The sequence below is a fragment of the Lygodium microphyllum genome, chromosome 7 (genome assembly GCF_053477565.2).
Source record: "Lygodium microphyllum isolate KBCC chromosome 7, Lygodium_microphyllum_v1.1.10, whole genome shotgun sequence".
NCBI lineage: Eukaryota > Viridiplantae > Streptophyta > Polypodiopsida > Schizaeales > Lygodiaceae > Lygodium > Lygodium microphyllum.
This window is the reverse complement of record NC_141141.1, coordinates 11,734,741-11,878,919: the sequence shown is the minus strand read 5'-3', so window position 1 is coordinate 11,878,919 and position 144,179 is coordinate 11,734,741. Positions and strand designations below refer to the sequence as shown.

Here is a 144,179-nt window from a genome sequence, read left to right as displayed (position 1 = left end):
TCTTCGCGCACACCAAATCTCACTGCAATCTGAGATTTTTGCTCTGCCCTGCTTCCGGTGCCTCCACAGGCACTATCCAAGAGAAAGAGTTGAAGGATGGGAGAGCTTCTTACCCGTGGCTTGCTTGCCCGAACCTTGCTTCTTCTCCTTTGCTTCAACCTTCGAAATCAGCCTCTCTCAATGGCGCGGCTCTAATACCATGTCAAGAATCGCGTGATGGAGGGGGTTGCTCAAGATGTTGCGCCGAACACACACAGAATGCACAAGGAGAAGCTCACTCAAGAGACAAGAAGAGAGATGGAGGCCAAAACGTTTTCTTGCTAATTTCTTCTTCTTCTTCCACACACTTTACAATGTACACAAAGTATAGATAAGATACAACATAAAAGGAAAGTGGCCTACTAAGTCAAACAATACATAACCGACTACACTAGTCGACTGGCGCTATAACTATGCCAGCTGTAAATAGGTGTAACGACCTGAATATAATAAGTAATGAGTCAGTGGCCATGTGAGATTCATAATGACCACCGACGTGCTAAGTGTAGACGTGTGGACCTATCTAACCAGGCGACCGGTCCATCATCAATGTCCGCATGTGTTGAGCTTGTCATCTCAACAATCCCAGCCTCCAAATCCCTTTTCCCAAAAACCCCCCCCCCCCTTTCCCACCCCCTACTAGCCCCACTTTCCCCCACCCTTTCCCACCCCCCCTTAGCCCTCCCCTTTTGGCCCTCGTTCCCCCGCCGAACCCCCCAATTCCCCACTATCCCCCCCTTGGCCCCTGTTCTTGTGGGCCCTCCATTCCCATCAACACTCGGCCACCGACAATTTGTACATTTCCACGCAACCACACGTCAATCACCACTACCAAATACCACGCCGATTGCGGGTGTTCCTTGTGGGTGTTATTGCTCGTGTCTGTGACTTGCTCGTGAGTTGTTTAGCAGAGCTCTTCACGTGCACGGACGCGCATGTCCCCTTGTTCGTGCGATGGTGCAGATGTTAGCAGCAGTTCACGTACCGTAGCCATTCCTATGCAATTCTACGCAGTTCATATGTGCTAGTAGCTGTTCACATGTCATTTTCAAACGTGAATCCATTAAAAAATCCACGAAAAATACCAAAAATGATAAAATAATAAAACAAAGTAAACATAAAAAATCTATAAATTTTTTATAAAAATCACAAAAAAATAACTCAAAAAGTATTCATAAATTACTTATTTTTAAAATCTTTTTTTCTTACTGAATACACATGAATAAATGATAATAAATATTATAAAAATTTCAAAATCCTTTCACAATTCATAAAAATTAAAAAACCATTAAAATTTAAAAAATCTAAAAAAAATAAAAAAATTCCCAAAAAAATCCACACACTCTTTCACACGTTTTTCAATATTTCATGAGCTTACATTGTCTATATAAATGTCGAACTCATATAATTGTATAATTGTAAAACATCATATAATTGTAAAAATGAATTGTATTTTTAGAGACCCCTAGTCCAATCCGTTTGTTATTTTGTTAGAGTGGGGTTGGGTTACAAAATCGATCCACAATACATTAAGGGTTTAATTAAAAATGAACTGCAAACTAATTTTTCATTGATTAAAATGAATGCGATAGTGATCATCTACTCACTTCACTGCACTTTAGGTGTACACTCAACGATTACACGAATTGGGATTCCTTAGTCTAGAGGTCGGTCGTATTTGTCCGTGATGATTTGAGTCGGTCATTCTGTTTTCGGTCGAGTCAGTGTCTGGGCTACAATATGTTGGAACTTATATATTTCTTTTTATGTGCTTGATTACAGGGATCAGGATGCTTGATTTTCATGCATATCACGAAGCTTTCCATTACACGTGTGCGCACGTCATGTCGAATTTTTTATGTACGTTGTGGTTTGTTTGGGAAAATCTAGTCATGTCCTGTTTTTTCTTCTGTTGTGACTTTTTTGTGATATCCTTCTTAGCTGTGGTTTTGTTTGGGTTTTGTAGGAATTTTTTCTATTTTTACGTAGTGTAATGTCCCCGTTACTTATTTTATTTTAAGGTGTCTATATGTGGTGTTGCATGTCCACACATAGAAAAAAACTACAGAATCTCTACAGGATTTACAAGAAGCAGGACTAGTTTACTAGAATAGTTTGAAATCTCTAGTATCATGTTTAGATGACTTAATTCCCACTTTAGATGGATCCCAATATACACTATGACTTACTTTGAAGGGAATAAATCGTCCAAGACAAAAAATGGATAAAAATAAAGCGATTTACGAAAATCATCATTTTTGCCTATTTTTTATGGATTTTCGCAATTATGCCCGCATTGGCTTGTCGACCAAATGCATTCCTAGCTTGTCACGGCCAGATGCATTCCAATTTTTTTGAGTACCCAAATGACAATTTGGAGTTCATATGACGAAATTATAATCCAAACAAGTTGCAGGGCAAAAAAAATTGAAAATAGTGAAAATAAAGCATAAACTTTAAAGCTAAGCACTAAAAGAAAGCATCTCAAAGCTCTTCTTGAGCTGATTTTTCAAGGCATCCAACTCATCATGAGCACTCCCAACAATCAACATAGAGTACCCAAATGATAAGGTAGGTGAGATTTAATAGAGATGGATGCTTTGTTGAAGAATATGGTAATGGCTGCAAATTGATTGCTAGAGGCCAAAGAGATGGCTGAATGTTTACTCTTGATGCATCAATCCCAGAATTGAAAGTAGTCATGTTTGCACATGATGATGGTGCTATATGGGATGTTGAGATATGGCATAAGCTGATTGGCCATGTGAATGTACTAAAGTTGAAATCTATTGAGCACAAGGAGATTGTGCTTGGACTACCTAAGTTCAAGTATCATGACTTTGGACATGCATGTAATGCATGTCAGTTTTGCAAAGCAAGCACAATTTCCATTTATGAGACATGTATGGAATAGCTCACGACCCTTGCAATTGGTACATTCAGATGTATGGGGTCTGTCTCATAATGCTTTGTTTGGTGGTGCTCATAACTATGTATCCTTCATGATGATTTCAATAGGTATACTTGGCTTTACATACTAAAGCATAAGGATGATGTGTTTGATGCATTGAAGGACTTCAAGAAGCATGCCGAAAATGAGTTGAGCTGTAAAATTTCATGTCTTAGATCAAATGGAGGTGGAGAATATGTCTCTAATTGCTTTGACAGGTACCTTGCTAAACATGGGATCAGAAGACATTTAACTTGCAACTATACACCGCAGCAAAATGGTGTAGCAAAAAGAAAAATGGGGTACTAATGGAATTGGCAAGCGCTATGCTGAATGAGAAGAGTTTTCCAAATGGTTATTGGGTTGAAGCAATAGTGACTGCTGTCTATGTGTTGAATAGAACCCATACAGCAAGGATTCATGATGTAACTCCATATGAGAAGTTGTATGGTCATAAACCTGACATTTCACACTTGAAGGTATTTGGCAACATTGCATATGCGCATGTTCCTGATGAAAAGAGGAAGAAATTGGATCCTAAAGCTGTCAAGAGTGTGTTCCTTGGTTATGCACAAGATCGGAAATCTTACAACTATTATGTACCATCTACACATGAGACATTAATTAGCAGAGATGTTGTTTTTGATGAGCTGGCATCGTGGTATGGTACTCCTATTGCAGTGGCTACGAATGGATCAATTAGCACTAGCAATGCTAAAAATACACCTACAGTGAGTACATCTATGAGTGGTCCTACAGGTGATGGATCACCTACACTAAGTCCTTGGTCAGGACACTTGAGGAGTCGTACTCCAATGTCCATTAACACGGATATGTCAGTGAGGGGGAGATTGGATAAGGGAAAAGAAAATATGCTTGAGGATGTAATAGGTCCACTTACAACAGGTTATGAGTCATCTAACAGTGACGGTTTGGATAGTGAGTTGGGCATACCGTCTATTATGACAACTAGAGCAAGGCAAAGTTGTTATGAGCTTGCCTCATGAGAGGCAAGCTCAGAGTGAGCCATAGCTACGAAGATCTGAGAGAGTCAAAAAACCAGTTGGCAGGTTTACATACACTGGTTATTCAACCTTCCATTATGCATATATGCCTAGTGTGATAGGTTACAAAGAACCTACAAATTTTGATGATGCAGTTACAGATGATAACTAGTGTGCTGGTGCCATGGATGAGGAGTATGCACCCCTGGCTGAAAATGAGACATGAGAATTGGTTAAGTTGCATGAAGGCAAAGTCCGCATTGGCTGCAAATGGGTGTACAAGGTTAAGTGCAAGTCAAATGGTTTGTTAGAACACTATAAGGCCAGGCTAGTTGCAAAAGGGTATGCACAGCAATATGGCCTTGACTATGAGGAGACTTTTAGTTCGGTGGCTAAAATGGCAACAATCAGAATTGTCATTGCTTTGGCAACATGCAAAGGCTGGAAATTATGGCAAATGGATGTCAAGAATGCTTTCTTGAACAATGATTTGGTTGAGGAAGTATATATGGAGCATCTTGAAGTCTATCTTCACTCGGACTTTCCTACACATGTATGTAAGCTGATAAAGGCTTTATATGGACTGAAACAGGCACCTAGAGCATGGAATGCTCGGATTAGCAATTATTTATAGCAACATGGATTTAGATTGGGTGATGTAGATCACAGTCTATTCACGAAGAAGACAGATCATGGATATGTGTTTCTAGTGGTTTATGTAGATGATCTTATCATCACTGGAGATGATGAAGAGGGCATTGCTGAAATTAAATCATGTTTCTAGGCTGAATTAAGAGTCAAAGACCTTGGTGAACTAAAGTATTTTCTTGGGATTGAGGTAGTCTCTACGCCTCAAGGTATATGGCTGCTACAGAAGCAGTATGCTCATGACATGTTACAGAAGTATAGTGTGGCTAAATGCAAACCTATGGAGACACCTTTTGATCAGAATGTCAAGCTGCAGATTAATGTTGGGAATGACATAGAGAATGTGACCATGTATCGACAAATAGTTGGCAGCTTGATATACTTGACTATTACCCGTCCTGACTTATGTTATGCAGTGGGGCCGATTAGTTAGTTCATGCAAAAGCCTCGCAAACCACATTTAGATGTAGTCAGGAGGATCATGAGATATATAAAGGGTACTACAAATTATGGGTTGTTTTATGCATATGGAAAATCTCTTTACTTGACAAGGTTTACTGATGCTGATTAGGCTAGTTGTGCTTATGACAGGAGGTCAACCAATGGTTATGCATTTGGATTGGGCAGTAGTATGATCAATTGGTAGAGTAAGAAATAGCCTAGTGTTGCATTGTCTAGTACAAAAGCTAAGTACATAGGAGCCACCTTAGCGGCTTGTGAAGCAGTTTGGTTAATGAAACTACTAAAAGACTTGGGAATACAGCTGGAAAGCAGAGTGAGATTGCATTGTGATAACCTCAGTAGTGTTATGTTGGCTAGCAATCCTAACTACCATGCTAGGTCCAAACATATTGACGTTAACTACCATTTCATCAGAGAAATGGTTCTTACAAGGCAGATTGACTTTATTCATGTGAAGATTGAAGACCAGGTAGCAGATATATTTACCAAATCTCTTGGTAAAGAAAATTTCATATATTTCAGACAGCTACTTGGAGTTTATCAGATGGTTTGAGCTTGAGGGAAAGTGTTAGGATATCAAGCTCTCGTTACTCTTTAGTCAGCCTACCTTTATTTGTGTGATCGACATTAGCTGGATACAGTTGTACACATGTGTGGCATTCAATAAGTCATTATAGTCAGTGACTTAACCACAGTTAGTCTTGGTTAGTCATACCTATGTGTGTAACTCTCTTTCAGTTAGTATGAAGGATGATGGAAGAATAATGGAAGAAGAACAACAATGAGCTGAGGCTCATCTTTTGCTCCACTCTGTCTCTCTCCCTCTCTTCCAACATGAGTTTCATAGAGAACTGGACACCTGCAATCTTCACTGGTCAATTCTTCAAGACTCCAAATAGCCTTACTTTCATTCCATTAGCCAGAGTGACATTAAACCTAGTTTTTTTTATAGGAGGACTTCCCCAAGCCTAGAGCATAGCATGGCTCAACACACTCACTCCTATCCCAGTATCTACAATTCCCTTCCATGTTACGTCTCCTAGGGCTAAGATAGGCAAGATTGCGTGTCTAAGTGCCTTCCCAAAAGGCATTGACTTGTAGTGACTTTGGCACTGAGTGCAGCATCAAGTTGCTTGATCCTGCAAGTCAGTTGTAGCATGCTCCATCGATTCTTCCACCCAATGTTTCAACTCCTGCCATAGTGTGGGGTGTTACCTGAGTAGGTCTCCTACACTCAGAGTCACTGAGGTGGTTACCAACATCATGAGGAGGTTGCTGGTTGCTTGTCTCTCTCTTAGGGTTGTGCCTCTTTCCCATTGGTCTTGACTGACTGGTGTCAAGAAACACCGATCTAGAGCATGGCAAATAGCTATGGCAGATGGAAGATGAAGACCAAACTCATGATAACATAGACAAGTAGAGACAAACTATTACACAAGTGAATTAGGTTCCAGGATGGTAGCTTGGACTCATAAACACAATCTTGTGTAGGACAACTAACAAGGACAAGACACTTAACTGAAAGTACAAAGCATCATGACATTGTATTCATTCCATATGAAAAGTGGTAGTCAAGTACAATGCTTTATAGTTGTTGGATGGTAGTAGTTTTCCCTTTCTGTGCATATGGGATTCAATATGCCTGCATGTCCTAAGCCCAGAATTGCCTCATACAAAGAGGCTACAATAGGTATGATTGCAAATATTTCAACAACTGACTGGCCCATAGCATCTAAACTTGGCCTTAGAGGGGCCGCATGTGGTGTGGGTGTGTTTCTCCACCTTGATCGTGCTAGAGAGATCCTTGATCTCGTCCTCTAGGATATGATCAGCGTCCTTGAGATGATCCTAAGCTTCCTTTAACCACTCTTTTACTTTGGCCATTGCTTCTAGTTAGCACCTAGGATGAGGACACTCCCCTACCTTGGCACTTCCTTTCTTTGTCATCTTTGGAGCGGTAGTCTCTACTTCTACATCCATGACCTTCTTGCTGATCACTAGTGTTGTCACACCCTCAGCCTTAAGTGTGACCTTTGTGTCAGTCTTTTTCTTCCTTCTCCTTTGGCTCTTCTTTCCTATTGAGGCTGCATCTAAATTGTTGGGACCTAGCAGTGATTTGCCTGCCTGGTTCACTCTAGTCATGAGATTCAAAGGGATTGATCCCTCACTCGAGATTGTGGCCCTCTCTGAGGTCTTCTGACTAAGGTTGTCATCACAATTCAAACTTTGAGAGCTTCTCTCTCTCTGCTGGTCATCCACCCTATTGCTTTGTCAAAGACCCTAGCTAATACGTCTTGTTGCAAGCTAGAGTTACTTGCCAAAGCCTTGTACAACTCCTCACTACAGATTCTGTTCATGAACACGATGGAGACAACTCTTTCATTGGGTCGCTCATTCATGGGGATTCTTATCCTTGTCCTTTTGACTAACGTTCATCAGTCGAGACTATGAGGTTATCAAAGTATCCTGCTTCTGAAAATCTCTTAATGAATAGATCTTTTAGTCAGGCAAAGTTTTCCCGCTCCACCACATCTAACCTAGTGTCCCATGTCCTACCTTTATTGCCTAAGCAGAGCCCAAACATCTGCGAGCATTGTACAAGGTCCGTGAGACCATTGGCCTTGCAAACTTGCTCAAACTGCTCTACAAAACTATACGGGTCGCTACTAGACTAGTACTTGTCCAAGTGCTTAGCTATTGCAAGGATTTTTTATTGGCTCTTTTCCCCCTAAGTAATTCCTAGGCCTGAGAGTAAAGAGGTCACTAGTGCTGTTGCACTCTATTCAACAGCCGTGTTGTCCATGAGCCGCTTGGTCACAAGCTTGCTCAGTGTTAGGTCTGCTACCTCTAGTGTGCTCTCTCTCTCTATGTTTGATCATGCCTTTCTTTTGTCAGCTAAGGCTAGCATGTGCAGTGCTTCGTGCACATCAATGTCCCGCTATAGCTTCCTAGCTCTCTGCTCGCGGTTGTAGATTGCTATGGCATGTAGTGCAGCTTCCTACCTCTACCCTAGGGTGATCTCCCCCTACCTCTAAAGCCGCTAGATCCACGCTGGCTCTGTGTATTTGTGCCATGCTAGGCATTTTGCTGATGATATCGATAAGAATTTTGAGTATCTCCTCGACCTCGAAAAGAGCCATGACCTCTGCCACCTCTACCACGCTGGCTAGAGTAAAGAATAGTATCTCTGCTTTGAGACATACTAGAACCTATATTCAGCCCAAGCTTAACTTTCTCATGCAGCAGCGAAGCAATCAGCTCATCCTAATTAGGGGATTCAGCTCTCACAAAAATAGATGTATCAAATGCTTTATACTCTTTGCCAAGTCCATTCAATATCACGGCAATCATATCATCCTCAGACACTAAAGATCCAATGGTGGCAAGGTGATCTACTATGTTCTTGATCTCTATAGTTTAGGCTTAAATGCTTCTGCCATTCTTAGACATGTTATTGAACTCTTGTTTCAGCTAAATCTTTATTTCATGTGTTACATTTTCATAATTCTTCATGAGTATGTCCCATGCATCCTTTGGAGAATTGCATCTAGTAATCTGTATAACCATAGCATCTTATATACATAAGGAAAACCAATGTAACACCTTGCATGCTCTCTTAGTCCATAGGTTATGAGCCCTTTTCTGATCATTTGTTGGATTCCTTTCATGCATTTCACGTTCAGCCTCATCACCTGTACATAAGTCCCAATAATCTCTGCCAACCAAAAAATTCTTCATACAGATTTTTCATAAAGAAAAATTTTTGTTGTCTAGCTTTTCTCCCACAATTTGAGTGATATTGTCAATGCCTTGAGCATTTTCCATAGTTGCAGCTTAGGTATTCAGTGATGTATACAACCTATAAGTATTTGACTCCTTGTTCTATAGTTCAAGACTATTTTCTTGCTATCCATGATAGTTTTCTGCAATTTAGGACAATTTTCATGATAACCTGCTTGTTGTAAACTATATTCCAACAATGAAAAAACACAATCAACTAAGCATAAACCAAGCTCAAATCAGTTTAAAACATTCTATGGTAGTGGTAAAACATCCCAGCAACAAACTATATCCCTACAAGTATCAATGTTTGTATTGTATGCAAGTAGCAGTACCAAATATAGACAGCCCGCCGCTATAACTAGCAGTATTTTCTCTATTAAAACAAGAGTATTCAGACCTCAAAACATCCCCAAAACATCTGATTCAGTTGCCACTCTATGCAAGAGTTGATACATGTCCAACCGGTCAGAATATATTGCATGTATGTCAAGTGAAGATGATAGGTATCCTTCCTGTAGACAATAACCAGTCAATACCTTGGTATAACCAGCAACAAATTAGTCCAAAATTTTGACTTTCAACACTCACAATATCCCAAAAAGCATCTACCACTCAAGTGGTATGATCCAAGCATTTGTTAGTAGCAAATAAGCATCACAGATGCTTCCACCCTGTAGTTATATTGTTTCCAAATTCAAGACAACAACCAGTTCATTGTTTCTAGCTTGCAAATAAGCTCCAAAACTGAGCATTTAACACTCCAATATCATGCTCAAATGCATGATAATAAGGGCATATACATTGTTAGGATGAAAGCCACAAGTGCCATGAAATCACCTGTTGTTTACTGCAATAAACAGCCAGTCAGCACAGGTCTGTGCTGAATATCTCAGAATCTGTGAGGAATTTGAAAAAACTTTCTTATGCAAAGTTGTAGACCACGTTGAAACAGTTACGAATAGCGGGCTGGAACACTTGAAACAATAAGCGGTCCATGGGACTTGGCAGTTGAGCAAAAGCTCTCACATTTTGGTTCCGTTGCCGGGACCAACAGATTCAAGCCGTGAGCGCTTGCACGCTTCGAATCGAGCATCGAAGTAAGGGTTTTCCCTGAACCAGTGCTTCAGGTAGATAGGTAGGATGCCAGGGAGTTTGAAGAGGTATTTGATCTCCTTAGCAAGTAGGTTTTTGGTTTTTTGGATTGGGAAAAGCATGTTGGAGTAGTGTAGTTATTTGCTTTGTGATTTGGATGCATTAGGGTAGGAAAAAACAAAGAAAGAGAAGAAAAACAAGCATCAGGGTTTTTGATGTCCTAACAGGGCATGAGGGTTTGATTCAGCTGCCGATTTGTATTTTGGAGTTTATTGGTTGTTCCAGGTGTATACTGTCAAGATTGTGGGAGAGAAGGAAGGAGTCTCACTTGTAGCTTTCTTGCTTGCACAATGGGGGAATACACACAGAGGTGGAGGCTGAAAACAGTTTTCCTCTTCTTAGTTGTATAAGCCAAAAGAACTCTCATACAAAGAAATAGAAGAACCCTATATATGGGTCTCAAACCAAACTCAACTAACTACGGTGGCATACTAACTGAGCCACGAACTAGAGTAGGTAAGGATAGCTGTCATGTAGCTATTATTCATGGGCGGTGTACCAACCGCGTCTGCAACTGACAAGTCGATGACATAAATACACAACGGTTACCCTGGCATATCACGAGTGGAGCTCGATATCTCAACACTCCCCCTCAAGCTCAATCCCAATTCCTGCACACCAAGCAGGTCTCTGAACTTGCGCAGCTTCTCTGCGCCCAATGCCTTCGTAAATATATCAGCTACCTGATCCTCTGTGCTGACATAAACTAGATCAATAAGACCTAGTAAAACCCTCTCCCGCACATAGTGATAATGCACCTCAATGTGCTTTGTTCTAGCATGATAGACTGGGTTATTTGCCAAGTGTATACTACTCATGTTGTCACAATAAATGACAACTGGCCCATCTGTAGACTGATGCATATCATAAAGTAGCTTATGCAACCAAGCTACCTCACATGCCGCCATTGTTGCACCCCTGTACTCAGCCTCTGTGCTCGACAAGGCAACTGTAGGCTGTTTCTTGCTGCTCCAAGTGACTGCAGCACTCCCAAAAGAGAACACATATCCACTGGTAGATCGTCTATCAGAAATACTACCAGCCCAATCAGCATCAGTGTATCCGTGCAGCTGTATCTGAACCCCAGTCTCATAAAATAGTCCATACTGCAATGTGGACTTCACATACCTGAGTATGCGTCTAGCCGCATCCAAATGCGATTTCCTTGGAGCCTACATAAACTGACTTACCAATCCAACAGCATAGCTCAAATCTGGCCTAGTAATAGTCATATCAATCAAGCTTCCTACTATGCGTCTGTACATAGTAGGGTCTTCCAGAAGCTCACCTGCATCTACGCTCAGCTTCACATTCTGCTCCAAAGGAACTGAAATAGGCTTACAGCCTGTCATCCCATATTTGGACAGCATGTCCAATCCATACTGCCTCTGCAAGAGCTGTATCCCACTTGGTGATCTAATCACCTCAATGCCCAAGAAATAACACAGCTCTCCCAAATCCTTCATCTCAAACTTCTGCTTCAATAGCATTTTCACATGAAGGATATCTTCATCACTGTCACCTGTCATAATCAAATCATCAACATAAATGACAAGTAGCATAATACCTTTCTCTGTTTTTCTCACATAAAGTGAGAAATCTGCCTTGGAAATCTGAAAGCCAATAGTGACAAGATACTGTCCTATCTTGTCAGACCATGCTCTAGGTGCTTGCTTCAAGCCATACAAGGCTTTCTTCAACCTGCACACAAACTCAGGATGAACATCATGCACATAACCTGGTGGCTGCTCCATATAGACCTCTTCTTGCAAGTCACCATGCAAGAAGGCATTCTTTACATCCATTTGATGTAAAGACCATTCCTTTGATGCAGCCATAGCAATGACTGCTCTTACGGTTGCCATCCTTGCAACCGGACTGAATGTTTCTTCATAGTCAATGCCATATGTTTGTGCATACCCCTTGACTACTAATCTTGCCTTGTATCTGTTCACAGAACCATCTGCATTGTGCTTCACCTTATAAACCTACTTACAGCCAATCGCATTTTTACCTTTAGGCAAAGGTACCAATTCCCATGTAGCATTTGCTTCCAAGGCATCCATTTCTTCATCCATGGCTTTCTCCCATTTTTCTTTTCCCATGGCTTGCTCAAAAGAAGTGGATTCTGGTTCCTGTATCACTTTGACCATATATGCATAGTGAATGGCTATAAATCCATCATATTTCAGCCTATCCACAGGATACCTAGCTCTCGTAGACCTGCGCAAAGTAGGTTCACTCCCAGGTGCTCTCAAAACATCCCTGGTCTTCCTTACTCCAAGTGTAACAATAGAAGGAATACCCAACTCATCATCAATGCTCTGTTCTGAGCCACTGGATTCACCATCCACATAAGAGTGACCTGCATTCACATCAAACATGGGGTTATCAACCTTCTCTTTTCCTTTTCGTGATACCTACATACCACTATCTGCATTACTTCGAGAAGATTCTCCTGATCTCAATCTGCCTGTCCATGGCGAAGAATGTGAACCACTGCTAGAGGACGCTCCAGGTCCACTAATATTTTGTGACTGCTGCTGTGAATTCTGTGCAGCATTACCATTTTGTGCATCTACATCATCAATCACATTTACTGGTTTATACCAGCTACTCATCTCATCAAAAACAACATCTCTGCTCACTGTAAACTTACGAGTAGAAGGGTTATAGCATCTATACCCTTTTTGCTGCAGAGAGTAACCAATAAAGATGCACTTCTCAGCTTTTGGATCCAACTTGGATCTCAACTCATCTAGCACATGTACATAGGCAATGCAACCAAAAATTTTCAAATGAGAAATATCTGGTTTCCTACCAGTATACCTCTCCTCTGGAGTCATTCCATGTATTGCTGCAGTGGGAGTCCTGTTCATTATGTAGACTGCTGTAGCAACTGCTTTAGCCCAATAAAAATCTGGCAGGTCTTTTTCATTGAGCATGGCACGAGACACCTCTCCAATATATCTGTTTTTTCTTTCTGCAATTCCATTTTGCTATGGGGTATGACTGCATGAATATTGCTGCTTTATGCCATGCTCCTGCAAGAACCTTGCAAACTCATTTAAGAGGTACTCTCCCCCTCCATCTGACCTTAGGCATTTTATTTGCAGACCTATTTCTTTTTCAACCATAGCTTTAAGAGTTTTGAAATGCCCAAACACTTAACTTTTCTTCTTCATAAAATACACCCAAACTTTTCTGCTATAGTCATCAATAAAAGTGACAAAATAATGACAGCCTCCAAGAGATGCAGCTTTAGTAGTCCACACATCAGAGTGGATTAATTCCAATGGCTTTTTACTTTCTTGAACATGTCTAGGAAATGGTTTCCTTGCCTGTTTTCCAAATTGACAGGCTTCACATACCTTATGCATTTCTGCAACCTTGAATTTTGGCAATCCTGCAACAATATTTTGGGCCTGCATTGATTTAAGTCGTTGTACATTAACATGACCAATGCGTTTATGCCAGATATCAATATCTGCAACTACACCGGTCCCATGTGCAAACATTGCCGCACTCAATTCAGACATGTCTGCATCCAACGTAAACATTCTGCCCTTCTTCTTTCCTTTTGCTATCAAGCGACCTTTATTTTTCATATCCTCAACAAAGCATCCATGAGGATTAAATCTGACCTGCAATTCTTGGTGATATTCGGGACATGAAATACATCGGACAGGTATTTCTTTTTCCCATCCTGCATAGACAAGGGAATTTTTCCAATCTGCACAATAGGATGTGCAGTATCATCACCAGTCTCCACAAATCCTGGTTTTTCCATTTTCCTTGCATCCTCCATCCATTCTGCATGACCTGTCATGTGGTTTGATGCACCTGAGTCAACATACCATACATCATTGCTTTCTTCTGCACTTGTCACTGAATTGTTCATGTGCTGCACCATGAACAAATGCTCATTTCTGTCATCACCCTGTCTACTAGAAGATGCATAATTCCCTTGTTGCAGTTTTTCATTCATGATGTCATTCTGCTTTTTATAGCAGTCTTTAGCCATATGATCCATTTTACCACAGTAGTAGCATTCAACATTACTGTTTGCATTTTGACCTCTTTGCCATCCACCACGACCTCTTTGGCTCCCCCTGCCTCTAGAGTTACCACGTCCTCCTCCATAGGACTGGTTTTCTTGAGTTTGCTGCATATTCTGATTTCTACCACGGCCTCCAAAGCGGCCTCCTCTACCTCTGCCTCTACCTCTTCCAGCATTTGAGTAGAAGACAGCTTCTTTTGAAGTTCCTCCTGAAGAGGATGCACCACCATTTCTCTGCTCCTCAGAAATTAGAAGAGCAATCAAGTCCTCAAAATCAGGAAATCTTTCACGAACTGAAATGGATGTCCGAAACTGTGCATAATCCTTTTCTAGACCATTCAAGGTCACAGAAACTAAATCATCATCTTCCACTGGCGACCCAATGGAAGCAAGTGCATCTGCAATCTTCTTCACCTTCATGTGGTAGTCATTGATGCTCATATTTTCTCTTTGCACATTATGCAACTCTTGCTTGAGCTGCATTTTCCTGGCTTGAGTATTTGTGTTATACATTTTTGACAAAGTATCCCATGCCTCCTTTGGCGTACTTGCATCCTGAATATGCACAATCATAGAGTCTGAAATACTGATAGACAGCCAGTACATAACTTTCCTGGCTCTCTCATGCCATGCTTTAAATGCCTGCATTTGCTGTTGATTGGGAACATCAGGAAGAACTGGTTCTTCTTCATTTCCTGCAACAAATTCCCAATATCCTTTTCCCATAAGGAAATTCGTCATTCTAAACTTCCATGCTTGGAAGTTGTTCTTGTCAAGCTTTTCAGTGACAATCTGTGAGAGAGAATCAGATGCCATTACAGAATACTGCAAAAAATTCTGTCACTGCAAAAAACACAGCTTCACCCTCACAAGGGCAAATCTGCAAAACTGGCGAAAGTGGTATTTGACCACACAGTCACTTCCTAGTGACGATTTTGCATCAACAGGCAACAAGGATGAATCTGTAACTCCCAATGTCTCTGCGCAGAAGCATACGATGCAATTTCTACAGAAACTTTTCACCGACCTGTAGAACAGTGGCTGCACAGCATAAAACTGGGCCTTTTCCTGAGTGCGTGCAGAAAACTTCCGCCTCACACAAGGATTCATCTCCAAGGTTTATTCAATCAATGTATAGCTGCTTCACCAGAAACCAGTTGTAATTTGCAACTTGTTATACGGTCAGTTTGGCTTGATCATCTCACCCACAAAGGGCCGCAGCCTCACAGAAGAGTCCCATCGTTGTAATCCGCCAATGCACTCTGACACTCAGAGGAATACACAACACGATGGAACGTTCAAGACGGGTCAACAGTGATTGAATACGAAGTTGCAGAGAAAGAGATGTTTGTATTATTTTTGCTCACATGATCCTCTCATTCCATATCTCTTTCTTGTCATAGATACCCCTTATTCTCTCAATTGCAGCAGCATACGAAGGAATCCAAAAAAAAGGCAGGCGTTTAGTTTCATACACACACAGGGCCAAAACAGGCCCCGAAATGGCCTCAAATCAAAAAAACAGGGTCGCCTCTTGCTTCACCGCGAAGCATATACTGCCCTCTTGCTTCACCGCGAAGGGCGTCTCAACCTGAGACAATGCACTCCTGCAATTTTCGGCTGTGCTACCTGTAGAGATCTGCTCCCAAAACAAAAAATGAAAACAACACTGCTCCTCTTACCAGACCACCATGATCTTGGCTTGCTTTCTTGAGCTCCTTACCATGAACAAGGCTCTGATACCATGTCAAGATTGTGGGAGAGAAGGAAGGAGTCTCACTTGTAGCTTTCTTGCTTGCACAATGGGGGAATACACACAGAGGTGGAGGCTGAAAACAGTTTTCCTCTTCTTAGTTGTGTAAGCCAAAAGAACTCTCATACAAAGAAATAGAAGAACCCTATATATGGGTCTCAAACCAAACTCAACTAACTACGGTGGCATACTAACTGAGCCACGAACTAGAGTAGATAAGGATAACTGTCATGTAGCTATTATTCATGGGCGGTGTACCAACCGCGTCTGCAAACAACTGACAAGTCGGTGACATAAATACACAATGGTCACCCTGGCGTATCACGAGTGGAGCTCGATATCTCAACATATACAACTCTTCCCCTCTATCCATAGCTTTGATCTGGAGGTGTGTGTGATAGGCCATGACCTGAATCGTGTGATTCTAGCGATTTATCATTGCATTGGCCAAAGTCGCACCGCGTTCAGGTAGTCCGAGTGACAATGATTCTAGGTCGAGTCCCAAAATCGACCCTCGGCCCACTACCACTTGGACACCCTGACTCGGCCCACTTGACTCGAACACCCACCGCTCGGCCCGTCCAAATCGACCATTCGGACCAACTTTGAAATTCGGCCCTCAGCCTTGCCGACTCGGCCCAACCCCACTTGGACAAGTTGACATTCGCCCTCGGCCCATCTGACTCGGCCCTATGCCCACTCGGCCACTCGGCCCACTCGGACAACCAGACTCGAACTGGCCGAATTTGACATTCAAACTAGTTACATTTGGCCCTTTCTACTCGGCCCTCGGATGGGCCGAATCGGGCATTCAGCCCCTGCAATTCCAACCTCTTGGGCTGAATTTAGATTTTTTCAAATTTTAACTTGTAGACAGTGAAACTAACCGAGAGACCATATAGAGCCGAAACCATATCATAGATCGATCACTGGGCTGAAACTTAGAGTAAGTAGTTCAAAATTTGGCTATAAACGGTCCTTCAAATCACGTATGGCATTTACAATAATGGCCCTGCGGACCGGGGGGGACTACCCCCCCCCCCCATGACCCCACAAAAGGGGCTCTACCCCCTCCGCACCTCACCCAAGTAGGTTGGAGAGAAAACGCACACCGTGACAGGTCCTCCAAATTGGACCCTAGTGTAGTAATGGCTCTACACAAGCATGGATTCTCACTTGCAAAAGAGCAACCATAAGTTCATACCCGAACAGAAACAAACAATGACCCTAGAACCTCAATGGGCCAATCTAGTCAACAAGGAAAAAAAGGCCACACTACAAAAACACGTACGTATTGCATTCGGACTGCATCTGGTCAAAGCGGAAAGCAACAGCATCAAGCTACAACAGCGAGAATGACTAGATATGATAGTCCTGACGATAGATGCTCCTTGAATAGCACTGCACTAATGATCCAAGAAATAGTTAGAGAATCCACATCTAGTCGTGCAGTTGGGGACTCAAGGGCATTTGTCAGAAGGCTTAAATTTACAAGGCAAGACCCGGAAGATGAAGACATAGTACCGCCTGCTTATCTTATGGTCAAACTCACCACGAAAAGAGAGCACACTATTGATGCCCTAATTGATGAAGGAGAAGATTTTAATATCTTGACCTATGAAGCATGGACCCTTCTAGGCCAACCAAAGCTCACACCGACTAATGCAACTCTTAGCCCTTACGGGGGACACCCACAAGCACTCATAGGGAAGTGAAAAATCCTTGCGACAATTGAAACTGAAAGCTTGCCTATCCTATTTCATGTTCCTCCAAATAGTGCTAATTACGAGAAGGAAACTCTCCTAGGAAGACCCTTCAAAAGGGCGACCAAGTATGAGGCCGACTATGTAGCACAGAGGATACACTTGACACTACTGGGTGTGAGGATAGTCACAACCTTTAGCAAGGGTGACCTCATCGAACCTCAAGGGAAAGGCGAGGAAGGTGCTAACATAACAGTCAAGCCTATTAACGAGAGCAAGGACTTGTTGGAAGAGTTGATACAAGCAAAGGTCGAACAACAAGAACCAGTGAGTGAGGCCATGCCATGCTTGAAACAAGAAGGTCAAGAGACAATGCCAAGGATGGGCTTAGGACTTATAAATACCGTAGAAGACCCCAAAAGGAGCCCAAGCCTTATAGATGAAGGCATCAATGGAGAGCCAATACAACGCCGAGATGGATATCCAAAGTGTTGCTACGTGCTCAAGGGTATTATGCAGGTAACCGAAGGATTTGGGTACCAAAACCCCTTGCTAAACCACCTCTATCAACTGAAGGCCAGATTGCATCAAAAGCAACGAAGCATAGGAGGAAATCTAAGAGAAGATCTAGGTCTCGAGGCAAGAAACCAAACATGAGTGTTCGAAAGAAAGAGCCTCAGCCTAGCATGCTTAATAAGCAGATATCATATGTAACCATTGAGCATGCACAAAGACTACTAGTGCTCAAGGAGCTTTTGACTTCCCAAGAGGATAATGAGCACCAAAGGCACAACATTGCTCATGGCAAGGTTAAATGCTCAACAAAGCAAATAGTAAAATCGCCTGATAGCCACGAGCAAATATTCCAACCAATGTTGGAGCCACTTAGGAGTCCCAAGTCTCCTACACCCTCTTTCCCTAAATGGACACAGGAAGCACAACAACAGTCATCAAGTGTAGTTGCTCAATCCCAATCTCTATCTCCATCTAAGCTTCAAAATGTCCAAGAGGTGGGACATAACACCATCCATAGCTCTCGGCCCAAGGATATGCCTGTGCAACCTAATGTGACTAGATCAACTCATGCTCGATCTACACAAGTGAATGCTCAAAGGGCAAAAAAAGACACAACCACTTCCGATTTCCCTAGGGACTTGACATTGCAATCTATTAACAGTAGCCAGTCCACTGAAATAGCTGCTACTACTTCCAATCAGGGATCACAGCACTCACAACCCCTGTCCATGACAACGCCCCTTGCAAAACGTGTCCTTAGCAATTCACCTGTGGAGGAGGTGCCGCAACCAGCAAGCTAGACTCTCCAAAAAGAGAGATAGTTGTACCCTCACAACCTAGCGATGCTATTTAGCAGGCCATAGCTATGCTCCATGAGGACACACTAGAGAAAGAGAATGTTGAGGCCCAGCCAAGCACATCAATGACTAACCTAGTTCAAGGTTCCGAGTCTTCAAGGGATACACCTGGATTTCCTTAGAAAAAGAAGAGAAAAAAAAGAAGACAACAATGGCAGTTGCAAGTGGCTGTAGACCCAAATACCTCCCATGCGTAGGGTTGATTGGGTACTAGGATAAAGGGGCCAATAGAGTCATCTAGCTTTGTCCCATTGACTTTTTTCAAGTCACATAAATATTTTTTTTTAATAGTCCCAGTACATACATCATAGGGCACTCAAATATTTTAGCATGGTTTATCAAGTAAACTCAATAATAATTAAAGGGTTCATAAAAGAGTGATAATGAGAGGCAAATAGAGTGACAAATTCCAAAATATTTATGTAAAAATTACACGCTCAATTGTTTGACTCAAATTAAGCTTACAGCGGGGTTTTTCGAGGTGGGGTGGGGGGGGGGAGGGGGGGCGTCGTGGGGGGGTGCAGTGGGGTGGGGGGTGCGTCGTGTCGTGGGGGGTGACGCGGGGTGGGGGGTGCGCCGTGTCGTGGGGGGTGACGCGGGGTGGGGTGGGTCGAGTGGGGTTTTCCGAGGCGTGGTGGGGTGGCGTGGAGGGAGCGGGGTTTTTCGAGGTGGGGTGCGAGGGGGCGTCGTGGGGGGGTGCGGGGGGTGTGCCGTGTCGTGGGGGGGTGGATACAATGCTGTCACAACAAGGTGACAAATTTATACTAGTCACATCCAAGGAGAACCATGATGCAATAACAAAGCCTCAAGAGAAACATGGAAACCCCGAGAGCATAAGCAATCCTAGCATTGACCAATCTTGCTCATCTAGGCCTGAGCCCCCAACTATGCTAAAGCTAGGCAAACTCCTAGAACCTTGCATGAGATAGCAACTGAGCAAGCCCTCGTTGAACATAGAAGTGTCGTAGAATGCTTAATTGAGTTGGATGCTAAGCTCAAGGTGTTTGCATGTGTCTACATCCTTGCGGACATGGGCGCATTCCCTAAGGAGCAGTTTAGAGAATACTTGCAATTTTCCCTATCCTGGGAAGAGCAAGAACATCTTGACGAGCACTATGACAGGCTCCTGCATGAACGCATGCGACTCACCTCTGACGAGGAAGCCGATGAACTACATTTAACTGTAATATTCAATTATGTGCTCTGCCAGCCAAATCTCTTAGAGATAGAACAACTAAAGCGATAATCAGAGGGTCGAAGTCAATTTAAAAAACGTTGGTTTGAAAACCGTGTTGTAATGGCTGAACTAGGAGCCCAAATTATGATAGTCTCAGAGGAGCGATTGGCCAAATGGCGGTCTCAAAGAGACCCAACCTATGTGGCACCAACTTCCTTTTGAGTGCTAACTACCATTCGGGGTACGGACTTAGCTGGAACTAGCCAAGAGAACTCTTTAGCTGATAAGGTTCTCACTGAGAAGGAGCTACATATTGCAAGTAGACTCGGACAAGGTACCATGATACTTGACATTGCAAAATACCTGATGTTATTAAGAAGGCTGCCACGAGTACTGGATGCATGTGCCACACTCCAGTACAATCCTGAGTTCTACAATTGGTTTTTATCCTCATGAAGTGACATGGATTTGTAAATATGTATATAAACAAACAATGAATTTTGTGACCTTGTATAGACAATATCAACACACACAAGCAATGATAGTCAAGCGCAGGGAGAAGAGTTGGGTTTGACAAGCTAAGCTCCTCAGGTCCTCCTCTCACCACACATTTAGAAGTCGTGTGACCATTCCCACCTCCAAGGGGAGGGCATGCAACCCTCATTACTGCCATAGGAGGCCCTGACCAACATCTCTCTCATGGTGTAGACAGGGTACCGTCCCTTTCTATACACCTTTCTCCCTTTTCGGTCTATCCTTCCGAGGATGAGCCCTGCCCCACTCCATGACAACTAGTCCATGCAACTTAGCATGAGTCAAGATCTGCTAATGGTTGGCGGCAAAACGAAAATCATCATGGGGGCCATCCCTCTACAACAAACACTGCATGCCTCACCTCTCCCCTCCTCGTCATATGCGCTTGATAACCCACTGTATAATCCCTTCCATGCGAATAGTTTTATCCTGCCTCAAGGCCTAATCCGTGGTTTGCATTTTGTAGGTCCCCCTACGGTAGCAGCCATGGACAACATAGTGCAGTTAGCATGCAAGGAAGCTCTCCACCGTCAGAAAGAGCATAAGGCACTAGTGCCCCCACCAGAACGCTATGTGCCTACTCTAAAGAGGTACATGCTGAAAAGAGGCCCTAAACGACACCACTTAGGACGCAGGCCGAAAGCCCCCCAAGCCAAGAGGACGAGGGCTCAAGGGAGCACACAGGGTGTGGCAACACCAACCATGCAGGCTCCCACCAGACGCTCAGACACCAGGTGCTCGAAAGAGGAGAGGGCATCTCGAGACAAGCAAGAATTTGACGCATTGTTTAAAAGCATTCTGGAAACAGTTGCGGCCAGGGACTACACCATCTAGGTCCCAACCGACATCTTCCCTGCCCAGCCTCACAGGAGCCCCTCATCGGCATAGCCTTAATTGCCCGACCACCCGGACTCGCCCCGCCTCGTGCAAATAGAGTAGCCTCTATGATATATAAGTAGCTTAACAAAGGCCATCCTACCATAACTTTTTGTCTTTAAATGGTTAAAGGGGCAAGCTCCCCACCTGTATACGCTCTCCTTACCTATTGCTGATATATGTCACGTCTTTAACAAGCATCAGAATATGCATCCCAATCAGCATCATAAGATTTCAATAAAGTAATATCTTGACATGATTGCATCTGTTCGTTGTAGTTGATACATGCGACTTGCATATACTTTCATGAAGTGACAAGTGGATGCAGGACGATGCAACTCTTCATGCGAATGTGTTCAATGCCCAAGTCACCACAAGACCACCAACCTCACAAAGAGCCGCGATAAAGCCACGCTGTCGAAAGCAAAAATTACCCTTGCAAGTGCCCATGTCACATGGCCCAAAGCATGATCTTAACCACTTCCTCTTTCTGGGTTACACTCTATGCCGGGCAATCACGGCAGCTGTTACCCCAATTGTACCAACATCGCACGTTCCAAAGAGGGTTGCAATATCTCAAGTGTATCTCCCCATCTCAACGACTGCTTCTCTAACAACGAGGCTAGGGCACAATCATCACTGTAATATCCATTTCCTGAGCCTTCGAAGCTTGACATTTTCCAACCCATTGAAAGGCTGATAGCCTCAACATATTACACTGGTTGTATTCAGGCAAGTCCCAAAAGAAAAAAAAAGAATAAGAAAAAGAAACAAAAAAGAAAACGGACAAGGAAAAAAGAAAAGAAAAGAACGAAAAGATACGAAGCACCCACGATCACAACACAGCACCTAGGGGTCCTCAAATTAGGTATGTCCAGTGACCTTGGTCGGCTGCTCCGTCCCTAGTCCCCTAGCCCTTTAGCATCACCCACAATTGTTCAGGGCACATCAAGGGCAGGACATACCTAGGGAGCTTGTCTCGCCTATGGTTAGACCTGTCACCCTGACCCATTTGCACGATTCCCTCTTGCGCTCTATCTTAATAACATTGCAATCAATTGTGGTAAGCACCGCATGAATGGCCATGAAAAGTACACCATCCTCATCAAGCAATTCCAATAGCTCCCAACTACCAAAAGTGCGGTGTCCCTGTGTTCAATTATGCTACGTTGTGCAGTCACAATTTAAAGGATGTCTCATACACCTTCACGTGTACTTCTTCTCAACATGGACAACTTTGCTTCATCCACACATTGTTACGAGAAACCAACCCGCAGTCTTCTAACTACATAATATCTAAGTATGCATGCAGGTGAAACCATTCGGGGTACTTAAAATCTGGCTAGTGAAAATCGCAGGTGTCCAGTTCTCTGTCGACTTTATAGTCATGAAGGGGGTGGACTACGATGTCCTGTTAGGGCGACCCTGGATACGCAATGCCAGAGTTATTGAAGATTGGGATAACGGCGTGATATTCTTAGGCAATAGGATGGAAGCTATGAGGGTAGAGATGGACACTTGGAAGACCTCACCAGTCAACTTGGATGCCATCTCTGCAATGCTCAAGGGTGACGATCAAGTCAAGAAGTCTTATGGGTCCTTGACCAAGTATATCCCATGCCCAGAGGATGAGCGGGATTGGATGCATGTCCTTGCTATAGTCGACCTGCCGTTCTTGGATCAAGAGGCATATGAGCAAGCCATCAAGATGATGGGCATGACCGACGGTGCGCCCTCTATACCAGTTTGCATGATGGAAGGAACCCTTCTTGGCAGACCTAAGCCCGTCACCTTCCAAGTGCCAGGCAACAAGAGAGAACTCCAGGAGGCCCTGGAATACTTAACAGACAAGCTGGCTGACAATTCAGCAGCAAACTTCAAACCATTCCAGGATCTCTTAAGCGAATCCAAGTGGCAATGGACCAGAGCACATGACTTGAACCTTATGTACAACTGGGCCTTAGTCCTGGATCAATGACAAGAGATATACCAAGCCCTACGAGATGATGAGTAGTCTGGCATAGAGGACTCTGACGACGAGTACGAAGACTGCCAACCCTTCAGTGATGGAAGTGAGGGTGAGATGGACTCGATAGAATATGACACTGAGGGACATGAAATAGAACAAATACGGGCAGACTCCAATCCTCAAAAAAGAAGTGCCTACAGGACAGAGCGAGGACTCATGCACATAAATTGTGATCGCTCCTGGTTAGAACACGTAGGAGCCATAGACCTTGAGCAAGTAGGCCTTGCTTAACCAGGAGCGACACCAATGCTTAGGTCAGAATCACCATCTGAACTATGACCACCAGGGGAGACCCCCTCTTCTAGCGAAGATGGCGAGTTTGACTCTGAGTCGATGGTAACCTCGGATAGTGACCCAGAAATACCTAGGCCACCCAAGACCTAACGCATAATCGGGGACCTACCTGTCCACCTAAGGTGCAGACGATTGAAGTAGGGAAGGGCAAACCAACCCAGGGACACACAAATAGACGAACAACGGAAACCACGGGACCTCCCTAAACGATTTACAAAATTCAGGAAAGGAGATAGGGTAGTCATCTTGTTAGGTGCCAAATGGCAGGGGCAAACGAGCAAACCAATCGAGGGACCAACCATGGTCAAAGAGGTGAACTTAGCCCGGGAAGGGGAGACACCCCAACCAATCTTCATTGCCGATGACTTGACTGAGGAAGAAGAAACGAGTCTTGTCGCTCTCTTGCGAGAGTATGTAGATGTATTCGCATGGTTCTTGGAAGAGCTTAAAGGGGTAGACCCGAGTGTAGTGACTCATAACATACCCATGACACCAAACGCAACGCTGGTGAAGCAGCGACCGTACCCAATGAATCCGAAGCACGCTCATGTTGTCAAGGAAGAGATTAATAAGCTGATGAGAGTAGGATTCATTTACGAAATTGAGCACACAGACTGGGTATCACCCATAGTCATCATGATGAAGAAAAACCGAAAAATTAGAGTGTGCGTCAATTACAAGAAGGTGAATGCTGCTACTAAAAGGGATAATTATCCATTGCCATACACCGAGTGCATGCTTGAAAGAGTGGCAAGCAAGGAGGCCTACAGTTTTCTGGATGGCTTCTCAGGATACAATCAAGTGCAAGTGCATCCTGCCCCGACAGGCATAAGACTGCCTTCGCTACCGAGTGGGGCGTCTTTGCTTACATAGTCATGCCTTTCGGGTTGACTAATGCCCCTGCCACCTTCCAACGTCTCATGTGCACCATATTTAAAGACATTCTTTGCAAGGAGTTGGAAGTCTTTGTCGATGACCTCTACGTTCACTCGATCTGGATGGAACACTTGAACAAACTCCAAGCAGTCTTTGACCGGTGTCGCCTATATCGTCCCTCCTTAAATCCCTTGAAATGCCAGTTTTGGGTGAAGCATGGATACATCCTTGGCCGTGTGGTGTTAAAGAACGGCATTACCACTGACTTCTCGAAAGTCAGGGTTATTGTCGACCTTCCACCCCCAACCAATTACAAGGGAATTCAATGCTTCTTAGGCCATACAGGATACTATCGACGATTTGTGTTGAATTACGCATTGATAGTTAGACCTTTATATAAGCTATTGATTGTCTTTGAATGGACTGAGGCATGCCAACAAGCATATGAAGAGTTGAAGAAGGCTCTAACCACAGCACCAATTCTACGAGCCGTGGATTGGACCATAACCTTCCACGTGCATATCGATGCTTCCAAATTTGCTGTGGGGGCAGTGTTGTGCCAACCTGGCGAGCACAACCTAGATTATCCAGTGAGCTTTACTAGCAGACAACTCACAGAGACAGAAATGATGCTTCCAAATTTGCTGTGGGGACAGTGTTGTGCCAACCTTGTGAGCACAACCTAGATTATCCAGTGAGCTTTACTAGTAGACAACTCACAGAGACAAAAATGAATTACTCGATGATAGAAAGAGAGGGCTTGGCCATGGTGTTTGCTGTAAAGAAGTCTGGCATTCACTATTGGCTACACCCTTTACCTTCTTTGTAGACCATCAAGCCTTGCTATACCTAGTGAACAAACCTTGCGGTACGGGACGCATAGCTCGGTAGCTTCTTCTGCTTTTGGATTTTGACTTCTCTGTGGTTGTACGGAAGGGAAAATAGCACTACATGGTTGATCATATGTGTCCCCACAGGAGAACCCGCTGGAGAAGGCATTACCGATGAATTGCCAGACGCCCACCTCTTTAACCTCTCCAGCGGGAAAGATTTATTCAAGGCCGATCTAACACCATATTGGGCAGACGACATAGTCCAAGTGCTCGAGCACGGACTACCTGAACGACCAATAGAGAAGGCAAGGCTGAGGCGACTTATGCTCAAAATCTAACCCTACCAATTGATAGCAGGCCAGCTGTATCACTTAGGGCAAGATGGACTACTGCGCAGATGCGTGTGTGAACATGAGATGCACGACGTGCTCTCAGAGGCACACAGTGGATTGCTGGTGGACACTTTAGCGGAGACACAACGGCCAGCAAGGTGTTGCAGTCTCAACTATGGTGGCCAACGCTGTTCCGTGATGCCGCGCGACTTGTTAAGCATTGTGACGAATGTTAGCGGACAAAGGTCCCGATGCGCTTACCGTAGGTCACAATGCGCTTACCGAACAGCTTACAAACCCCCTTTAGGTTGACCTACGGAACCAAAGCAATTCTCCCCGTAGAATTCTTCGTGCCTAGCCTATGAATTGCACTTCAGGAGCGATGGGAAGGAAAGGAGGCATGGATGAAATGCCTAGTAGAGCTCGAACGCCTCTCGAAGACTCACCTTCTAGCCACTCATGCACTCATATGTGAGAAGGCACGACTCAAGAGCTGGTTTGACAAGCATGTCAAGCAACACGACTTCAAACAAGGCGACCTAGTGCTCCTATACTCAATTAAGAGGCACAAGAAAAAAATGAAGTTTCGGGGACTTGGACCTTTCAGAGTCCATGCGATTAGCAGAACGGGCAACGTCAAGCTCGAGACTCTAGTCGGCGAAGGAATAGGCTTCTTCAATGGCAGATATGTCAAGAAATACTATCCCCCCACGCATCCTTTGCATGAATCACTGATTTTGGAACCACCTGTCAAGGTCCGAGTAGCCACCATCATCAAAATCGATGATGAGGATGAGGAAATCATGGAGCCTGCATACCTGTACATCACGGTCATTGCCAAGTGAATGTGCGTCTTCAATGTCTTAATTGATGAGGGAGCGGACTTTAATGTCTTGACTCACGATCATTGGACCCAACTTGGCAAACCACCATTACAACCCACTAACGCCAAATTAAGCCCATATGGGGGCCGCTCCTATGCACTTCTCGGTAAGTGCAGGGCTGTCATTTCTATCAAGTCTGAAACTGTACCAATGATCTTCTACGTGCTGCCAAGCACCAAGGACATAGGCACGGAGACGTTGCTAGCGTGAACCTTCAAGAAGCAAACTCGTTGCCACGTCGATTATGAGTTGCAGGGTATTCACCTCGCCATAGGCAACATCCGCATTGATACACCTTTCAGCAAGGGTTGCGTGATGGAACAATCCGCACGGCCACCACCGATAGAACTATTAGTAGCCAAATCTAAGGAGAAGGGTAGTGCTCGGCCACCACCCACCACCTCTCAAAAACCACTGCTTGTGGTAACAAAAGCTAAGGCTCAATAGCCTAGTTTCCAATGGAGACCTAAACAGCCACAACCGCTGCCTAGGAGTCGTCGCACACGACCTCATAAGACCCAAAGCTCTAAACCTAGGACACCAAGGCGCAGTTACAAAAATCGGTGCATGATCAGGCGAAGGTGGGTCCCTAAAGCCCTCCTGCACACGCAAGGCTACTATGAGGGGAATACCTGGTTATGAATCCCTAAATCCCACACAGCCAAGAACACCACCCGTACGCTACCCCCAAGCCTGATCACCCCCAGCCCCATAAAACCTCAAAACCATAAACCGTAGTGATCCCCAGGCCCACATCCATCAAGCTTATCCACACATATGCCCGAGAGAGTCGAACAAGCCTATCGGCCCAAACGACAGACATCGTCACATGACCCATCACCCGCCAAATCCCATCCGACTACAATGACCCACTCTAAAGGCAGCAGTCCATCAGAAGTCACTGCTGCTCCCCCAGCCCTAAGCCAGGAAGTCCAACCGCAACCTAAGGCACACCCGCAACCACAACTATCCAGTGTCACAAGCTCTAGTGCTATCAAACCCCAACCACTAGCACATCTTAAACCCTTCTACAAGCAGAAATCATTTTTGACACTGGCTTCAGATCTAGCAGAAAATACAGGGGATGACGTGGTTGATTGCATTAGACGGCTCGATGGCACCTTCAGAGAGCTAGCTCTAAGCTATGACCGCTTGGACTTAGGCTTGTTTCCGAGCCTTTTGCAACCGAAGTTCGTATGATGCCTTGTTCTTGGGAGACGATTGAACTTGCCTTCGCAAAGGCAGGAAAATCTGCTGCTGTATTGCCCAACAGTGAGGTCTCTAAAGAGAAAGCCCTCAAATAGCGCCTCATCACGTCATACGATCAGCGAACCACTTCTACCATCACCGACCAAGAAATTGCAGAATTATCCAAACTTGCTGAGACTGAATCCCCATTCTTGCAGCACTGGTACACTCTTAGGTTGCAATGGGAAGTAGAGGGATGCCGAGCCATGACCAACGTTGAACACCACTGCGCAATCAAAACAGCGGAGTACAATCCCACTTATATCGTGCCAACCTTGTATAGAGTGTTAACCACTCTTTGCGACTGCCCCCTGGAAGAGCACATCAAGGGACACCCTTACCTTGATCACCTACTAATTGAGGAGGAGCTACATATTGCTAGCCGCGGTGCCTCCGGTGACTTCCTAACAGATGTTCTCACTTACATTACACATGTTGGCACTCGTCCTTTTGATCTGGCTCACGCAGCTTAGCTAGAGTACAACCCCAATTTCTACACTTGGTTCCTACGGCGGTAACTCCTAAGACCCATTGCGGAAGGTCCTCAACCTCCAAAACCCTCAATCCTAGGAAGGATTCTTCTCAAGCTGGGAAGGGAAGGGGAGTGAGGTGAATCAAGAGAGGTGAATCAATTAAAACCAATGAAAATCAAGCAAAACACATAAGCACGTAGACGACAAGTGAGGTAGGAAAATGTTAAGCGAACTTTGAAATAAAGGACAAAAAGTTAAAGCTGAAAGGGAAGACTACACATTGTATAGGATTTTAATGCTTTCATTCAATATTCACATTAAAATAATAGAAAATTTTGTTATTTAGACTCTCTCAAGTCCACTTTGTGACAAAAGGTTTTGACCATTCTCACAAGGATCAACCTAAATTCTAGGTTCCTAAAGTAAGCTAAGGTCGTATATCAGTTTAACTAGTGTGACTATCATCAGTCTTTGAGCATCTGCTTGTGCTAGATTGTTGAAGCCAAGTCATGTTGCACTTGGTTCAAGGATAGTGAGAAACAAGGGGGAGTATAGGCACACCAAGCCCTCTACTTGTAGGCCAAAGTCTAACTCTGGTCCTCTAAAACAACAAAGAGCCATGGTTCTAACTAACTTCTACATGGTCAATGTTTTGCCTCAACATAACGTATTGAATTGTTGAATTGTAAAGAAGCTCTCGGCTAACTAAGACCGGACTTAGGACTGATTTGTTAGGAATCTCGCTCTCTCGCTTTCCTTGATTGATCAACTTTAGTTAACTAATTACCTAAAACATTTATATTTGAATATATAAAATAAACTTCTTTAATTAGCCTTTTAGATCATAGTGTTCATTAACATAACTTGGATCGCAATACACAAACAAAGAAAATACTCTTAAAAAATAGCTTTTATTTATTATAAAGACTCTTAGACAAATATGCACCTTTCTCCCAAACAAAAAAACAACCCAAAGGCCTTATTTCCACCAAGATTTTGCCCTTAACTAGTAAGAAGACTCTCAAGAAGTCCATTCTGAGTCACGCAAGGGTTGGTCGTATGCACATAAGAGGTTTACTAGACAAAGTGCCCCTAGCACCCTCACCTCCTCTTATCCAAGGGTTCCCTACATAGCAACCTATTGCGATCAAGGCAAATCTAACCTCTCTAAGATAGTAAAAATCAACCCCCTTCAAGTAAAGGGTTTCACAACTAGCATTAAGGGAGGCCTAGTGCCACTCTTTTATCCTGTTGTAAATAAGGTTCACTTAGGATCCTAAACGTATACAATCATATCTTTTTAAGTGTGTCAAGCAATCTTTTGCGAGCACCATTGCAATCACAAGCAATCCTTTGTGAACATTATTACAATCACAAACAAGATGACAATCAAAAGTAGGATTTAACCTAGTAGCAACTTTCCAACTTGGTTTGTCTTCTCCTTGGACTTTCCCAGGGTTTTCGAAACCCCAAGCTAAACAGTTTTTTCAATCTCTCCTTGTTTATCGTCAATTTATGTAGTTTGTTAGGTCTTGCATACAATCTCTTAAGCTCTAAACCCTTTGTTGAAGGTTGGATGATCAATCTTATTGCAAGCCTTGGTTGAATGGCTAAGTTTCTATGTGTCAAGGCACGGGTAAATCTTGTCTTAGCTTCTAAAAGCTAAGTCAAAAACCTTGGTGTCTTTCTTGTGCAAGCTTTTTTTAAGGTAGACACCTTGTGTCACCTCTTGGAATAAGGGTCATATTTTGTTTTCTATGTGGGTCATGTGAGTCTATTCTAATTATCTTAGGGTTCTTTAATGGAATAAGTATGCGTATTAAGAATATTATATCAATTAATACTTTTGAATTAACATGCAAACAATTCTATCAAAGAAAAGACTTTTATATTCAATTAACTTAATTTAATAAAAATAAAACCATTCACTTCTAACTAAATTAATCACTCTTTCCCTATCTCCACATGACTTAGGATGCCTAAATATTTTTTATACATTTATTATTATATTATTCATTACTCGAACAGACTTTTATGTAGATCTCCTAAACTGATTTTTCTTAAATTTAGTGGTGGACTATTTGATACACTTTAATTAAATGCAAGTACCTTGAAGTTTTTCTAAATTTTGTATCATTTTCTATCCCAACTTATTTGTCTGGGAAAAAAAACCTAGTGTTAAACTCTCCTTTGCTTCCTTCTTTCTAAAACTAATAACTTAAAAGAATTATTCTTATCTCATCTCTACATTCTTTTATGTTAAAATTTATTCGCTAACTTTTTTTTTGTATAATATGAAGAAACTTTGTTCATTTTCCATCCTTTATATATTGAAACAAACTTAAATTATATATAGAACATGGGATTGGATTGCAAGTGATGGCATGTTGTCCATATTTGCGCATTCATTCATGGCTCCCATGCTTCCCACACCGAAGTTTCATTTCTTTGGAGCCATCAAGGATACAGAATTCTTACACACTAGTCTCCAAACTTCATGAGACTTGAAGGATACAAGTGAGAGCCTCAAATGGCTAGGTAGATCCTTTGCAAGACTAGGATGAAGTTGTCCACGAATGCTAGAGACTAGAGGGGTGGTGTGTGGACAATGTTTCCATCATATGGAAAAGGAACTCCTTATGCAATAGTGTTGATTGCCGCTGATGACTCTCTTTTTCTTTTCTCCCCTCTTCTTGACTTTTTTGTCATTATCTCCTTCTCCTACAACTTCTCTTTCCTTCTTCTATTCCCCCTCTCTCTTCTTCTTTTCATTACTTATCCTACTCCTCTCTCCTCTTCCCTCCTTCTACTCCTCTTATTCCTTCTCCTGTTTTCCACTACTACAACTCTTTTTTTCCACTCTTCCTATCTCCTCCTCATTCTACTTTTATTTTCCTTCTTCTTCTTCTTCTTCTCTCTCTCTCTCTCTCTCTCTCTCTCTCTCTCTCTCTCTCTCTCTCTCTCTCTCTCTCTCTCTCTCTCTCTCTCTCTCTCTCTCTCTCTCTCTCTCTCTCTCTCTCTCTCTCTCTCTCTCTCTCTCTCTCTCTCTCTCTCTCTCTCTCTCTCTCTCTCTCTCTCTCTCTCTCTCTCTCTCTCTCTCTCTCTCATATATTGGTAGCAATTGTCATGCAATTAAAAGTTTCTAGTTAAGTGTTAGCTAAGGCTTTTTTATGGCCTTAGCTTTAAGGCTATCTCTCTTTCCCTCTACACAATAGAAGGGACTATAAATTCGAGGTAGGTTAGATTGCTATAGTGGTCCTTTGATGAGATCAAGAGTGTGAGACAGATGACAAAGTTTCATTGATGATCAATGAGGATTGATGTCAAGCACGCAATTCGAGAGCTTGAGATGTGATGAAATTGAGGAAAATGGTGATGATGCATTACTAGTTGACGACTAGTTTGTCATGCATTTCTTTCAAAAAAAGAAAATTACTAAGGTTTTAAATGTTTAAATTATTGAGATGGCAAGCTCAACATGTGTGGACATTGATGATGGACCCCGCCTAGCTAGATGGGTCTATATGTCTACACTTAACATGTTAGTGGTCATTATAATCCTCATATGGCCACTGACTTATCAAGGGTGAGGTTACACCTCCACTCCCCTAGTGATGGATATCTCAGTTATGTAGTGGATCTTGGAATGTACTTGGTTTGCATCCAGGGTACTATATGCTAGCAGTATTTCTATAATTGGGTTCACCATTTAGTGTATTAGTCGCTATGAGTTGGTAGGCAAAAGTGGACGGTTTACACCCAGGCTCTAGGAAAATCAAGCAAGGTGGAAGATTTTTTTACCCATTGCTTGCTTGCTTAGTTTGGTACTCTGCCTTCACCTTAGTCTTCAATCGAGCTCCATGTAGCCAGGGACCTGTCTACAGCTGGCATAGTTATAGTGCCAGTTGATTAGTATAGTCCATTATACATTGTTTGACTTAGTATGCCAATTTCCTTTATATTGTATCTTACCTATACTTTGTATACATTGTATTGTTGTATTTTGAGTGGGAGAAGAAGAAGAAACAAACAACAAAAAGTTTTGGTCTCCATCTCTCTTCTTATATTCTTGAGTGAGCTTTCTCTTGTGTGTATGGTGTGTGTTTGGCATAGTAACTCAAGCAAGTCTCCCCAGCACACGATTCTTGACATGGTATCAGAGTGCTACCCACTGAGAGAGGCTGCTTTTAAAGGCTGAAGTGAAGGAAAAGAAGCAAGGATTTGAGCAAGCAAGCAATGTGTAAGAAGTGCTTACTCCCATTCTTTTACTCTTTCTCTTGGATAGTACCTATGGAGGCACCGAAAGTAGGGCATAGTGAAAATCTCATATTGGTGTGAGATTTGGTGTGTGATCAGAGCATTGTATATTCTACATATTAGCCCTTAAAGATTGAGAATAATTTTTTTGGCCATTTGAGGCCATTTCAAACCCTATATTAGAGCACCAAGGTTGCAGACAACAGCTTCAAGGGTATACTGCAATTTCAATTGTGTTGACCAAAAGTGGATGCACATGTTACAGATTTCAAATTTGTAAGTTCTAAGGTATTTTTAAAAAATAAACATAAGTTTTATCTACAAACAGGTTGCAAATTATTTATACTATTGAGCAATCTATGAAAAAGGTTACTTGGTGTATTGCTATGTACTTACTATGAAAGATTATAGAAGACTTGCTTATTGTTTAATATCATTTTTGTGATAATGGCATAGAACAATGGAAACCATAACATTAAGAAGCTAGACAAGAATAACTACCCATCATGAAAGTTTCATGTAACAAACTTCCTTACTCAAAAATGCCTTTATGAGTTTGTTTCAGTTAAGGAAACAAAACCAGAGTAACCCTACAACTACAAATGAATTAAAGGCATGGAAAGAATGGAATACAAAGAACAAATGAGTATTAGATTAAAGGTGAGGAGCATTATAGATGCTTTAGCAGTGATTAATGCAATGCCTAATGATGATTATTTGGTTTCATCTACTTGGAGCGTCCTTAATAGTGAGAAGGCTTGAAAATCATGTCACTTTTGTATATGTATGAAAGCCATTTCTAAATTTTGATGAGTTGGTCTCTCTCATAATCACCGAAGAGATCAATATATAGGGTGAATCATCTGAAAAAAGTGGTGAACATGTCCAAGCATTTTACTCAAGTTTAGGAAGAGGATGTGCCAAATCCTCTTGGAGAGGCCATGGTATAGGACATACTAGTGAAAACCAACAAAACAAATTATATTAGTAATTCGGTAAAATGTAGTTTTCAAGGGGCCATGGAAACTTTAGAGGTAGGGGGAGCTTTAAAGGAAGAGGTGGATAGCATAACAAAGGTTCTGGCAATTCTTGTATTGTTTGTCACTATTGCGGCAAAATGGATCATATTATAGCCCATCGCTATGCTAAGAAGGATGATATCTATAGTGGTAAATTATAACAAGGAAACTATGCATCGTCTTCATGACAAATGAAGACAAAAATGAGCATCTATTTGTTACGCAGCATATGATGAATATTGTTATGGGAAAAGGGACACATGATGATGTATGGTATGTTGATTCAGATACATCTAATCATATGACCAATCATGTTGAATGGTTTGGAGAGATGTAAGATTTACAAAATCCACGTTATTTGCAGATGGGAGATTATTCATGCCACCCAATTTCACACATTGGAAAGGTTCCCTTGTCCTTGCATGATGGCCAAACAAAGAGTCTATCAGATATATTACATCTGCCACCATCATCACAAAGAATTTAGTATCTACTATCCAAATGGTAGAGCAAGGGTTGCAACTTCGATTATTTAATTAAAAGATTTTTTTTTAGAAGAATTTAATGATAAGTATAGGTTAGTCACAAAAGGAAGTAGAGTTGATCGCATGTTCACATAAGATGTTGAAATTCTTGCTATGAATACTATTATGTATGCTAAAGAAAAAAGAGTAGTTACAAACATTGAAATATAGCATAAATGTATTGGATATGTACAAAGACTAAAATTAATATAGTCCAAATGATTCCTTACAAGGTTGCCTGCTTTTAGAGTTGTAGAATTTTATAAAGTGTATGACGCATATCAATTTGGTAAGCAGCCAAGACAACCTTTTTTGCATGATAGAGATGTCAACAAAAACATACTTGATGTTGTACATATAGATGTTTGGGAGTCTACACAAAACATATATCTTAGTGGTGGCAAATATTTTGTTACATTTATTTTTTATGATTATTCAAGGAAGCTATGGGTATATTTCATGAGGGAAAAAAGTGATGTATTTGAGCACTTCAAAACTTTCAAGGCTATTGTTGAAATAGAAAAAAGTTGAAAGTTAAGTGCTTGAGATCAGATGAAGGGAAAGAGTACCTCTCTAATGAGTTTAGTGACTTCTTGAGGTCTCATGGGATAAAGAGACACTCTACTTTGCAACTATATCCCACAACAAAATGGCGTTGCAAAAAGAGAAAATGGGTATATTGCAGAAGTTGCACAAGCATTGATGGCTAAAAAAGAATCTACCAAAATATTTTTTGTCTAAAGTTTTTCATATTATCATCTATATTATGGACAGAACTCCCATAGCTGCAATTCATAGGATGAACCCCAAATAATGTCTTATAGGCAATAAGCCCGATGTATTACACTTGAAAGTGTTTGGATCTATTGCATATGTTCATGTGCTAGATGAGCTGCAAAAGAAACTTGATCCAAAGGATGAAAAATGTATTTTTATTGGATACTCTTTGGAACAAAAAAATTATCATTGTTATAACCCTATCATATGTGAGTTCAAAGTGAGCATGTATGTATCTAGTGGTGATGCATTAGAAAGATGATAGTCATGATTATGATAGTTATGTACAAAAAGAAAAGTAAGAATCACAGGAGCCTTAGTGGACCAAAAACACCATTCATCTGTACATATCTACAATAAGCCCTCTAAATGAATTCTTTAATTTGAAGTAGTTTGGACTACGCTTAGAAATCCACTTTTCTAAATTTTTATCCCTTTTAAAGTATGCCCCACCCATGGATACCTCCCAACAAGTATCAAAGTTTTGCCATGGACTAAACCCTCCACTGGATACCTGCCTTGAAGTAATGCACCCATGTGATTTGCAAGACACACTAATTTGAGCAAGGCCAGTCATCCAAAAGCTTCAAACAACACCCAAGAGTGGAAAATTCTAGATATAGAGTTCTCCATACAAAGGATCATGTGTTTATTTCAAAAGGATCCAAGGACAATACCAAACTACTCATCATAGAAAGAAGGCTAAGACAAATGCAATTGGAAACTTTGTATCTACATTTGGAAAAAATGAATCTCCAAGGTGATTCCATTACAATGAATCTATCCACTTCAAAGACAACGCCCAAAGCTAGGCCAGAATATTTGCCAAGGGTAGTTTCATTGCGAGAATTGAGTAGCGTATGGCCAAAGAAAAAGTTGTAGGAGTAATCTTCGATGGGATAGAGGAGGGTGAAAATCCTATCTTTGAGGTGAATGTAGAGCTCTAGAGCAATAGTACATATGTCCCTTAATAAGAAGAGTCCAAATTGTGAGCTCTTGGTGATCCAGACCTTGGTAGCCTACCAAGGTAAAGCCTTCAAGATTTTGATTAATCGTGGAAGCATACACTCATTTATCTCACCGAAATATGCAAAAAGTGAAATGTGCAAAAAGATTACGGATAGACACTCTACATGCATCAAAGTTGTTAGTAGAATTAGAAAATGGGAAAGATGTAATTTGTGCTCAACAAATTAGAAAAGTGGAATTTAACTTAGAGGCAATCTTTCCAACAGGGGGTTCAAAGTTATAAGCCTAGGAGGTTATGAGTGTTTGCTAGGGATGGACAAGTTGATTATAATGACAATCACGTTCTTGATTATCAATAAGCTATAATTCCAAGGCAAGGAGTCCTTGAGCTTGAACAAGAATGCACCCTCAGAAGAAAAACCCTTATGGAATATCTTATCCAGTGAAAGGATTACCTTGAAGAGGATGCCACTTGGATTGACAAGGATACCCTATGTAAGCAACATTCCTAATTTCTTTTGAGATGAGGATATCTCAATTCCTCTAATGGGAAGAGGATGTGATGATCCATTTTTTCCCTCCACATGAATGGGAAGTTAGGACGTGATGTGATATTTATGTCAAGGATCGCATGGTGGGAGGACTTGCTTGAGCTACTACGCCAAACACACACCATACACACAAGAGGAAGCTCACTCAAGAACACAAGAAGAGAGATGGAGGCCAAAACATTTTCTTGTTGGTTTCTTCTTCTTCTTCCACTCACAATACAATGTACACAAAGTATATATAACATACAATAAATGAAAGTGACCTGTTAAGTCAAACAATGCATAATTGACTATAGTAACCAACTCGCACTATAACTATGTCAGTTGTAGGTAGGTGCAACAAACTAACTATCATAAGTGATAAGTGAGTGGTCGTGTGAGGATCATAATGACTATCGGCATGCTAAGTGTAGATGTGCAAACCCATCTAGCCCGACAGTTCATCATCAATGTCCGCACATATTGAGCTTGCCATCTCAACACTCCCCCTCAAGCTCAACTATATCTTTGCAACTCCAAGTAAGCTTTGAAATATTCAGAGCTTCTCTACACCCAATTCCTTTTTAAAAATATCAACTATTTGATCCTTTGTGTTGATATATACCAAGTCAATCTCTCCTAAAGTACCTTCTCTCTCACAAAGTGGTAATGCACCTCAATGTGTTTTGTCCTAGCATGGAACACTAGGTTCCTAGCTAGCTCTATGCTACTAATATTGTCACAGTGAATGACAACTGGACCATCTCCCTTCACATCCAAATCACCCAATAACTTTTGCAACCATACCACCTCACATTCTACCATAGCAATACCTCAATAATCATTCTTTGTACTCAATAAAGAAACTCCATATTGCTTTTTGTTGCTCCATGTAACTACTGCCCTACTAAGAGAAAACATGAATCCGCTGGTAGATCTTCTATCAGTAATGCTACTAGCCCAATCTACGTATGTGTATCCAAACACTCGTATTTCCTTAGTTGCCTCAGAAAAAATTCCATAATGCAAGGTGGACTTCGCATATCTCAATATACGTTTAATTGCATCCAAGTGAGACTCTTTAGGTATCTCCATAAATTACTGACAAGGCCTACAACATAGCTCAAGTATGGCCTTGTGATAGTCATATAAATTAGACTCTCTACTATCCTCCTGAACATAGTAGGGTCTTCTATCTCATCCCCAACATTAGCACTCAACTTTACACTTTGCTCCAATGGCACTAAAAGAGGCTTACATGTTGTCATACCATACTTGGACAACCTATCCAAGCCATATTGCCTTTGTGAGTACCATATACCATCGTCATATCTAATCACCTCAATACCAAGAAAGTACCTTAGCACACCCAAATCCTTCATCTCAAACTTCTTTTTCAAAAAGTTCTTAACTTTACCAATCCCAATGTCACTATCACCTATAATAATCAAGTTATCCACATAGGTTATCCACATAGATGACTATGATGACCAAGCCTGCATCTCCCTTTCTCATATAAAGTGAGTAGTCAGCATCAAAAATATAAAATTCAATGTTGACAATATACTCTCCAATCTTATCAAACCATGCTCTAGGTGCTTGCTTCAATCCATAGAGTGCTTTCTTTAACCTACACACATATGTGGGATGCTCTAAATGCTCATAACTTATTGGTTGCTCCATATACATCTCTTCTTACAATTCACCATGCAAGAAGGCATTCTCTTGATATTCATTTACTACAAACTCCAATCTTTGGCTTCTTGCAAAGTAATCACACACCTAACAGTTGCCATTCTAGTAACTGGACTAAATGTCTCTTCATAATCGATACCATATGTTTAAGCATAGGCTTTTGCAACCATCCTAGCCTTATACCTACTAAAAGAACTATTTACATTATGCTTGATTTTGTAAACCCGCTTACAATCAATAGCTTTCTTGTTCTTAGGAAATGGTACTAGATCCCAAGTCTTCTTGGATTCTAATGCATCCATCTCCTCATCCATTGTTGTGTCCTAATGAGCATGACCAACAGTATGCTCAAAGCAAGTGGACTCAACATCCTCAACCACCTTTACTATATAAGCATATTGGTGAGCTGCATAACCTTCAAAACCAAATCTTTTAACTGGGTATCTGACCTTGTGTTTTACGGTTTTCACCCCTTTTACATTTTAGGGTTTGTGCCCCTTTTGTACTTTAAGGTTTTCACAATAGTGAATTGGAGTTTACTCTCTTTTGGGTGTTCTATCCACTTCGTGGGGTCTAGGCTTATCATTCCTTGAAGCATGTTTTATCCTTAACCTAAATAAACCTAGCCTATGCTATCATAGTCACAAATCCATATTGTAACCCATGCAATAGTTGCAACTGTGACAATACAACTATGGATGATGATTCAATTGTTAGAAATGCGGGATCTAGAGCATGGCAAAACACGGAAGCTATGGAGGATGAAATGAGAAGTGTGGACTCATGATGGAGAAGACAAGGACACTGTTTGTTACACAAGTGAATTAGGTTCCAAGATTGAGACTTGGACTCATAAACACAATCTTGTGTATGTGGACAATGACATTGACACTTCACTGAAAAGAAAAGAGTACCATCATTGCATTAAGAAAGGAAGCAAGTACAATGCTTTATAGGAAAGTAGGAAACTGCAGTAGGCACCATTGTGCATATGGGATAAGTTAGCCTGCATATCCTTGACCCTGAGACTCCATACAAAGAGGCTGTTTTGAGTGTGATTGCTGATTCTCAACACCCCTCCTCAATCACAACTGGAAAAGGCACAAAGTGTGTAGAGGCTGTAATGAGAACCACCTGCAAAGTGTGGGCATACCACAGACATGGCAAAACACCAGAGGCTGTTGCAGAAAAAGCTAAGTGTGGGTACCATAAACATGGTGGACATCCAGAGGCTGTAACAGGGGCCTCACAAAGTGTACAGGGACTGTAATGCCAAGTTACATAAGGAGTTTACAAAGCTTATGGCAGGAACCATTAGGGAAAGGAAATACAAGGCTTTTTAAAACAGTCTATCAGAATTACGAGAGTACAAGGACTGATGAGTCTTGTCCTTCCGATCCTGGTGGTCTTCATCTTCTTCTTCCTTTGCTTCATTTTCTTCTTCTTCTTTGACAGCGACTAGATAGGCCTTTTGGGATCTCTTTCTTGCGTGGCAGAACTTCTCGGTGTGTCCGGTCCTTTTGCAGAAGTCACAAAAGAGCTGATCTTTCTTGCCTTTGTACTTTGATGATTTAGATTGTGCACCGAACAGGGTGTCAAGTCTTTTCCATGTATCCTGTGAGGTCTCACAATTATCCACATGGTGGATATAACTGTCGTCTAGCTCCAATTTGATAATGGCCTGGGCTCTATCATCATTCTTTTGCCAAGTAGTTGCAAGGTCCGCGTCCCGAGGTTTCTTCTCTTTGCCATTTGTGATGGCCCAGAGACCCTTCTTCATCAGGATGAGCTTGATGCGGGTTTGCCAAGTGTGGAACCCGACTCCTTTGAATCGAGCATTTGGAGAGTCTTTGCCCATGTTAGATTTACGAGAACAGTAGCAAATCAACTTCAGACTTTATTAGATTTGAGCAACAGAAGAATTGATTGAGAGACACAAGTGCTAAAAAGCACTAACTGAGTGTCAATGAATACCAAATCTGCAAAAGTCTTTTACTCCAAGTGATCTTCCCCTTCTTGATTTGATGCTAATGCCTTCAGATCTGAGTGACAGTACTTTAATGAACTTCAGAGAGTATTGCTCAGTGATTAAAATCATTGTTGATAACTTCAGTGAGAGAAACAGTGAAAAAATGTCAAGATTTTGAAGCTTTGGCTATGGTGGAATTAGGGTTTCTGAGACAGGGGCCTGGTTTTTTGCTGATTGCAGGAGCTACAGTGGATCATTTTCAAAAATTTTTATATGCCTAGGAAGCTGATTTCATGGGCTACAAAAGCCCTATCATGATCATCAACATCGTGGTCAGTATGCAGCACGCAGGCACGTCGAACAGCAGTAGGCGCATTTCTGACAGGATTTCGCGATTTGCGCAATGTTGACGCCAGGGAGCAGTAATGTCATCGATTATTGTGCCAGGATGAAGCGCCTTGAGCAGAGGAACAACTCTCCAGAAGAAATCGTGGGCTGAAATGGCCTAGTTGAAGAGTTATGGAAGCTCCAAGCAAGGTAGGTCCTGTCTGGCTATGGCAGACACAGAGCAGAGATTGGGGATTTTCACAATGCTGAGCTCCAGATGGTCCAATGTCCTGGATTGATGTGATACAGGGAAGCTTTGTGAGTTGGGGAATACTTTTCCAGAAGGAAGCTCCAAGAGATTTGACCTGTGGAGTGAGATATAAGCAGTTCAATCTGACAGGGTGCTGCTGGCTATGGCTGCCATGGAAGCTTCAGTGAGAGTAGAGTTGGGAGATGAGGTCATGAGCTGACATTGAGCTAGACTGAGGTTGAAAGGACTCAAGAGAGGCTAGACAAGCAATGCCATGCCCAACTGGGCTCTGATACCATGTTAGAAATGCGGGATCTAGAGCATGGCAAAACACGGAAGCTATGGAGGATGAAATGAGAAGTGTGGACTCATGATGGAGAAGACAAGGACACTGTTTGTTACACAAGTGAATTAGGTTCCAAGATTGAGACTTGGACTCATAAACACAATCTTGTGTATGTGGACAATGACATTGACACTTCACTGAAAAGAAAAGAGTACCATCATTGCATTAAGAAAGGAAGCAAGTACAATGCTTTATAGGAAAGTAGGAAACTGCAGTAGGCACCATTGTGCATATGGGATAAGTTAGCCTGCATATCCTTGACCCTGAGACTCCATACAAAGAGGCTGTTTTGAGTGTGATTGCTGATTCTCAACATCAATATGCATGGGGGTAATGATCCCAACTGTCACAAAATAATACAATCATAATAATGTACCCATGAAGTACAAAAAATAATACAAATGTCTAAAAATAATGCACTGAAGTGCTCCAAAATATAATCCACTATCTTAAAGGCTCGAAGATGGTCCCACAACCTAAGCAAGGATCCCGACTATCACAAAATAATACAATTATAATAATATATTCATGAAGTACAAAAAAAATACAAATGTCCAAAAATATTGCACTAAAGTGCTCCAAAATATAATCCACCGTGTTAAAGGCAGGCTCGAAGATGGTTCCACGATCCAATGCCAATGGCCATTCAATCCATGACCAAGCATACCAACAAGTTGAGAAGCTAATAGAGAAGAAGAATTAAAGTAAGAATATGACGAAGAGCTTCACCTTTCCTAAGTCCCTCACTCAATACACATCTCATTCTCACTCTCTTATTCACTCTCTCAACAATGAAAGCAAGATGATACAATAGAAGAAGAGGATAGAAAGCTTGAATAGTCAGATTAATAGTGCTTCCGTAGCATGGATGCACCAAAATAGCTAAATACAATTGAGATCTCCCATCCTTATGTATACTAAGATTAGGGTTAGTGTTAGGTTGCTTCTTTAGGTTGGTACCCCATTTGCGTTTTAGGGTTTGTGCCCCTTTTTTTATTTAGGATTTGTGTCCCTTTTGCATTTTAGGGTTCCCACAAATCTAAATTAGGTTTTGCACTCTTTTTTGGATGTCCTACCCACTTTGTGGGATCTAGGCTAGTCATTCCCTAAAGGATGCTTTGTCCTTAACCTAAATAGGCCTAGCCTATGCTATTGTAGTCACAAATCCATGTGTGCAATCCATGCAATAATGGCATATGCAACAAATACAATGTGGGTGATGATTGAATATGCGAGGGGTTGATGAGCCAAACTCTCACAAAATAATACAACCATAATAATAATCTATCCATAAATTACAACAAACAACACAAGTGTCCAAAAATAATATAGTAAAGCACTCTAAAATACAATCCCCTGTAAAATAAATTCGGCACTTGTGCTTTGACTTTTCTTCAACCTTCCTTGGCTTTAGCCTTCATAAAATACTCTTAACATTGTCTCCCTCCAAGGCAAGTGCAAATCCCATGGCACTCACGTTATAGATAGACATGGAAGGTTGGAAATATTCCATGTAGAAGTAGTCCTAATAGAGACAAATGAATGCTTTTGATGAAGAAATGGTACTCATGAATATGGCATTCTTGCTTAGGATACATATGATCTTATAGGTATTGTATTAGATGGCAATGATGACAATATTATTATTGACTCTACTTTAGGAGTGTTGTTGTTGGATAATATACTTGATGGTGATAGCTCCTATGGGATAAAGCTTGAATGGCTAAAAAGAATTGGAGGTAGCAAAAGTTGGGAGAGTTAGTATGGATGTAGAAGTGATGGCACTTTCTTTTTTCACAAACTATTGTTCCTGCAAAGGAAAACCTCACGTGCGTGTACTTCCTAGGGCAAAGATCATAGGTAGACGTAGAAGGTTGGAAATAGTCCATGTAAAAGTAGTCTTGGTGGAAAAAATGAATGCTTTTGATGAAGAACGGGTATTGATGAAGATAGTATTATTGTTGAGGCATAGATAATCTTGTAGATATGGTGTTAGGTGGCAATTATGACAATTGACTCAGCTTTAGAAGAAGTGAGTGATGTTGCTTGAGAACATACTTGATAGTGATACCTCTTGTGGGATAATGCTTGAATGGCCAAGAAAAATAATAGGAGCTTGCAAGAGTTGGGAGAGTTGGTACTGATGTAGAAGTGATGGCACTTGCTTTTCTAGGAACCATTGTACCTACAAAGGAAAATCTCATGTGCATTTACTCGAGTGGAAAGTGCTAGTCTTCTATGTGTGCACAAGACATAGGATATTGTTTCTTTGAGAGATAACTCAATTGCCAAGAAAGTTTGAAGTGTTGTCCCACACTAAAGGGCCCAAAACTATGAATGGGTTATAGTGCAAATATTGTATGAGTACATGTGTGTGTATAGCTAATACACAGTTAGAAGACTGATCCATGATGGGATCTTCTATTGAGATGGCTAATGAAGCTAGAAATCTTGCATAGATGAAGATGGAAAGAAGTAGCATTATTGAGTGAAAATAGAGTTGTTGATAAGGATATTGGAGAGTATTACAACAGTATTTTGTGAAGCTTAAAGTCAAAGAAGATCAAAGCAAGGTCAAAGTGCAAGTGTTTGCTACTATTTTTTGGAAGGATTATAATTTTATGGAGCTTCATGGTATTATTTTGGACACTTGTGTATTATTTTTGTACTTACAGATACCATATTATCATGGATGTATTATTTTGTGAGAGTCAAGTTCGTATTATATTTATTACCGTAGTTGTATTTTTTCCACTTACAACTATTGCATGGGTTGCGCACATGTATTTGTAATTAGATTAGCTTAGAATTGGTGTATCTAGACTAAGGTATAAACATGCTATGAGGATTGACCGGTCTAGATCCCACAAAGGGGGTAGAACGCCCAAAAGAGGGTATAAACCCTAATTCACAATGGTCGAAACCCTAAAACACAAAGTGGGATGCAAACTCTAATCCTAAAACAATGTGTTGTCCTAGAGAAGTGACCTAACCCTAACCCTAATTTGTGTCTATAGAAGGATGGGAGGCCTCAGTTGTATTGACCTTTTTAGTGCATCCATGCTCTGCGGAAGCTCTATCAGTTAAACTATTGAAGCCTTATATTCTCTTCTTTTATTCTATCATCTTACTTCCATTATTGAGAGTGAATGAGAGGGAGTGAGTGAGAGGTATGTTGAGTGAGGGACTAAGGGAAGGTAAAGCTATTCATCATCTTCTTGCTTTTCTCTTCTTCTCTACTAGCTTTTTAACTTATTGGTATGCTTGGTGGTGAATGCAAAGGAGCAATGTGATTGGATCGTGTTGATCGTGGTCGTGGAACCATCTTTGAGCCTTCAAGCTTTTGGACTACAATGCAAAAAGATAAGTTGGTGAGTTCACTACAACTCAGCGCTAGTGTTGTGTCCTTGCTTTCTTGGGATAGAGACAAGGATGATTAGTTAGTGTAGAGCAGAGTATTGAGACAGACAAGGTGAGAGATTGTCGTCAAAGTGAGTTGCAGCTTCTGAAATAATAGAAGTCCAAGAATAAAAGTTTGAATATCCAAAGTCCCAATTGTTGGTGCATTTAGCTTAACATTTTGGTTTTGTTGCAAAATGCAAAATGCAAAACTCAAACTTTTATTGCTTAAACAAATCGTGTGATATTTTCATGGATTAAAGATGCATTATGCTTGTCATGCTTGTTAGGTTGTGTGTGTATTGAAGCGAAAGCAACACAAAAAGGTAAAATTTAAAACTAAAAACTTTTTTTGCTTAAACAAATCATATGACATTTTTGTGGATTGAACATACATCATGTTTGTCATGCTTGTTTGGTTGTGTGTATTGAAGCGAAAGCAATGCAAAAGTGTAAAACACAAAATGCAAAGCTCAAAAATCAAAATTCTACTCTTTTTACTTGACCAATCCGTGTGTCAATGTTGTAGATGTATTTTTTTTTAATATGGATAACTAACAATGTAAGCATTAAAGGAAAGAGTGAGCAAAACTCAAAAAACTTCAAACGTAAAAAATACAAACACAAAAGGCTAGGCAAAAACTCAAAACTCAAACTTCTCTTACATGAACAATTTGTGTCTTACCATTGTGGATTGAATGTGCATCATGCTTCTCATAGTTCTTTGGTTGTATGTGCATTGAAGGAAGGAAAGTGATCAAAACTCAAAAAACTCAAAACACACAATGCAAGAATCAAATACATGGCCATTGTTTCATTGTTTTGATTTGTTGTTTCTTATTTCTATTTGATAGTTAGGATTTTTAGTACCTAGATTTAGAGTTCATTTTCACTAAAAGTTTATCATCATCATAGTTCATACTCACACTAAAAGTTTACTCACATTCATAGGTCACTCACCGATCACTCACCGATCACTCACACTCACACTCCTAAACCCTAACCAATCTACTCACACTCACATTCCTAAACCCTCACCAATACATTCACACTCACACCCATAAATCCTAACGGTGACTCGCACTCACACTCATACTCACCATTCCCTCACACTCACCGATCACTCACACTCCTAAACCCTAACCAATTCACTTACACTCACATCCATAAACCCTCATCACTCACACTCACACCCAAGATCACTCACACTCACATTAGTGCACTCACACCCATAACCCTAATCATAGTTCATTCACACTCTCACTCACATCCATAAACCCTCATCACTCACACTCACACCCATAAACCCTAACCACCATTCACTCACACACACACACACACTAACAATCACTCGCCCTCACATTAGTTCATTCACACTGATACTCACATCCCTAAATCCTAACCAAAGTTTTCTCACCTCGTAGTTTTCTCACATCCATAGTTCACTCACATTCAAAATTCATGATCCACACATACATCGCATTAATCCACTTATCACTTACACTACCCACTTACACTTGTCACTTGCACCACTTGCACTACCCTTATGACTTGCACCATCCATGTAGGACTTACATTTGCACCATCTAGGCTGGCACCACCTACCTACACTTGCCACTTTGCACCACCCACTTGCACCACTAAGTTTGCCCACTTGCACTACCCTCATGACCTGCACCACCCACCTAGGACTTGCACCACCTAGGGTTTGCATCATCTCACGTCTTGCACCACCTCACGTAGCACTTACACTTGCACCACCTAGGTTTGAACCCTACACTTTGCAATTGCACTACCTACCTAGGACTTGCGCCATTTGTCACTCCCACACATAATCCCACTCCCATGCACACATACCTCCACTCCTCTAAGGTTAGCTTGACATTATTTTGATGCTTTGAGGAATTGTTGCACCATGCATATTGTTCGAACAAAAGAAAGAGTGATTTCACACCTCACTCTTATATGTTCAAAGTGTCTCAAGTGTCTTGAATACTATGTTTTGAACTGAATTTGTTAGAAGAAGCATTTAAATACCTTAGGAATTCACTAAGAAACTTGTACAAAACCAAGGTTAAGTGACCTAGGTACAAGTCCTAAAATCTTCAGAGTTAACAATAAAGGGAAGCCTTTCCATCCATCCATCTATTGACAATATGACTGAGCTAGCAACTCAAGATCCTAGGCCACAGCTTAGCAGATTAGATGGGGATAGACACATTTACAAAGATTAACCTTAGATGTATTGAGTGTTGCATCACTCATATCTATCATGACTATCCAACACACAAGGTGTCCAGTAGTACCCTCATATGGTCTATAGAGCCTAACACCCCGAAAGGTCAAAGCCACCAACACTAACCCAGAAGATGAAGAGTTTATACCTCCTACATATCTTAGGATCAAACTAACCGCCAATCGTCATTGATGCTCTCATTGATGAAGGCTTTGATTACAACATCCAGACTTATGATGTATGGACTACAATTGGTGAACCTAAACTAGTCCCAACAAATGCAGTCATCAAACCTTATGGAGGATCACCTTCTCCCCTCCCAAGACAATGAAAGATTCTTCAAACTATAGAGACTAAGAACCTTCCCATTGTTTTTTATGTGCTTCCAAATTGGGAAAATATGGATAGAGAGGTTCTTCTTGGAAGAGCTTTTAAGCATGTAACCAGGTGTGTTGTGGACTATGAAGCACACCGAATACATTTTAGCTTACCAAAACTTGAGATTGTCACTACTTTCAGCAAAAGAAATCTTGTCTCTTATCTAGGGAAGCGCAAGCAACCTGTCTTAGAGTTGAATCAAAAACCTAGTGCAGACAACTGGAGAGTGCTATAAAGGAGCTACTCAAGGCACAAGCAAACAAGAGAGAACAACTTAGTGTGAATCCTCTTGGTAGCAAAGCAAGGCCCAAGGTGGTTAGAACCACCACAATAGCTTCTCAAGCTATTAGAAAGAGAAATTCATCTAGAAGGAAAAAGAGATGTAGGGTATATAATTGGAAGCATCGCTGAAGAGCTAGCACAAAGTAGTGATGGGTTCCCAAAGCATGGCTACATGCTCAAGGGTTTTATGCAAAAAAATTGTTGGATTTGGTTGCCAAAACCACCACAAAGCCACCTCTTGTGACCACAACCCAAGGTCCATCAAAATCCAGGAGAAAGAGAAAAATATCAAAACGCAAATCCATGTCCCGAACCAAGATGCTTGTGGAGATACAAACTGACAAGCTAGTGGCTAAACATCTAGTTTTTAATATACTTGTATCCATAATTTTAAAAATACAACAATTTAAAGCAATTGCTAATCCATAAGAGAAACTAGCAATGACTAATCCCTCACTAAGCCAAAAAGAGGTCACAAAGTAGTCACTACCTAGTATTGCTACTCATGCTAAAATAGAAAGTCCAAGAAAGTTGACTCTAGATCCCTCCAGTATTGACAAGCAACAACCCACAAAAGTTTCTAGTCCTTTGAAACAGCCAGTGCCTCTCAACAACCAAGAATCTTTATCATCCAAGCCAAAAAAGAACATCCAATAACAACAACCTAGTACAACTGCTCAATCCACTAAAAAGGATCCACAAATGATAGCTAAAAAAACATCAAAGGATCAACAACCTCCCTCTCAGAGTGTTGTCAAGAACAAATCTAGAAATTTGAAGACCAAGTCTACCTCCAATGAGCCCGAGGATCCTAGTGTTCCATCATCTTTGACTAACATGATTGACCAATCCACTACCTCAAAAGTTATTGCTTTCAATTCAAAGGTGGAACCCACGCAATCCCAACCCTTAGCTACGACCAAACCTATCATTTCAGCTAAGGAACAAGCCTCTACTACTTTAGCCTCACAACAAAATACTAACTCTAGCCTAAAGAGCACAATGAATCCCATGATTCACAAATATTATTTTTCTTGGCCAGAAGCTAGATGCATTTAAAGCCAATTAAGAGATCTCTCATGGAGGCTTTAGAAAATATGGGACAACAAAAGGATCAATCCAAGATTACAAGTTCCAAGGAACTAGATGAAATACTATTGACTTCACTCACTCATGCACATATCCATGCTAACATTGGAATTTGGACTTTTGAGGATGAGAAGTTCTTAGAAGGGCCTCTAACATTATCAAAGCAATCACAAATTTTTTGGTGTTATCCAATGGTCGTGGAAAAAGTCGTGAAGAAAATGATCAAGACAAAGTAAGAGAAGCATCGCTTGATTCCTGTGAGAAGTTCTTAGAAGGGCCTCTAACATGATCAAAGCAATCACAAATTTTTTGGTGGTATCCAATGGTCGTGGAAAAAGTCGTGAAAAAAATGATCAAGACAAAGTAAGAGAAGCATCGCTTGATTCCTGTGTTCCACCCCGAGCAGTGCATGGCAAGCAAGGAAGAGATTGCAGCATTAGCCAAGAAAGCAAGACAATGTGATTTTAAAAGGAAATGGCATTCTAGTTAAGGTTTAGCTACAGGGTATGATAGCCGTCTAATGATTATTGTTGAGCAAAGAAAGGCACTCTAGACTTCCATGCATGATCCAACATGTGTAGCACCTATATCTCCAACCTTTACTTATTTGTCAACCACTCAATATCATGGTTGGTCATTTGGTAAAGAAATTTAATTCCTTTAAAGAAATATGTCTACTCCAATTTGATGCGATATTCACTACTTGTGCCAAGTTTTTTGCAATGATCAATTTAGGCCTTATTGATGATGAGACGATACAAATTGCTTCCAAATGGCACACCACTTAGGAACATAGTGAACATCTCTACTACAAAAGCCTCTTGGTTCAAATTGAATATGCTAAAACCCTTCCTTAGAAGCAATTGCAGCCATGTGGACTTATTCCCTCTTTTATGCTTCTGTGAATAGAATTAATGACCAGTCCATACTTGATGAACTTCAATAGAACTACAATTCCTCCAATTCATTCTTACAAAAGTGCTTTTCTCATCAACTTATGATTGCTTGCAATGGCAGTCATCTTATGACAATGGCTGAGCAATGTCATACTGTCAAGTACACTTCAATCTAATCCAATGTACTTTAAGATCACTTCAATGTGCTCTATCATCCTAGCTCAAAATTTGTTTATGCCATTACAACTAAAGTATCACCCATAACTTGACAAAATTTTGATTGAAAAGGAATTGCATATAATTAGTTGCTTTGCACAACCATCTTTGCTTGATGATTTGATTACTTACATATGTGGACTAGGTATAAGACGAACACACTTAGATGCTTTTGTTGAATTGAAGTACAATCCAAAATTCTATGACTGGTAGATTTCAAAAACTACAAAATACTAATCCTTATAAGTAATCTTTTTTTTTTCTCAATGTATATATTTTTCTCTTATTGCACTAACAAGAGCCAAAGACCCTCTGACTTCTGAAAACAACACTACATCATGTGAGAGCAAGATCAAGGAATCGCAACTTTTGCTCATAGTACATTTATGAAATGCATATATATATATATATATATATATATACATATACATAGTTCTTTATAACTTTTGACTTCGCATATGTTGCATGGTATTAAGGTTTCACCAAGTGACTACAAGTAAATAATAGGTGACACATCAATGCAATGCACTTCATGTTTCAAGCAAACATCATCAATAGTAGACTTTCTTTGAAGATTCCAAGATATAGCAACATCATGGCAACGAGATCATCTGAGAGACTCTCACAAAGACAAAGACATCTAAGCACCATCAATATGAAAATCACAATTTCTTCATCCATCACATCCCTTGACTACAACATACAATGATCATCCACTTCTCGAGGGAAAATCACACTTGCTTCATCAATACTACAAGTCTTCATCACCCAATCATAGTTTTTCACCAACTCTGAATCACCAAGGAGACAAAGTGCTTTCAAGGTTCAAGGCTCAATCTTTCATTTCCATGTATACACTTTGATAAAAAAACTCCCCTTCTTTGAGGCAAGTCTATTATTCTCAATCAATATTTCTCTCATACTTCCACTTTGATTTTGTAAGACTACTAGCCCACTTATCTAAAATTATATTATTCCAAAAGGAGTAGAAAAACAAAAAAAGGATACAAAAAGAGAAACATATGAGAGAAAAAAAACAAGCATGAAAAAAAAAATTTAAAAATGATACGAGCACTACACCATATCTAGGGACCCTCAAGTTGGATGCATCCAATAGCTTCGGTTAACTAACTTCGTCAACCCCCTAGCCTCTTTCCTATTTTCCCCACATTTACCCAAGGCAGCACACCAAGGGCAAAACTTCCTAGCTTGCTCAAACAGCCCTAAGTTTTGCATTGCAAAATAAATTTTCACGAATTGGATCCTCAAGTGCGATACAACATTCTTCAACCCATCTTCCAATTCCACCTACACGTGCACAAGTCACCATGCATGTTAGTAAACGCACTCCTTAAGAAAAGCACATGTTGCCTCGCAAGACTTTCGCAATGGTCATTTCAAGGACTAAAGACTCATCAACATCAATGGCTTCTACATCATCAACATTCCATGGTTTCTTCTTCACAAAGCCATTATTGATCCTTCATGTTACCATCTTTCCATCATTGGGCCACATCTTTTACAACATCAACAAGAGTATCATTTTCTTTAATGCCAAGTATTCATCATCAAGCACATCATTATTCAACAAAAGTTCATCCGCAGCATTTATTCCTCCATGACTATTATATCAACTATTTACAGCATTCCACTAAATTGCACACTCCTACTTGGGCAATAGGGCCTATGTAGTAATATCTATGTGTTTTCCATTGGATGTGATTTCTTTATCAAGTAGACAATTATGAATGTGAGAGTCCAGGCCAATAACGATTAAGGGCCAATACAATGACACTAAATTAGGGTTAGGGGAGTTTTGCTTTTGAGAGTATCATTTTGTTGACCCCTTTACCCTAGCACATGCTTCGTTTGGAGAGCATGTAAGTAGGGACTTTTAGGACTTCAAGTCTTGTATACATCATTGCTTTTTCAAAGTGATCAACCTTTCCGGGTTTTTTTTTTTTTCTACAAGAAAATTCTCCTTTCATTCTCTAACATGTAGCACATTTCATGCTCCATCATTCCTTGAACTTCAGAAATGCAGCACACAAGCACAAGGACATGCTTCATTAAACTAAAGCCTTGTTTCCCCTTAGCTCGATAATAGCAATGGTGACAGTTCATGGTCCATTGCTCCAAACCTCTAAAAACCCATCTTGAAATACTATCAGATTTCGCTGGAGCTTGGAGTTCATGGCTTACTGAGTGTGAAATAGTCTGCCGCATCCTACTAACAAATACACAAAGCAACTCTGCCACCGTACATTTTGAGATGATGGCCAATGTACCTCTTTAAAAAAATTTAAAGCCTTTCAGACACTAGTGCAAGAGCTACTCTCTGAAGGGAGCAGCATATAAAATTGAGATATTTCATTAGATTACTTACAATGAATGACCACAAACAAGACACTATCATTCACATCATGTGTGCTTGCTTGCTCGGTATGGAAAAATGCTACAATTGAACAAGGACTTTGTCCAAGTATAACCTACGTGATTATATTACATCTGCTTGCAAAGTTCTGCATGGACAACAGTGGGACTTTGTCCCTCTATTATTTCCATCCTTGATTCACTGTAGACATGAGAAAACAGGGGCATCACATTACAACATTTCAAGGGCAGACTAGAAAGTTGAATGCCTTCTTGGAAAATATTTGATCAAGCTTTCAACACAGGCACCCACAATCACGATACTGATCCCTGCAACTTCACATGCTGGAGCTGCTCATACAGACAGAAGCCTACCTGCGAAAACTCAAAGTACTCAACTTTCATAACGCATATTATGCCAGCTTCACAAACCCTGCTTATGCTTAAAGCCAAGCCATGCATGTTTCATCAAGGTCCATTAAAAAGACCGCCTCATGTCTAACTCTCACAATCTGCAATTGCCTATCATGACATACATAAAGCTCCAACCTTCTCATGCTCTACAAACAAGATAGTACATGCAACTTGAAGGATCATCTTTCCCTAACCAGGCCTTTGACACTCTACTCACTTTTGTAAGGCCTTCAGGCCATATACATGTTGAGCTTCACCCTTCGCTTAGAAGCTCAAATTGATAGAGTCTTTGGTTACAATCCTTATCCAAAGGCTGCAGGGAGAACCAATCTTCATGTTTAAGGAAGCTGCAATAAAAATAAAATAATGAGTGAACTAGAAAGGCCATCAAGTTGCCAGTATCATTGTAATTGTACCCAATAGTCTACCATACCAAACCATTACCATGCAGCAGGAAAAACAAAGTTCCACTAAACAGGCTTCGGACCAGGAGAAAAGATGACATGAAACTATTGCATCAATATTCCATTGAAAAATGCATTTCAAGCCAAAACACATCAAAGAAAAGTATGCCTACTCTCTCTTTCTTGATATTAATAGTGATACATTCATCCATGACAAGGATGCATTGTTTCCAGTCCTTATCACAAAAGAAGAGAGATGTGTCCAAATAATTGTTCATCACTCTAAAAGTAAGTTCACAAAAAGATGGTCACCCTTCTTAGTCCCAATCTGTTGAAAAACCACTTAGTACGTATGATGCATCATTAGTAAAAAGCACAAGCACAACTCACCTTAAAATCTTGCCAAATCAAAAAAATACTAGCAAAGAGCCAATTATAGTTCAGACTAGATACTCACCTAATGACTTGGAGGACTCCAATTAGCCACTAAGCCACCTCCGCTTCCGGGCTGGCCTTTCATTCCTTGCTCCTTCCCTGTGCTCTTCGTGTTCTATTCTCTTCATATCATAATCTTCAATTGGAAGCTTGAAACGTTCTCTCCGTTTCTCCATTTTGGAAGCCGTGTCTGTAGCTGGTGACCTTGAACCATATTGTTCCTGGTACTCAGTAGAGACTTGGCAATTTAAGTCATCATCCACTCTATCATTTTGGACTTTAAGTTTCCAGTCTTCACTTAGGAGAGTGACTTTCCCATTTGCCTGTTCTGTGCTTGCAGATGAACTTCCTAGCCGTTTCTCTGTTTCAAGGCTGTGCCTGCTCTTGCGCTCTGTGTCATCATGCAGTCTACCAACTGACGCACTATGCTCTTCCCTCACAAGAAGCTCCTTGTGCTTGTCAAGTTTTTTCACCTTATCATGAGAGGCATGCTTTCGTGAATCATCGAATCCCAGGTCCTTCTGACTCATCCAGCGTTCTATCTTTGATCGGCCTTGGTGCTTCTCTGCTTGATCTTCAGACAACTTGTCTGCAATACCAGCCTTGCCTTTCTCTGTTTCACGTTCAGACAACCCCCTTTCTGCAGGTTCCAGACCTGCTACCTCATTTCCAGGATCCTTACGGTATTTACTGTGGAACTCTTCTCTGCTCATCAACTCCATAGGACTATTATGCTGACTGAATTTCCTTGTTCTAGCACGATTAGCATCATTACTTACAGGCAAAGGATCATTCTTACTGCCTGCATAACTGCCAATAGTGCTCCCTGCCAGTGGATCAATATCTTTTCTGCAAGACTACAGCAGAACCAAAAAGCATAAGCTCTCTCTCTCTCTCTCTCTCTCTCTCTCTCTCTCTCTCTCTCTCTCTCAGATGTGCTCTCTCACAGATGTACAGAGATTTTCAGGCACCTGTGCACATGGATGAAAAGAGACATTCAGGCTAGAGACTAAACCAAGGCCAATTCTGGAAGAAAAGGGGTTTAAAAGGATGGTACCATGGAAAATCATCAAGGAAGAAAAGAATCGAGCAACTTTGGAGTTTGGAAGCATGGAAGATAAAGTCAAAGTAATATCACAGATGCTTACACCAGGACAGCTCAAAGCACGGACAAGAAATGCACACTGCTAACAGAGCAGGCATTCAAAGATCAAGGAAGCTAGGATCATGAAGAATCAGCTCAAAATCAAGGATGGAAGCACCTATTGGAAAGAAAGGAATGAATGGGAAAGTATAGATGAAGATGCTGAAAGAGGATAATCTTGCAAACATAGTTGCCAAAGGTTTCTAAAACAGAAGGTATGAAATGGGTCTAAATATCTCATATGAGTTTCGTAAAATGTTGAAAAAAGGTTTCATTCAAGATGGGAAAAAAATTGTGTAACTTCATAAGCATACAGAAGATGACTCATTGCCATAGCTAACACAGATTGATGATAATTCATGATTATATACTACAAAATGAACATTTAACGTAACATCACATTTATATAATCATGGTCCAATATCCATGGACAGCACTGACTTTAATTGTAGAAGAAAGTTAGAAACATAGATAGACAACAACTCAAGCAAATCCTTGCAAGCAATACAAATGATTAAAAATAATCCATATCATAAAAGCTCAAAAACTTCTTTAGGATAGGGCCTTTTGTTGTTTGAAAATTTAAAATAGGGGTTTCACATGTTTTAGAAAGGCCCAAGTATGAAACAAGTTTCCCCACCTTATGAAACCGATTTCTTGGCAACTATGCTTGCATGTTCAGCTAAAAATCATTAACCTTAGATAAACAGCCCCAAAACTCAAATTAATTAATTAATTTAACATTTTATTCAACAAGAAACACTGTCCTAGAGTTCCAATGTCCCACATGCAAACCCTCATTTGGGAGGCCCAAACTTTCTATAAATAGACTTGCTGCCCTCACACTCGATCAATCTCGTTTTTGCAGATTGCAAGTGCTGAAGCTTTGCTGTCCACACCCCGATCAAGGAGGATATCCCAGCCGGAGCTGTCCAAGACTGTTGTCCACCTACCAGCACCTGTTTCTCAGCCTTTCCAGGCAAATTCGGACCGTTTCAGCCATCATCTACTGCTGTCCAGCATGGGTGACTGCTACCACACCCCCTCCTTGTTATTGCCAGCTGCTATCTAGCAGCAACTGTTGCTTTTGGACCTGCTGGCTGCCATTCTACCCTCTGGGACTGCAGCAAGTGCTGCGTTTTAATCTGCTAGCTACCGACCACTACCAGATCATCAGTTGTCCTATGTTTTGCTGATCAGACTGCCACCAGCCTGCCATGTCATCACCATCTGCTGCATTTCCTGCTGCCAAACACTGAAGGAGGTTGCTTTGCTGTGATCTGGGATTCGTCGGAGTACAACACGCTCTCCAGCTCATACCCTCTGCCCAAGTCCTCAAGACACAAGAATTCAGGGGCCCTGTATTACTTCACTACATCGTGTGTTTGTTGCATTAGCATTGTATTCTATTCAGATTCATTCAGTTTCTTATTCACTATGTACATTGTTTTTTATTTACCCCAACCCTAGCTGTGTTCTTTTATCAGTCTGTGCTATTGTCATATGATTGTGTTTGAGTTTCTAAGTTAGGGTATTTCTCCACAATGCAATGAGAGACACCAAGGAGACATGAGGGGAAGAAAGTGTTGAAGAAGGAAAGGGAGAGAGGGGTGGGGTGGGGTGGGATGGGATGGTCATGAACAACTAGGGAGGAAAGCTTGTCCCGCAAAGGAAAGAGCACCTTGTCTTATGAAGATGGGAAAATAAGCACCCAAGTCGTCGTCCTTGGAAGAATACTCATCCAAAAGCACACCTTGACTAGCAATGGCTATCAGCCAAGGAATCCAAGGACAAGGCATACACCATCGAGACCAAGTAGAATGAGATGGCCTAAGAAGCTGCCCGCTTAGCAATGAACGGTACACATGAAACCGAAGGAGTATGTGATAAAGTAACATATGACTAGTAACATCCATGACCATGAGCTCATCCACAATAGTACCCCCTTTCAAACTAGAAAGATCAAGCACTTCATCATACTCAACCTATCAATTGCAATCCCTATAACGGTGGCCTCTCCAACCACAATAGCTGCACTAGGAGGTCCCTTCTTGGAGGAGGAATCAATTTCCTCCTCTTTATGTCATCGAAAAGCGGAAATCACGTGACTTGAAACACCCACATAGATATCCAAATTCCAACCTACACATGACATGATAAAGATATACAAGTGCGGAGAGAAACAAACAAGATGGACAATGAGCTCACCTCCTAGCCATGGAGCCAAAGGGGCTCACTTTTGACCCAAGAACAAGCAACAAGTCAAACTAAGCTTCGATGGCAACAGTTGAATTCCCATACCATCCACTAGAGCTAAGAGTGACCTAGGATCTAGAGTCCAAGAGCCACTAGATCCCAAGAGCCATCATATGCAAAGTGTCACACAAATGAGTTATCATTTCTATTAAAGAACCTAGTTGCCCAAATACTAAAATGCTCTAAACACATTCACACTACAAGACCCCTTAGCTAACCCTGAAGTGTCCTCAGCATGTTAACACTACAAGACCCATACTCGCCAAATTATCAATCGCTATAGCCAAATGATGTGGGCGCCCATCCAAGATGCTTGAGAATATAACACTTTCCTCCTCGGAATGATTATTGTCCTCAACAATACTCTCAAGGACAACATGAGAAGACCAATGCTTAATCAAGTATATTAACTCCTATGCAATCTTCACCTTTGGGCGATACTTCAACTTGACCAAAAATATGAAACAAACAATATGATGGAATTGTTGTGTTTTATGGCCAAGAACCAATGCGAGTTCCAGTGGAGCAGTACAATCGTACAAGTCACATCCCCCAAGTATAGGATTTCATAAGTGACGATTGATTCACCTTGCCCATGTATTCTATCAAACGGCTTAGGAAGAACGCATGATGAGCATAAATATCCAAAGGTATATCCACACCACCACGTGTTTCTTCTAAGTTCTGGTGTGAATGCTCCCTTATCACAGGCACTTTTTACCTCCTAGTTGGAGAAGGGTTTTTTCCCATGTGAACACCCATCAATGGGTGTGGTACTTAGTACCGAAGGGATTGTACGTTCACATCATCCTCACATAATGGATTTTTTCCCATGTGAACACCCATCAATGGGTGTGGTACTTAGTACCGTAGGGATTGTACGTTCACATCATCCTCACATAATGGATTTGACATTCCAACACTCGCTTCTCTCTTGTTGTTCACTTGTTCACTGTGTGTTCATGCACACACGTGTGTCTACGGATGCATGCATGTGTGTGTGTGTGTGTGTGTGTGTGTGTGTGTGTGTGTGTGTACGCGCACACATACGTGCTATTGAACCCTAACCTAGGAATGGTATCAAAGCTTACCTCTTCTCAAACATCGCAACCGCCACTACTACCATTGAGCCTCACACTCAACTACTCTCAGATATTGGTTATTGCTTCAAGTTCAACAGGCTAAGTACTTGCTTCAGTTCAGCTATTCAGCCCGCGCACTCTCCTTGTCACCAAGCCTTGGACAACATCACCTCTACCCCAAACCATTGTGTTCTATCCATCCTTGTTAGCGCCCAACAGCAACACCATACCTCAACCTGTGGGCTGCATTGTGCCTACATACACGCTACAATTTGCTCACAACCTGCACACTTGTCCCAACCACGTCTGCGCTTGTTGCCATCAAATCTGCCTCAACAACCAACCATCTCTACACCGACAAGCACTATTAGCCCCATCACACCACACCTCTTACAAGCGACGCATCTCCAAATAGTCTCGTTTTCCCTCACACTACTCAACAACTCGCGCATCCATCTCCTAGTCAACCGCAAACAATCATTTCAAACTATCCACGTGGTTGTGTCATCTGCCCGTTGCCATAAAACATTAAAATATTCAGTGCTACCAAGCCTTAATCAACATTAGCTACATAAAATAACTCTTGTTCATCTGTAATCCTCCTAACAAGCATAAATTTTGGAGATTTTGTAACAAACATCAATTTCCAATAATTTCTTCTCAAGCATTTTTAGCTAGCCATTGAAACAAAGGGAAGTTATGGCAGCCCTCAAACTCAAAGGGTAAAGGCAAATCAGCTTCTTCCATGGACTCCTCAAGCATCAAGGATGACATTGCTAAGAAAAAGGGACGCAATTATTACAAGAAAAAGGGATATATTATTGAAGAATGCAAAAAAAGGATGGCAAGTAAAAAGAGGAAGCAATCGGGCATGAATATTGCTGAAAATTCAAGAAGTGCAAAGGATGCAACAGCACATTTGGCAAGCTTGGACATTGGTCACTCTTATGCTTTTGTTGTGTGTTGTTCGTATGATCCTTCTTCACATGAATATGATCTATCAATGGCTGAAAATTGCAGCACATGGTATTTTGATAGTGGAGCTTCCAAGCACATAACATCCTATCGTGACTTGTTTGTATCATATGCAAATGTACAAAAGGAAGCATTTGTTGTATGTGCAAATAATGCTTCATATGCAATTCAAAGCATTGGACAAATTCCCATTGTTGTAACAGATGGGAAAACTATCATGCTTGAAAAGATCTTGTATATACCAAGCATTAAAAAATTTTTTACTTTCACTTTCAATCATTGCTTGTGCTAGTGTTGTGGTTAAATTCCACATGGATCAATGCAATGTCTATAATTGTAATGATAGGATGCCCTCATTGTCACTGGTACATTGTACAATGGCCTTTATCAGCTTGACTTATATGAGAGGAGAGTATCAAAGAATGCATTATAGGTTGATGCCACCATTATGAATGACACTAAATTATAACATGCTCAGTTTGGTATTATGGCAACTTACTTCACCTAAAAAGCAAAAATATGGTACTTGATCTCCCTCTATTACAAATACCTACTCACAACATATGTGAGAGTTGTATACTTGGCAAAATGCATTGTGCTTCGTTTCCCAAAGGTGGATCTATGCATACTAATCAAAAATTACACCTTATGCACAATGATGTATGTGGATCCATGTGTATCAATTCCATCATGTTGGGTGTAAAGTCCCTTCATCTCCATGTATATAGTCATACGGGTGTGAACACACCCTTATTGCACCCTAACATATAAATACATTCTTTCATTCTTTGTGTACCATCACAATCCGGTACACCTATCTCTGCGTTCACTCTCTCTCTCAACTCTGTTGCTCGCGCCTCTATCTCGCACTCCATTGCGCACTCTCTCCCCTTCAAACTGGTATCAAAGCACGGATTGTGCACGCTTCCCAAGATCAAATCGGCTGACGGTAGGCAAAAGATGTGACGAGCTAGGCAACAACAGGTCAACAAAAGAACAGTTGGGTCCTCAGTCCAAGCAACACGCAGACAGGTCGCGACCAATAGCTAACCAGTTGCCAGCGTACAGGTGACGGTTGCAATGGGACGGGTCCAGCGGGGGGAACCAGCAACTGGCGTCATGTCAGTCACGCAAGGTCGACAGACCCTTCCTTCTCGTCATTTACGTAAGGAATCAAAAAAAAAAACCTTCGATTTCAAAATTACCTCTTCTTCTTACCAAGGATTCATGCATGAAAGCACAGTTGTAAATTCTGTGCAAAATCGAGCCCGATATTTGGGGCTTTTCCCAGATTTAACCTTGTTTATGCCCATCAATGATTTTCAAGTCAGAAATTGCAGACATTGCATGTGATGACCTCAATTAATTTGGGGATTTTGCCTAATTAGACAGAATTTTGCCCCTTTGAGCAAAATCTCTCAACATTGGACCCATAACATTTGAGGCTTTTGCTGTATTGGTGAAATTTTGTTCAGCTGAGTCAAATTGGCTGATATTCGTGCACACTTGGACCCGGAAATTTTGGGGCTTTTGCAAAATTTTGTGAAATTTTGCCAAATTTGCCCATTTTATGCTCTCAAGATCATGTATTAATGCAATTGGGGCAGATTTGATGGTGAAATTTTGGGGCTTTTGCTGAAATCTGTGGATTTTGGCAAAGTTGATGCGTAAATTGCACTCTTCTTATGGCAAATCTTGTTGCTGAATCAATCTTTGGGAATATTGCTGAAGCAATCTTGTTGCCATAAGAAGAGTGATTTGAGCATTTTTATCTCCCGCTTGTGCGATTTTGGAGAAATTGCAGAGATTTCTTGGTGTTTGTGTATCAGAAGTTGATACGAGCACATATATATGCAGTACACATGTTGGGCACCTCCCATTGAGTTGATGTATTGCTGATTATTCATGTTGCAGCAGTCTTAGTGATCATTTGCAGATCTGGGATTGTTGCAGATGTATTTTTGGTGATATTGTTGAAGTGGGAGTTACCTGGCAGTGATGTATGCATTTAATGTATGCTGAAATTGCAGTCATACTGTTGAAAGTCATTTGTTCTACTGCTATATATGCACCTAGACTGAATCTTGCTATTATTTGCTGAAATTTTGGGCTGAAATTAGCTGAATATTCAACTCATTTTTGCTATTGTAAATTGCAGCATTGAATTTCTGGTGTATTGCTGAAAAATGGCTGCAAATGCTTCTAGCAGCAATGACACTAAATCCCTCTTTAAAATCAAGAGGTCTGATCGCACTAGCTTTGACTTGTGCAAGGATAGGATGCAAGGCATTTTGTTTCTCAAGGACTGTGAAGATGCTCTCTTGGAGACTAAGCCTGCAGTTATGATAGATGTGGATTGAACTAGACTTAACAATAAGACCATTGCATACATTAAGATGGCAGTGTCTAATGATGTACTTACAGACATCAAGCGTCTTGATACAAGTTATGCTATATGGAAAAAGCTTAAGGACACTTATGAAAATACAACTCCTGTGAATCAAGAGCATCTTATGCGTATACTTGTGAGCATGGAATTGGATGAGTCTAAGCCAGCATCTCAGCATTTGAGTGCTTTCACAAGGGTTTTGAGTCAATTGCAAGACTCTGGTTTGGCGGCTTTCAATGATGAATTGAAAGCTACTTTCTTATTGATGACTTTGCCTGACAACTGGGAATCTTTGGTTATGTCACTTAGCAACAACCCCGCTTTGACTTTTGATGGTGTTGGAGGTTCAATCCTTAATGGAGAAATCAGAAGAAAGTCTAGTGATGAAAGCAGTGGCTCAACTTACCATGTAAGAGGCAAGTTTGAAAAGAGGGATAATGCAGCCAGTAAAGGCAAAAGCAGAAGCAAAAGCAAGGGCAAACGGCATGATGTCACATACTATCAGTGTGGGCGTAAAGGGCATAAAAAGCCCGATTGCTGGTAATTCAAGAAATAGCAAGAAAGAAAGAAACAGAAGGGTAAGAAAAAGAAGGATGATAAGAAAGATGATGACAACTCTTTCTCAAAAGAAGTTACAAAGGCAAATGTTGCATCTAGTGTGGTTATTGAAGAGCTTCCTGACACTGAAGAGGTACTTGTTGCAGCCTCATGCACTGATATAAACATTATGGCAGCAGCATGATTTAATCGATGCTTTACTTTCAGCTCATGATGGGTTGTCACAATCAGGGATAGTGGACAGCAGTGCCTCTTTTCATGTTACCTCCTCTTTGGAGTCATTTTTTGAATACACTGTAGGTTGCCTAGGCAAGGTTTACTTGGGTAATAACTATGCATATGCATATGAGATACAGGGTGTTGGCACCATTCACTTGGCCCTTGAAAATGGCCAAGAGCTGATTTTGCAAGATGTTAGATTTGTACCTCGCATAAAGAAAAGTCTACTATCAGTTGGGCAGCTTGATGCTAGAGGGTATTTTACTACCTATGGTGGTGGATCTTGGAAGGTCCATAAGGGCTCTATGCTGATTGTTAAAGGCAACAAAAGGGGGACTTTATATTACTTGCATTGTAAAGCATTACCTAGCAAGTTCTTGGTTGTGGCTAAAGTCCATTCACAGATGGAGCTTTGGCACAAAGGACTTGGTCATATGACCCAAAAAGGCCTTCATGTTCTCTCCTTTTTAGGGAGATTTAATGTAAAAGGCTCTGGTCTCGAATTGTATAATGATTGCTTATATGAAAAACATGTGAAGTCTCCTTATTACTCTGGTGCCGTTAAGAAGTCTAATGCTCTTGACTTAGTACACTCTAGTGTGTGCACTATGCCTGTCACTTCATATGGGGGTACACGGTACTTTGTTACTTTCATTGATGATTTCAGTAGAAAGTCATGGGTGTATGTACTTAAGAGCAAAAAAGGAAGTGCTGGATGCTTTTAAAAAGTTTCATACTTTTGTTACCACACAGAAAGGGCTTAAGTTGAAATCCATAAGAATAAATAATGGGAGTGAGTATGTCTCAAATGAATTTAACACGTTTTGTGAGATGCAAGGCATTAAGAGGGAGTTGACAACCCCTTATAATCCCACATCAAATGGCGTGGCTGAAAGATATAATCACACACTTTGTGAGAGAGTCAGATACATGCTGTCCATAACTAATCTCCTGCAGCAGTTTTGGGGAGAGGCTTTTAAAATTCCACTTCATGTATGCAATCGCTCTTCCAATCGTGCATTAGAAAATGGCATTCCTGAAGAGGTTCGGTCTGGCAAACCTGCTTCATATGACCATTTGCGTGCCTTTGGTTGTGATACCTTTGTGCATATACTTGTAGCACAAAGGACCAAACTAGACATGAAATCCACCAAGGACATCTTCATGGAATATGGAGATGAGGGAGAGATGGATTATAGAGTTTGGCTTCCTCAAGGCAGGAAGATAGTACGCAACCGAGACGTAGAATTTAATGAGGCAAAGTTACTGAAAAATGCTACACATGGTGATCTTGACAAAAAGAAGGTCAAATTTCAGGATGAACAGCCAGCCATTCAACACCCATTAGCTTAAAGTCTTGTCCCTTTTGATGCTGAAAATGAGCAGCAACCTATTGTGCTACAGCCAGAAGATCATGGCCAGCAAGTAGATGCACAAGATGAAATAGAACAGCAAGAAGAACATGCTGAAAACAGATTACAAAAGCAAGAAAATGCTGAAAATCAGCCACCTGGTAATGGTGTGCACATTCCTCAAGATGTAGGCCCACTGCCTAATAATATAGATCATTGGGTAAGAAAGTCTACACATGTCAGAAGGCAGCCACGGAGGTTTCAGCCATCTTTGGATTGCATTTTGTTGACTGATGAGGGTGAGCCTCTGACATTTAAAGAGGCACAGTCATGTGAAAACAAGAGAAAGTGGGAGCTTGCTATGCAGGAAGAGATGAAGTCTCTATATGCAAATAACACATGGGAGCTTGTACCTTTGCCAAAGGATAGGAAAGCTATTCCTAATAAATGGGTTTACAAAGTGAAATGTATTGATGGGAAGCCCAAGAACAAGGCACGGCTGGTTGCTAAAGGCTATACACAAAAGGAAAGCATAGACTTCCAGGAGGTCTTTTCACCAATGGTGAAGATGACTACTCTCCGTGTTTTGTTTGCTCTCACTGCATCCTTGGATTTAGAGTTGGATCAAATGGATGTGAAGACTGCTTTTCTTCATGGTGACTTGGATGAAGAGATGTACATGAAGCAACCAAAAGGATTTTTGCTATTCCAAGAAAAGAGCATTTGGTTTGTAAGCTGAAATGCAACTTATATGGGCTGAAACAAGCCCCTAGACAATGGTACAAAAAATTTGATACCTTTATGCTCAGCCATGGATTTAACCACAATCATGCAGATCACTGCTTATACAGGCTGATGATGGAAGCCTTATTGTGCTGATTTTATATGTGGATGACATGTTGATTGCAGGACAATATAAGAGTACTTTGAATGCTCTTAAAAGGCAGCTGAGTTCAGCCTTCTCCATGGTAGATTTTCTAGGATCAAGATCTCTTGCCATGTCCAAATCACAAAATCCCTACAACTCTAGTGTACCCTTTCCATAGCATATATACTTTTCTTGTGTACCTTTCAAGTATCTGAAGATACATTTCATTGCTTCCCAATGTGGCTTGCCAGGGTTAGACATGAATCTACTAACAACTCCCATTGCATGAGCAATGTCAGGGCGAGTTGTAACCATGGCATACATTAAAGATCCACAAGCTGATGCATAAGGTATGCCCTTCATAGCACTAGCAGCTGCATCATCCTTTGGGCAATTAGCTTTGCTAAGCTTTGTATGTGGCGGTAAAGGCACACCAAGAGGCTTAGCATTAGCCATATTACAATTTTTACTTTGGCTAATGGAGCTATCTCTTGGTGTTTACGATTGCAGAAAATCGTGGCACTAAGTACTACAGAAGTTCAATATATTTCAGCCACAGAAGCTTCTAAGGAAGTTATTTGGCTTGGCCATTTGGTCAAGGATTTTGGTTTTTTTCACGTACTCCAGTGCTTGGTTGTGATAGCCAGAGTGTAATATATCTAGCTAAGAATGCCATGTTCCATGCACGTACCAAACACATAGATGTTCGGTACCACTTCATTCGACAGGTCTTGGATGATGGTCTTGTCACACTGACTAAGGTCAAAACCCAAGATAACCCTACAAATGTTCTCACTGAGTGTCTTGCAAAGGCTCAGCATGAGCACTGCATTCGTTTAATGGGAGTTGGTTAGCTTAAAGATACCACTTCGGGCCTGTACTTATATAATACACGGCTGAATATTCAATTTAGGATCTCTCAATCAGCATGCTTTATGCACAGCCTTGGTACTACACATTGACAAGCAATTAAATGTGTCTTAACATTATCTCAAGGACACTCAAACATTGGACCTTTTTTATCCAAACACACTTTTCTTTGCTTGCATGCATTCACAGACAGTGATTGGCCTGGTTGTTTTAACATGAGGGTGTCCACTAGTAGTAATTGTTTCATGCTTGGTGATTCATGTATTTCTTGGTTGAGCAATAAGCAAACTACATTTGCCACATCTAGCTGTAAAGTTAAACATGAGCAGCATTTACAACTACATTGGAATATATATGGCTCAAATTCCTTTTAGTGTGGAATAGTGGTCACCCACTCCTATCTATACTAACAATCAAAATGCAATGAAAGTTGCGAGGAATCCAGTTTTTCATGCTTGCACTAAGCACATTGAGGTGCATTATCATTATGTCAAAGAAAGCCTCCATGCAAGGGAAATTCACTTGGTTTGCGTCCGTACACAAGACAACTTCGCAAATGTGTTTACAAAAGCTCTCTGTAGAGGGAAGTTTAAAGTCTTTGGCCAAGGCTCTAGGTTCAATATCATTTGGAGATTGATCTATCTATTTCTTGTATATGTTCATATCATTCACTTTAGGGGGGTTTGTTACACTTATTTTGTTCCTCCTCCTAAGTTCTAATGTGAATGCTCCCTTATCGATGAGCATTTTTTACCTTCTAGCTAGAGAAGGGTTTTTCCCCATGCAGGCACCCATCAATGGGTGTGGTACTTAGTACCTTAGGGATTGTACTTTCACATCACTCATATAGTGGATGTGACATTCCAACTCTCTTCTCTCTTGCTACTCACTTGTTCACTATGAGAGAGAGTGTGTGTGTGTGTGCACGCACGCATGCTGCTAAACCCTAACTTAACAAGTTATAAGTCAAGACCATCTGATTGCTTTCAAACTCGAAGAAGCGAGCATGCAAACCATACTTTACATTTCTACATGGTATGCAAGAAATGAGGATGATTGTTAACAATCACCACTATCCATTTAAACTCCTTGGGAGCTTATGATGTAGTTGAAGGTATTGTCGTACTTTGACTCAATGCATGATGACAATTATTATAAATTGTTTTCAAGGTATTGCAACACAATTCAAAAAAAAATTTAATGAAAAATGGCATGGCTAATTACATCAATCAAAGGAAAATACAATGAAGTACAAATGCTCAATAATCTAGCTAGAGCTAAATGCAAATCAAATAACATGTGGCAAGGCCTCCCAAGGTGGTCAAGGGTGGATGGAGGAAAGAAGCCAAGGTGGAGGAGTGTAACACCACCAAGATGTGTCATCCTATGGGGCAAAAAACCAGCTATGGTAAATGCAAGTGTGAAGAATTATTGTTGAATCTTCCATCGATACAAAAGTCCCCCCAAGCCCCTACAACTACTCCCAACAACCTCTAAAGAAGTGAATAATAAATTATCAAAGATCCAACAAGGTGGCATACACCAAAGGGCTCTCGCAGCTCAAGATCATCGAATAGAAAGCCTTCAAGATGTGCCACCTTGTGAGGCTTCCAATGATCTCCCATGTCTCTACTCACGGTGCAGTAGGCTCATGTGCCTAGAGACTAGGTACAACCTCCAAGCCCACAATTTCACATGAGCCAACCTAGATGAAGATGGTGCAAAACAATCCTAAGTTACCAAGAAGATAGTTAGGTGCCTTCCAAGTTGTTGGGATTGCCCCTTAAAGCCTTGGTCATGATGCAATTGATCTTGATGGACAAATTGTTGAGGATGGCTTGCAAGACAAAATTTGTTAATGAAATCCATGGATATACGAAGCCAACAACAATTTGGGAGGGATGTAAGGGCCCAACCCATTTGTGTCATTCACGTTCATGAGGTTGACACAACGGGCACTTGCATACACGCATTCGTAAAGGATGCCATATGCAATCAATAGAAGTACTGATAATCCAAGGTCAAAGTCCAATGTATGCTGGAATATCCAACTCTAGGTGCATTGTAATGCTTGTGAGTGTCCTTATAACCAAGCATTACCAACTTTTCTTGTTCAAATCCAACAATGATGGAATACACATCGGAGATGCTACCCAAAGCATTGGCATATTAAGCAGTTGAGACCTCACAATAGCATTATCTCATAATCAAACTAGAAGATGAGTTTCATCCATCTTGCCTTGTGGCCATGGAAGTAGTGCTGATCGTGCAAAAGATACATGAAGTGGTGATGCAGCTATATGATGTATCCAAGCACCACATGACACCATAGTTTAAGCATGTGGATGACCACCAACAGCTTCTTGTCTAGTATCGTGTAATAGAATTGAGTATTGGTGAGGTTCTGGCTCTCTAACAAACACTGATCTATCCTGAAAGGAATCCAAACGCCTGACTGCTGGCTATAAATAGAAAGATAGTGGAAAAGTATCCCATCAATGGTAGTTTACCTTTGACAAGGCAAAGTGCATACACCTTATAAATGAGGATATCCATTTGAAAGTTAAAAGTATGATGCACCTTGTGCAAGACACCTAGCATACACCGAACCATTGACCAGGAAGGTTGATACTTCTTTTGGCTGCACTATAGGCCTTTTGTTGAAAGCCATGTGTGCATCTCAGTTCACTATCACTAAACAGAAATAACCCTTTGCCTTTAAGGTAATGCCCTTCAGTTTGAGAAATGCACAATGTTCCAATGCCTGGTGTCTCCTGCTTTTAGGGCCATGCTTGCAAATTCTTGGAAGTACATCTTGAAGACCTGTGTGTAAACTCATCATGGAATTAACATATTGTTTGTCTGGTCCAAGTCCAAGTCAGACAACTGTTCCTAAGCTGAGCAATTCTTAGCTGGCAATGGCAACTAAAACCCTAGTTTTCCAGATCATCTAAACACTAGTATCTGCTCCCATGGAAATTTTCACAATGGTTTCCAGCTGCTCCAGGTCATATTGAGCTATTTCCAGCAGATCAGAACCCATCACACGTGCAAAACTGCTCCACGAAGATACATAAATAATTTAGGCACAAAGTCAGCTCAGCTGAGAATACGCGAACAGGTCAACAGGAAATACATAAATGCATCTCACTGAGATGGCTTCTTTCCAGAATATAGAATAAAAAATTTGTATCAAAATGAACTAGCTAGACATTCGTAAAAGAACTTACAAATGAGGGAATCCCATGAAAGAATGCATACAAAAAAAGCATACATCACACTTGACATTTTTCTTCTAACATTCACATCAAAGAAAAATGCAGAGAGGTAGAACAGATTCATTCACAGCTTCTGAAACTAACAGTCTCATTGTTATTGTAGACACATTGTAGTGTCCAACAAAGAAAACCTTACCGTCTCCTTCTTATCACTTGCAGATTTTCTTCTTTTGATAGATTCAGATGTTGCGCCTAACTGAGAGGCTGAATCATTTGTCTCCTTGTCAGAATCCCTGTTTCTTTTGGAATTGGATCTGTGTTTGTCAGGGAGCACCCTCCGTTCATCAGAAGGCCTACCGTGCTTCCCAGAACTCCTGTCCTTCGACATAGACCTTTCATGATGTGCTACTATGTTTTCAGATGGATGCAAACTTTCCCGGTCAGAAACAAGCCTGGCCTTGCCCTCATGGGACCACCCTTTATCCTTAGCAGGCTCTTCTGCATGTTTCCTCTTATCCCTTGGATAGTCTCTAGCTTCTGCAGGCCTTAAGTTCTCACTCCCATGAAGCTCATCCCGTCCGTGCCAAGATCTTTCATCATCATGGTGCTTGCTCTTTCCTGCCTCTTTGGGTCCCTGCATGTCTTGGTACTCTCCATTCCTGTGCCGCACCTCTTCTCGCTCTCGCCAAGAACTATCCCGTGCTTTTGATCGCTGATTTTCTTCACTTCTGTCCTTTTTCCAGCTTTCATCCTCCTTTCTTCGTGAATAAGAATCTGCATCATGCCTTTCATAACCTAGCCTATGCTTAGATTTTTGATCCCGCACAGCTACTGTTTCTTCATTTCGATCTTTTCTCCTATATTCATCCTCCCTTTTTTTTCTGTCTGTGCTTCGCCAGAATGATGACTCGTGTTCTTTCTCCTTATGCCGCAATCCTCTATCAGACCTGTCTCTTTTCTCTTCCTCATCCCTTTTCCTTTGGTCTCCTTGCCTGTCCCTCCGCTCATCATCATCCCTCTTTCTAGAATCAGAACGACTTCCTATACTTTCCTTGTACTGCAGTCCTCCTTTGCTCGCATAACCCCTTCTCCTGGAATCCTCTTCCCTTTCCTTTTTTAGAGTGTACACTTCTTCCTCTGTCTCTTTCCATGGTTTACTTGATTCTTTCACTGCATTTCTCTCCATGCTCCCTTGCTTTGGTCGCTTATGCAATTTCTCTGCACCCTGCACTTTCTCAAAACGGAGATCAGTATCAACTTCAAAATCAGGCCCATGACCATGAATAACCTGGTTTTTCTCATTTAACTCTCTGTAATCTCTACGGTGGTTTTCCTTGCTTGCATCATAATGAACCTTGTGCTTTCTGGACTGTAGAGATTCTAAACCATCTTCTCGTGCCTCTCTTGCAGACTCCCCAGTGTCCACTGATTCCTTTTTGTTTACAACACATCGAGATGACCTCAGACCATCAAAATCATCCCTTGAGGCTGTTTGTGATCCTTCAGGGGAAACCAGTCTTTGCCTCTTGGATAAAGACACAGGACTATCAGGTTGCAGATCCCCAGCAGTAGTATCTTGTGTTATCTTTTCCCTGCTTGATCGCTTGCTCAATGATCTTCCATCAATTTCATTCTTCTCAGAGCTCACAAACTCCTTAGCATGACCAACTTCATGTCTTTGGATGTGTCCACGTCTTGAAGAATACTGATTATGATGTGAATCGCCATCATCATTGATGCTTTTTGGGTTGCTTTGGGCCTGTTGAAATAACCCACTGCTTCTGCTAGGATCTCTATCTGAACCTTTCTTCTCATCCAACAACAGTGGAGGTGGCGTCTGATGCTTTGGAGCTGTCTCCCTGAGAAATGAACACAAATGAATATAAAAGCTTTAATTTAATTGTCAAAAACTGGAAGGTTTCATTCAATATATTTAAAGCATAATATAGCAATGCTGGAGCCTATATGTATTCATCATCACAAACACCAGGAGCTGCACCTTCCAGGCACCTCTTGCATGAAAACAGAACTTCTGGAATTTACCACAGTTTTGATTTTTATAGTCCACAAAATGACAAATTATGCACCTCTTTGAAGCACTACTAAGAGGGTTCGAAATCAGTGTGCACTTGTCAATCGCAAACATCAAATTATGCACGTTGAAGTAATAAACACATATTCTGTGTGCCATGTCGAGACATGGCACTAGAAAGATAGGCTTTGCCTCAGCCTACTACATTCAGTTTCATCTGGTTGACACATCACACAAACATAAAGTCCTATGACAACAGTCAGAGACTCTGCTTTTCTTCACCAATAAAAACTTAAAAACTAAGGAAATCAACTTATTGATTAGACAATAGGTGTTCACAAAAAATCACTTTAATTAGTGTTTTAAAAAAAGGACAAACCAAATGGCACTAGTAAATGTCATTGCCTTCTTACAAAGAGTATTAATAGATTTGCTTTGAATTTTATGATGAAGTTAGTATTAAATGAGGTAATCCTTCTCGAGTTCGATACTTAATAAAGTAATCTACCATGAAAGCCTTCATCTTTGCATCGTTGCCAATTATATTTCAAGTTGTGCTCTCCTACATTTTTTTTGGCACATCGCCATATTGATTCCATAAGACTAACTAAACTTGTTTTAGATAGATCTTCAGCACGTCACAATACCTTTTTCTTTCTTAATCATAAAACCTGAAACCAATAATGATCTTAATTCAGGACATTTGACTTGCAAGGATTGCTACAGTTATCATTTGCATGGCATCTATGAAATTAAAAGTTCATCTTAAATCTGAGCCAGACACACATTATATGAAGAGGGCACCATGGAGAATGAACATGATCATCCAGGATCCTTTTACTGCTTATGTCAAGCAGCTGAATGCCATGTATCTTAACAAGCAGTTACTGGGAGTGAAAATAGCAGCTATGCACCCCTTCCCTTAATCACAATGATTCTAACACAAGCACACATGAAGCAAATTGCATCCATGAAACAACCCTGTATCAGGGCAGGAAGGGCCACAGCTGGACAAGCTAACACAGGTGATGGAAATATGTCCCCTGCCTTTACCTAGGTGCACCTCGACAAGCCATCACAGGGAACCCAATGCTAATGGTACATCTTCACAAACATCACAGAAAATACTAGGGAAACTTTCAGTAGGGCATGATACTCAGCATTATACATTAGTTATGTGTCCAGACCCAAGCTAATAAAACTAGCAAGATAGATCATATCAAATTAGCTAGCTGGCCAACACTGATTGTAAACACTATGTAGGGCCTAGAGTAGAACTGAACGAGACATAAAAACATAATAAGATCAGTATCCAATGTTTGTCACCAGAATATAATTCTCAACCCATCAAGGCTTTCATGGACCCTTTTGTTTTAACACTCTTTCAGGGAGCCTGTCAATCACATGATTGCTAGTCAAAATTTCTAATGAAGCAATCATCAGGATACAATTATTTGTTTTCCAGCAACTCTCATCAAAATAATAGTAACAATAGCCGGTCATCATCCACATCACAAACAAGAGTTTCATACCTTTGAGGAGCTACTCTCTCTTCAGGAAGTTTGCCCGATCCAGTAGCAACACTGGCATTGATCACAGGCTCAATTGGAAAAGCACTTGTATCTACTGAGTGAAGCCCTGTTTTGAACCTTTTGTCAGCTCCTCGCTGAGAACTCCCAACAGGAAATATAGTCACATCCTTTGAAGTTCCTCTTTCATGCCACAAATGTTGCTGCATCCTTGGTTTGAGATCCATTCTTGCATTCGATTTATCCTCATCATCTACAGCTTCTTCCTCATCTACTTGTTCTTCCTCGTCTTCCACTTCCTCCTCTGATCCATCAATGCCTTCTTCCTCTTTAACTGCATCTACATTCTTTCTCCCCAATGTTTCATCACGCAACAACTGTGCTTCTGAGTCTTCCTCATCCATTGCATCAATCAAGATTATCTGCCATGAATAAAGTCAGAATTATTCTACTATTTTTTAAGACATTTTACAAAATGTCAGTCAAGCTGGAGACGTCTAAACTTCATACAGCATCAGAATCACGAATTCGTTGTTTCCGAAGATCTGATGAAGGTCTTCGATCCCCAAGGCCACCTTCAACCTGTATAGGCCGCCCAGTAGGCTGCAGAAAGGTTGATTGTAGTTAGAAAGATCATGCTACAAAAGGAATAGACTAGTCCAAGCATTTCTTCTAACGAAGAAATGAGGGGAGCATCTGCAGTGTAATTCTCCAGAAATGATCCCCATAACATGCACACACGTTCTGTGATAGTGCACATCCACCCACAGCTCCTCCCACATCATCACATTCGTACATCCAGACAAAAAAAATTTAAAATGTTATTTACGTATGACATTCCACCCTGTGTCATCACTGCTTTTGGCTGTCCCCTATCCCCATCACATGTAGCTATGATTCAAGGACATCCTCAAAGATTTTCCACCAATAAGATGTTCCGTAAAAGGCAGTTAAGCGTTTCATGAAAAATCACCTCCTCCCACTTACACTCTTTCTGGCACCAACCCCACTTTCTTTCTCTGCTTACACTTTTAACCATTTACGGGCACCTTTTATTAAGCATGAATAGTCCACAGAAATCTAGAAATTTGCGCATGCTCAACCAATTCGCAAACAAATGAAATTACTCTTAAAACATATGACTCTCTGGAAAAATCTAACCTCCTATGCACAACTAAACTATGCTCCCATTGGATTGAAATTTTCCAGAATATCAAGATATCTGGCCACAGTCCTACCCTAGGTAATTTAAAGTAGCAGAAACAAAGCAAGCAATGGCATTGCAGCCTTCCTAATGGTCTTTACAAAATCCCTTTATATAGACCAAAGAAATTGATGCTCCAGAAAAGCTTACAATCATCTGAGTATGCCCTCGGTTACGGCCCAATAGTCCTGTTGTGGCCTCAGAATCAGTAGGACGATATTGATTCCTTTCTCCTGTTTCATGCAAACCTGCAGCTGCAGCCAGCTCTGGAGGTAGATCTGGATCATATTCCTAGACAGCAAAGAAAGGGGAGAACATTAAACATTAGAATGGGAGCCATAACAATTGTGTGCCATGGATCACGGCTACACTAAAAAGCCAACCTGCTCAGAACGTCCACTTTCATAAACTCGAATTTTGCTTTGCATTGTTGATTCCAGCCGCAACTGTACCTGCTCATGATTTTTCTTTTTTAAGTGTACTTTCCAGAGAGTAAAAAAGCTTTTAGCAAAACAAATAGAGTGAGACAGAACAAACTTAATAATACCAGCTGCTTGCAATAGTCCTTCCATGTCTGTTCATTAAATCCAAAATTGAAAAAATCAGTGATATCGACAGCTGGATGCCTCCAAGGCTTCTCATTGAAACCTTCCAGATCAATATCAAATACTGTCCTGCATAAAACAGCTGTGTACATGTTTTTATGGCGCAAAAAATTTAAGAACGAGTACAGGTAACAACACACAAAACAGCCATATCAAAATGCAGTCCCAAATTTCACAACGTTGATATCATTTATGAAGAAAACATAAAATAGACGAATATCACTAAAACACAATGAACTCAAACAAAAATGCAAAAATAAAGGAGAGTGGAATCTAATGAAATTGAACGAATGTTGAATGTAAATAGGTGAATACACAATGCTCAAGGACAGAGCAACAGCCGATAACTCTCATGGGGAGCGGCTTGAGGGAGATGTCGATGTGTGTCCAACAAGAAGGATCTTGAGTGTAGTAACCACCAAGCGGAGTAAAGGCTGATGAAGAGAAGTACTGAAAATGCCAAAACAACCAGCTGTAGATGAAAACACAGATCAAGCTGACACCAAAAGATGCTGGAAAACTAAAAATGCAGCAATTGGCAGCTAGAGTGATGATGTGGTAGTGAGGGCAGCCGATCAACAATCATCAGGAGCAGACCAGAATCTGGGTGAGGCTAAAAAGTGGCTAGACACCGTAAACACAACCTGGTTTGATAATGCCAACAGACTACACAAGTGACCACAAGACTAGGCAACACCAAGAGGAAGCCATGGTCATGTCGAATGGCGTCCAATTAATACTGTCTGATATTAGGTCAGTACTACTCAGACTAAAAAATCTTGGTCATACGTTTGATGCAAAAAAGTATGCATATGATTTTAAGGCATGTATGTAATCTTGGAACTCGAAACAATACACTTCAAACATTGAGTCTTTACTTACTTCAAACATTTAGAGCCTTTACTTTACACATTTAGTGCTTGAGAGAATAGGAGAAAGCTTGAGAGTAGAGAGCTTGAGACTTGAGAAAAGAGAGCTTAGAGAGCTTGAGGACTCAAGAGGTAGAGTGAAACCAGCCTTCCTTCTCGGAAAGGGTGGTAATACCTAATTAATCAACAATTACAACAAGCATAAAATTCACATACACTGAAAATGCTATCAGAGAGCAATGAATGCGGAAGGGTATGGACAAGACTAAAAGACAATAAACAAGAGCTCATGTGTGAGTATGTGCATGCAAAGGCTGGGCATGTTATTTAGGATATTTTAGGCATTTTTTATGAACTTCATTTTGGTCATATTTAGCATTTATTGTTGGCCAACCAGCATTAAATGCTGGCCGACCTGATCATATTGAGGACATATTTTTGTCCTATATATTCAAGCTCCTCCTCACTCAGTCACTCATCTACAATCACATGTGTGGAGACTCCATAGAGAGAGGAGCCAGTGCCGGCACCCACACAGCCAGTGATGCACTGTTGTATGCGACTGTCTCATGTTGGATATATGGATTCCATTTCCCGAGCATACATCTGAGTTCTCATCTGTATTGTGTTCTTCAGTGCACTTTCTTTCCCTTTCTCTTTTGTCTTGTGTTTCAGCAATTTATTACAGCATATATTTACACTTCCATTGCTGCTCCACTTCTGACATGGTATCATATTTCAGGTTCTATGCTCGTGATGTGTTTTCTTTGCTGATTTCAGGACTGTTTTGACCATTGTTGATCAAGCGACTGCTGCTCCAACTAGGCAACCTGTTTTTCCTGCGTTTTTTGCTGACATCAGCATCCGTAAAGCCTGTGTCAACCCCTCTATTGCCTACATGTCAGTTCCAGCCTGCGTTTTGGTATCTTGGCATCTCCTCCTGGCTGGCTGACTACATTATTAGGCTGTTTTTGCTGTCTCAGGCAGTTTTTGGGTGATTTTTTGACTTTTCGCAACAGATTTCTTCTTGTTTTGGTCAGATTTTGGTGCATACTGCATGTGAACTCTCATTTTCTGCAGTCTGTGCTTGTGGTTTGATTATGTTCCCTCTCCAAATACCTTCTTTCTTCTACTTCTCTTCTAAATCCTCTACAAATGGCTCCTCCATGCACATCCACTAATGATAAGTTACATGGACTTGATTATCTTACATGGAGTGCTATGATGAAGGCTTGGTTTATACAAAAGCGGTTATGGTACAATTTGCAAAGTGTTTGAACATCCTCAGCAGCCTTCTCCTCTTCCAGCTGATTTTGATGAAGACACCATGAGGAAACAATGCTTACATGGGATTCAAACAATGCCCGTGCTTACTCAGCCTTACTTCGGTGTATTTCCAAGGAAGTCCTACCAACGGTTACCTCCTGCAAGACATCTTCTGAGGTATGGACAAAGTTGCAGCAGATGTACATGGCACCTTCCACCATGAAGGCAGTTGCTCTTTATGGACAGCTCCAGTAAATTTTGTTCGAGGCCAAAGATACTATTCAGACTTTTCTACTTTGTGTGACCCAAATTCAAAACTAGCTTCGTCAAAAGCAGTCTGCCCTTCCAAAGGCTCATCTTATTGGACTCATACTCTCTTAACTCCCTCCGGTATTTGATGGAGTAGCGAATGCTTTGAGGGTGCAAACATCATCAACTGCTATCAATTTTACACATATGACCTCGATGTTGCTTGCGCATGAGGCATCATTGCGATTATAGGGGAGGCTTTCGTCATGTTCTAGTGAGGCTCTTGCAGCTTTAAAGAGGGGTTCGAATAAAAAGACGTCGAAGACCCAATGTTACCACTGTGGAAAGAAAGGTCATTTACAAAAGGACTGCAAAGAGTTAGCGGCTTCCAAGAAGAAGGAGAAGAAGACGACGCAGGATGTGGACTCCTTCAACAAGTCATCATCTGCCTCAAACTCAAACTCCGAACCTCTAACCAAGGAGAAGTCCAAGGCCTGGAATGGATTAGCTTCTTCGGATCGCAGGAAGGGATTGATGGCCCCTTCCTCGGTTGCTTTCTAGTGGTGGTGATGATTGCATCCCTCACAACTCTCCAATGCCAGAGAGGGAGTTGTGAGAAGGTGGTGAGATGGGGCAGCCATGCACTATCTATACATCTATACAAATGCATAGGATCCAGAGAGGGACTTCCCTAACGCGTCGATTGAACTTTGGCAGGTTCATATCCTAGAGCTAGGATTGACATCCAAATTCATGATGGGTTGTTTATTTGACAAAGAGTGGGATTGATTCCTAGTCATGAGCTCACATGAGGGGACACTTTGTATTGTGGCCAAATCCCGGGAATCCATGGTCATGTATGCTCTAGAGGCATTTTTGACAGGATGGTCATGTATGCTACTGAGAGACATTGGCATAAACATAGAGATATGCTATGATAATCAACAATTACAGCAAGCATAAAATTCACATACACTGAAAATGTTGTCAAAGCGCAATGAATGTGGAAGTGTGTGGACAAGACTAAAAGGCAATAAACACGAGAGAAAAGGGAGAGAGAAAAGAGACATGAGAACGCAGAAATCTGCAGTCAATGAATGTTGAAATGAAGACGGCAAATATACAAGCAACTCTCGAAGTATCTTCGCAAGCTGATCTCTCTCTCCACCACCTGAAGACACGAGTGATGAAGGCAAGCTGCCAACTGTCAATAAATAGGAGGAAAAGGGCCAATAAAATAATGGAGCCAGCAGCAAAATTGGCCAACCAGCATAAAAAGTTACCAATTGCTGCAAGAAATAATAAAATACTTAGCAACCCGCCACCTACCTGCCACATGGCACTACCACTTGCCTGACTAATGTCTGACATGCCTCATAAATGGCGACTACATCTGACGACTACTGAAAATGCCCAAAACTAACCAAAAAAATGTGTAATTGTGCCTAAGAGAAGTGATTGTACCCACTACAACCTAAGAATGCTAGTCTAGGGGATAACTAATCTCTAACACCCCCTCTCAAATCCTAGACACAGCATAAGGCTCAAGGATATGGAGTGCTATCGTAGAACAACTTGAGGAAGCGCCTTCATAAACAAATCTACCAGATTAACCTCTGTCTTGCAATAAACAACATCAATAGTCTCATCTCAAGATCTTCTCTCCAATGAAATGGTACTATACCTCAATGTGCTTTGACCTAGCATGGAACACGCATCTCAATGCTTCTTGCCAGGGGTTGGCCATGTATCTATTAACCACTCTCACTGCAAAGGCAATGCCAAGACGTGTAGCAACCATAGCATACATCAAACTGCCAACAGCTGAAGCATATGGTATCTTGGCCATTTCAGTCTTCTTATCATCAGATGTAGGGCTGTCCTCTACACTAAGTTTCATATATGGAGGCAATGGAACCCCAATTGTTTTTCCCCCCTCCATATTGAAACACTACAAAACTTTGGAGATATACTCCTGCTGAGATAGATAGAGTAAGCCTTTCGATCTTTCTCTAATATTCACATGCCAAGAATGTGATTTGCATCACCAAGATCCTTCATGTCAAAGCTGCCATGAAGACTTTGCTTCAATGAATACAAGGCATCAGTATCCCTGCCAGCAATCAGCATGTCATCAACATACAAAACCAAGATAATCAGACTGCCATCTGCTGCCTTCTTGGTGTACAAGCAGCGATCCACTTGACTACTATGAAAGCCTTGGGACTACATAAATGTATCAAACTTATTATACCATTCTCTTGGTGCTTGTTTCACCCCATACAAACTCCCTTCGAGTTTACATACCATTTTTTCCTTCCCTTGTTCAACAAACCCTTCAGGCTTCTGCATATATATGTCTTCATACAGATCACCATGTAAAAACGCAGTCTTTACATCCATCTGTATGAGCTCCATATCCTCAACTGCAACCAAGCCCAAAATGAATCTTAATGTAGTCATCTCAACTCCAGAAGAGAAAATCTCATCAAAGTCAATTCCATGCTCCTGATTCTACCCCTTTGCAACCAATCTTGCTTTCTACTTTGGTGAGGAATCAGAAACGACCTTCATCATGTAACACCATTTGCATGGAATGGTTTTCTGCCCTTTAGGCAACTGCACCAAGTCCCAAGTGCCATTTTTTTCAAGAGATTCCATCTCTGACAGCATGGCTTTACACCATTTCTTGTTGTCCTGTCTGTCCATTGCTTCCTTGAAGCAAGATGGTTCACCACAGTCTGTCAACATGACATAATCAACCACATTAATTGCACCAGGAACAAACCTGTCAGGTTGTCTAGTAGCCCTAGACGATCTCCTAACCCAATGGCCATTGTTTGTTGGCTGTTCCTGCAAATTTCCATTTTCAGCATGCTGTCCTGGCATTTCAACCTACAAATCAGCATTAACAGCTTGTTGTGCTCGCTGTTCCTGCACATGTAATGGCTCATTTTCATGGGCAATAGCTGGCTGATCATTTCCAGCATCATTTCCGACATTTACAGGTTTATTTACAGCAGGTATTTCCTGCTGTAAAGCGGACACATTTTCCTGTCCAAAAGGTACTTCTTCCCGGAATACAACCCTATGGACCTCCCCAGTCTTATCGGGCTGTTTGTGCATGCGATCTTCCCGGAAGATAACGTCATTGCTGCGTACTACTTTCCTTTTCTCGGGATCCCACAATCTATACCCCATTTCACCCTCGTCACCATATCCTAGGAAAATGCATTTACAGGACTTTGGCTCAAGTTTGCTCCGTTTTTCTTTACGAATGTGCACAAAAGCCTCGCAGTCAAACACTTTCAGATGAGCATATGAAGGTGGCTTGCCCGACCACGCTTCTTGGGGAACTACCCCCCCCCCCCCCCAAGGAGCTATTTGGTGACCGATTAATTAAATGATGCTGAAATTGTAACTGCACACTACCAATACCTGCAATCTCACATGCATAGTTGTCCCCAAGATGGACAACACCATGTCGGACCCCTGTATAGACAGAGAACCACTCACGACGAGGGGTGACATGAAAGGAAGCACCTGAATCGAGAATCTAGGTATGCATGTCATCATCTGTATCTGCAAGTAAAGCATGTGCACCAAAGTGCGAAGAGACAAAGAGTACATCACTTCCACTGTCGCTGTCATAAGTGACTACATTCACCTCTTCAATTTTTACACTGCTCTTCTTAGGCTAACTGTCCTTCTTCTCTTCCTTGCTATCATCTGTCTTCTTGCCTTTTCCTTTCTCTTTCTTCCATTTGTAGCAATCACGTTTAAAGTGACCCTTCTTGCCACAATGATGGCATTCAACATCTTTGCCACATGATTTACTGCGTCCCTTGCCATCATATTTGCCCTTTTGTTATGATCTGCCCCTAGTATGCAAAGCACTGGAAGACTTACTGGATGCATTGTTCTGCCGATTCATCTCTTCCATAAGTAGAGCACTCTCTACATCAACATACAAAAGGATCATATTAGAATTGCTCATAGCAGCCCTAAATGTATCCCAACTCTCTGGTAGAGTGCAAAGCAAGAAAGTAGCCTTAAATTCCTCATCAATCATGAACTTCACGGCAACCAGCTGGCTGAAAATAGAGTTTACTTCACTCAAGTGAGTAGACATTGCTATACCTCCTTTCATACGCAAATCTATAAGCTTTTTCAGCCAATACACTTTGCTTGCAGCACTCTTCTGTGCATACAATTCTTCCAATCTAGTCCATATAGCATATGTAGAGTCCAAACCTTCAATGTTGAAGAGCAAGGCATCCGGAATCGATAGCTCTATGGTTGAGCATGCAAGCTCATTCAACTCATCCCAATCATCCTGATCCCTGTCCGCAAGCTTTGCCCCTTTGGTTTTGATCGGCTTTGCCTGCTTCTTTTGAACAGGATATCGTAGCAATGTTTTTGCCAAACTGCAAAGTTATGTGCGCCTTCAAGCTTCTTCATGTGCATCAAATTACTGATGTCATTGTTGCTAGCCATGATTTTCAGCCCAAATGTGACCAAAAAACCAGTAAATGCAGGCCCAAACTGTCACCCAAGTGACCAAGGTACAAACAAGTACCAATCAGCAATAAATGACCACACAGAAGTACAGATTTCAGATCTGTAATTAAGTTTTCAAAAGCACCAAACCAAGTGCTACAGCATTATCCAACTGATTACAGCTGTTCCAAGGGCATGTGCATCACATTACATGAGAAATCCCAAAATTTCACCTGCAATTTCTATTGTGCATGTACTCACGAGCATAAAATTTGACACGAACGGTCGAAAGCCCCAAAATTTTGTGCTCAAAGCATCAAAACACACATCTGCATTCCCTCTAACATGCATAGGACAGGCCATTTTGCCAAAATAGAGCAATTTCAGCAAAACCCCCAAATTTTACCAAGTGTTGATGTCCAAATTGCGCGGAATTCAACCTGCATGTACATAAAATGACCAAGTGCTGCACAAATTTTGCCGAAAGTGCAAAAGCCCCAAATTGCACGGGGTCCAATGTGCATCAATGTCGAGAAATTGGGTAAATTTCAACCCAATTTGCGCATGTATATGAAAAGCCCCAAATCTCAGGGACAAAATGTCACAAATTCTTGCAATTTCCGAAACAGATTTGCTTGTCCTGCATCAAATTTCCCAAGTCTGAGAAAAGCCCCAAATTTTTGGGCCTGCCAAAATTATGACTGTGCCTACACACGCAAATGCCGGTCAGTGGGCAAAGGCTTGTTTGCAGGAAACCTTTGAAAAAACTAAAAAATTTTGCGAAGGAAATGACAAATCTACTCCCATTGACCAGCCGCAATCATCGTGACCTATCGCCTCTTGCAATCGCGTTGCAGAAGAAAAAATTGCCGCCTGATTCCACGGGGGCTATCGCATGCCAGTCACCTGCAGTCGGAAGCTGCTGCCGCCAGTCAGTCGCTGACCTGCCATGAGCCTGAAAGCTATTGCCTGGTGTCGCCTGGTTCACGCCTACTTGCCAGATCACAAAACGACTTGTCGTCTGTCTAGAGATGACGTTTTTGTCCTAAGCCTGCACCCTGGAACTGTCGCCTGGCAAAGACGTGACCTTCCCGAACTTCAAGAAGTACAAATGCCTCAACCGCAGCTCTGATACCAGTTTGTAGGAATCGATTAGGCACGGAGATCAAGGTAGACTATCGTATGCGTAGTGAGAGACACACACACACACACACACACACACACACACACACACACACAGAGAACAAACAGTGTAGAGTGTGAGCATGTTCTTGGTACAATTACGAGTGTACCACTTTAGGTTTTAGATAGATATATAAATGAATAATACAATGTGCTAAGGGTGTGTTCACACCCGTGCACGTGTAAAAGGCACGATGGCCATTTATTCCCAACAAGAACGATATTTGGTCTCTATGAATTTTTAGTCATGCCGTTTGGATTGACCAATGCTCATGCTACGTTTAACAGGATGATGTATAGAATTTTCTGCCCTTATCAAAGTTTCGTTGGCACATTCTTTCATGATATGATTATCTTTTCAAAGAATGAAGAGGAGCATAGAAAACACTTAGTTACAATCTTTGATGAGCTTAAGCATAACAGATTGCTCATTAATGGCAAGAAGAGTGAATTCTTTTTGGAAGAGATTCACTTCCTTGGGCACATAGTTTCTAAAGATGGTGTGAAGATGGATCCTGCAAAGATAAAAGCAATTGTCTCTTTGCCAAACTTGAAAACCGTTCATGATGTCCGTAGTTTCCTTGGCCTATGCTCTTACTACAGAAGATTTGTAAGACACTTTACAGAGATTGCTTCTCCTTTACATGCGCTTGAAAATAAGGATGTCAAATGGCAATGGACTGACAAAGAGAAATCAGCATTTAAATGTTTGAAGGGGAAAATGACTACAGATCCAATACTTATTTTTCCAGATCTGTCTAAGCCATTTGTAGTGTAATGTGATGCATGTGGAAACAACATTGGTGTTGTATTAATGCAAAATGGCCAAGTTGTGGCATACGAGAGTAAAGTACTTTTTGTTGTTGAAAGGACTTACCAAATTTATGAGAAAGAGTTATTGGCTATGATCCATGCACTTTCTAGCTGGAAGCACTATTTGCTTGGTGCTGATTTTGTAGTGCAAACGGATTATCAAACACTTAGATACTTTCTGACACATGTTAAATTGTCAGAGAAACACATGCGTTAGGCAAATTTCCTATCTATGTTTCATTTTTAGATAGTGCATGTGGAAGGCAAGAAGAATGTAGTTGCAAATGCTCTATCTTGCAAACCATAGGTGTCAGCTATTTCAATTTCTTATCACCATGAATTGGATGATATGAAAGAGCAGTATGCTAATGACGAAGATTTCTCTGAAATCTATGAACAGTTCATCAATGGCCAACATCATGATCATTATGTGTTCAAAGAAGGCTTTATCATGATGCATGGAAGACTATGCGTTACTAAACAGCTAAGGCCAAAAGTTTATTAGAAAGTCATGCTCCATCGTACGCAAGACATCAAGGTATTGATGCTACAATCAAAGCGGTAGAGACTTTTTTCTATTGGCCAGCCTTGAGATCTAATGTTGATGCATGTGTCAGATCTTGCCTTGTATGCCAAAAGGTCAAATTTGATAGGCAGAAGGCTTCAGCAAACAAACACATTTCATTCCTATAAGGAAAAAGGTTAAGTTAGAACACATGGTAAAGATATTTATGCAAAATATTTTCAAGCACCGTGGAATGCCACAGTCAATTGTCAGTGATAGGGACCCAAGAATTCTAGTGCCCAAAAAAATAATTCCACCAACCAATAGCTAAATTGGCTGAGTCAATTTGTCTTTCAAGTATCCCTAAGCAATTATTGACCCTTAGATTGGCATTAATTAATTGATTAATGCCTAGTCTCTAATATCACCACATGGCTAATAAATTCGTCTAGGCCAAAATCTAACACCAAGTACTACCTAGTACTTGTCAAGCATAACTTATTACAACTTTTGCATTTGGTATCAACTAATATCTCGAGATCCTAGGTCCCACACTGTAAAATAATTAACTCGCACCTCACATGTGCAAGTCGCATTAGCATATTTGATTAACTTTTAATTAAATGCTAAGCAAAGTAAACAATTTTCACATCCTCATGACACCATGTGAAGATATGCTAGCCTTTTCGCTAAGAAAAAACAAAATGAACGAACACAACTGAAACTGGATTACTCAAACAAAAACACAAAAAAGTAAAATAGAGTAGAAGAATCTAATGATTGAATGTTGAATATAGATCAATGAATGTACACAATGCTCAAAGGTGGAGCAGTCCAAGAGCCAATGACTCTTGTGATGTCAAGTTGAGGGAGGTGTCACTTGTGTTGTCCACCAAAGACCAATCCCAAGTATAGTAATCACTAGTCGAAACAAAGGATGATGTCGAAAGGTGCTGAAAACTCAAAAAGGATGTGTTGTAGATGCAAATGCAAAATTGGGCTTATGCTGAAAAGTGTTGTAAACCTCAAAAGCAACCTACTGGAGATGAGACCACAAATCAACACGATGTAAAAAACTTAAAAAGACAGCAACTGGCAACTGGAGTGATAACATGGCAGTCAAGGTGGCCTGATCAAGAGTCACTCATTGGAAGCAGATCTGGCAGCTAGGCAAAGCTGAGAAGTGGCTGGAAACTGTATATACAGCCTGATTAGATGAAGGTGACAAACCGCACAAGTGACCAGCATGCTGGGCAGCTCTAGGATGAAGCAAACGGAGTAGTAGAAGACCTCCAAGGGCTTGCAGCAGCATGTTGGTCTATTTCAGATAATGAACACAACAATTTTAAAGGATCGCAACAGCAGCTACAGAGTGTTGAATAAGTGCTCACACAATCATGGAGGCTATTGGAGGTGGTGATAATGGCAAAAGAGATGCAAGTGACCTAGCACAACTTATTTATGTGAGATGAAACCAGCCAAAGTTCGTGGGTTTGATTCAAGGACACTAAAGCATAGTAAGTGCATTTGAGTTTTGACGTTTAATGAGCTAAGGTTTAATGTGTATCGTGCCTTTTTTAGCTCAACAAATCTCTCATATGATTAGAAGCCAAGCCTCAAACCCCCATCCATTGTACATGCAAAGCTAAGCACCGTACTTGTCGTGAGGAAGGCCTGGTTTGAGATAGTGTACTTTCTACAAGACCACAAAACACCCCCAAGGACAAGTACTCTAGACTAGCCTTTCAATCTTTACAAAAGTTAGCAACATACGAGGACGCAAGGTGTTGGTACTCAAAAGTTGATGCTTGGTGTAGGCTACACGGACTCAACCCCCACATGTTGCCACCTCTCTAATACAACTTGGAGGTGATGCATTTAGTCGCCATGAGCAAAACTAAGCGATCAAGCAAAACATAGTAAGGTTAGACACAATCATGACTTGGTAAAAACAACAAGACCCTTGGGCACAAAGATGGCATTCTGCTGAGACCATCTACTCTCTTTGCTGACCAACTATTTCTTGGTCCACCTAAGATAGATGGATGGCCTTCTATCGAGACCATCTACCCTCTGATGACTAACTATTTCTTGGTCCACCTAAGATACATGGATGCACATCTATCCTATAGGATTTGGTACGCAATGTTGAGAAACCAAGTGATTCAGTACATTTTCCCTTCTCCATTCCTATTTTTGGTTTCCATTGACAACCCCAAAAAGGTTTTCTAGGCACCTCCCGAAAGAGTTGAGGCGCCACCCAAGAGACTTAAGTGGGTGCCACTTGAGACAGTTTGTGCCTAAAAATATGGCACTAACTTCACCCATTCACATCATCCCACTCATTCATTCCCTGCGGCATTCTGTCATTCTCTGTTAGAGTTGGACATTCCCTAGACAAGCAAAAGCAGCAGGTACAACAGGCAGTGACATGTACAGTAGGAGTGCCACGTGGCAGCTACCACGTGTCAAGCAAGCATTCGGACAGCTGATCAGACAGTTTTGCTGGTCAGACAGTTATTTTTGGCATCTTCTTGCTGGCCTATTTATTGGCCTCGATCTTCACATCCTCTATCAATTGTGCTCCCAGCTTTCAGGCTGCAAACCATGGAGACTGCCCTCGGAGAGTGAGATCTTCGAGGTGGAGACATGTGCAAACATTCTCTCTACACCCATGTATATTTCTGCATCCTTATACAACATTCTTCACTGCAGATTTTATGTGTTTCACTGTCTCTTTCTCTCTCTCTCTCCTTTCTCTGTTCACTCTTTATCTTGGTCATTCACTTCTGCACTGCTTCACTCTAACACTCTCTTCCACATTCTCTCCAACCTCTCCACTATTGATCACACCCCTCACGAGGACATTACAATTCATGGCCAGCTTCCACCGTCCCTACCCCTCTTATTGTCGAGTGCCCTGTCTTCATCACCCTCATGCTTGTGTTTATGGTGGCAAACCTTCTCTTTCCTACTGGCAACCTTACTTCACAATTGGCGTCAGCTTCTACAGCTCCCAACATCCGCATTTGGAGTTTTTTGGCCTCCATCCACGTACTACATTTATTCCTCTACTCACTGCTCCTTCATCAAGCATCAACTCTCCTCCACATGGCATCATCTTTCTACCTGTGTTTGGCAATTCCTCCATCTCGCATCAGCATCCTTTATCTAGCGTCATCTTCAGATTTGTGTTTTGCAGACTGGAGACTCCTGCTTGATCTGGTGACCTTCACCATCATCAAGCATCATCTATATGGTGGCATTCTGTTATCCACGTCCCTTTTTGCCATCAACATCGGCTCCAACAAGCACCTGCAATCCCAAGAGACTGTGTTTGCAGCTCTTGCTCCACCAAAGATTGTATTTCTTCATTAGACAGGTCATCCTGTTGATCCTCATCTTTTGGAGTCATCTTCTTCCACTCGAACAGCTTGAGAGGACTACATTCCACTTCCTCAACAACTATCCTTCACCTTCATTTTTTACCTTGGATATCCTACTATCGAAGGACTGTGTTTCACTCCCTTCACTGTGCAGATTCCCTACAAGTGTTGCTATGTGATTCAAATAGGATAGTGCAGTTACCTTCATAGCTTCAGCTCTATTGTATCAGCCTGATTCACTTAGCATGATTCAGTGATTCATCATTCATCATCTTTTTTTTCTTCTGTGTTTTTTGAGTTTCTCCTCTCTCTCAGTATTTCCCATACACACTGTGTTTCTCCCCGCAAACCTTACTATCTCTTTGGTTTGCTTTCCCAACAATCATATTTTGACAAGCACTTGGCTAGCTCCGCACATTCTCACACCAGCTCTGTATTGAGATAACTAGAATCTTCCAAGGGAGTGCAACCTAGTAAACCCCTACGCCAACTTTGCTAGAAGGAAACAAAGTCAAAGCATCATTACGTATGCCACTATCTAGCATACCACAATATCAAAAATAGCTACAATAGCCTCTTCACCGGAGGGACTGTTAGCAGAGTATTTGTCAGCTCATGTGTGAGTCTAAGCTTGATCTAGGCTGGGCATTTTTATTAGGTATTTTAGGTATTTTTCTGGTGTGGCATTTTATGCCAGTGGAGCATTTTATGCGGCCGACCAGCATTTATTGCTCCCCACTTTTTCAGCCTATTTATACTCAGTGCTCCTCCTCAGTCAGTATCATCATCACCTTCACCATCTGCAGACTCTGTGGAGAGAGGAGCCAGTGCCCACGCAGCCAGTGACTCACTGTTGTATGCGACTGTCTCGTGTTCAGATATATGGATTCCATTTCCCGTGCATACATCTGAGTTCTCATCTGTATCGTGTTCTTTTCTTTTCTCTTTTTGTCTTGTGTTTCAGCAGTTTATTTCAGCACATGTTTATGCTTCCACCGCTGCTCCACTTCTGACATGGTATCAGTTTTCAGGATGTGTGTTTCTGCTGTGTTTTATTGCTGATTTCAGGACTGTTTTGTTCCCCTGCTGATCAGGTGACTGCTGTAGCAGCCAGGCGACCTGTTTTGGGGCTGTTTTCAGCCTGCGTTTTTTGCAGTTTTGTCATCGTCTGCTGCCTACGCACCCTCTGCTGCCTGCGTTTTTCATCTGCAGCTGCTGGCGACAGTTTTCTACCTGCTTTTCTCCAGTTTACAGCCTGCGATTTGCTGATACAGCGTCTCTCGTGGCTGGGTGACTGTTACTTCAGGCCGTTTTTGCTGTTTTTGGCAGTTTTCGACTGATTTTTTGACTTTCTGCAACAGAGATTGTCTTCTATTGATCAGATTTTGGGTTATATTGCATGTGAACTCTCATTTTCTGCAGTCTGTGCTTGTGTTCTGGCTGTGTTTCCTCTCTACCTTCCATATGGCTCCTCCGTGCACTTCCACTGATGATAAGTTACATGGACCAGATTATCTCACATGGAGTGCTGTCATGAAAGCTTGGTTTGTGCAGAAGCGGTTATGGTACATCGTCTGTGGAGCTATTACTCGACCTCTCCGTCCTTTTCCTCTTCCTGAAGACTTTGATGAGGACAACCATGAGGAAGCAGTGCTCACATGGGACTCGGACGATGCCCGTGCTTACTCGGCGTTGCTTCGGTGTATTTCTAAAGCGGTCTTACCGGCGGTTACCTCCTGTAGGACATCTCCTGAAGTATGGCAGAAGTTGCAGCAGATGTACGAGGCACCTTCCACCATGAGGGCAGTCACACTTTATGGCCAGCTCCAGCAGATGAAGTTTGAGCCGAAAGATACTATTCAGTCTTTTCTTCTTCGTGTTACGCAGGTACAGGACCAGCTTCGGCACATGCAATCTGCTCTTCCCGAGGCGCATCTCGTCGGGACGGTCCTCTACAAGCTTCCCCCAGAGTTTGATGGAGTGGCCAATGCTTTGCGGGCGCAGACATCATCGACTCCTGTCAGTTTTACATATATGACCTCGATGCTTCTTGAGCATGAAACATCCTTGAGATTACAGGAGCGGCTTCCGGCACATTATGGAGGCGAGGCTTATGTAGCTTCAGAGAGGGGTGACAGGAAGAAGAAGTCGAAGGCCCAATGTTACCACTGTGGCAAGAAGGGACATTTGTGGAAGGACTGCAAGAAGTTAGCGGCTTCCAGGAAGAAGGAGCAGAAGATGAAGCGGGATCTTGACTCTACTGATGAGTCCTCTCCTCAGACTCCGACTCAGATCCTCTGCCCAAGGTGAAGTCCAAGGCGCGGAAGGGATCCTCTTCTTCGGATCGCGGGAAGGGCTTGGTGGCCCCTTCCTCGGCTGCTTTCTAGTGGTGGTGATGAGGTCATCCCTCACGACTCTCTTGTGCCAGAGAGGGAGTGTGCGTGGGTGTTCAGATGGGGCAGCCGCGCCTCATCTATACTTTTACACAGGTGCACAGGTTCCAGAGAGGGACGTCCCTGACGCATCGACTTCAGACTGGCGGAATCAAATCCTGGAGCTGGGATTGACATCCAGGTTCATGATGAGCTGGTCATCTGACAGAGAGCGGGAGACTTTCGTCTGGAGCTCACATGAGGGGATACTTTGGCGGTCTGGCCAAAGGCGGGGAATCCATGGTCACCTATGTTCAGTGGCATTTTTGACAGGCTGGTCTTGTATGCTACTGTGAGATATTGGTGATGGACACAAAACATGCTATGTTCTTCTCTATTTTCAGGTGTTTGGTACGATCGACATCGACATCAGGTTCTCTCCGAGGCACCTTGGTGGTGGCTTGATCACCCACTGCTTGGGTATCCATGGTTCTACTTGGTGGTTCTAAGTTGTATAGTTTCTGATCCCTTTTCATTGTACTATTGTATTGTATTAGATCACTCATGATCTGAGAGAGGGTGTTAGCAGAATATTTGTCAGCTCGTGTGAGTCTGGGCTTGATCTGAGCTGGGCATTTTTATTAGGTATTTTAGGTATTTTTCTGGTGTGGCATTTTATGCCAGTGAAGCATTTTATGCACCAGTCGGCCAGCATTAATGCTGGCCGACCAGCATTTATTGCTCCCCACTTTTTCAGCCTATTTATACTCAGTGCTCCTCCTCAGTCAGTATCATCATCACCTTCACTATCTGCAGACTCTGTGGAGAGAGGAGCCAGTGTCCACGCAGCCAGTGACTCACTGTTGTATGCGACTATCTCGTGTTCAGATATATGGATTCCATTTCCCGTGCATACATCTGAGTTCTCATCTGTATCGTGTTCATTTCTTTTCTCTTTTTGTCTTGTGTTTCAGTAGTTTATTTCAGCACATGTTTATGCTTCCACCGCTGCTCCACTTCTGACAGGGACTTCCTTTTCACACTTGATGAGGATAACTCGATCTACTTGATGCGCACCAACTCAAACTCTAGCCTCATTGAACTTAGATAAGATAGAGATTGCTAATTATCACAAGAGTACTTGAACCAACACAAAGAGAACACATAAAGAGCCCTCGAAGCCTTCCTCCACCCCATGTGGACCTCCATCTAATACCAACTATATTTTCATCCTACTAGCTATGCTTCCTCCTCCAAACCTAGGGACGCACACCTACTGTAGGAGGTTGATGATCTTAAATAGAGCCAAAGAGATCCACATAGCCTATCACTCACACCTTAGGGAGCAACACAAGGGCTACTACCATGGGGAGATCCATCCCATCATTATGCGCTTTTGAGGACATGCATGTCACCATCTTTGTGAAGACATACCATGCTTCAACAACCCCTAAGGGCCATCCTCAAACAATGTATTGCTCCTCACTTGAGCTGATTTCTCCTTGCTAGTCTTGTTTCCCCTTCACATCGTCACACTCTCTCATGAGATATTTGTTGATGTACCCAGCTACTGCCTAACATGCTTGTAGATCTAGAGTAATTTTGAATGGTATCAATTTCAGCATTTTCGTTCTAGCTTTGGCAACTTTTCCTTTCTTTTATCCAAGTGATGTATGTATTGAGTCATGATATCAATTCTCCTAGGTCTCCTATGCCACTTTGGCCTCTTTAGAGACATTAATACTCTCTTTTTTTCCGTAACGCGTATTCGTATTAACACACACACACACACACACACACACACACACACACACACACACACACTCTCTCTCTCTCTCTCTCTCTCTCTCTCTCTCTCTCTCTCTCTCTCTCGTAATCAAGTGGTTACCCTAGCAGTAAGCCACTTGTTTTATCAAAACACTGACCTGGATTCAAATCTCTTCTTTTTATTCCTATACTAAATCACTATGCGGATGTAGGAACTGAACTCAAGACCATCTGGTCACCATGCATTCAACTTAACCAATTGAACTAAACTTTTTTGCCCCCTCCCCCCCCCAAAAAAAACATGCACACACACACAAAGACAGTAATTATAGTTTCTGCTAAATGAGAGGGAAAAACAATATTCAGATAACTGCCTTGAAACATGCTTAGGCAACACTCACATTGATGGTGGAAGAGTGTACTCAAAACCAGATTGTACTGCCCAAGCAGGCAGCTGCATTGCAGTTTGTGAGCCAAATAGTCCCCTTCCAGGCACCCTTCCATTAACACCTTTAGAGATATTGCCTCGATTGGCTGCCCCTTGACCAGTAGAGGGGGCCCCTGGTCCATAAAAAGGCACTGCTCCTGGTCTCACGTACTGCACAGAGGTAAAGAGCACAATAAAAACAGATACATTAACAAATATCATAACACAGAATCACAAAAAGCCTGAAGCACTTAGTTTCATGCATGCAAGACAGAGCATCCATATCAGATATGTGCATGGTATGGCCAGTGGCCTTCACTAACCAACCAGACTGTAACCAATTACACTAGTTCCAGACAGATCTTGGAAAACTCCTCAAGAAGCAACCACTTATCACAGCATGTAAAGTTCTTATCTGTCCCAACACACAAATGCATAGCACGCTAAAACAGCAAATCCCCAGACAGAGTATAAGCTCATTGTACCTCAACTCATCTGGCACTAACTTTCCGACATAGTCAATGTATACTAACAAATCTACTCTAAATTTTAAGGACCCATCTGGCATCCAGACCCAACAAGCTAAGCAAGTTTCCTGTAGTACATTAAAGAATCTTTGAGCTGAAAATTCAAGAGTTATTAGAGCGGCACACATGTCAACCTTTACTTGGATGGCAGTTCCTCAAACAGTATGATGATCAACAAGAAAGATGAAGACTCCTACAATGATTCAAGTCTAAAGTCCAAAACTTCTCAAAGTGGCGTCCAATCTGGCATGCAGACCAACAAGCTAAAAAAGTTTCTCATTCATAAACAATGTAGATTCACAAACCTCTGAACAGATACCTTGAGAGTTGTTAGAGCAATGCATGTCAACCTCTACTTGGGATGGTAGTTCTTCAAACAGTCTGATGATCAACAAGAAAAATGTGGAGGCCTAACATGATTGGAGTCACAAATGCAAAGCTTCCCAAAGTAGCACACCCATACGTTTCAACCTAAACTTCATCTCAAATCCCAGGTCTCATGTAATGTAGTGTCCTGTTGAAGAACATTAAGATCATAAAGGACTTTGAAGACTCAAAATAGGGAGTTTGATGAAGTTGAACTACATTTACAACAGTTCTTCTTTTGGAAAAATAACAATGATTGAGCTGATGGTGATTTCTCCACTCGGATGTCTGTTTTCTTGCTAGCTAGTAAGATACCTACCTTATGCCTATCCTATCTGCATTAGACTTCTATAAACAGTCCTTGATATACTAGATCAGCTTTGATAAACAAACAAAACGATGTGCATAAGTAAATCGTGAGTGCACACCGTGAATGCACAACAAAGCCAAATTCATTGTTAATGCTAAAATGGTGTTTGAGCGAAGCAATGGCACAAGATCTCTTTTAACTAGACATAGTTCAAATTTAGCTCCACAAAAACAGTCCCAAAGAAAATTTTATTCATTTAGAAACCATTTTGTTGTTGCCAATAGCACAAATGCTGAAAAAAGCCCTGTATAAGGACATGTTGAGGATCTTGTGCCACTAAAACTAAAGGACCGCATTAACACATAATCATCATGCATCTAGTCCCACACAAACAGCAACAAAAATCTTTATTCATTGGATACATGCCCCAAAAAACCCTACATAAGGACAAGATGTGCATCTATCCTCATTCCATATCCATATTGTGCCAAGCTCCATCATCATTTCTCCTCATCAAGTTGTTGCCCCACCCTTCGAGCTACCTCCCACATCTAGAGGTTGCTAGCGGACATTTGTGTCATGAACAATCATCTCCTGCCTATGAGCCTCGATTTGAGTCAGATGAAGACATTGGAAGCTCTGAAATTTTGTCTGTCTATAATTTTATGTGTTTTGGCAAAGGTGCCATTGGCACCCTTGCATTACAATTCTAGGCATTGTTTAGATGTGTGTTCACACTAGCAGCCTATTATTTTAGGCTATGCATTACAATTTCCAAACTGCCCACTTAGATATTCACACCATGATGCAAGCGATCTTGATTTTCTAGCATTTTAGGCTAGTGATTGTCAAGAAAAGTGATGGGACGGTATGTACTATACCATATCAAAGAGACGGTAGGGTTTGTGGGGAGAAACACAAAGTGTACGGCAAACACTGCGAGAATAAAAACTCAAAAAAAGAGTGAAAAATGATAAACACTGAATCATACTGAATAAGTCATATTGACACAACAGAGCAAAGCTTTGCAATGACTGCACTATCTAACTGATCAAGTAGCACCATCTTAAGTGAATATGCACAGTGAAGGGAGCAAAACACAGTTCTCTAGGCAGGAGAGTATAGAAGTAAATGTTGAAAGGTGAAGGACAGCTGTAGAGGGAGCAAAACACGGTCCTCAAGTGTGTTGTCAGAGTAGAGGAAGATGATGACCAGCAAAAACCATGCTCCCGGGGGTGAAGAACAGAAGGGGGGCCTGCAGCAGGCTGAAACGCATCCTCAAGATGATCACCAGCTGCAAAACGCAGGTCAGCCCTCAACTAGAAGCCATGTGTATCGCCAGAGAAGGGACAGCTGCACAAATGTAGGTCAAATCTGCACATAATCTGATCAACAGCAAGGGGAAAACTGTCACCAGCCAGCCTGAAGGATGTGGACAGCTGGGTGGCCTGATCTGCTCCAAAACGCAGCCTGCATGAAGAGACAAGTCATGTGGCAGCAAACGGCAAGGAAGAAAACTCCACAAACTGTAATATCCTCGGAGTCAGGCATGAACAGCAGCAAAGCAGCTAAGGCGTGAAGAGAAAAATGATGGATGAAGATAGTGATCTGGTGGATGTAAGTGAGAATGTGTGAGAGTCGGTACCCTATTTATAGGCACTAGGCAATCTCAGGTGGCATTCCAAAATGTGGACACCCAGCCCTATTTGGAGCTAAAAGTGTGAAACCAAAAGGAATTAAGGAAAATAAATGAACGTAACGAGTGGGTTTCTCAACAAAAACCAGCATTAGATGTTGGTTGGCTAATTTTCTTGCGTATTTTTTCAGCAAGTCGTCCAATTTTAGTTGGGTTGTCTATTTGAGGCAGCACTCGCTTGTCTGGTCAATCATTCTGATTTCTCCCCCTTTGCAAGTGCTACCCACTCTCTGCCATCCAATGGTTGTTCTCCGTCATCCAATGCATTCTCCATCATCAGCCTGATCAGGTGCCCTCACTAATGTTTCAAGATGCATTCAACATTCTATTCAAATTGTTGGGAATAAAGGCTCACCATGCCTTTTACGGTGTTAAGGTGTGAACGCACCCCTACACTCTTGTACTTTATATATTATCTAAACCTAAAGTGGTGCGTCTTGTAATTGTACCAAACACTTTGTGTGTTGTGCTCTCACTCCCTCTGCTCACTCTTTCTACTCCGAACTCTGCACTCAATCTAACCAACTCGACATCTGTCATCAAACTGGTATCAGAGCCAACAAGAGGCAATTCAAGAGTGTACGCTTCTCAAGGCACAGTGAATAGGCATGAGTTGGACATGAGTTGGACAATTGCAAGTTGGGCGAGTAGTCGACTCTGTAATTAGGTCGACGCAACCAAGCAAGTGGCATGTAAGCTGAAGGAAGTCGACACGCAAGACCAACGGGTGCAGATTTGACGGGCAACGGGCTAGTCAGTCGACACACTAGCTGCAACCAAGCGGACTTGGCGAGCAAGCCAATAAAGGCTCATTGTGCCTTTTACGGTGTTGGAGTGTAAACGCACCCCTACACTCTTGTACTTTATATATTATCTAAACCTAAAGTGGTACATCTTGCATTTGTACCAAACACTTCGTGTGTCGTGCTCTCACTCCCTCTCCTCACTCTTCTTGCTCTGAACTCTGTACTCAATCTAACCAACCCGACATCTGCCATCATAGATCATTGCAATTCTTTCCTTCTCTCTTTGCGTTTATATCAATCTCTCTCTTCTCTCTCTGTGTTCATATTCTTCTCTCATTGTGCTCTCACTTAATATCATCACCAAAAGAGATGACCCGAAAGTTTTTACAAAGAGAAGACCCAACTCTACTTGCTATTTTGTGCATATTTGTTGTAGATCATAGATTTTTTGCATTGTTCGAGTCCTCTTCAACGTGTGCAAAGCATCTACACCCTATTGGCAACAATTTAGCTGATTTCTCCTCCCTTCAGGCACCCCATGTTGAGTTCAAAATGCATTACAAACTGCTTGGCTCTTTTAAACATCCCCAAAACTCAAATGTTACCAAACTTTCATTAAAAAAAAATGTGATACTAGAGAGTATTTTTTGTCCCACAAGCAAAATCCTAACTTGGGAGGGTCCACTCATTTATAGATAAATAGGCTGCCCACCATTCAACCCATCCCATTTCTATCCTTGTTTTGTAAGTTACACCCGTCCACAACCTCACTACTACTATTGGCGACTTGTTTCCAACCTACCGCCCACCATCACCATCTGATGTTCAGCCTTCATCAACTACAGCCATCCACCTAGCACTTGCCCATTCCATTGCCAAGGTGGTTTCATATGTTGAGTACAATATGTTCAATACATCCACCTGGCACTTGTCCATTGCCGAGGTGGTTTCATATGTTGAGTACAATATGTTCAATACATGAATATGTACAATATGGAATGTACACAAAAATGTTAAGAATAAGATACGCTATTTCATACACTCATTTTAAAAAACACATAAATTTATATATAAAATCAGCATACACACATATAAAATGTGCAACTTAAAGATAGATCATGGAAAGCACAAAGTTTCATGAATCAAAATTTAGAAAACAATTACAAGGCCATATAAGAGTTGAAACCAAAGTCATGTAACATGTCTACCATCATCATTTAATTTGTGTTTGCATCTATAGCAAGTCGTTTTTGTGTTTTTAGCACCTTTCTTCATCAACCTCTGCTCCAATTAGTGGTTATTGCACTCCGGATCCATCTCCAACGGATGACACACATTGACACCTCCCTCAACATACTCCCACCAAAGCCACCGACTATTGAACAGCTCTACCCTTGGGCATTCTATACATTCTCTCCTTTATTTACAGGATAGATTCATTCACTTCAGAATTCTCCTTCTTCTCTCTTTGTGTTTGTGTTTTTGCGTTTTGGCATTTAAGGTTTGTATTTATTGCATTACTGTCTAAGTTATTGTGCTTTAGTCGTGTTCATACATTCTCTGTTTTCTCAATGCAAACCCTAGCATATCTTCACAACTCCTTCACAAGGTACATCTCAATTAGAGTACTTTGCTAATGAGACTAATAACCTCTCAATTGAGAGAAGATTATCCACTCTGGACACAACCGAAAGTTCAAAATCTTCACAATCAAGCCAAGTGGCAGATCCGTACAATCCATTTTTGAGTGAGTCTGATTTTGTCTATACTGCTCCTTCAATTATGCAAGAATTGTAAGTCACCACATGGAGACCCATATTGGTACCGGTACAGATTTGACAAAAACTCTATGTTCAAAGATGTTCCACAAGGTAATCCTTCATCCTCTGTTTCATTTTGGGTATGAGTTTGGTGCTTTACATTCACCTTTTCATTTCCCACAGTTCCTTCCCACTTTCATTTTACCTTTATATTTATTTTCTTTCAATCTAAACCCTTACTTTAGACCTACACTAGGCTATCCAATCTTAGCACACATTGTCTTTGAAGCACATCTAGGTTCAAAGCCATCACTATACACTCAAAGATATACCACTCTACACCGTGGTACATTGTTAGCCGGAATGCCACCCTTTAACACGATGTCTCACACACCTACAAGTACATCACTCTATCCTCTCATCTCGTTGTGTAGGGAATCCCCCCCACACACACTATACCACCCTTGGTTACTCAAACGTACAAATTCTCATCTGTTGCTAACAATCACCTCCTTCTTTGAAGGGAACAAGGAATGGGAAGGAATCACCTCCACTTTCAAACTAGTCTACCTTTCACGATAGACCCTAAACATGGACCATATTCTACTACCAATGGTCAGTCTCCTTCTTTGAAGGAAAAAGGGAGAGGTACACCACATCCTCACAAAGACCATCCAAGCACCTCCTGCCTAAAAAGAAAATGTTTTGTACATTTTCCCAAAATCCATGCATGAGGATGACAATCCTCGCTCCAAGGCAAAGGGTCTTACATCCACACCCAAAATCACCTAACCCATACCTAAGAATCGATATCATTAATGGCAAGATTGCACATATTCTAGTAGATACATGCAGCACTCATAGCTTCATCAACACCGAATCTTTGAACGAGCTGAAGTTGCTACCCATAGACATGGAATCATCCTTGCGGATACAAGTTGCCAATGGTGCATATGAGTCTAGTAAAGAAGTGTGTCCATATACTTCAATTGAGTTGTCGCCCTCTTGCACAATACAAGTGGATTTAATCACTTTGGATATGGGACCTATTGACATTGTTATCATTTGTAATTGGCTGAAAATCCTTGGCAAATTTACTTTAGATTTGGAACAAATGCAAATGGAATTTAATTGGCAAGGGCAGCACATAGAATTGAAAGGCATAGACCACAGACATATAGAACTCATCTCCATGAAGAAATTGCGGAAGAGAATCAATACCAAGTCATGCATCTTCACTCTTTTGCTTACGAAAGTAGATGAAGAGCGGCCACTAAATCAACCATCTTCTTCTACAAAGAAAAGGGATCCAAGATTGGAAGAGCTATTCGAGAAACACAAGGATTTATTTCAGCCACCATCATCTTTGCCTCCAAAGTGAGAGGTTGACCATCCTATTGACTTGTTGCCAAACACAAAGCCCATCAACAAACCTCCTTATTGCTTGTCCAAGTTTGAGAGGGAAAAGGTGGAGCGACAAGTCAAAGAATTGCTGCAAATGGATTTAATTCGGCCAAGTCAATCACCATTTGCCTCTCTCGTGCTCTTAGTCCAAAAGAAGGATGGATCGTTTCTGATTATAAGGATTTGAATAAGTCAACTATCAAGAATAGGTATCCTATTCCTTGAATTGATGATTTTTTGGATGAACTTACAAGATTCAAAGGTCTTTACCAAAATAGAACTTCGTTCGGGTTATCATCAAATTCGAATGAAGGAAGGAGATGAGTTCAAAACAGCTTTTAGGACTGAAAGGGAATTATACCACTTCTTGATTATGCCATTTGGGCTTTCCAATGCGCCCACTACTTTTCAAGCCCTCATGAATAAAATATTGCAACCCTTCTTATTCCCCTACAAAACTAGTTTATCTATTTTTCACGACAAGCGGACTGCTACTTCGATGGTTGTGTCTTCACATTCTTGATTGGCATCGGAGCTATCTTCCAAGGTCAAGTTTCACGCATGCCTACAACACTTGGTTAGCATTAGAGCCCTTTTCTAAGATTGAGTACAAGCACACCTCGAATGCCTTGGTGGCTAACTTTTCCTCGTTCATTCAATTGCAGAGGGTCAAGTCTTACTCCTCCATCCATTTGATCTATTTGCATGGTGGACTGCTATCTTGGTATTTTTCAACTAAAATGAAGCCATCTCCCAAGGTTGAGATTTGGGCTTGCCTATGCCACTTGGTCACCATTGCCCTCTCCCAAGATCAAGTGCAGGCATGTTCCACATATCCTAATGTGAAACATCCCCTCCTACGAACCAACTTGCACACAAGATACGTCATAAGCCTCACTACACTCAAAACCACAACCACATCTTGGTGTTCCATACCACCATCCAAGTATACAAATGTGTCAACCAATGAGCCAAGAGTCCAAGACTAGTGATAACAACTTGCGCCCATTCGGACGTCCAAGGATATAACACTTCACCCCAAAGGGCTAGAGGCTTTTCAAAGAGCATTGTCTACCCACACCCATTACATACATGGAAGCAATATGCAGCCAATCTCTACACAATGGCAAATTAACCTCCTCTTCTTGATCCACCAAAACCTTACTCAAAGACATCCACTTTCTTTATAGAGGACAAGATCCAAGAAGCTATTGACACACTCAATAGAGGTAAGGCACAAAATCATGATAATTTAGTATTAGCTGAGCACGTGATACATACTAAGGATTTGGTGGCAAGATTACTTACATGTTTAATAAAGCCATGTGTAAAGGCTTTTTAGAGAGCTCGAGCACTAACACTATTGTACCCATCCCCAAGTGGTCCTACCTTGTCAAACTATTATGGTTGGACCAAGTTATATGCCTCCATTCTTGAGCATGAGCTGAGAGATGGGGTCTTAAAGCACAGGGATAAGCCAATTTTAGGAGAGGCTTTCTCTATATTGGATTACATCCTCACACTTAAGTATTGGAGCAATTACTAAGAAGGGCAAAGCTCATGACCGACAGATCTACTATTGCTTTGTGGACTTCCGCAAAGTTTTTGATACAGTACCAAGAGAGATGCTACTACACAAACTACATGATATGGGAATGCCTAAGGCTCACTTGGGGGATTGTGGCACTAAATGAGATGCTAATTAGTGGAGTACCACCACTTGAAGGCCTTCCAACAACTATTTGTTCTGCCATTGGGGTGAAATAGGGATATCCTCTTTTTCCGACAATATTTGGCCTATACACTGATGGGATTTCAAAACATCTCTCTCAAGGAGAAGATAGATAGAGGAGCTACACTAGTTGGCAATTGGAAACCTCTTACTATATACAAATGACATTGTGCTGATAGTTAGCTCGTCACAAGGGCTATGAAGACATTTGGATGCATTACACTCCTATGCATCGGACAATGAGCTTTCAATGAACCTTGGTAAAACCAAGGTTACGGTGTTTAATGCCACATCATAGTGGATCAAAAGATCGACACCTATGTTCACTTATGAGCGGGAGAAGATAGAGTGTATGAACTCATACATATCTCGAAGTTTTATTCACATGTCCCACTTTCCCTATGAGAGAGGCAGTGGCAGATACTAGATTGAAACTTGGGCACATAGAACTACGTAATTTGGAGAGGATATGCCCACAAGTACAGTTCTAAGAACCTTGCACTAAGTTGTGGCTTCGATATACCAATCACATCCACATTAGTCTATTAAGTGCAAGTATGGGGGCCCAACCTTGATCACCACAATTGATCAAATCGTACTTATGATGGATGGAGATCAATGAAAAGACCCCTTGTACCCATGATCTCTAGGATGATCACATGTAAGGCCTCGATCTCACATAGATCATCAACGCTAAGTTAGGGGGGGCTACACTAATTGTAGTAGAGGCCCTCACTTGGTCAGCCTCACCAATATGCAATCTATGGGACCTGCCCAAACATAAATATGCATGGCTGCCACTGGCCCTTGAGTCCTCTCAACAACTTGCCAAAGTGGGAGATGCCTCATATAGGTATGTTCAGATGTCAACTTTGTTGGAATTACATGACTTTAGCATGGACATTTGACACACTACTCCCCTTTCACTGTTCCCTTGAAACACCATCTCTTACTTTGAGCTGCTTAGAGGTTGGTAGGATCATTAGAGTGGACCTCACTCAATTGGATACTAGGAGGACATAGTTGGTACCAATACAAGAGTTGGGGATGAAGATGGCTTTCTACCAAGAGCATCTTCTCCCCACCAAAGATGATGACTTTACTATTTGTCTATGACACATGGATACCCACCTTTCCCATGGGATTAGATGTGCTATTGGCTAGTTGCCTCTTCACAACGATTGACAGATTGAGATAAGCAATTATACATCCATAACCCAAAGGAGCGTATATATCAGATATGTCAACTACACTAAAGACAAAGGAGCACTACATTTGCCGCTACTCGGCATACTATGTGATTTAAGGCCACTTTCATTGTCTCTTCGAGGACGGATTTGGGCCACTATCAACAATCATGGATTACACTAATTCAACGTCTTGGCCTCTTTCTCCATGAGGTATGACGGCTTCACAGTGACATGGGACGGGTTTTGGGAACGAGAACGAGAACAAGGAGGAGGACACGGACTAAAATTGCCATTCCTTGCCACCATCAAAGGGGAGTCTAACAAGGGGACAAGATTGGGATGGTTTGAGGATAGGCTAGAATTGGGACAGAGAACTAGAAAATGGCCATTCCATGTCACTATGGATGGCTTAGGGAGGCACTCCTTGGGAGCAGAGCCCTAGAAGTTTAGAACACAAAGGTTTAAGAACCTATCCAAAGATAACTTACATATTTCTTTATGAGGGAGGCCTAGGGGGCTTCAAAGCAATCCCCGTCTCAATCTAGATCTAGGAGGAGCATTGAGAAGACTCCGGCATAGCCACAACCTACACCTACACCTACACCTACACCAAGGACACTGATTGATCAAGCAATCTAGCTAGGCTGATCCAAATGTCCTAGACCCCAACACTAACATCAATAATACATGTATATGAGGGTACAAGAGATCATTGCTCAAGCTAGAGCTAGGCCCCATGTATCTCCATGATATTACTAGTGTTGGTCCATGCATACTAGGCTTTATCACTTCTAATTGTATTAGCTAGAGCTTTTTGTTAGCTGTTAGCTCTAAAAATTCTTAGGTTTCTTTTACTGTTCGTTTACATTTATTATTCTTTTCAAACAGTTGTATCGTCGCACAGATGGTTGTACTCATGGTCTCATAGGTCACTTTGTCCACTGACCCTAGTTCAAATCTCCCTTTTTCTACACCTATACTAAATGACCATGCAAAATGTAAGAGTTGAACCAAAGATTCTGGTAACCACAAGATCAACTTAACCAACTAAGCTACATCCATCTCTCTCTCTCTCTCTCTCTCTCTCTCTCTCTCTCTCCAAGGCACAAGAACAGTACTAAGGCTTGGGCACTAAGTCACCAGCAATGTGCACAGTCTCCCTCTATCCACCAAGATGCAGTCATGCAGCAGAATGATTATCTGATGGATTGACACGCAAGGAGGGAGCCTGCCCATGAATAGGCAAATAGTTATCAGCCAACCCCAAAAAGGGTGTCGAAAATAAGTCGACCAGCATAAATGTGACTGGCATAAAATAGAAATGCCCAGACTCTAGCCCATCAGATGTACACTCTGCTAACAATATGAAGCCTATATGACTATCTGAACATGCTTTCAGATTTGACTTTGCTCATGCTGTCTAGAAGCTGCACACATGAATGTGTAGTCAATTCTTTTATATAACCTACGAGTATATGTATAAGACAGCATTTTAAGTTGCACCTAGATGAATCTTGCCTCGATGTACCACCTTGGGCTAGCTAATACTACTCTATGGCCTACAGCTCTAACAAAATCATTAGCCTGAAACATCAGATAGGGAGCACTTGACATGGGTATCAAATTTCTGGTTTCAAGACAGCCTAAACCAGACAAACACTCTGTATGTTACAGCAAACATATTAATGGAGACTTTCACCCTATATTCACAAATTTATCATTAGAAAATCCCAGAAATTCTTGTCTAGATTAACTGTAAGATATCAAACCTTTACCTCAAACCTTGATTTGAGAATGTATTCTAGCCATGGTTCAATATTATTGCTTGGAACAAAAAACGTAATTACTGACAAACAAAGTGCATACTTTTCCCAGAATGATACAATTACAAGCAAACACTTGCCACTCCATGAAAGCAAAACATTACATAAAGTCCCAGAATTCGACATTAGGCCTCCGACTACAGAAGCATCAAAATTACTTGCTCGTTTTAGAAACTGGCCTTTTTCTTAATGTTGAGATTTTAGAAATATGAATGATCACTCTCAAAATTTGACCAAGCACCAAAAGTACTCCTAGAGTGTTAGTATGTCAATTTAATAAATACCAATCATTGGGATCATGCAGAATGCGCTTTCAAAATCCATAAATTGAGAAGACAGATCAGTATTACAAGAATAAACAAACCACCCAATTCCATCTTTGAGGTACTGCAGAATGTAAGGAGTTCAGGAGTCAGGCCGAACATTGTGAGATCGTAAAGTGTGCCCTCAATGTCTACTTACTTTTAGCACATTTTTTATTAACGTGCATCACACAGTTCATTCCCATATCCCATCTTTCGGAAGTGTATGTCATGCAAAGTTGAGCTTTCATGTCAAAATCAGAAGAAATGAAAAAATCCATGATCACATGTGGTGTCTAATTGCTAACAGCAAAGCAGGCAAAACTAGAAGGCATTGTAGCCAAATACCTTGAATGGGGAGCTGTATGCATTATAAGGGTAGCCACTCCGTAAAGCCGGCTGATTTGAAGTAGCAGTAGACCCCATCTTTTCCTGAAGGCCTTTTTCATCTAGAACCCCTGTTTGTCTGTCTACTCCAAATGGAACAGATCCGTCAGCCACAACCGCCTGTGCATCTGCTGGCAGAGGCTGCTCCTCACCCTCATCTACAGGCTCACTCCCTGCAACAATTATTAAATCTTCATCTTCATCCTCTTCACTATCCCCATCAGCTTTGGCTACACTCACTTTTTCAGTTCTTCCATAGAATGAATGATCATTATTCAGTACGATCTGTAAGTCATCCTCACTATCACTGTCCCACTCATCAGCAGCTACTGCTGCTGTTTCTCTAGTAGCTTGCCGATGTGCATCCTCAGTCTCCTTCCCATCCCAGCCATAACCAGTGTTATCATTTTCAGTGACCTCAGAAGTAGGCATGCTCAGGGTGGTGGATAGTCCCGGAATTGTAAGAGTGTGATCAGTAAGATCATCGATGTCAGGGCCATCTAGGTAACTAGTAGCTGCTGACAGGAAAGCTGGCTGCCTTGTGCCTGTGGGTGTATACAGTGGTACTTCATCCTGTCTAGGGCCAGCTCGAGAAAAGGCCAATCCATTCTCTCTGACTCCTGGTATCATGTCTGATTCCATCAATGCTGTCTGACCCTCCCTTAAAGTGGTGTCATCATCTGGTAGCTGAGTCCCGTTGCTACTAATGGGCTGAATGCTGGAGTACAGGGTCATTTTGCCGCTTGGCTCAGCATCCGTGTCCTGGAACCCTCCTAAACCTGACTTTGAGCTATATCTGAGCAGTAGCATGTCATCATCCTCATCAGAGTTGTGCTCCCTTGTATCATCATGCCCATGGAAGGGCTGAAATGATTCCACCACCTTGAGGGCGTTAATAACAGGCTGTGTGCCAGCATCGGGATGGACGACGCCCAGGCCCTGGATAACACCATCGCCGCCACTGCCGCCGCCACTGCCAACATCTTCATCGTCTTCCTCCTCGAATTCAAAACCAGGGAAGCCTTTCTGCTGGCTTCCAGCTCCAATGGTAGGAGCCTGGGGCGTCGGATCATCGTAGAGGTCGCCGAAGTCATCCTCTTCCATGGCTCTCTCCCCGCGCCTCTCTAATCAGAGAGAGGCAGATGAGGGGGATGCGCCGGCTGTGGTGCGGGTCGAGTGTGCGGCAGCAGATCGAAGAAGAAAAATTCTCTGCGGCGAAGGAACTTTAATTACCTGCGGGCCAGAATGCACGCTGGATCGACGAGCGGCAATGGCGATGGCGACCACGGAGATCGATGATGAGACTCTCTCTGCAGGCGGACGGGTCCCAAAAAAGAAGGGAGGGATGAAGCAGATGAAGAGAGGAGAAGAAAGGAACGTATAAACGCGAACTTTGTGTGTGTTTTGATGTTGGAGGCCGTGATGAGGGGTGCCCTACTTCGAGTGGGGGGTTGGGGGGTGAGGGGGTCGGAAAGAGAGAGAGAGGGGGGAGGGGGTCGGAAAGAGAGAGAGAGGGAGGTTTTGAACTTTGGGACACCAATTTGAGTACTCTCACCTTGGTTCTCCCCAGTATAGTTCTTATGTTTAGGTTAAGCTTTGGTTGTTATTGTAGGATTTAAACCAATTCGCACACAATCTAGGTAAGCACTCCAATACTTAAACAAAATGGTGTCAAATGGCATTATTAAAGGGCAAAACACTCCACAGACCCGTCCCCTTTCAACCCAATTCTTTGCTAATTTAGTCAATGCCAACAATAGTCTATGGACACTTTGTTACAAGTTTAGAATTATTTGTTGCAAAGCTCTTGAATTTAAGGATAAGTTAGCAAAAGTTTGAATTGGTATAGCTTGGATTCAAAGAAGAGATGGTGTGACCATAACAATATAGTTTCAAGAGCATAAAACTCGGAGAATTCTTTGTGTAAATAGGATATTCTTTGGGCGTTGGCATAACCATAATAGGGATTTGATTGGTTGAAGAGCAAAGTTTTAGTAAAGATTTCTAAGTTGTCCTCTTATCCTCTAAGCTTTGCAAAGAAACTAGTGGTTCTTGAGGCAACTTTCACCTCTTTGATCACCTTTGCTGCAATGATCTTGAATTTTAGCAAAGCTCTTGGGAGCCCTTAGAGAGATACTTCAATCATTTCCTTTGGGGCTTTAGGGAAAAGCAACAATTGTGTTTCATGCCATGGGATCTTAGCATCACTTGCCAAGGAGATGGAAAACTAGGAATTTGAAAATTCTATGACAAAGCCATGATTTTAGCGTTCAACCTTCTCAAAAGGTTGAAGTATGAACAATCATGGGCAATCCCTTTTAAGATGTTGGCTCATCAGTCTTAAGCTTGTAGGTGGTCAATGGGAAAAAGTGTATTGGAAATGGCCCTAGTAGCTCCTTCTAGAGAGGTGAATGCCAATAGCTAGGGGACAATGGCTATCGACAAATAAATTGTATGCAATGACCTAAGCAAACCTTCTATTTCTATCAGTGTGGGGAGCCAAGACACTTCACTAACGATTTCCAAAACAATGATGCTCAAGAAGCTCTAGGTCGATTGCTAGCTCTAGTAATTGTGATGATGGTTGTACTAACATCAATGGTTGCCATTAGAGCCTACACCGAAGCAATAGTGGAGCTACCCAAGGAGACATAAGAACCAAAGAGGAAGGTAAGGCTACTTAAAGTCAAAGGCAATGCATAGGTCCAATTGCTTAGTTGTCAAAATATTAGTCAAATGATCATTAGGAAACCACTAATTGTTCCAACCCCTAGAACATGACATGTAGGTATGTAACCAAGGAGACAAGGAGAAGGTACGCAAGCAAGGTAATTGAAAGGCTAGAGGAGAATCAAATAGCACTACCTAGGAATAAAGTAAAGCATTTGAAGCTCCCCAAGTCCAACAAGAAGTGCACCCCTTTTCGAGGACAACAAAAAGAGATGGGTCACAAGCTCACAAAAGCAACAAAGGCCAATACCAAGTTTGTTGAAGTATAATATTTTATCGTGGATGTTAGCTTACTCCCTATGCTTACAAAATCAAAAGTTGAATAAATTTCAAAATTGTAGCATAAGCAAGGAAGGAGTTGGATCATAAGGCAATGCAAGCAATATATCAAAGGGAGAATAAATGACAAAGTTCAATGGAGACACCATTGAAGAGATGATTGACAAAGAGGCCCTGCCGTGAGTAGGCAGCAAAAGTAACCAAAAAGTAGCATAATAGCATGAGGAGGTGACAATTCGAATGACTTGGGATGGGCAAGAGACTCAACCCTCTAGAGATTTAGACTTTGACTCTATTTGGATACCACAATTAAAAGTTAGAATTTAAATCAATCTCATAGATGAGTCGAGGGAGGAAACTAGTCACACTTTGAAATCAAAAACATGGAAAGCAAAAATTTCATCAAATTATTCCAAATATGTATGTTAACCCTGAGCAATAGTACATAAAGAAGAAGCGCATTATTTTGTCAAAATTGTGCCAAGACAATTCAAGGATCATTGTTGGCAATGCACATAAAGCAGTTGCACATTCGAACCACAAAGCAATTATATCAATTGTATTAAATTGCCATGTAAATATGAAGCTATTGGGCATGATCATGTGCAAGTTGTGATGATAGCAATGGCTCCCATGGCAAAAATCGAGAAGGTTCTATTTTATTCCCACATCAGAAAAGCATGCAATAAGGGATGATCGATTACTTGGCCAAAAAGAGGGCTGGATGTCCAAGAGTTATTAACCATAAAAACATGTATAAAAAGGAAGAGAATGAATAGAATAGGCTATTCATGTGTGTGCAAACATCTTGTATTTGCTCTCTTGCATTTTGTCATTGTGAGAGAGAGAATGATGGAGATGTAGAGATTGAGGGAAAGGAGAGTGAGAGTGTGAGTGCGAGGGACTAAGAGGATGAAGCCTCCTTTCTCCTCTCTTACATGACAACCATAGAGAGTTGAGGAACAAAGGAGTGCATCTTGGATCATGGAGTGCGTAAAGAGTATCCTTCATGGGGTTGAAGAAAGACCATGCCACTTACTATGAACAGATGGAAACATTTGTGTCTAAGAGACTATGTAAGAGGTAGTGACCAACTAAGTTGTCGAAGCTTGTGAAATAATAAGAGTGCCTCCAAACATTCCAAATACATTGAGCATGTGTGCTCAACATTTTAGTTCCATTGTTGCCACAACAATGAAAGCATTGACTACAAAAGTTGTTCACATGGTTCTTTGTTATAGAATAGGAGAGACACTTTGTTGGGGGTAAAGGCGCCTCCACCTAGCCGCCCGTGTATTACTACACTGACAGTCACCGCCACTGCACACTGCAGGTGTGGCGGGCGCCCGTTACCATCACTTTATTCTTTATTCTTTTAGTGACAATTTGAATAAAGGAAGGCCCGATCACACATTGTGACTGTTGGAGTTCCCATTTCTTGTCTCTCTTTTTCTTGCTCTTGCTCTTCCGCCATAGCTCTCAAGTGCAAGCTTCGATATCCTTCTCTCCTTTCAACTGGTATCAAAGCATGGCTTCCCGACTCTTGAGCTTGGCTCGTGGCATTCTCAGCTTCCCATTGACTCCCCACTTGCATTGGGTCTCCTTCCCTGCAGCCATAGCTCATTCTCTTGAGCTCCTGTCACTCCCCGGCTACCCGGGCTTCTTCCCGGTCTATTGAGGCACCATCAGGGCATTGACATTGAGGTATTGCTTCATTATTTCAGAGTTTTTACTTCAATCCACAGGTCTAGGCAAATAGGGCAGCCACCATTGAAGCTTCCAACCTTCATATCTCTTTGCTATCGGTTGTGGGCTGCTAAAGGCTTGTTCCCAAGCCCCCTTCGCTCATGTTTGAGCCCTCCAACCACTCCAAAGTTGCCACGTGGACCAACAGGACCAGCAGCAACTCCACACAGATTTGCGCTTGTTTTGTGGACAGCAACACATCAGTCACTCCAGCCCCAACTCCAGCTTGGCATTGATTACTTGTTTGGGGCTCCATTTCAGGCCTGTTGCACATGTATTGATGCTTGGCATTGATCCTTTGGGATTAGGCATTGGTTGGTGGCTGAAAACAGTGTTTCAGGACTGTTATAAACAGTCAACAGACATTTGATACTAGTGCTACATTCACAGTTTATGCCTATGCTTGTTTGGGCATGACTACATAACCGGTTTGATGCATATTGCATCCCGATTGACTTGGGGATTGAAGCTACATGTAATGCTATGATTTTGGCCTGATTGTAGGGCTAGAAATGCTAAGTTTATAACAGTAAATGCATGCTGAATACTCTTGGATTGAAGCTATCTCTCATGCTTTGACATATGCCTATTGGTTTCGAGTGTATGTCTTGGGTTATGCTATGATGTATTGATCATTGAGGGACGACTCCGAGCTTGTCATTGGATCCGGATGCTTTGGAAGCTTGAGCTTATTTCAGCCCGCACTTATTGACATCGGTCTATGCTTGATAGTGGTTAGTGCTTTGACAATTATATGCTCTCTGGTTACATGCTTATCCGACGCGTACAGCTTCATGTATTTGTCTTGGCACAGTGTACCATGTACTTGTTGAGCTTTAGTGCTCTCTGAAGACTTGTCTTGGATTCTCATTTGCCATTCCGGACTTTTGTATTGGATGTCATTTTGGTTGTCAGAGATATTTATTGGGATGTATATCTTGCTCATGGATGCTACCTACAGTTGCTTTGTAGCCGTCATGCTCTTGGGATGCTATTGAGGCATTGTCTTGGTTACCTGTCTTTGGTCCTTTGACTTGGTTTAATTGAGCTGTTGAGCTCGTTTATTTGCCTTTTGTGCCAGTGGGAGCATCTTGTATGTTTGACCGACATTGAGCAAGAGGTTTATGCTATTTGAGCATTTTGCAGATACTTGAGACTTTGGGATCTCTTACACTTAAATGTTGCATGGTTCATGCACTGATATCTTGGAGTTGCTTTTGACCTAAGCTTGGGCTTTGCACTCTTGTGAGCATACACCTACCGGTGTTAGGTCTTGCCAGTGTTATGTATACTTTGCCCTACTGTCCAGGGGGTATGCCTACTCATTGATGGATACTTTGGTGACATGTCTGGGTGTTTGCTCAGGGTCTTGATGATTGTCTGGTGCTGATTTGTGCTCGTTTATGGCTGGCCATGTCTTGGCTATCATTTATTGACTTGGTGTAGCGATTTGGTTAGCAACTGACTCTCACAGTACCCTACTATCATTTATTACATCAAGCATATAACTCCGGACTGACATGGATTTTTCATGTTGAAATATTCTGAAATGATGTACTTTCACTAGTACTTGGTGGGCAGCAACTTTGGTTACACTTTTCTCGCCATTTTCTCTCGGTTTTGGTCATTTTCTACAGTAAACAGCAAGCAGTTTTGAACTGTCTACAGTCTTCCAGCCTGCATTATGGCAAGTTTGTCCATTGATCATGCTATTTTCAACATCACTAAGCTTGATGGTACGAATTATTCTTATTAGAAGAGCCATATTTGGCAGGTGTTGGTGCAAAAATCGCAGATCAAACCATTGAGGTTGAGCGGGCATCCGCCTACAACTATGCCAGATGAGGAATGGTTTGAGCTTGATGAGTTATGCAAGGCCACGCATGAGGGAGCCCTTGCCATTGGTACATTCGGATGTCTGTGGGCCCATGCTTTGTCAGTCTATGGGTGGTGCAAAGAATTTTGTTACTTTCATAGATGATTTTTCACGAAAAGTTTGGGCTTATTCCATTAAGCTGAAATCCGATGTCTTGGCTGTGTTTCAGAGATGGCTTGCATTGGTTGAGAACCAATCCAGGTATAGGCTAAAATTCCCAATTATAGATAATGGGGGTGAGTATGTCTCACGTGCTTTTGAGCAGTTATGTGATGAGAGGGGTATTAAGCATCAGTTGACCGTCCCCTACACCCCCCTAATAATGGTTTGGCTGAGCGAATGAATAGAACCATCCAAGAGCGTGGACGCAGTATGGTTAGCCATGCAGGCCTACCACGACTGCATAGCCCTCTTCCAAGAGTGACTGTCACCCTTGCACATAGCCTCATCATAAGTTAAAGGCTCTCCTGCATCTGTAACCAAGACATAATGCATCAAGGGCTGAAATCTATCAGGTGGATGTCTGTCTCTAGTAGACCGTCTCACGGCAGGCTCTGCTGCCTGTCCAACACCCTGACCATGAGCATCTGCTTCTGCAGTTGTAGGCTATCCAATTGGCTGTGCGGGAGCTCTCAGCTCCTCCTGAAATATGACCTTGCGGATCTCAACAACTCTCTCAGGCTGCCTATGCATCTTGTCTTCATGGAAGACTGCATTATGACTGCACAGGACTTTTCGTGCATGTGGATCCCAAAGACGGTAACCCATCTCGCCTACATCCCCATAACCAAGGAAAATGCATTTGACACTCTTAGGATCCAGCTTACTTCTCTTGTCCCTGGGCATATGGCAAAATGCCTCACATCCAAAGACACAGAGATGCACATAAGAGGGAGGTTTTCCAGTCCATACCTCCTCGGCAACCTGGAAATCCAAACCACTAGAAGGTGATCTCTTTATGATATGCACAACTGTACTAACTGCCTCAGACCAAAAGCTACGTGGTAGGCTTGCATGGCTAAGTGTACTACGTACACGCTCCTGGATGGTTCTATTTATCCGCTCAGCCAAACCATTCTGGGGGGGGTGTAGGGGGCGGTCAACTGACACTTAATACCCCTCTCATCACATAACTGCTCAAAAGCACGTGAGACATACTCACCCCCATTATCTGTCCTTAGGCATTTTAGCCTATACCCAGACTGGTTCTCAACCAATGCAAGCCATCTCTGAAACACAGCCAAGACATCGGATTTCAAATTAAGGGGATAAGCCCAAACTTTCCGTGAAACATCATCTATGAAAGTAACAAAATACTTGGCACCACCCATAGACTGACAAGGCATGGGCCCACAGATATTCGAATGTACCAATGCCAAGGGCTCACTCATGTGTGGCCTATCGGACTTTTTATGCGTAGACCTAGTCTACCTATCATAAAGACAATGCTCACATGAATCAAAACATGCATAATCAAGGGATGCTAAGTACTGCAAACCAGAAAGCATTTTCATTCCCTTCAAAGACATATGGCCCAAACGGGCATGCCAAAGAGATACATGTGGGATAGAACCCATAGACAAAACATGATCAAGGGAAGAAACGGATACAATCAAGGGATAGAGGCTGCTAGCCCTGGTACCTCTCGCAATCACAAGTCTGCCACGAGTGATCTTCCATGCAGGGTCTCCAAAAGATACATGATAACCTGCGTCATCAAGCTGTCCAGCTGACATGAGATTGCGTGTCAAAGCAGGTACATGACGTACATCCTGCATAACAAAACTGCTACTAGAAGGAAACTACAGCCTAACATCACCAATGCCCACAATATCAAGAGAGCTGTCATCACCCAAGCGCACAGAACCTGAAACAATAAGGTATGAATGAAACCACTCTCGACAAGGTGTCACAAGAAAGGACACACCTAAGTCCAAGAGCCAACACTGTGCATACATAGAGTGTATCTTTGTCATCTGCGAAGCACTAGAAGAAGTTGCAAGGATATAATCATCATCATCAATATCCTCAGGCTACATAACATTGATCTCTTCAAATTTAACACTGGACTTTGCAAGCACTATGCTGCGATCAGAAGACTTATCCTGCACTTTGTCTTTCCCCTTATCTTTGCGCCTTTCATTGCGCAATTCATGGCATTGTGGCCTAATATGGCCCTTTTTCCCACAATGGTGACAAGTAACATCTGCATTCCTGCCACGGGATTTGCTATGTGACTTCCCACAAGACTTGGACCGAGATTTCTAAGAATGCTATCCACGACCACTACCACTACCACTGCCATGCTTTCCATATCCATCATTCCTGCCTCTAACTGTCATAGCATGCGACACACGAGAGACATCCAAATTCTTACGGTTAACCTCTTCTTGCAGAAGAGCACTCTCAACATCAGATAATTTCAAGGTAGTAGTAGAGGCACATAATGTAGTGCGGAATACATCCCATGACTCATTAAGAGTACCAAGCAAGAAAAGAGGAGTGACATCCTCTACAAAAGTGATGTCCTGCAAAGTCAAGTTCTTGAGTATAGCATGGAATTGGCTCAAGTGAGCAGACATGGTCACATTCTCCCTCATGCGCAGATCCATAAGCTGCTTTAGCCAATACATCTAACTCGCTGGATTTTTCTTGTCATAGAGATTCTTGATTTTATCCCACAACTACCATGCACTCTGTTCTTCCTCAAATACATTTTAGTGAACCTGTTCTGTGAGAGATAATACAATTGTGGACTTGCATAACTCATCAAGCTCAAGCCATTCCTCATCTGGCATAGTTGCAGGCGGATGCCCACTCAACCTCAAAGGTTTGATTTGCGATTTCTGCACCAATACCTGCCAAATCTGGCTCTTCCAATAAGAGTAATTCGTACCATCAAGCTTAGTGATGTTGAAAATAGCATGTTCAGTGGACGAACTTGCCATAATGCAGGCTGGAAGACTGTAGACAGTTCAAAACTACTTGCTGTTTGCTGCAGAAAATGACAAAAAAATCACAAAAATCGAGAGAAAATGGCGAGAAAAGTGTAACCAAAACTACTGCCCACCAAGTACTAGTGGAAATACATCATTTAAGAATATTTCAACATGAAAAATCCATGTCAATCCATACATATATGCTTGCTGTAATAAATTACAGATTTCAGTAAATGAGAGCTAATAGTGCCAAAATCGGAAATTAGATACTGCCAAGACCAAAGCGGGCATCATGTGGGCATAACATAGGCATATGACAGTCGATAAGCATGAATCCAACACCCAAACATGTCATACAAACATCTGCTAGTGAGTAGGCACACCTCCTAGTCAACGGGGCAAAGTGTTCCTACCACTACCAAAACTTAACACAAGTAGGTGTCAGCTCACAAAGATACGGATCCAAATCTGAGACTCAGCTCATAAGCATACAGTGAACCAAGACATATAAACCATGCATCATCCCAAAGGGTAAGAAATCCCAAAGTCTCAAGTGTTTGTAACTGCTCAATGCATAAAAGGATCGCCTGCTCAATGTCTGATAAGCATTCAAGAATGCTGCCACTGGCACAAAAGCCGTATGTACAAGCTCAAGAGCTGAACCAAGGCAAGACACAGTGCCAATGACATAAGTCCAAGACAATACATCAAGAGTACATCCCGAACATGTAGGCAGTATAGCATCCGTAAACATGTAAAACATCAAGTACATCCCAATCCAAACTCTGACAAGCCAAGTAACATCCAAGACAACTCTAGATAATCCAAAATGCATCCAAGGTAGAGCTTCAATGAGCACTCAAGCTCAACGTATGCATAAACCCAAGGAGCATCACTGTCAAAGCATATACCACTGTCAAGCATGAACCATGTCAATGAGTGTGTAATGTCAAAGCTCTTCCAAAAGCATCCGGAATGAAATCCAAGCTCGAAGTCGTACCCCAAAGATCAATACTTCATGGCATATATCCAAGACATAATCCGGAACCAATAGGCATAACCCAAAGCATGTAGAATAGCTTCAGCCCACTTTTATTACAACATGAAATGATTGTCAAAACTGAGAAATTTCCAATGTACATGCAGAAGTCTGCCCAGACTTGTGAACAACAGGTTTGCTGTGTATTCCGGCCAAGAAGAAGCTCAATGTCAGTGCTCCAAGCCTTGTCAAAGCTCAAGACATACCAACCGGCAATAGGGAGTGCCCAAATGAGGGTATGGACTACCAAGAGTGTGCCAGGCTTCAGTGGAGCATTCAAATGCTGATTGGAAATGGTCTGCTCAGCTGGCGCAATCAGGGTAAACCTGCAGACTGAGGTGCTGCACCACGTGTCAAGCAAGGGCTAGTGGGGAGGGCTACAAAGGGGCTAATGAAGCCTTGGACAAAGCCTCAATAAAGCCTGATCAAGCCAAGCTGCTGAAGGGGGAGCTTCAAACTCCACATGGAAGCTCACTAATGGCTACCCCTTCCCTGTTTACCCTATGACCAACATAGAACCCTGCAAGGAAAGAGTGCATACCTCTGTGTGAATGCCCTGAGGGTGCCCAAAGGGGCCGGGAAGGTGCTCGGGAAGTCGGGGAGTGACGGGAGCTCGAAGGAGTCAGATATGGCTGCCAGGATGGAGACCCAATGCGAGTAGGGAGTCGATGGGAAGCTGACAATGCCACGAACCAAGCTCAAGAGTCGGGAAGCCAAGCTCTGATACGAATTGAAAGGTGAGAAGGATCGAAGCTTGCACTCAAGAGCTATGGCGGGAGAGCAAGAGCAAGAAAGAGAGAGACAAGAAATAAGACCTCCTAATGATGGAAAATTTTCTCTACATCTCTTTTCCATTCTAGCTTGAGCCTTGAAGGAGGAAAATACCCCTCTTCTACCTCATTTCCATTTTCTCTATCCCCTGTTATGCCTTCCTTCCATACAGACATATTGCTAAGCAAAATGCTGGCAAAATTTTTCTGGGACCACCAACTCTCCCTGAACTACCTTGTCAATTTCGCCTAACAACCATGGCTTCACGAGATCGTAGAAATTCAAAAACTGTATTTGAAGCAAGGGAAGCAAAGAACATAGCCGATGGAGAAAATGGCACAATAGGAATTGGCGAAACCCCCATTACTGCAAACTTGATAGAGGTAATATCTCGTGGATTTGGAAAAAATTAATGTTTTATAAGCTTATCGCTATATTTGGCTTTAAATGATTATAAATGTATTCTAAAGAAAACACATATGAACTGCCGCTTAGGAAAATAGCCTAAGTAATATAATAATTAACTATTCAATGAAAAGACTCTTTCACTTGGAAAAGGATTATATGCCTATCATTAAGAAAATATCTTAATTATGGTTTATTTCATAATATTTATTATTATTTCATCAATGACATATGTGATTATAATAACTAAAAAAAATTAGATGATATTAGGGAAGGGGATATTTTATACTTTTTTCTTAAAAGTGACCATCTCTATTTCATTTTGCTAATGATAAACACACACGTATGAGTTTTATAATAATTTATAGAAAATCATTTAGATAATATCATGAAATAATCAATGCATTAAGTCAACAAAAAATTGTATAGGAAAATATATACTAGACGCGCATAAATTAGGTGCGTAATAATATAATTCGGTGTTTGAAAGATGAAAGAAAAATCGCACTTATGATTTTTGCATTACTTAGAATAAAGTTTTCAAAAAAACAATCAACATTGCACTTAAGACATAGGTAAATGAAAATTGTTCTTTCTAGATAATGTTGAAGTTTAGCAAATGGTTGGACATCATCGATTAAACCATAGAATATGAGTAGAATAAAATAAAAATTATTTTCTTACTAAAAACTCGTGTAATGTTAATATTAATGATTATATTAGCAAGAGCGTGAATATCATGAGTTGATCCACGTATGACTCAACGAGAAAACCTTACCTAAAATGTCGAGAATGTTGAAGCAAAAATAAATATGAAATACTCAACAACCTTGAAACTATCACTATCAGAAAATTAAATAAATATCTGAAGTCTATAAGACTTGTTGGGCATTGATAAGAATTTGTCAATACAAATTCTAAAGTCTAAACAGACTTGGAAAAGCATTTGAAATCCTACTAAGTGCGGGATAGGGTAGGACAAGTGTATGAATTACCTGCCATAGGTATAAATGTCCATATTATCTTTTAGGGTAAAAATACCAACTTTTTCATATGGATAAAATAGACATCAGATTCGCGAAATAAACTATGGATCTGAAAAAGAGTTGCAAGTAGGAAGCAAAACCCTAAGATTAAGGTGGGACCTTAAAAGATAAACCCTAGATTTTGGTGGAGTTGCTTCTTATGCTAAAAACACTTGTTGTTATTTCTTTTTTTATTCATGCATGCATTGATGGTTGCACAAGAAATATTGATTAAGCTTGTAGCAATTAGATCTTATTGTAAATATATAATCATGATAATAAGAGGAAAGATCGTGCTATGCCTCCCCCACGGCTAGATGCAAAACCGTGCTCCAAGGGGGGATTGTTTTGTACCGTCGTGAGAAGCTTTGGACCGACCCCGATGGCGAGAGGTCACTCAATGAGAAATCCATTAGACAAGAGGAGGCCAGAGTGCTAGGGGGCTCTGGCTGTAAATCTCTCAATCACTCCTAGGAACTGCCTGATCCTCATGCGAATCAGGATGGGATCATGGAGTCCCCGTACTAGTGAAGGGACAGAAATCTTGGAGGGTTCATTTTCTTCTATGCACACAAAAGTAATTTTTGGTGCGCAGATCGGACGCAGATAGCTCACGTGGTGAATCCCGGAAGGTCCCCAAGAATAAAGTACTCTACTTTTTAGCACAAAAACCCATGTAAAAGCAAGCATGACAAGAGGCAAGAGACAAATTGGGTTCAATCTCCCCCATGCCTTGTGTGAGCGCTTCACAAAGCATGTATTTAATGTATATTTTCAATCTTCATGCTCAATAATAGCCCAATTACAAAAATATGACAAGCTTTTAGCTTTTGAGTTTGCTTTCTACAAAAATAGTAAAATAAAGCTAATGGACGGTGCCCATAGTGTCTGGCACGCCCAATCTCAATGTCCAAATAGAAATAACATATCCATGCGCATAAGCGCATACAAAATAATAATAAATAATCGATGTCTCTATAGACATAACAAAATATAGGCGTGGCGCCTATCAAAATATAGTCCAAAGGTCGAAAACCCGCTAGACTCCAATGCTTTCCTCCGCCACTGCTGCTATCTCTACACATCAACTGAAGCATTCACAATCGTTAGTAAAATAACACAATTAAACCGACAAAAGTGAATACCTAGCAGTCTTCAGCTACATAAATAAATCAACCGGTTAGAAATAAATCCTAACCTTAATTTATTACGAGTGCGCACTCTAAACTCATAAACGTTTATTAATTTAATATGCATTTTGCGGAATCACCCGCTATGGAATCACCCATGTACACACTAAATTAATGAAACGCCCGAAAAGGACAGGCGTCCCCATCAACTTCTCGCACAAAGAATCCTCTTTGCGTATGAGCCCCGGTCATCTAAGTTTACGGAATCCACCGTAAAACCTCACGGAATCCACCGTGGAATATGCCTCCTGGCATCATACCCCCGGGGTGGGATAGCAATTGACCTTAATTGCTATTAGCTCAATGTGGAGCTAACAGAGTGGGGAAAGCATTTAGGTCTCTAGCGTGCATCCATTGTGCTTCCTCTACAGGATGGTTCTTAAATTTGACTAGATATCTAGAATACCTTCAGCCAGTTCTAGTGGTCATGTAGTCAGTGTCTATAATGGCTTCTGGTTCAAGTATTTCAGTCTCTTCTTCTAGTAAAGGTGGGTTTTCATAGACAGGGTGGATAGGTAATTGGCCTCTAAATGGTCTCAATAAACTAATATGAAATGTATTATGAATTTTCCAATGAGATGGCAATTCTAACTTGAATGCATTGTCATTAATCTTGTGAATGATTCTAAATGGTCCGTAGAATCTAGGAGCTAATTTGACAACTGGATGTCTATCTACACTTTGCAGTCTACGCTTTTCTATTCTAAGCCAAACATAATCATCAACTTTGAAATTCATGGCTTGTCTTTTCTTGTTGGCTTGTTTGGTATATGATTGTTGGGCTTTAGCAATCATATCCTTTACCTCATCAAAAATAGTATTATGCATAACAGCAATATCATCGGCACTTTGTATTCTATTAGACAAAGATGCAACAGGTGTAGATAATCTATATCCATAAATAACTTCAAAAGGTGCTTTCTTTGTAGATGTGTGCGGTGTATTGTTATATGCAAACTGTAATAAATGTAAATGAGTATCCCATGTCTGAGGTTTAGAGATAGTGTATGCACGTAAAAGATCTAGAATGGTGCTATTTGTGGCTTCTGTTTGTCCATTTGTTTCTGGATGAAATGCAGATGAGAAATCAATCTTTGTGCCTAGATTTGCAAACAGTGTAATCCAAAAATTATTACAAAATCTAGAATCTCTATCTGAAATAATCACTTTCGGCAATCCATGGTTAGTAAAAACAGTTTTCAAAAATAAATGTGCTACTTGTGATGCTGTTAAAGTTTTCTTACATGCAATGAAATATGCTTGCTTACTAAATCTATCTACAATTGTCCAAATCATGTCATGGTTAGATTTAGTATTTGGTAAGCCAGTAATGAAATCCATAGATATATGTTCCCAAGGTTTAGATGGAATAGATAAAGGCATTAGTAATCCATACTGTTTACCATGATGTCTCTTTATTCTTTGACAAATCAAACATTCAGAAACGAAATTAGATACATCTGCATCCATATGTGGCCAATAAAAATCTTCAGTTAACATGCGTAATGTAGAAATGATACCTCTATGACCTTGATATGGGGGACAATGAATTTCATTTAAAACAAAAGATCAGAATGGAATAGTAACACACAGTCTCTTTTCAAAGAACATGAATCCATCATTATATGACAATGAATGAACAGGAATGAAATTATTTTGAACTAATTTTTGCCAATCAGAATGAAAAGTAATATCCTGGTGATATGTGTCTTTCATAGCAATCAAAGAATCAAAAGATATGATGGAAATATTATGAATTGAAGGTCTTCTACTCAATGCATCAGCAACTGCATTTTCTTTTCCAGGTTGGTATTGAATGATAGGATGGAAACTTTGAATGAATGAAGCCCATTTGATATGACGGTCAGAAATTTGGGGTTGGCTAAGTAGATGTCTAATGCTTTGCTGATCGGTCTTTATCATGAATTCTGAACCCATTAAATAATGCTTCCATTGTTTTAATGCTTGGACAACTGCTAAGAGTTCCTTGTCATAAGTGGAATATTTAAGCTCAGAGGGTTTCAGCTTAGAACTAGAATATGCTATTGGATGGTTGTCTTGCATTAGCACGGCTCCTATTCCTGATCCGCTAGCATCGGTCACAACTAAAAAGAATGGTCTGTTAAAGTCAGGCAATTGTAGAACAGGGGCATTGGTTAATGCACGTTTGAGTAAGTCAAAGGATTTCTACTGATTTTCAGTCCATTGGTAAACAATGCATTTCTTAAGAAGTTTGGTCAATGGTAAAGCAAGTAATGAGAAATTACGTACAAACTTCCTATAGAAACTAGCAAGACCAAGGAATGAGCGTAATTCATGTACATTTTTAGGAACAGGCCAATGCAATATTGCGTCAATTTTCTTAGGATCAACTTTTATTCCTTCTTTTGATACAATATGACCTAGATATTCTATTTCTGTCTTAAAGAATTCACTCTTGTCAGGATTTGCAAACAATTGATTTTCTTTCAGTAATTGAAAAACTAATGATAAATGCTCATAATGCTCTTTTTCACTTTGACTGAACACTAAAATATCATCAAAGAAAACAATCACACAATATTGATATTTTAGAAAAATACGGTTTATCATTCTACTGAAAGTAGCAGGTGCATTAGTTAATTCGAATGGCATAACTAAGAATTCGTAATGGCCAAACTGTGTCCTGAATGCAGTCTTAAATATATCGGATCTATCTAGCCTCACCTGATGATATCCAGACTTAAGGTCAATTTTACTAAATATAGAAGATCCTTGCAGTTTGTCCATAAGGTCGTCAACTCTAGGTATAGGATACCTATTCTTTACAGTGATCTTATTTAATGCTTGGTAGTCAATACACATCCGATAAGTATTATTCTTTTTCTTGACTAAGAGCACAGGTGCACCGAATGGAGAACTGCTAGGTCGAATTAAGCCTCTATTTAGTAATTCTTCAACTTGACTCTGGATTTCTTTTTGCTCTATTTGATTGTGCCTATATGGGGCTTTGCAAGGTGGTTGTGTGCCAGGTATTAGGTCAATCTTATGGTCTTCTGGACGTGATGGAGGTAAACCTGGTGGTAGGTCTTCTGCAAAACAATCCTTAAAATATGCGAGAAATTCCTTATGCCTAGGGTGCATATGATTTTCCTTTGCATGCAATTCATTCACCCAAATGAGATATGATTTGGTATTCTTGCGCAGTGCACGTTTTGCTTGAGTATGCGAAAGCAGTGGAAACATATGAGATGCATGCATACCAAATAATGTAATAGATTTTCCTTGAAAAATTATATTCATTGTGTGTGTAATATAATCTATATTGGGATTATGTTGATGTCTCCATGGCATTCCTAGAATAATGTCGCTTGACTGTAATGGGACAACTAAGAAATTTCTTCTTTCAATATATGGACCAATTTGAATTTCTAAATCTTGAACTTCTTGTGTGCCATTGTACCTAGTGCCTAAAAATGCAGCTTTTATGCGATAGTGCGTAGGTACTGTATGCAATTTCAATTCCTTTACCAATTTTGCGGAAATAAAGTCATGGGTACTACCGTCATCATGCAATATACTTCTTTCTTTTCCATGCACCATACATTTCATAGTCAACAATGAATGTGAAGTAGGCATACATGGTAAAGTGTCGGAAGTAGTAGTAGGATCATCTTCTTCTTCAGTGAAATCCGGCATATCCTCATGCTCGTCTTCGTCTATAGCTCCAAGGTAGTTGATATGTGCTGATGGCTTCTTTGAATGACAATTTGCTGCGAGATGCCCTGGCTGGTGACACTTGTAGCATACGATGGGCTTGGCTTTGGTTACATTATTTGCAATGGCTGGGAGTCTGGGAATATTTGGATTTGCTTGTTGAATAGGCTTAGGATTTGGATTGACATTGGATGGTAATGCAGGTGGTTTAGGCCAATTCTTGCGGAAAGATGGTGATGAGAAACAACCTGGATTAAACCTTCTGAAATTGGAATTGAATTGTTTAGACCCATAATTACCGTTTGCTTGGAATGGTTGTGGTCGTCGATCTCTTCCGCGTAACTTATCTTCAGTGTCGTGAGCTAAGGAGATGGCGTCTTCAAGGGTAGCAGGCTTGAACATGTTCACTTCAGCGTAGTAATGTCCAAGAAGTCCAGACATATACTTCCGCTTATGTGTCTTCTCTGGTACGTCTTCAAGCATGCGTAGCTGTAAGAGTGCATTCCAAAAACGCTCTGTATACTGTGGAATAGGCTCACGATCTCGCTGTTGAAGTAAATCCCATTGCTTGATAGCCTTCTCATGAAATTGCGGTGGAAGGAAATTTTGCATGAACTTCTTCTTAAAATCTTCCCATGTAGCAGGACATTCTATGCTCTTGCGGACTACAGTCCACCAAAGTGATGCTCTATCTATCAAATGATTAGTAACACACTTGATTTTATCTTTCTCAGGATAAGTTTCCTCATGGAAATAGTCATCAAACTGGCTAATGAATGATAAAATAGTCTTTCCTTCTCTTATGCCATTGAAAGTGCGAAACTTGAAACTTCGTTTACTTATCTTGGATTCCTTGCGAATGGTTTGTGCTTCAAGAGTGGCGTCGATGGTACGGCGAATCAAATCTTCAGCTTGAGGTTCTTCTTTATCAGTGGACGCTCCTTGTAGCTTTGTCAATTGCGCTTGCAAGGCTTGCCTAGCTCTTCGCTCTTCTTCCAATTGCAACATGATAAGATCCAGCTTTTGTTCCATGGTAGGCTCGGGTAGATCGTCTTCAGCCATAGGATCATCCATATGTGGGGTAGTCATCCTGTAAAACTCAACAAACCTTTCTCACTCAAAATCAGTTAGTGGGATGAGCGTAGCTCAAATTTGGGGTTACAAGGCTATGTATTTTTGGGTATTTTCTTCTTCAATTTTCAGAAATTCTGCAATATTTATGTCTTCGTTTGCTGAAAGTACTTCAACGAACTTGTAGATAGGTAGAACAGCTTGCTGCGAACAACTTTCCAGTTCAGAGTTTTTGCATACGAACAAGTCTTCTATGAGTTTTAAGCACTAGTCAGTTCTGATTTAGTCTGACTTGCAGAGTTGCAGACTTAGCAGACTTGCAGAGTTGTTGACTTGCTGGACTTAGGCCGACTTGTAGAACTTGCAGTACTTGATTCCAAGTGACTTACTGAACTTGACTTCTGGAGTGCAGGACCCGGAGTTTACAGACTTCTCTGCCCTGTGTGACTTGGTAAAAATTGAGTGACTTAAGCTTTGACTTAAGATTAAGAGAGCTTTAAGAGAGCTTAATGGTGGAAGAGGCCGCCGTTTTTTTTCGTGAGGGGGGGGGGGGCCGTTTTTTCCCACGCGGAATTTTCGGGGCTTCTCTAGATGGATCGATTTGTTTTCTTATTGATTGCCAAGCTTCATAAGCTTTCTCTTAAGCTTAATTGAAAGAAATAATGATAAAAATAATGGAGCTTATCTCTGTAACTCCACGACTTGATGAAGGAGGTGTTTGAGTGGTCCTCCGCCTGCAGAGCTTGGTCCTTCGCGATCTGACAGTGGAAACAGGGGTTCTTGATCGCCAGAAGTCTGCCTGTATCGACGGTTCGCGACGAGATTGACTGTAGAGGCCGTTTGTTCCTGGAGCTTCGCCTTCGCCCGAGATTGGTAGCGATTGGAAGCTCTTGATCTCTGCTCCGCTCTGATACCACTGGTGCGCAGATCGGACGCAGATAGCTCACGTGGTGAATCCCGGAAGGTCCCCAAGAACAAAGTACTCTACTTTTTAGCACAAAAACCCATGTAAAAGCAAGCACGACAAGAGGCAAGAGACAAATTGGGTTCAATCTCCCCCATGCCTTGTGTGAGCGCTTCACAAAGCATGTATTTAATGTATATTTCCAATCTTCATGCTCAATAATAGCCCAATTACAAAAATATGACAAGCTTTTAGCTTTTGAGTTTGCTTTCTACAAAAATAGTAAAATAAAGCTAATGGACGGTGCCCATAGTGTCTGGCACGCCCAATCTCAATGTCCAAATAGAAATAACATATCCATGCGCATAAGCGCATACAAAATAATAATAAATAATCGATGTCTCTATAGACATAACAAAATATAGGCGTGGCGCCTATCAAAATATAGTCCAAAGGTCGAAAACCCGCTAGACTCCAATGCTTTCCTCCGCCACTGCTGCTATCTCTACACATCAACTGAAGCATTCACAATCGTTAGTAAAATAACACAATTAAACCGACAAAAGTGAATACCTAGCAGTCTTCAGCTACATAAATAAATCAACCGGTTAGAAATAAATCCTAACCTTAATTTATTACGAGTGCGCACTCTAAACTCATAAACGTTTATTAATTTAATATGCATTTTGCGGAATCACCCGCTATGGAATCACCCATGTACACACTAAATTAATGAAACGCCCGAAAAGGACAGGCGTCCCCATCAACTTCTCGCACAAAGAATCCTCTTTGCGTATGAGCCCCGGTCATCTAAGTTTACGGAATCCACCGTAAAACCTCACGGAATCCACCGTGGAATATGCCTCCTGGCATCAATTTTTCGGTGAACGGAGGTTTATCTTCCGCATAGGCAGAAGGGAAAAACCATTGTAAATAACTTTGCGAAATAATAAATAAATATATTTTGCCAAAACATTGTTTTCTCTGTCTTTGTGTTGTGCCGTAAAATTATATGAAGGAATCTGTGATAACGAGTTAATTAACGAAGCTGCTCTCATATGTCATAACTTAGTATGATACATAATTAGAAAACTAAAGAAAACCATTTGTGGAAAGCGGGTGGGCGAGATCCCCGACGGATCCGTCCTATGGATGGGTGGTCTCGGTAAGCTGGGAGCTTCTCTTAAGAGATTGAACAAACGTTAAAAAATTAGGTAGAGTTGAGCATTGACTTACCTAGGGTCAGGTCTTAAAACCTTGATTAGTAATTATCTTAGGGGAAAGGTGTGGCAGTTGTGCCAAAACTGCATTAAGGTTGAATCCTAACCAGTTGCTGGAAAAAAGCATTGCACTCCATGAACCAAGGGTAACTACGATCGCTCTAGTTGGACGAGAAGCCCTTGTGGGACACTTCTGATGGAGCTAGCTGATGCATCAAGACCTCAGTTTGTCAAATTAGGACCCCGAGCTTACAAGTTGATCCTCGTGGGGATGGCCGATACCTTCCATCACGAGGTGGACTCTGGGAAACCTAGACGATAGACGCTGTGCATTCTTGCAAGTGCTGCCAGGGAATTGTTAGGATAGTTCCCTAATGGACCACTAAAACGTGCTGCTAGGGAATTGTTAGGTAGGCACGTGACATGTGGTATCAGAGCCCAATTGAAATTAAGAATATGTATGGTTTTTAAGACCAACCAGTCTAAGGAATAATGAGACTGCTAATTGTTAAGAGATAAACTTTAGCAGAATAATAAAGCATGGAACCAGTTTCTTGTTTTCGAGCAATGTACCCATCTACGTTGAACTCCATGGATAACGAGTGGAGAAGAGAAATGACGAGGATACTCAATCGCCTATACTATCCATCCCCTGTGAATCACAAAATAAGATGGTTATGGGATGAGTGTTATTGTTACATTGAGATCGATCCATTCTTCAATATACAAACTAATCTAAAACACCTTGAATGGATGGAAAATTTAAAAGTAGTTGAGGCCTTTATCTTTTGTCCGTTCAGAAGGAATCCACTTATATTTACCAGTGCTCAGCAAATACATCTAGACCATTATGTTTATGACAAGGCACTAAAGGTAATCCCAGCTCACAGGATTATAATCCAAGGACGTCGCAAGCATTACCATATCCATGGTTTTCTAGATCTACCATTTCCATAGTATAGGATTCTGGACATAGACAATAATTGTGTTGAGAAATGTACAATCACATCCACCATAGCCTCTTTGTATGAAACAAACAAGGCAAAGAAACATACTGCAAATAAAGCCTTAGACTAGGTCATGTATGCATGGTTTATTAAAACCACAGTTGGTGAATACCATGGTCACTTTCCACCTTTCTCCACCTACCAATACCACCTACTGTAAGCCTATAAAAGGCACTCATCCCCATACTGATTGTACTTGCATTATGCTTGGATAATATCAGTTTTTCATCTTTATCAATGTTTATGTCTCATTATGGTTGTATATTTGCTCATCAATGATCTCCTTAGCATACATTCTCAATATTTTAACATGGTATCAAAGCGGGTTTCATCATGATTCATTAGACCATTGATTGGGTCACTTTAGTTTGAAATTTTGGCTCCCTCCACTTTCCCATGAATCTCTCACCTACCTCCATAGCTACCCACCTTCAGTGGAGGACATGAATCTCTCTTTCCAAGCCATTTTAGCTAGTGCTTCCTTCTAGGAAAACCTTTATTAACTCTAGGAGCTCCTCCCTGCCACTTCAAAGCCCAACATTGATGACACTCTTCTCCAACATTGTGCCATTTCTCAGTAGCTGCCCAAATCTGCACCTTCTCTGTTTGTACTATCCGTTCAGTCTACATGCTCAATGATGTTGATGAATGACATAGGGCTTTTGAAGCTTGACACTTGAGCTTCCTTCTCATCAAGTTTTGTGTCAAATGGCTCACTCCTCGATCAGCTCTGAACAAAATATCAATCGCCTATCAAAACCCTAAATAGGGCAGCCATAGCTATCAAGCTTCAAGATCATGCTTCACTTCTTTTTCTCACTCCTTTGGCATTTCAAGAAGATACAAGCATAGTGTCCATTGACACTCATCTAGTGCTTTTAGCACTTATGTTATCTAGCACAATCAACTTTGCCTTTGATCAAATCTGAGTTTTTTTTGCTACTCCAGCATCAAATCAAGGAGAAGAAGACTCAAACCACGGACTTGCAAGACCTTGAAGATCCCAAGTTTAAAGGGCATACTAGTCACCTAGTCACCTAATATCTCTTGATACTAATCACCTAATGCTTCTTAGCACTTTTGCTCAACTCTTCTGCTACTAAAATCTAAAATTTTTGGAGCTGATTTGCTATTGATCGTGCAGCATCAACATGGGCAAGGACTCACCGACAACTCGATTTAACGATGTCGGATTCTATACATGGCAAACTAGGATCAAACTGATCCTAATGAAGAAAGGCTTGTGGTCAATCAAAAGTGGTCAAGAGAAGAAACCAAGGGAAGTTGCAGTTTCACTCGTATGGGATAAAAATGATGATAAGGCTCAAGCTATTATCAAGCTCAAACTTGATGATAGCTACATTCATCATGTAGATGATTGTGAAACCTCTCACACGACATGGGATTGATTAGAAACCATGTTTGGAGCTCATTCAAAATCCTCCAAATATGGCTTACTGATTGAATTTTTAGGCTTGACATGCAAAGTAATACCTCACTTGCAACTCATTTGAATTATATGGAAAGCTTGTTGACACAACTTGCAGGAATCAACTTGAAGATGGATGAAGACATTTGCATTGGAGTGTTTCTCAAGAGTCTTCCACCTGAGTTTGATAATGTGTCTACCACATTAATCAACATGCCAAAGCCGAAGCTTGTGGATATCAAAGCCTCTCTCCTAGAAGAGGAAAAAAAGATCAAGAACAAGGGAGAAACAAGCATCCCAAGAGGAGACCAACAACTCCTCTATGTGAAAGGGAAGAAGAGCGTAGTCTGTGACTTTTGTAAGAAAACTGGGCATATTGAGAAATTTTGCTATGCTAAGAAAAGGTCTCAAAGAGCACTTGCCACAATCAAAGAAGATGAAGACAACAATGAAGAATAAGGAGAAGAAGAACCCCAAGAACAAAAGGATAGGACTCACCAGCCCCTCTTTTGTAGCTCATTTTTTGATAGACTCTTTTAAGTTTAAAATGTGGACTTACCTAATGTTCCTACCATAAGCTCCTATACTCCTCATGTAACCTCTGCACACTAGAGCCTCTACACACTTAGCGAGGCCTTGTAATAGCCTCTAGCTTTGTATGGTTGGTTTTTTTTCCATGTCTACACTTAGCAAGGTTCTACTCATGACAGCCTCTATATACTTAGTGTCTTTTCTTGGTTGTGATTGAGGAGGGGTGTTGAGAAATGTGCAATCACATCCACCATAGCCTCTCTTTGTATGGAACAAACAAGGCAAAGAAACATACTACAAATAGAGCCTTAGACTAGGTCATGTATGCATGGTTTATTAAAACCATAGTTGGTGAATACCCTGGTCACTTTCCACCTTTCTCCACCTACCAATACCACCTACTATAAGCCTATGAAAGGCATTCATTCCCACACTCATTCTATCAGTCATTCTCATGAGTTGTACTTGCAATATGCTTGGATAATATCAATTGTTCTTCTTTATCAAGGTTTATGTCTCATTATGATTGTCTATTTGCTCATCAGTGATCTTCCTTAGCATACATTCTCAATATTTTAACAAATTGGCCTACTTTTTTCTACATGAATGTGATTGATATCCAGCCCTGAAAAAGAAAGATATAATGATACCATGTTTTGGAAATCGTACATAGCATCCAGCCTATCCTATCGATGCTGATGTATCTCTACTTGTAAACATTTGCCATTTCTAAATATCCCTTACTTGTAAAAATCATAGCATATGGCTATTGATAATAAAAGATTACAGTGACTACATTTTGTAAAACATTGTGCTCTTTGGTCCACCATTGTTTTACAAAACTAATAAGATATGTTAAAGAGAAAATGAAGGTAAAAAGTTTAAGCGCTAAACTAATTCGTGAAACTTATGATAACCCAGGGTAATACAACTACCCCTAGTCCAACTGAAATTCAGGAGAAGAAGTATCTCCTAAAGCAAGTTAAGCCACCGGAATTTGATGGCAAGGGCAAAAACGTTGAAGCCAAGGCAGATATTTGGATTGAGTCCATGGATGACTACTTTACTTCCGCAGGAACTAGCCCTACTAATCAGGCTATGACTGCCAAGTCGAAATTGACTAGTGAGGCACGTCTATGATGGAAATAGTGGTGTAAAGATCAGGGACTCGCTCATACAACTACTACTTATTAGGAAAAGCTGAAAAAAGTTGTCTGTGGTCGATATTTGCCACTTGCTTATCACACACTAAAAATGAACGAGTTTTTTAACTTAGGATAGCTGGGAATGAGCCTAGAGGCATATTACTCAAAGTTTATTGCACTACTTAAATATGTGCCTTCCATGACTATTGCTCAGCAGGTGTTTAAGTTTTGTCATGGATTGAATGCTACTCTGAACACACGCCTTGAATCTATGCGCCAACCAATCTGTAAGATGCTTTGATTTGCGCAGCAACTCTTGTTCAGGAGATTCAGTCAAAGCCAAGAGATAGTAGGTTCTAGAATCAAAACAAAGGGACTTCACATGGCTATGTTAAGCGAGCCTAAGGTCAGCGTCCGCTTGGTCAAGGAAAGAGCGCCAAAACAAATGCAGTCAGGAACTTCATACCTACGAGAAATAATTCAAGAGTACCTAGGTGTTTCCACTGTAATGAGTCGGGCCACTTTAAAAGACTGCCCAAAGCTTGGCCAAATTCCTCGTCAAGGACAGTACAAAGTTCAGAACCAAGCTTCAATTGCAAAAGGAAAAACATTTTCTGTAATTCTTGAAGAGCTTGAAGAAGAGAGAAACCCAACTATGAAAGCCGATATGGAGAGGGCATCACTTCATGTCACCCTCCATAAGAAAGGCCCAAATCGCCATTTTCGATGATTCAAACACCAGCAGAATATCAAGGTAAGTCCTTTAAAATTCAGATTGATTGTGGAAGCACACACTCGTTCATGTCGCCAAAGTATGCCAAGAAATTAGATATAGACACAATACCTACATCTAGGTTGCTTTTTGAACTTGCTAATGGAAAAGAAATCATGTCTACTTAGCAAACTTGCAAAGTGACATTTAGCCTGGGAAGCAATCTCTCCGAAATGGGATTTAGGATAATGAGGCCTACGAATGTCTATTGGGTATGGATTGGCTAATCCCCAATGTACATATATTCAGTGCAGAAAAGGCCATGTGACTTTTCAAAATTTTAAGGGGGAAAAAGTGATGACCTAAGGTGAGGCAATAAAACCCAAGGTTCAACTAGCCAAATTATCTCGCATAATAAAAGGGTTAAGAAAACAATTACATGTGTATCTCATAAAATTAAATAAGGTTGAGCATAATAAGCAAGACGAGGGGGAGCCATATTGGTTGAACGAATATGATGACATCTTCCTAGAAGAGCTGATTGAATTACCACCTCAAAGAGAATTAGAATTGAACCAGGATCCGCTCCAATTACTAAGAGTTCGTATAAAATATCTATCCCTGAAGCAATTGAGTTGAAAGATCGACTCAAGTAGTTACTGAATCAAGGATGCATCAAACATAGTAATTCACCATGGGGAGCCTCATTACTATTTCAAAAGGAAAAGGACGGAACTATCCACCTTTGCATTGATTACAGAGGTCTAAACTAGGTAACAATCAAGAATAACTATTTGATCCCAAGAATAGATGAGCTATTTGATAGACTGCAAGGGGCGAGAATCTTTTCCAAGATTGATCTCCGATCTAGCTATTACCAAATAAGGATCAAGGAAGAACATATTCCCAAAACTACCTTCAACACTAGATATGGTCATTTTGAATTCCTTGTAATGTCTTTTGGTCTAACTAATGCCCCTGCTACATTTAATAGATTAATGCAAGACATTTTCAGACCTTATCTTGATGAGTTTGTCCTAGTCTTCTTTGATGACATCCTAACATACTCCAAGAGAGATGAAGACCATGAGATGTAATTTCTCATTATGCTGGACACAATGAGGACGCACAAGCTCTATGCGAAGAAAAATAAGTGTGCCTTTTTCAAACGACACATGAAATATCTCGGATTCATAGTATCTACTACTGAAGGAATCTTTGTAGATCTAGCCAAAGTTAGAGATGTTCAAGAGTAGGAACCTCCAACGATAGTTAAGGAAGTGAGAAGTTTCTTAAGGTTGATTGGATGATATAGAATTTTTATAAAAATTTATGCTTTAATAGCTGCACCACTCATCACTAATTTGCTGAAAAAGCAAACTACTATTGTGTGGACACCCATTGAGCAAGCCAGTTTTGAGCAGCTCAAGAAAAGTTTGGTAACAGCACCCATTTTAAAGCTACTTGACCTAACTCAAGAGTTTGAGGTTGTAACAGACGCAAGTTCTCTTGCACTAGGTTGTGCAATGATGCAACAAGGTCATCCGATAGCCTATTCCTCAAGGAAACTAAAAATCCATGAAAGGAATTATGCCACCCATGATCTCAAGCTGTTAGATGTGATCCATGCTCTCGATTTGTGGCGACACTATTTGCTTGAAAGCAAGTTTACTTTGGCCATTGACCATAAAAGTCTCAAATGGATCTTTACTCAACTAGACCTCAACATGAGGCAACATCGGTGGATTGAAGTCTTGCAAGAATTTGATTTTGAAATCAAGTTCAGACCTGGGAAAGAGAATGTGATTGCTGATATATTAAGTCGTAAAGCTTTTCTGAATGCACTTATCATGGAAGAGCCATCTAAAGAAGAGACTTTAGTTACCATGATATCGATGTCTAGCAATCCAGTCATTGAGCTAGTCAAAGAAGATGCAGACAAGGATTGTAAGTATTAGCTAATGCTTAGAGAAATCCTAGTTAAGAACACTGATCCTAAGCTCAGAGTCAAATACCAAAATTTCATTGTGGATGATGGACTTATCTATTTTAGAATAAGGCTTTGCATTCCCCTCAGTCAAATGCTGAAAAAGAAGGTATTATGGAAAGCCCATGACTCCCCATTCTCAGGACATCCTAGCAATGCAAAAACTTTTAATGTAGTCAGGAAAAGTTACTATTTGGAAAGACTAAAGCATGATATACTCAGATATGTTACTGAATGCCTAGGTTGCCAATAGGTGAAAGCTGAGCATGTCAAAATGCCAGGTAAAATCTCTAGCCACTTGACATTCCACTCATGAAATGGGAGTTCATGAGCATGGATTTTGTAGTTGGCTTACCTTCTATTCAAGGAGAGCATAATTCAATCATGGTGATTGTGGATATGCTGACAAAGGTCACTTATCTTATCCCTGTCAAGACCAACCACAAAGCTTCAGATATTGCACGTGAAAGAAATCTTTAGGCTTCATGGATTGCCTAAACGAATCGTTAGTGACTGCGATCCTATTTACGTCACATTTTCGGAGAAGCCTATTTGAAGCAATTGGAAACCCATCTTTGCTTTAGCACAACTTAGAATCCGCAAATTGATCGTCAAACAGAGTGAGTTAATCAAGTCATTGAGGATATATTGAGAGCTTATTGTTCTAAAGAACCGACAAGGTGGATATAGTATTTGCCCTTAGTAGAAATTTCCTACAATGTGTCATATCACCAGAGTATTCAAATGACTCCATTTCAAGCATTGTATGGGCAAGATTTTTTTACGCCACTGAATTTCTCTGATCCAACCCTAAAGGTTAAGGCTTCTAAGAAAATGCTAGAAGACATGGATGATTAGGTCAAAACTATTAGACAGGACATCCAAGTTGCCAAAGACCGCGAGAAAGCTTATGCTGATCTAGGACGTCAAGAGCATGTCTTCCAAGAGGGAGACATGGTTTTCATCCATGTATGCCTAAATAAGAGTTCTCTATCATTGGGAAAGCTCAAAAAGTTGAGTCCAAGGTATTGTGGACCATACAAGTTCTCAAATTCCTAGGAGCTAATGCCTACAAACTGCAACTTCCTGATCATGTGAAAGTCTACAATGTATTTCACGTTAGTCTTCTGAAAGCTTATGTGGCAAATCAAGATCATATTCTTGATGACCAAAAAATTGTAATGTCTAGTCAAGGAGCCCTTGAACTCCAACCTAATAAGATCCTAGATGTAAAGGAGAAACCTCTGAGGAATGGAACCATTAGAGAGTATGTTATCTAGTGGAAAGACTATCCTGAGGAGGATGCCACCTGGATAGAAGAGATAGCCCTAGAAAAATAGTTTCCCCAGTTCTTTTTAGAGATGAGGGCATCTTGATTCCTCTAAGGAGGAGAGGATGTAATATTCCCGCCATAATACTTCATATCAAGAAATGAATTCGGGCTTAAGACGTTTTAAAAATTACTCGTCGAGTTATCACATAATTGATCGCATGTAATTTTTATTAATTCCGCAATCCAACATGAGAAGACACCTCAATGTTCCCAACCAACAAGAAGCAAAGACACCTCGTAAATAATATTACGATGGCTTGATTATAATTTTTTCCGCATTATATTTGATTTAGCATTTTTTATTTCATTTAATGCATCAAAGATCGTATTGATTTCGTAACTGCAAGACAAATCGCAAAAGCCTTAACCTGTAGACAAAGAACACGCAAGAATGAGCATGATATTGAGTAAGTTAACTATCAAAGAGTATTGCATGACTTTATAAACTAGATAAGTCATAAGGTAACTTGGTCAAAAACCAACAAATAAAGTCATTTTGAAGAAAAAAATACGTTTTTTTAAAAAATAGGCAAAAAATCATGACTTTTTTAAGCCCAGAGGGAGAGAAAGCATTTCAAAATCATCTGCATGCCACCACCATCCAACAGGTAGGCAATCAAAATGCATTTTTTATAGCTTAGCTCTTGACAAGTGGCAAAAAGAATGAGTCGACCGTTTGCTCCCCCTCATGGCTATAAATACATCCCCTTTCCTTCACAAGGAAAGCAAGAAGGAAGACCTCTTGATTGTTAGAATATCAAGCTCCCGTTACTCTTCAATCAGTCTATCTTTATGTGCATGATCGACATTAGCTGGATACAACTGTACATGTGTGTGACATTCAATAAGTTGCTGTAGTCAGTGAGTTAACCACAGTTAGTCTTGGTTAGTCATACCTATGTGTGTAAGTCTCTTTTAGTTAGTATGATGAAGGAATAATGAAAGAAGAACAATAATGAGCTGAGACTTTCATCCTAACAATGTATATGATTCCAGAGCACTGGTGACTTTCATCCTAACAATGTATATGCCCTTATTATCATGCATTTGAAGATAATTTTGGAGTGTTAAATGCTCAGTTTTGGAGCTTATTTGTAGGTTGGAAATAGTGAACTAGTTGCTGTCCTGAATTTGGAAACAATATACCTACAGGGTTGAAGTATCTGTGATGCTTATTTTCTAGTGACAAATGCTTGGATCATACCACTTTGAGTAGTAGATGCTTTTTGGGATATTGTGAGCGTTGAAAGTCCAAAGTTTGGACTGATTTGTTGCTGGTTATACCAGGGTATTGACTGGTTATTATCTATAGGAAGGATACCTATCATCTTCACTTGACATACATGCAATATATTCTAACCGGTTGGACATGTATCAACTCCTGCATAGAGTGGCAACGGAATGAGATGTTTTGGGGCTGTTTTGAGGTCTGAATACTCTTGTTTTGACATAGAAAATACTAACAGTTATAGCAATGGGCTAGCTGTAATTGGTACTACTACTTGCATACAGTACAAACATTGATACTTGTATAGACATAGTTTGTTGTTGGGATGTTTTGCCACTACCATAGAATGTTTTGAACTAATTTGAGCTTGGTTTATGCTCAGTTGACTGTGTTTTTTCATTGTTGGAATACAAATTACAGCAAGCAGGTTGTCAATAAAATTGTCCTGAATTGTAGGAAACTGTCCTGAATTGTAGAAAACTGTCTTGAATAGTAGGAAACTAGTCCTAAATTGTAGGAAAAGGAGTCAGATACTTACAGGTTGTATACATCACTAAATACCTAAGCTACAACTATGGCAAATGTTCAAGGCTCTGACAATATCACTCAAATTGTGGGAGAAAAGCTGGACAACAAAAATTTTGCTAAATGAAAATTGATTTTTCTAGATAACATTGCAAGTTCGAAAAATGGTCGGACATCGTCGATTAAACCATAGAATATGAGTAGAATAAAATAAAAATTATTTTCTTGTTGAAAACTCATGCAATGTTAATATTTATGATTATATTAGCGAGAGTATCAATATCTTGAGTTGACCCACATATGAGTCAATGAGAAAACCTTACCTAAAATATCGAGAATGTTGAAGCAAAAATAAATATGAAATACTCAACAACCTTGAAACTATCACTATTAGAAAATTAAATAAATATCAGAAGTCTATAAGACTTGTTGGACATTGATAAGAATTTGCTAATACAAATTCTAAAGTCTAAATAGACTTGAAAAAGCATTTGAAATCCTACTAAGTGTGGGATAGGGTAGGTCAAGTGTATGAATTGCCTGCCATAGGTATAAATGTCCATATTATCTTTTAGGGCAAAAATATCAAAATTTTCATATGGATAAAATAGACATAAGATTCGTGAAATAAACTATGGATCTCGAAAAAGAGTTGCAAGTAGGAAGCAAAGCCCTAAGATTAAGGTGGGACCTTAAAAGAGAAACCCTAGATTTGGGTGGAGTTGCTTCCTATGCTAAAAACACTTGTTGTTGTTTCTTTTTTTATTTGTGCATGCATTGATGGTTGCATAAAATATTGATTAAGATTGCAGCAATTAGATCTTATTGTAAATATATAATCATGATAATAAGAGGAAAGATTGTGCTATGCCTCCCCCCCACGACTAGACGCGGAACCCTGCTCCAAGGGGGATTATTTCGTACCGCTGCGAGGAGCTTTGGACCGCCGACCTTGACATTGAGAGGTTGCTAGGTGAGAAATCCGTTAAGCAGGAGGAGGCGGGAATGCCAGGGGGGCTCTAGCCATAAATCTCTCAATCACTCCTAGGAACTGCTTGACCCTCACGCAAATTAGGATGGGATCCTGGAGTCCCCAGTACTAGTGCAGGGATGGAAATCTTGGAGGGTTTGTTTTCTTATGCGTGGACAGAAGGGATTTTTCGGTGAGTGGAGGTTTATCTTCTGCATAGGCTAAAGGAATAATCCATTGTAAATAACTTTGCGAAATAATAAATAAATATGCTTTGCCAAAAGATTATTTTCTCTGTCTTTGTGTTGTGCCGTAAAATTATGTGAAGGAACATGTGATAATGGGTTAATTAACAAAGATAATCTCATATGTCATAACTTAATGTGATAGGTAATTAGAAAATTAAAGAAAACCATTTGTGGAAAGTAGGTGGGCGAGAGTCCAAATGGATCAGTCCTACGGATGGGTGGTCCCGGTAAGCTGAGAGCTTCTCTCAAGAGATTGAAGGAAATGTTAAAAAATTAGGTGGATCTGAGCATTGACTTACCTAGGGCCGATCTTAAAATCTTGATCAATAATTATCTTAAGGAAAAGGTGCGTCGACTATGCTAGAACTGCCTTAAGGTTGAATCCTAACCAGTTGTTGGAAAAAAACGTTGCACATGAACCAAGAGTAACTACGATCACTCCAATCGAACAAGAAGCCCTTGTGTGACACCTCTGATGGAGCTAGCTGATGAATCAAGACCTCAGTTGTCAAATTAGGACCTCGACCTTGCAAGTTCATCCTCGTGGGGACGATCGGTAACTTCCATTACGGGGTGGACTTTGGAAAACCTAGACAATAGACCCTGTGCATTCTCACGAGTGTCAGGCGAAGCCGTCTAGGATAGTTCCCCGATGGACCACTAAAACATGTTGTCAAGGAATTGTTAAGTAGGGATGTGACACGTGGTATCAAAGCATAATTGAAATTAAAAATATCTATGGTTTTTAAGACCAATTGTTCTAAGTAATAATCAGTGTGCTAATTGTCAAGGGATAAACTTTGGCAGAATAATAAAGCATGAAACCAATTCCTCATTTTTCGAGTAATGTACACATCTATGTTGAACTCCACAAATGACGAGTGGAGAAGAGAAATGATGAGGATACTCGATCGCATATATGATCCATCCCCTATGAATCGCGAAAGAAGATGGTTCTGGGATGAGCGTTATTATTACATCGAGGCCGATCAATTCTTCAACATGCAGACTAATCTGAAACGCCTTGAATGGATGGAAAATTTAAAAGTAGTTGAGGCCTTTATCTTTTGTCTGTCTAGAAGAAATCCACGTATGATTACCAGTGGTCAGAAGATACGTCTAGACTGTTGTATCCTTATTAAGGTACTGAAGGTAATCCCAGGCAACAGGATTATAATCCAAGGATGTCGCAAGTATTGAGATTACTGTATTGACGGTTTTCTAGATCTACCATTTTCACAATATAGGTTTCTGGACATAGACAACAATTGGCCTACTTTCTTCTACATGAATGCAACTGATATCCATCCCTGAAAAAGAAAGATATAATGATATCCTCTTTTGAAAATTGTACATTATCCTATCGATGTTGATGTATCTCTACTTGTAAACATTTGCCATTTGTAAATATCCCTTACTTGTAAAAATCATAGCATATGGCTACTGATAATAAAAGATAACAACGGCTAGATTTTGTAAAAATATTGTGCTCTTTGGTTCATCATTGTTTTACAAAACTAGTAAGGTATGTTAATGTGGAAACGAAGCTGAAAAGTTTAAAGCGCTAAACTGATTCGTGAAACTTATGATAACCCAGGTAGGAAGGAAGCTAGGAAGATAGGAAGACAATGGACAAAAGGGCCTAGATGGCCATGTAAAAAGAGGATGACTGCCCAAGGAAAAGAGGGCATGTATATAAGCCAAAAAGTTAATGGAAAATCTCATTCTTGGTGTGTGACAAAAAGCTTATTCTCTTCTTCTCGCCTTCTTGTGTGTGCTTGAGTGAGGGAGTGAGTGGTTGTGTGAGAGTGAGGGATCAAGGAGAAGAAGCTCCCCATCTCCTCTCTTCATCTTATTATCTTCTCTTCTATTCTCTTGTGCGGCTATAGAGGATGGAGCTTGGCAGAGAGGGATTAAGGTTGCTTGAGCTTGCCTCAAGGATCGTGGAGCTATTGGAGTGCAAGAACGAGGAGGGTACTCAATCGAGCATCAAGGTAAGCTCATTAGATCCCATAGGTAGGGAGAGCACATCGGCTATGTGAGAGTTAGCCATGGCCGCTCAGCTTGAAACGCTTGACCAATAAGCAGTCCGTAGGTCTCGGGGGTTGAGAAAGAGAGCACCCTTCAAGTATGGTCATAATAGCTTGCTAGCATGTTGAGATGGCAAGCTCAACACATGCGGACATTAATGACGGACCGCCTGACTAGATGGGTCTACATGTCTACACTTAGCACATTGGTGGTCATTATGATACTCACATGGCCACTGACTTATCACTTATTAAATTTAGTTTGTTATACCTACCTACAAACTGGCAAAGATATAGCGCCAGTCGATTAGTGTAGTCGGTTATGCATTGTTTGACTTCGAAGGCCACTTTCCTTTATGTTGTATCTTATCTATACTTTGTGTACATTGTGTAGTGTGTGGAAGAAGAAGAAAAAAACAGCAAGAAAATGTTTTGGCCTCCATCTCTCTTCTTATGTTCTTGAGTGAGCTTCCTCTTGTGTATACAGTGTGTGTTTGGTGCAGCAACTCAAGCAAGTCCCCCCACCACACACGATTCTTGACATGGTATCAGAGCCGTGCCATTGAGAGAGGCTGATTTTGAAGGCTAAAGTGAAGGAAAAGAAGCAAGGTTTGAGCAAGCAAGCAACGAGTAAGAAGCTCTCTCATTCTTCCACTCTTTCTCTTGGATAGTGCCTATGGAGACACTAAAAGCAAGGTAAAGTAAAAATCTCAAATTGCTCTGAGATTTGGTGTGCGAGGAGCAGAGCACCGCATATTCTGCAAATAGGCGCTTCAGGGTTTTCTCGCAGTTTTTTTGGGCATGTGAGGCCATTTTAGAGCCCATTTTAGAGCCGCAAGGTTGCAAACACAGTAGTTTCAGGGTACACTGTGATTTCAACTGTATTGACCAAAAGTGAGTACACATGTTACAGATTTTGAATTTGTAATTTTTGAGGTGTTTGCCAGGAATTAAACATAAGGTTTATTTGCAAACACATTGCAGATTACATGTATTATTAAGTAATTAGTGAAAAAGGTTGCTTGGTGTATTGCTGTGCACTCGTTGTGTAAGGCTGTAGAAGACCAACTTGCTGTGTTGTATCCTTTTTTGTGATAATGGCAGAGAACAGTGAAAATCCCATTATTGAGAAGCTCGACAAGAACAACTACCCTTTATGGAAGTTTCGTGTGACGAACTTCCTCATTGGAAAGAGCCTTTGTGAGTTTGTTTCAGGTGAAGAAAAGGAGCCAGAGCTAGGTATCCCTCCACTGTAGATGAATTAAAGGCATGGAAAGAGTGGAACGCAAAAGACAAAAAGGTGATGTACTGGCTATCTACAGTCATTGATAATACAATGTTGGGACATATTAGGAATGCAAAAACTTCACATGCAGCTTGGACAATTTTTGAGAACACGTTTTTAGTAAATATAAAGGCACGAAAGATTCACCTTAAGCAAGAGTTGAATACCTTGAAGAAAGGCAAATGTTTGTCAATGAGTATGTTTTGAAGGTGAGGAGCATTGCAAATGCTTTAGCAGCGATTGATGCAACGCCTAATGATGATGTTTTGGTTTCATCCACTTTGAGTGGCCTTAATAATGAGAAGGCATAGAAATCATTTGTTATTTCAATATATGTACGGAAGCCATTTCCAGATTTTGATGAGCTGATCTCTCTCATGATTACCGAAGAGATGAATACGCAAGGTGACTCATTTGAAAAAAATGGTGAACATGTCGTCCAAGCATTTTACTCAAGTTTAGGAAAGGAGACGTAGTAAATCCTCTTCGAGAGGCCGTGGTATGGGACATACTGGCGATAACCAGCAAAACAAGTTCAATCAGCAATTTGGTGAAATGCAGGTTTCAGGAGGCCGAGGAAACTTTAGAGGCAAGGAGAGCTCTAGAGGAAGAGGCAAGGGGAGCTCTAGAGGAAGAGACAGATGGCAGAATAGAGGTTCTAGAAAATTTTCTATTATTTGCCATTACTGTGGAAAGACATGTCATATTGCAGCTCATTGTTATGCTAAGAAGGATGATATTCCCAGTGGTAAATTGCAGCAAGGAAACTATACATCGTCTTCACGATAGAATGAAGAAAAAAATGAGCATCTGTTTGTTATGCAACATGTGATGAATGCAATTACAGGAAAGGGGACACATGATGATGTATATGGTATGTCGATTCATGTGCATCTAATCATATGACCAGTCATGTTGAATGGTTTGGAGAGATGCAAGACTTACAAAATCTAGGTTATGTGTAGACAGGTGATGGTTCATGCCACCCAATTTCACACATTGGAGAGGTTCCCTTGTCCTTGTATGATGGCCGGACAAAGAGTTTGACAAATGTATTACATGTGCCATCAATCACAAAGAATCTAGTGTCTGTTGGCCAAATGGTAGAGCAAGGGTACCATGTTTGATTCAATGCAAAAGGTTGTTTTGTAGAAGATTTTAATGATAAGTGCAAGTTGGTAGCAAAAGGAAGTAGAGTTGGTCGCATGTTCACTTTAGATGCTGGAATTCCTACAATCGATGCTGCTATGTATGCTAGAGAAAAAGGAGTGGTTGTTGCAGACATTGAAATATGGCATAAACGTATTGGACATGCGAATGTGCAGAGGCTGAAGTTAATGCAATCGAGAGGATTGGTTACAGGGTTGTTTTCTTATAGAGTTGCAGAATTTCATAAAGTCTGTGAAGCATGCCAGTTTGGTAAGAAGGCAAGATAACCCTTCTCGCATGACAGAGAAGTGAGAGGAAATATACTTGATGTAGTGCATATAGATGTTTGGGGGCCTACATAGAATGCATCTCTTGGTGGCAGCAAATACTTTGTCATATTTATTGATAACTATTCAAGGAAGCTATGGGTATATTTCGTGAAGGAAAAGAGTGATATATTTGATCACTTTAAATCTTTCAAGGCAGTTGTTGAAACAGAAACATGCTTGGAAGTGAAGTGCTTGAGATCAGGTGGAGGGGGAGAGTACATCTCTAATGAGTTTACTGGCTTCTTGAGAACTCATGGGATAAAGAGGCAATTTACTTGTAGGTATATCCCACAGCAAAATGGGGTTGCAAAAATAAAAAATAGGCATATTGCAGAAGTTTCACGGGCATTAATGGCTAAAAAGAATATGCCAAAACATTTTTGGTCTGAAGCTGTCCATACTACTGTCTATATTATGAACAGAACCCCTATAGCTGCAATTCATGGGATGACTCCTGAAGAATGCTTTACTAGGAAGAAGCCCGATGTATCACCCTTGAAGGTATTTGGCTGCATTGCATATGTTCATATGCCAGATGAGCTACGGAAGAAGCTTGATCCAAAGGCTAAAAAGTGTATTTTTATTGGATACTCTTTAGAGCAGAAAGGGTATCATTGTTATAACCTTGTCACAGGTGAGTTCAGAGTGAGCATGGACATTATATTTTATAAGATGAGCAGTTTGTATGCACTTGCTGGTGATGTATTAGATGATGATAATGATCATGATAGCTATATGCAGAAAGAAAAGCAAGAATCACGGAGTCTTAGTGGACTAGAAATATCATCTAGTACTACACCTAGGCAAAGACAAAGGAAAGAAGAAAGTGTTGGATGGTAATGATGCATCTACTAGTCATTTGGGATTTGATGAAGATTCTAGTGGTTCAGAGAGTTTGGATGATGAGCTTGGTATTCCTTCAGTTAGAACACTAGGTGTACAGAGAGCTCATAGTAATGTAAAGGCTCCATTGAGTGATCCAGTGGTACATAGGTCTAGCAGGGTCAGATACCCTGTTAAAAGATCTGATTTTGAAGGTTATGCAGCTCACCATTATGCTTATACGGAGAAACTAGTTGAGGATGTTGAGCCCACTTGTTTTGCAGATGCTGTTGGTCATGCTCATTGGGATGCAGCAATGGATGAGGAGATGGCTGCATTAGAAGCCAATAAGACTTGGGATTTGGTACCCTTGCCTAAGGGTAAGAAAGTTATTGGTTGTAAGTGGGTTTACAAAGTCAAGCATAATGCTGATGGTTCAGTTAGTAGGTATAAGTCTAGGCTGGTTAGCAAAAGGCTATGCTCAAACATATGGCATAGATTATGAAGAGACATTCAATCTAGTTGCTAGGATGGCAACTGTTAGGTGCGTGATTGCCTTGGCAGTAGCCAAAGGTTGAAGTTTGCAGCAAATGGATGTTAAGAATGCCTTCTTGCATGGTGAATTACAATAAGAAGTGTACATGGAGTAGCCATAAGGTTATGAGGATTTAGAGCATCCCACATATGTGTGCAGGTTAAAGAAGGCGCTCTATGGGCTGAAGCAAGCACCTAGAGCATGGTCTGGCAAGATTTGAGAGTATCTTGTCAATATTGGATTTTGTATTTCTGATGCTGATCACTCACTTTATGTGAGAAAGGAAGATGTAGGTTTGGTCATCATAGCCATCTATGTGGATGACTTGATTATTACAGGTGATAGTGACAATGGGATTGTTGAAGTTAAGGAATTCTTCAAGAAGAAGTTTGAGATGAAGGATTTGGGTGAACTGAGATACTTTCTTGGTATTGAGGTGATTAGATGTGATGATGGTATATGGCTATCACAAAGATAGTATGGCTTGGATATGTTATCCAAGTATGGTATGACAGCATGTAAGCCTTTTTCAGTACCATTGGAGCAAAATGTGAAGTTGAGTGCTGATGTTGGAGATGAGATAGAAGACCCTACTATGTTCAGGAGGATGGTAGGGCGTTTGATTTACATGACTATCACAAGGCCAGACTTGAGCTACACTATTGGCCTTGTCAGCTAGTTTATGCAGATGCCTAGAAAGCCTCATTTGGATGTAGTTAGACGTATATTGAGATATGTGAAGTCCACTTTACATTATGGAATTTTTTATGAGGCAGGTAAGGATGTACAAGTTTTTGGATACACAGATGCAGATTGGGCTGGTAGCATGTTAGACAGAAGATCTACTAGTGGATTCATGTTTTCCCTTGGTAGTGCAGCAGTTACATGGAGCAGCAAAAAGTAACCTACACTTGCTTTATAGAGTATGGAGGTTGAGTATAGAGGTGCTGCTATGGCAGCAAGTGAGGTGGTATGGCTACAAAAGTTATTAGGTGATTTGGATGTGCAGGGAGATGGTCCAGTTGTCATTCATTGTGACAACATGAGCAGCATATAGTTAGCTAGGAATCCAGTGTTCCATGCTAGGACAAAACACATTGAGGTGCACTACCACTTTGTGAGAGAAAAGGTACTTGCAGGAGAGATTGACTTGGTATATGTCAGCACACAGGATCAAATAGCTGACATTTTCACAAAGGCATTGGGTGCAGAGAAGCTTCGAAAGTTCTGAAGCTCACTTGGAGTTGTAGAGATAGAGTTGAGCTTGAGGGGGAGTGTTGAGATGGCAAGCTCAACACGTGCGGACATTGATGATGGATTGCCTAGCTAGATGGGTCTACACGTCTACACTTAGCATGTTGGTGGTCATTATGATACTCACATGGCTACTGACTTATCATTTATTATATTTAGTTTGTTACACCTACCTACAGCTGGCAAATATATAGCGCCAGTCGATTAGTGTAGTCGGTTATGCACTATTTGACTTAGAAAGCCACTTTCCTTTATTTTGTATCTTGTCTATACTTTGTGTACATTGGATAGTGTGTGGGAGAAGAAGAAAAATCAGTAGGAAAACGTTTTGGCCTCCATCTCTCTTCTTTTGTTCTTGAGTGAGCTTCCTCTTGTGTATACAATGTGTGTTTGGCGCAACAACTTAAGCAACTCCCCCCACCACACGATTCTTGACATAGCAATGGATGTGACATTTGGTACTAATAACTACAAGGTATTATATTTCTTATTCTTTCTCTGCTTTACTTTTGTAATTATGTTATCCCTAATTATGTTATCCCTAAGTTCCATTTGTATACAATTCTTGTGTTTGATCACTTTCACAATGGAGTGCCTATGGCATGGACCATTACATCCTGTTCTTTTACCACATCAGTTACATCATGGCTGGCTGCATTAAGAAATTGATTCTTGGACTATAACAATTCATTAGAACCAAATGCTTTTATGGTGGATGATTCTCAAGTAGAAATCAATGCTATTCATTAAGGTTTCTTTCTATAATTACATTTTTTTGTCTTTTCTTATCATGGTTAACCACAAAGTGGTTTTATCCATTTGTGTTTTCATAGGGAGGTTTTTGGTGTTCCTATATATCTATGCATATGGAAAGTTTGTGCTAATATGTTTAGAGCACTTTGCAACATTATAAACATGTAAGGTACACCTAATTCACATGAGAATGCAAGGACATTGAAATTGCAAATGATAAGTTTATTGATGCAGGGATCCCCTTTCTCTTTGTTTCAATGGGGCAAAGGATGCCGAGAAAGAATTGGGGATAACTGATGAGGAGTTTAACCGTCTTCAAGACCGACTTGGAGTTTTCAATTTTGGAAGAGAGCAGTGAGAGTATGTTAAAGAATTGCAAGATACCAACGAGACATCATCATCAATTAATATATGGAATCCAACTAAGCTAGAGCATGATGAAAATCAATTGGTACTATTATCGTAGGAATTGAATATATTCTACAAGAATGATCCCTCATGAAAATCAAGAGACAAATGGTAGCATTGAGTCTTACCCTTCAATTTGAAGAGTCACTTTCTTCGTGAGAAATGCAACTTGCATGGTATGCGCATCAACTAGTTGATTGAGAAGTTGGTTTGCTCTTATCATGCATACTATTGGTACCAAGATATGGTAAAAGTTGTGGATTTCAAAAATTACTTTTATGTTTAAAAGTTCATAGAAAATTCCATTCAAAGAGCTAAAGAAATACCAAATTTTCATGTGAATTTTATTCATGGTGATAGAAATCAAGCTTCAATATAGAGTTGCACAAGAGATGGCCATTGGTACCATGTTTGAAATGTTGATTGTAGTTGGGCATGTTGTACTTGTGATTGATCACAG

At 41.0% G+C, this 144,179-nt stretch overlaps 1 protein-coding gene across 3 annotated transcripts; it reads right to left on the bottom strand.

Moving 5' to 3' along the window:
- Window positions 1-51,969: 51,969 nt before the first annotated feature.
- LOC148033181 (uncharacterized) lies at window positions 51,970-104,546 on the bottom strand. 3 transcript variants are annotated; one of them, XR_015691268.1, is made up of 11 exons: window positions 103,110-104,544; window positions 90,880-91,076; window positions 73,512-73,638; window positions 73,348-73,416; window positions 73,115-73,255; window positions 72,271-72,363; window positions 71,764-72,182; window positions 68,396-70,058; window positions 53,291-54,125; window positions 52,647-52,776; window positions 51,970-52,390 (listed from the first exon to the last, which is right to left on the bottom strand). XR_015691268.1 is itself a non-coding variant. In XM_087681055.1 (10 exons), exons 1-9 carry the CDS (start codon window positions 104,250-104,252, stop codon window positions 53,313-53,315), a joined length of 4,665 nt encoding a protein of 1,554 aa, XP_087537181.1. In that variant the 5' UTR covers window positions 104,253-104,544; the 3' UTR covers window positions 51,970-52,776; window positions 53,291-53,312. The 3 variants fall into 3 exon arrangements, 2 of the variants coding, with proteins under 2 accessions (XP_087537181.1, XP_087537182.1); XM_087681055.1 differs by having other exon boundaries at window positions 51,970-52,776; XM_087681056.1 differs by lacking the exons at window positions 51,970-52,390; window positions 52,647-52,776 and having other exon boundaries at window positions 53,956-54,117; window positions 103,110-104,546.
- Window positions 104,547-144,179: the final 39,633 nt, after the last annotated feature.

Coding starts and splice junctions, on each gene's coding strand:
- LOC148033181 (XM_087681055.1), bottom strand. CDS start 104,252: ATGGAAGAGGATGACTTCGGCGACCTCTACGATGATCCGACGCCCCAG. Junction 73,417..73,511: donor AGGACTATTGCAAGCAGCTG/GTATTATTAAGT, acceptor AATCATGAGCAG/GTACAGTTGCGGCTGGAATC. Junction 70,059..71,763: donor GAGAGAGTAGCTCCTCAAAG/GTATGAAACTCT, acceptor TTCATTTCTCAG/GGAGACAGCTCCAAAGCATC.